This window comes from Eubalaena glacialis, chromosome 1 (genome assembly GCF_028564815.1).
Source record: "Eubalaena glacialis isolate mEubGla1 chromosome 1, mEubGla1.1.hap2.+ XY, whole genome shotgun sequence".
In the NCBI taxonomy this organism is placed as follows: Eukaryota; Metazoa; Chordata; class Mammalia; order Artiodactyla; family Balaenidae; genus Eubalaena; species Eubalaena glacialis.
In genome coordinates this window covers 7,274,183-7,418,361 of record NC_083716.1, presented here as the reverse complement: position 1 = coordinate 7,418,361, position 144,179 = coordinate 7,274,183, and the positions used below count along the sequence as shown (strand labels likewise).

Genomic DNA, 144,179 nt, shown 5'->3' with positions numbered 1-144,179 from the left:
AGTAGAGTTCCCTGTGCTATACAGTATGTTCCCATCAGTTGTCTATTTTATACATAGTATCAATAGTGTATATGGGACTTCCCTGGTGGCGCAGTGGTTAAGACTCTGCCTGCCAATGCAGGGAACACGAGTTCGAGTCCTGGTCTGGGAAGATCCCACATTCTGTGAAGCAACTAAGCCCGTGTGCCACAACTACTGAGCCTGCGCTCTTGAGCCTGCGAGACACAACTACTGAGCCCTCATTCTGCAACGACTGAAGCCCCCATGCCTAGAGCCCACGCTCCGCAACAAGAGAAGCCACCGCGAAGAGAAGCCCATGCACCGCAACGAAGAGTAGCCCCCGCTCGCCGCAACTAGAGAAAGCCCGCGCTCAGCAACAAAGACCCAACGCAGCCAAAAAATAAAAATTAAAAAAAGTTTTTTAAATTATAAAAAAAGTGTATATGTGTCAGTCCCCATCTCCCAGTTTCTCCCACCCCACCCCTTTCCCCCTTGGTATCCATACGTTTGTTCTCTATGTCTGCGTCTCTATTTCTGCTTGGCAATTAAGGTATATACCATTTTTCTAGATTCCACATATTTTCTTATTTGTTTTTGGATATTTCTAGGCTGTGCTGTTTGTCAGAGTCTTTTCAAATTGTCACAAATCTCCAGAAAAATTTCCAATATATCTCTTGGAAAAAATCTGCCTCTTAGTGGGCGCTTGCAATTCAAACCCGTGTTGTGCAAGGGTCGACGGTACAGTCTGTCTGGAGAAGGCTGACCAGGGGGAGGCAGCTGTGTGGTGCTGCCTCTGGGTCCTGGGCGGCGGGCCCAGATCCCTCATCCTGTCCAGCAGGACCCGGGTCTTGGTCACCACAGGTTCCGAGGGCCCAGCAAAACGCCTGGTGCGCAGTGAGAACTCAAGAGGAACGACTGAACAAATGGCCAGGGTGAGACGCTGGGCCACAGCCCTGGAAACCGCAGTAAAGGGGCTGCGGGATGCTGGGAGCAAACCGCTCTGGCTCAGAACCGCCTCAACGCCCACGGTGTCCGGGCTCCTCTGTAAAGCTGGGGCCAGCCCAGAACGCCAGGGCTCTGAAGCAAGGCCGGTAAACATGGGCAGTGGGGACTAGGGGCTCCCAGAGAGCCCACAGTGGTGGGAAAAGCCAGCTTGGGGTGGGGGGCGGGGTATGGGGGACAGAGGCCAGGTCAGAGCCGGGACAGGCCGGAGGCCCGAGGCTGAAGGCTGAGGTGAGGCCGTGTGATCCGCACAGGCTGCCAAACCTTTCGCCCCAGAGCCCCAGCTTCCCACCTGCTAATCAGGGATAATCATCTGCCTTCTTCATGGGGTGGTTGTGAGATCAAAAAGCGAATGTGTGGGAAAGCGTTTGTTTCATAACCTGTAAAGAGCGAGATGATGTGTCGGCGTTTCCTCCCTCCCTCGTTCCCCCCCTCCCTCGTTCCCCCTCCCGTCCTCCTTCCTTCTCTCTGCCATTAAATCCCCTCAGGCTCCGCCCCTCCTGCCCGCCCCGCCCCCTTGAGAGCAGCGCCCCTGACCCGCGCTGGGAGAGCTTCTGCTTCTCCACCTTCCTCTCCCGATGGCAGCTCGGAGAAGCCCTGAGCCAGCGCTGCAGTCTGCTGATCATGGCGCACCCACGGCAGCGCCTTCCTGCTTGGGGACCAGCCCCCCCGAGGCTTCGGGGTCGCGGCCGGTGCGGGGGGAGGGTGAGGCCCCGCTCAGGCAGCCTGGCCGGGGGCAGAACATCCCCGCAGGACCACCTCGAAGGCAGGCGGGAGGTGCTGCTGGGGGTGTGACTTCTGCCCCTGTGTCGGCCAAGGCTGGGCCCGCTGAGGCACCCGTCGGGGCCCGTGTGCCCTGGATCGCAGAGCCACCACCCTGGCCGCGGTTTCCCCACGTTTCAGAGACTCCCCTGAGGCCCTTCCCCACTCTGGAACTGCTGCTCTTGCCCTGCTGCTGGGGCAAGTCCTGGGCTGAGGGAAGGAGAACCCCCCCGAATCAGGGCTTTCCTGCTCCTTCCTGGGTGGCATTGCCTCAGCAAGAGAGGAAGGATCTGGGCTCCCCTCCGGCTGCAAGGGAGCATTGTGGACCGCCTCCCTGCCCTGCTGGACCAGAATCCCCTCCGTGTGGCAGACCACATAGAGGACCCACTGTGTGCCAGGCACTGTCTCACTCCCCGACCTCCCCCAAAATGTGGGTAGCACCTGACCCAGGTTGTGCCAGACACCAGAAGCAGACCCAGGACTGGGTCAGACTTGCAGAGATTTATTGGAAGGATGACGGGGAGGGAGCTAGAGGGTGAGAAGCCCTCAGTGATCAGCGCCAAGAGGGGCCGGGGAGGAGGGTTTGACGGCGTCCTGGTCTGCTAGGGCCGCCCAGATAAAATGCCACGCACTGCGGGCTCCGCAGCACAAATCTGCTCACGGCTCTGGAGGCTATCAGTCCACGATCAACGTGCTGGCAGTTTGGGTTTCTTCTGAGGCCTCTCTCCTTGGCTTGCAGATGGCCACCTTTTTGCTGTGTCCTCACATGGTTTTTCCTGTGTGCATGCATCTGCGTGCCCTAATCTCCTCTTCTTATGAGGATACCAGTCAGATTGTATTGGGGCCCATGCTAATAACCTGATTTTAATTTAATCACCTCTTTAAAGGCCCTGTCTCCAAATATAGTCACATCCTGGGGTAGAGGGGGTTCAGACTTCAACGTATGGATTTGGGGGGACACAATGCAGCCCATAAGAGCTAGGAAGAGCCTTAGGCCTCAGCGTAGCTTTAGAAGAGTCTGGGCCAGGCTGACGGGATGCCCTGAACCCCAGTGTGCGGAGGGAGCCCTGCGTCCTGCAGGAATGGGCAGACACAAATGGCCCCTCACCTTCTGTGCTCGGACGCTGGCTGGGAGCAGCTGGCGGATGTGGGTCTCGGGGGGCAGTGCTGAAGTGTTGGCCATCTGGTCCCCCAGCTGTATGTTCTCTCAGAGGAGATACAAGCAGTGTGTTTCTGTGGCATATAACTGCGTACTCGAGAAAAGGAAATTATATGTCCACCAAAACTTAAACGAAAATGCTCTTGGCACCTTTGTTATAATCACCACCTAGAAACAACCCAACCGTCCACAGATGGGTGGATGGTTGAATATGGGTGGTATGTCCATACAATAACGGCTATGAATCAAAAGGCATGAAGTGCTGGTGCATGCAACAATGTGGGTGAATCTTGAAAATATATTATGCTGAAAGAAGCCAGACACAAAGAGTACATATTGTATGATTCCATTTATAGGCAGTCCAAGAAGGCAAAATGAATCTCTGGTGACAGTGAGTGTCTAAGGGGTTGAGGGTCAGGGAACTGACTGAGAGAGTTTACTGCAGTTATGGAAATGTTCTATATCTTGATTCAGGTTTTGATTATACTTTGTCAAAACTCACTGAATTGTGCTGAAGAGTCTGTGCATTTCACAGTTTGTAAATTTTCCCTCAATAAAGGAAAACATCCCCACCATATAGATAAGGCTCAGAGAGGTTAACAGTTTGCTCGCGATGCACAGCAGTTGGGCTTGGGTTAGAACCCCACCTGCCCAGCCCCTAGTCCATGCCCATCTGAGACCTGGTGTCTCCTGGCTCCCAGAACTGACCCATGAGGTTTCTGTGCAGCCACATAAATTCCTGGGTCCCACCCCTGGGGCATGGCAGCTACTCCCCTTGACAGCTGGGGCCTCAGGCTCCTGGGTTAGAGGCCAGCCCCTGTCAGCAGAGCTGGGACTTGGTGCGCTTCATACTCTGCAACAGGGTGGGCAGCAACTCTGGAGGCGGGGACCCAGCTCCAAACAGGCACTGGCTATTGTTAGCCCTGGGCCAGGCTAGAGGAAGCTGCAGGTGAGGCCTCTCCAAGGCTCTGGGGAGCTTGGGGGGCGATTAGTCAAGGCCAAATCTTAGCTCCACCCCTCATCCGCAGCTGAGTATCCTGGCCCAACTGTTCTGAGCCTGTTTGCTCAGGAATAGACTGGGGGTAAAAAAGGGAGGTAAAAGGAGAACACAAATGTAAAGCACCTGAGACAGAGTAGGCTGTCAGCAACATCGTTTCTTTCACCTCTCCTAATCGTGTCACTCATTCATTCAGTCAGTTAGTCATTCAACAAACATTTATCAATTCCCTGCTCTCATCAGGACTGTGTTACGCACAGAGATGAATCAGTCCGGCAGCCAATGAGCTAACAGCCTAGTAAACAAATTATTAGAACTACTAGTAGCTTTGTAACACACTTTGATACTTTGATTGGATTAGTTCTGCCCTCCTAATTCTTCCTTCTCTGAATTTTCCCGACTATTCTTGACTGTTTACTTATAGAAACCTCAGAAGCAGTTTGTCTAATTTAAAAAAAATCAGCATTTGGAATGACTATATGCATAATATAGCTATTATTTCAAATCAGTGAGAAAAAGGTGGATAATTTAGTAAAAATATTGAAAAAACTAGGTAGCCAAAATATCCCAAAATAAATTTCAGACGGAAAAAAGATTTAAATGTCAAAAAATAAAACCATAAAAATATTAGAAGAAAATTTTCTGAGGGGGAAAAACTTTCTAGATATGACACAGAAACCATAAAGGAAAGGCTAATCAATTTGTCCGTGTACAAATGAAACAATTTTTTGGCCTTAAAACTTATTAGAAACAAAATCAGAGACATATGACAGGAAAAAAGTATTTGCAGCACATATGACAAAAGCCCATTTTCTCTAATGTATGAAAGAATTCCTAGAAATCTCTATGTAAAAGACAAAAAATCGAATTAAAAAAAATGAATGTACAATACATGAGCACATAGTTTACAGAAAAGAGAATAAAAATACCTTTTTAAAAAAGCCTTGGGGGGGCTTCCCTGGTGGTGCAGTGGTTGAGAACCTGCCTGCCAATGCAGGCGACACGGGTTCGAGCCCTGGTCTGGGAGGACCCCACATGTCGCGGAGCAGCTGGGCCCGTGAGCCACAACTACTGAGCCTGCACGTCTGGAGCCTGTGCTCCGCAACAAGAGAGGCCGCGACAGTGAGAGGCCCGTGCACCGCGATGAAGAGTGGCCCCCGCTCTCCGCAACTAGAGAAAGCCCTCGCACAGAAACGAAGACCCAACACAGCAAAAATAAATAAATTAATTAAAAAAAAAAAAAAGCCTTGGGGACCTGGTGGTGCAGTGGTTAAGAATCCGCCTGCCAATGCAAGGGACACGGGTTCGAGCCCTGGTCCGGGAAGATCCCACGTGCCACAGAGCAACTAAGCCCGTGCACCACAATTACTGAGCCTGCGCTCTGGAGCCCGCGAGCCACAACTACTAAGCCCGCGTGCCACAACTACTGAGCCCGCGTGCCACAACTACTGAGCCCACGTGCCACAACTACTGAAGCCCGCTCACCTAGAGCCCGTGCTCCGGCAACAAGAGAAGCCACCGTAATGAGAAGCCCGCGCACCTCAACGAAGAGTAGCCCCCTCTCGCCGCAACTAGAGAAAGCCTGCACGCAGCAACGAAGACCCAACGCAGCCAAAAAAAAAAAAGCCTTGGGACTTCCCTGGTGGTCCAGTGGTTAAGAATCCGCATTTCCACTGCAGGGGGCTCTGGTTAAATCCCTGGTCAGGGAACTAAGATCCCACATGCCGCGCACGGCCAAAAAAAATAAATAAAATTAATTAAAAAAACAAAAAAGCCTTATTTTGAGATAATTGTAGTCTTGCAGAAGAGTTGCAAAGGTAATACAGTTTCCAGGTACCCTTCACCTAGATTCCTCTAATATTAACTTCTTACATAACCATAGCACAATTATCAAAACTAAGAGTTAAATTTGATACAATACTATTAACTAAAGTACAGAGTTTCTTCGTGTTTCACTAGTTTCCCCACGAGTACTTTTTCTGGTCCAGCATCCGATTCAGGGCCCCTCTTTGCGTTTAGTATCTTGTCTCCTTAGTCTAGTTCTTCATCTGCGATAGTTCCTCAGCAAGATAGTTCCTTGTCTTTCATGCCCTTGACGCTTTTAAAGAGTACAGATATTTTGTAGAATGTCCCTCAGTGCGGGTTTGTCTGGTATTTTCTCCTGATTAGATTTAGGGGTGAGGTACCTTCCCAGTGCATCATCAGGAGTCCGTGATGTTGATGTGTTAACCTTGATGGCTTGGCTGAAGTGGTGTCTGCCGATTGTTCACTGTAAATTTACTATTTTCCCCTTTGAAGTTATTAAATATCTTGGGTGAGATATTTTTTGAGACTATGCAATATCCTGTTTGCTCTTAAACTTTTACCCACGAATTTTAACATCCATGAGTGAATTTTGCCTGCAGCAGTTATTACTCTGATGTTTTAATGGTGATCGTCTATTACCAGTCTCCCATTCCTTCTACATTTATTAACTGGGATTCTTCTGTAAGGAAGAGCGGTCACTTCTCTCCCACGTATTTACTTATTCAGTTAATCATTTATATCAATATGGACTCATGGCTGTTTATTTCATTCTTTGGATTATAATCCAATATTAATTAGTTTATTGCTCATGTTGTTCCCAAATATTAAACACCTTTTAAAAACTTCAATTTGGGAAATGAAAATTAAAATACAGCGGGATATAGTGTTTTTCACCAATTAGACTAAGAAGAAAAAGCTACCATACAGCATAATAGTGAGATTAAGGGAAATGGTGCTCATACCAAGGTGGGATTGTACCACTTCTAGGGAGGGCAGTCTGGCAACACCAATTAAAATTAAAGTGCATATATCCTTAGGCTGAGCAGTTTCACTTCCAGGAATTTTTCCTAGAGATACACTCTTACATAGGAAATGATGAAGGTACAAGGATGCTATCAGCAACACTGCTTATAATGTCAAAAGATTGGAAGCTGCAAAACTGACAGCCACTAGAAGACCGTTAGTAATTATGAGCTCTCCCATAAGGGAACACCACGTGGTGGTTATCATGAGGCAGGTTTTTAAGTACTGACATTAGGGATGATCCCCAAGCAGTGAGGTTAAGTGAAAAGTCAAGATTTACAATGCATATATAGAATATTTTCAGGAAATTTTTCTTAAATTATTTATCTGGTGATTCCGTCCCCTTTATCTTCTTGGTTCTCTTTTTCTGGGGGAACCTGTGTTATTTGTAAGTGGTGCCTCTTGGACTGGTCCTCTGATTTTCTAATTCTTTTTTGACTAGTTTTATTTCTTTGTCTTTTTACTTGACTTTCTAGGAAATTACTTCAATTTTATCTTCTAAACCTTCTATTAAACGTCTTTAATGTAATTTTAAAGTATAATTTACATTAAATAAAATGCACAGATTTTAAATGTACAGCTTGATAAATTTTTATAAAGGTGTATATCCACCACCCTAGACGATGTGTATACATTTCCATCATCCTAGTAAGTTCTTACTGCCCCTTTCTAGCTGATCTCCTGCCCCCTCCCCTCTCCCTTACAGAATCCCTTACAGAATCACTGTTCTGATTTCTATTAACCAAAATAAATTCCTAAAGGATTACCGTGTAAAAATTAAAACCATAAAAATACTAGGAGGACATTCAAAGTGGGGAAAGGACTGCCTAAATAGAACATATTATAGCATTTTTTAAACTAATAAACTTTATTTTTTAGATCAGTCTTAGGTTCACAGAAAACCTGAGAAAAAAGTACAGTTTCCAATAAACCTCTCCTCCATGCTCCCTCTCTCCCCCTCCCTACCCTTCCTCACGATCAACAACCCTGCAGCAGTGTGGTACATTTATTACCATCAATGAACCAGCACTGACGCATCAACCAAAGTCCATATCAACCAAAGTCCATATCAACCAAAGTCCATATCAACCAAAGTCCATAGTTTATGTCAGGGTTCACTCTTAGTGTTGTGCATTCTGTGGGCTGGAACAAACGTATAATGACACATCTCCACAATTATAGTATCATTCAGAGTAGTTCCACCGCCCTAAAAATCTCCTGTGTGCCCCATTTTCATTCTTACCCTCCCTCACAACCCTGGGCAACCACTGATCTTTTTAATACCTCCATAGTTTTGCCTTTTCCAGGATGTCGCGTTAGTTGGAACCATACAGTATGAGGCCTTGTCGGATTGGCTTCTTTCACTTAGTAATATACATTTAAGTTTCCTCCAAGTCTTTTCAGGGCTTGACAGCTCATTTCTTTTTAGTGCTGAATAATATTCCATTGTCTGGATGTACCACACTTTATTTATCCATGGTGACCAGTAGTTTCGTGACTGAGTGTACAAGGGAGCCCTGGGTGTTGCCAGCTCCTGTGTCTTTTCAAGGTTCTGCAGTGTAAACCAAGGGCTCCCAGCTTTCCTCACTGCTGGTGTAGGAACTGACTTTCCTGGGTCTCCTAATCAGTTACCACCAGTTCATTTGATTTCCAGTTTCCAAAATGTTGTTGGTATTTTCCTCTCTGGTTCCCTCCGTCCTTGTTGGTTTCTATTTTTGTGTTTGTTTCATCATTTCATTGTAGATTTCAGGAAGAAATGAAGTTAGATGCATGAGTTCAATCCACCATTTCAACCCACAAGTGCTCCTAATATCTTTTACTTGTTTTTTTAAAAAGTATTTATTTATTTATTTAGTTAGTTGCATCGGGTCTTAGTTGCGGCAGGCAGGCTCCTTAGCTGCGGCTCACAGCCTCCTTAGTTGCGGCTCACCGGCTTCTTAGTTGCAGCAGGTAGGCTCCTTAGTTGCAGAAGGCAGGCTCCTTAGTTGCAGCTCACTGGCTCCTTAGTTGCGGCATGCGAACTCTTAGTTGCGGCAGGCATGTGGGATATAGTTCCCGGACCAGGGATCGAACCCGAGCCCCCTGCATTTGGAGCGCGGAGTCTTAACCACTGCGCCACCAGGGAAGTCCCTCTTTTACTTATTTAATGAAGAACTGAATAAAATGATGTCCCGATTCTTCTTCTATGCTTATATGGCAAACCTAGCAGAATTTTAAAACATAAAGTTTGCCCCCAGGGTTGTAAAATATTATCCCAACATTACTGAATTTTTAATGTTCTTGCTTCAAAATTCATGTTGAGTGTTGAAAAAAAGTCTTGCTTTGTCGTCATAGTGATTGTATGAAGTTTCTTAGAAACAACACATAGTACAGAAATTTCTCTTGTCTGAAAAGTAATGTTAACGTGGGACCCAAAGAATTCTCCAGCACCTGCTGTATACCAGGCCTGACCCAGGACCGTCCAGTGAGGTTTCAGCACAGACAGAGCACTTCCACCTGCCGCCTCAGTCCTGGGACAGGCCCAGCAGGGCCTCACCACAGCTCCCTGCTCCAGGAAGTCCTGGCACAAAGCTTCCTGGTCACTTCCAGCCGGCCCTCCCGTCCAGCTGGACCTGTGGGACAGGTCTCCCGCTCAGCTTTGCCCACTTGACTCCTTCCCCTCCCTTGCTGATGAGAACAGAATTCTGTAGTCACAGACACTTATGTGGAATCTCCACTTCGGGCCACTTTCCTCTGCGTTTTATTTATCCAGCTACTAAAACAACCTCAACGACGACAACAAAACAAAGCCTCTTTCTGGGACGGATTCTGTCAAGTGATTCTCAGCCGTTGATTGATATGGAGTCTCATGTGCTTGTGCAGATTTTTCCGTCCAGGAAGTGAGGTTGGTGAGTGACAAGTGTCCCCACATTCTAGAGGAAGGAATGGGATGCATCACAGCAGCAGCAAAGAGAGGGGCCAGCTGGCTCGGCAAGCTTGTCCTGCCACCATCCCCCGCCCACCCCACCCCCAGAGAGAAGATGTGCCAGGAAGGGCTGCCAGCCTAGGGACAGCAGGTGCTGCCGGTCTCTCCATGCATTCACCATCTTGTTAAATCACTACCCTGGGTAGTCAGCCCGTAACCCCAAGGCAGAGCTTTCTGCTAATATCTTGTCTAGACCTGTGGCGAAGGAGGCCTCTTCCTTCCCACTATGTCAAATCCAGGTGCGGAGCTCTGCAGGCTCAGGCACGCTGTGCAGAAAGATAAGGTAGAACCGACTTGATGTCCACTCTCCCAACCACTACACGGATGACAGTTGCTGGTGTCTTTCCGTCAGGGGACGGGCTGGAGCAGCACAGGCAAGATGACCCCCCACGTCTGAACCGGGCTGTGAAAGAGGAATTGCCCACTTGGGAGGCATGGTAACCCTGACCATTAGTGAAACGCGGATCCAGGTTAGGGTCAAAATCTGGCAGCGGGATTAGCCACTGGGTCTCCCTGTGGCGGTGCCGGGAGTGGAGGGAGAGCTCGGGGGAGGCGCCTCCTGTGCTGTTGAGGCAAGAACACGGGAGAGGATGTAGATGTTCTTTCTTCCTACCCGTGGCAGCATTCAGAAACAACCTAAAAGTCCAGCAGTAGGGGAACGGCTAACTTATGGAAAGTTCATAAAACAGAATCTTATATAGTTATTTAATAAAACATCTTCTAAGAATTTGTATGCTATGTGATGTGGTGTGCACACTCATATATACATATATAATTATAGAGGGAAATGATAAATGTGAGTAAAGAGTATATATATATATATATATATACTTAAATATGCACACATACATGCACACCGAATTCAGTAATGATGTATTCAAATTATATATTTCTGGAAATTCTTTAAAATGTTATCTGTGATTAGCTCTCTTGGTTTGGGGTCTGTGGGTGATTTTAATTTTTTTCTTTATTCCTTCCTGTATTTTCCAGGTCTTCTGTAAGAAATAAATATTAACTCTGTTTGATTTGCTCTTCCCAGAGAACCAGGGGGTGCGCCCTGAGAAGCCAGGGTTCGGTGGGCTGTCCACCTGGACCCCGAAAAGCAATCTGAAAGGCAGGATGGTAGGGAAATGTCACAGCGGAAAACCAGATAATCTTTCCAATGCCAGAAGAGGCCAGCAAGAGAGACAATGGGGCAAATTCAAAGAACCAGATGAGGTCTAAATGTCGGGGGTGGAGGCTGTAGCAGTGCTGTGGGCAGACGAGAGGGAAGCAGCAGGGATTTATTGAGAGAGCCTGAGCCTCGTGTACGGACAGGATTGGAGTCATTAGTGTGCCAATCCCATGGGGTCAAGCTTTACAATCACAGACACACTGGAAAACACAGTCACGGTAGCGATAACATTGCCTTGGGTCACCTTCTCTATGTATGTCTCTGTCGCCTCTCTCAGCACGGCAGGCTCCTCTGCCTGCTGCCTTATACAGGGCCATATACAATCGTCTTGGCAAACCCTTCTGTAACCCCTGGGACCCACAATAGTGAGAACAGCAGAAGCCAGAGCCTCAAAGAGCCACAGCCTGGAGGGATACAGGAAGCACAAGTTCAAGGTCACCAAGTCACCGGCAGAGAACGGGAAGGCAGAGGCAGTAGCTGCAAGGGAAAAGCATGAGCCACCCAGGGCGGAGGAAGAGAGATGATCTGGGGAGAGGGCATCTTCCAGCTGGCAGCTTGGAGTCAGACTGCTGCGGTTTCCCTCTGCCCCGTGGTGGCCCAAGACTGATGCGGCCCAGGCACACAGGGCCACGTCACAACCCCTCTGACCTCCTTGGCCTCCCTCCTCCTGGCAACGTCTCTCATCCTTAAGTCCTGGTGTGGCCTTGTTGCTGCTGGACTCCACCATTCCTCATGAGAATGATGTAAGAGCAGAGTCAGCATTTTCCAGACCCTGGAGACACACGCACCTTTTCTCTACACCTTTAAAAAAAGAAAAAAATTATTTATTTACTTATTTGGTTGCACTGGGTCTTAGTTCTGGCAGAAGGGCTTCTTAGCTGCAGCTCGAGGGCTCCTTAGTTGAGGCACACAGGTTCCTTAGTTGCGGCACGCATGTGGGATCTAGTTCCCTGCCCAGGGATCAAACCCAGTCCCACTGCATTGGGAGCACAGAGTCTTAACCACTGCGTCACCAGGGAAGTCCCTTCTCTACACCTTTTGAAAGCCACTTTCTTAAGGGTCCAGGATTCACATCTGGGTCGTGACTTCTCTGTGTCTTTGGCCGCCCTGAAGGGGCCCCCTCTCTGTGTCTTTGGCCGCCCTGAAGGGGCCCTCTCTCGCACATGCATGATGCTGCTGTTTCTTCTCTGCCACTGGTTAGTCCCTCCTGTTGGTCAAAATGGAGACCAGAGTTAGTTCCCTTTTATCTCCGCTTCTAGAATACATGAGAGAAAATTGTCAAGTCAATTATTTATCAAGCCTTTGTGTCTTAAATTCTTAATTTTCATTCTTTCAGTGAATGAGCTTGTCATCGAAATGCTGCAGCCACTTCTTTTTCTTTAGGCCTCAGGCTCAGGGTTTAGAATCTCCAGATGCCGTCCTGTGTTGTGTAATCTGGGTTGCCATGGAGCTGGAAATGGCTTGTAAATGATGAAATCCTGCGATTTCCCTGGTGCCTGAGAGAGAGGGTGATGCGTTATGTGTAGATTTGAGTCACGTGTTGATTAAGCTGCTCGGTGACATCTAAGTTGTGATTTGGTTGTTTGTATCAGCTTCGGATCCTAATCTGATCACCCTCTTGACTCTGTCAATTGGCTGAGGTATAATCAATTATTAAGACAGCCGAATTCTAAGTTGCTGGGTGACACCCTTTTCTGGCCTGGTCTTTCATTGCATTTACAAACTCTGCTGCCGCTGGGGAGTGAGCTGAGAAGTCCCTCTGGATTTCGGGCTGGTGACTGTAAATCTCCAAGAACTCGTTGCCACCTGCTAAGCTCTTCTTCTGCTCCCCCAGCTCCTGACGCTTCTGTTCTTGACCCCATGGTCAGCCCTGCTCAGCACGCTTCCCCCTCGGTCAGGGGGCAGCTAAGCAGCCTCAGGAAAGGAGCACTAGAGGACCAAACACCCCCTCTCCGACCTGTCACCTCTAAGCCAACTGGACAACCACTTGTCATAGATGTGTGTGTGTGTGTGTGTGTTTTAATATTTATTTATTCGGCTGTGCTGGGTCTTAGTTGCGGCACGTGGGATCTTTAGTCGCCACATGCGGGCTCTTAGTTGCGGCATACGGGATCTAGTTCCCTGACCAGGTATCAAACTCGGGCCCCCTGCGTTGGGAGCGTGGAGTCTTAACAGCTGGACCACCAGGGAAGTCCCTGTCATAGACATACTTGTTATGGACACGTTGGCGGCACCCTCATGCGTCCTTCTCTGGCTGTGCCCACAAGGCCATGGTCAAGAGTGTGGAGCTAGGTACCTTTATATTGGTATATAGGGGTTGCAATTGGCAACCCATATCGCACCATATGTGACAGCATCTGAGGATTCTAAACCCTGAGCCTGAGGCCTAAAGAAAAAGAAGTGGCTGCAGCATTTAGATGACAAGCTCATTGTTTGCATTAAGTGATCTCACCCCTAGTCAAGGGTGATGGAATGAGATGCCTCACTCCTGCTGAGCGGATCAGACCCCCTAGAGTTCCATCCAGAGCTTGAGTTAAATGGCCCCAGTGCTGTGTCAGGGGTTAGCACTCTTGAGGAGCCTCTCCACTCAGGTCCACTCTTTTTTTTTTTTTTTTTAAGGAATTCCTTTATTTTTATTTATTTATTTATTTATTTATTTATTTATTTTTGGCTGTGTTGGGTCTTCATTTCCGTGCAAGGGCTTTCTCTAGTTGCGGCAAGCGGGGGCCACTCTTCATCGCGGTGCGCGGGCCTCTCACTATCGCAGCCTCTTTTGTTGTGGAGCACAGGCTCCAGACGCGCAGGCTCAGTAGTTGTGGCTCACAGGCCCAGCCACTCCACGGCATGTGGGATCTTCCCAGACCAGGGCTCGAACCCGTGTCCCCTGCATTGGCAGGCAGATTCTCAACCACTGTGCCACCAGGGAAGCCCTCAGGTCCATTCTTGACGCCCCTCCCCCCCACCCATTACACCCTTGCTCGTGCCCCTGGGGCTTGAAGGGTATGCCAGGTCCTCCTAGCATCTGCTTTGGGCAGGTCCCCGAGTATGTTCCAAGGGACTTGCCCCATCCACTTACTCCACTTTGGCCCTCCATGGTATTGTACCACCCTCACCCCCTCCAGGATGCTCATCCTAGCTCTGGTCAGTCCCTCATTAGCCAACTCCTGGCCCTACTCTTTCTTAAGGCCTAAGGGCCAGTAACCAGGGCCTTGGAGTGACTTGTACAAAGACCCAGAGGGGGGAGAGGGACCAACAGAAAAAAATGCATCCTCTGGGGAATGGCTTCTACCCACTGTGCCCCCTGGCTGCGTTCTTCTAGCTCTTCCTACTCATGACCAAAGAAAGGGGCGGCTCCAGTGGAGATGCCATCAGAGCTCTTATGATTCAGAATGGAGCTGTCCACCACTCACGTCATACATGTGCTGAAAATGGAGGTCTGGACACAGGCCCTCCCTAACCATGGGCAGGGCCCAGGGCGGGAGTGGGGATGGAGGCTCACATGCCATGTGTCACAGTGTTTACAAATCATTAATCAAATCCCCCAACTGATACATAAAAATATGTTCTACCCTCCTACCTCGACGAAGCTATCTTCGTAATGAGGAAACAACAAAATACATCTATTTGTGAACTTTTGATAGTCAGCAAAATATCAAAGACAACTGACTTTAATGATTATTGTAAATGTCTAGGTGCTTTGTTAATGCGCTGGTGATGTTTGTGTAAGTAGTAAAGGCATATAAGATTCATAAATTATTTTATATTTGTACCCCAATATTTATTTTTCTTTCTTGCATTACGGCAAAGTCACTATTTATGTTGTTATAGGCAACATTTTTGCATAATTTGTGTCCTGTTGACAGCAATGACAAATTAGATGACTTTTATTGAGTCGTAATTCTTAGATAGTTTTTTCTTATTAATTTCAATTTGGAGAAACTTCAGTCAATTGAAGCAATAGCAACTGGAATTGTCAGTAAAATTATTAAAGCAATATTTAGATTCAGAAATGAACCATGGATTTCATACACAACCCCATTACAATGTTTGCTTCTGATATATAACAAATTATCTTTATTGCAGGAAATATTACAACATACTGAATTTTACCATATAGATTACTATCACTTGAATTGCAATTTTCCCCATCTCTTAAAGCAATATCTAGATCCATAGAGTAACATAGCAAATAACTGGCATTATGCTTCACACATATTACATCGAGACCTACTTATGGACACATTTAAGTATAATATGAATCATGTAATGTTGCACAGTGTTCCTTGGCCACCATGTGCAACTACTGTGAAAACCATACTTATCTGTGAATACTTTCCAGTCGTGAATTAGAACATGAAGGGAAGAAAAAAAAGGCACATAGAGCTACCAGAAAATGATGCTTCTCTATGCAAGGATCTATTATGCTTTTTCAGGATTTGGCGAATTGATCAATCTGTCCTTCTCTTACCTAAGACCCCCCCCCCCAGGCCAAATCCTGTCCATCTCCAATGTTGGTGGCAGCACAAGCACAAATCTCCTGATTGATCAGACACGGACACCTTCTGTTCAAGGACAGAGGGCAAGAACTGTGCAAAAAGCTTCCCCTGAGCCTTGACAAGTATTAGTCCTGCGTGTGGATGTTTCCAGTGCTGAGCACAGGATCCCAGGTGGCCAAACACCCACGTGCTCTTTATCTGCGGGCTTTGTGTGTGTGTTTGTCAGGTCTGAGGCACATGGAAGGGACCTTTCTTGCCTGGGTGTAAGCATGGTGTTGTCCGGGAAAGACCCCTCTCTGGTGATGTAAAAGCAGCTCTGTTTCCTGTAGAGAGTGGAGTGACAGATACAAGGGAGCACCTGCCAGGTTCCAGGTCCTGTGCTAAGCCCTCCCTCCCTCCCTCCTTCCTTCTTTGAAAAGGGACCACATGCAAATAGTAACAGATTGCAACCACTGTGCCCTAAGGCCACCAGGACAGCACTGGAGAGGGGTACCCTGACCGGCAGGAGAAGGGTCAGCCTCAGGAGAACCAGGCTCCTGGGATCTTGTTAGCAAGAGAGACCTGGGGGCATTCGGCCTCTTGAGGTTTTCCAGGAATCCCAGATGAAGCTCAGATCCAAGGATGGTTGGTTCCTGTTGCCACTGCTGCCCACACTCCTGACTCTTCCCTCAGACTGCTGGGGCAGAGGAGGCAAAGGTTTATCATTTAAGACAATTTCAGAGCAGTGAACAAATTGAATTTAAGAAACATTTCTGGGATACTAACCATTTGTCTCGTAGGAGAAGACTGATGTCGTGATTGCCTAGTATGTCCTTTCGTTTCACGATACGTGACTTTCTCCGTGCCGGCTTCGCCTAGTGGTCAGGCCCAGCATAGCCTCCCTGTGCGCAGATTCCTTGTCTGTAAATGGGTGCTGACGGCAGGGGGCTGCAGAAGTTCCACGAGCTGGCCTGGCCTCTGGGAGGGCGGCTCACACAGCACACACCTGGCAGCTCAGAGGCTGTTCCTTCCTTTCCTCCTTCTCATGTAAATGAGGAAAAAGAAATGAAAACCAACCAAACCTATGCGCATATTGTGTGTGTGTATGGGTGTGCATACGTGCGTAAGTGTACATACTTTGCAGCCTATATTAGTTTCCTAAAGCTTCCGTAGCAAATCACCACACTCTGGTTTAACACAGCAGGAATGTCTTCTCTCATTATTCGGGAGGCAGACAGTTGGAAACCAAGGCGCTGGCAGGACCATGCTTCCTACAGCGGCTCTAGTCCTTGCCTCTTCCTAGCCTTTGGTGGTTGCCTGCGATCCTTGGTGTTGCTTGGCTTGCAGACATAGCACTAATCTCTGCCTCTGTTGTCACATGGTCTTCTTCCCTGTGTCTCCTCTGTCTTCGTTGTGTCTTCTCTTCTCCTTATAAGGAGGCCAGTCATGTAGGCTTTAGGGCCATCCTAATACAGTATGACCACATCGTAACTGATTGAATCTACTAAGATTTTATTTCCAAATAAGGTCACATTCCAAGTTTCCAGATGGATGTGAATTTTGGGGGGACATTACTGAGCCTAATACACAGGGTTAAGACAGAAAGCTAAGATTCCATTGCGAGATGCATCCCGAATTTAAAGACATTAAATGTGAAAAAAAGCACATCTTAAACTCCATGAAACATGGCATCTTACATACACTCACAGACACACACACACATAAAAGATTCAACGATGTAGATGGAAATTGCATTCTCAAAAATTGCCATGATCGGACTTCCCTGGTGGCGCAGTGGTTAAAAATCCACCTGCCAACGCAGAGGACACGAGTTTGAGCCCTGGTCCGGGAAGATCCCACATACCGCGGAGCAACTAAGCCCGTGCGCCACAACTACTGAGCCTGTGCTCTAGAGCACGCGAGCCACAACTACTGAAGCCCGTTTGCCTAGAGCCCGTGCTCCGCAACAAGAGAAGCCACCGCAATGAGACGCCCGCGCACCGCAACGAAGAGTAGCCCCCAGTCGCTGCAACTAGAGAAAGCCCACGCGCAGCAACGAAGACTCAACGCAGCCAAAAATAAAAATCAAAAATTTAAAAAACTGTCGTGATCATCTTTTGGTGGAATCCCCAGTTGAGGGGCTTCAACTTTGATGGACTAGAGGACCTCATATTCTCCATGACAGCTGAGTTTCTGGAAAAGGGTTTACTCAGGATGAATTCCCTATGTCAGATAATGGTTGTGAAAATGCTTTGCAAACAGTCAAATGTGGTACAAGTAACAGCTGATGGATACATGGGTTTACCCACTTTACGCCTCTTAGGAAAACTGTCCATTCCACACACACATTTGATAACAGTGGATTTTCACAGGTCACGATGGCAATTTCCTGAAAAAAATCATTTTTCACCGGATAAAACAAAGGATGATTCCTCCTGGCTTCATGAACAGAAACCCTGTTTTTCATCAAGAGATCCAGCAGCCCCTTCTGGGTTAATTCATTTTAGAGCCCTTGGAGTAGGTTTCCCATGTGTAGGTTTCATGCGAGGAAGGAGGGGCTCTGATATAGGATTTTGCATATTGTTTTGTTAAAAACAAAGGACGGTGAGTCAATCATTTCAAAAGGAGTTGATAGAATTTTATGTCTGGAAGGAAATTTATATATGATCTTGTCTTACCCACTTATTTTATAAAAGAGGCTTAGAGAGAAGTAGCTGTTGGCCCTTGGGCAGAGGAGTTGGAGGTGGAGTTTGGGCTTGAGGAGGAATTGAAGCAGCTTCTCTGAGGGACAGCCCCTCTCGTGCTTAGCTTCTCCATCGTGCTGCTAAGGTAGGGCTGACATGCATTCTCCCATGTAGTCTTCACAACAACCCTACAAGGTAGGTGCCTTATTATTCCATTTTACAGATGAGTACACAGAGGCTGCTTGATGCAACGTCTGGCTGCATATCATAAGCTGGTGTTAGGTGATCCAGAGCCCAGGCTCTTGACCATCACACTGTCCTGTTGTCCAGGCAGAAACCGTGAAGGGAGGGTCAACAGCAGTCCCATTCCCTACCCCTAAGAGATGAACCAGGGTACATGACAAACACCTATTTCCATAAAATATATGATTTTTATCCTGGCTTTAAATGTCATGTTAAAAATCTGAAACGAAACAACGTCTTTATAAGTAAACTAAATGAATCAATAAAGAGAATGTTGGGAATTCCCTGGCGGTCCAGTGGTTAGGACTCCGAGCTTTCACTGCGGGGACCCGGGTTCAATCCCTGGTCGGAGAACTAAGATCCTGCAAGCTGCACGGTGTGGTCAAAAGATAAAAAATTTAAAAATAAAGAGAATGTTTGGGGACTTATAGAAGTGGGGTGGGAATCACAGATTATCAAGAGGAAAGTTACGATGTTAAGGGCTGGAGGCATGATTGGGACAGTTCCATGAGGATAATGCCTCTCGTTCTGTCGTTGTGGACGCCACAGTTCTGCCCTTCTTGCTCTCAGAGTAGCTGATGTTTATCATCTAACAATGTTGCATCCCAGGCTTTCATTTCAGCCTTGCACTAGATGGAGGTTCAATCTGGTACCAGCACGAGGTGCTGACTTACTGTTACTGAAAAACTAACCAGATCCCTGGGCTTTCAGAATGTCCTAATCAGAATTCAGAAAAAAAAAAAAAAAAAAAAAATCCAATCAGTCACAGTGTTCTTTTGCACTTTCTAACTTTCTTCTGCCCTCCCTGCCAGCTGCTTACTGCTTGAAATCTAATGAGTCAAATCTAATGAGTAATGATTCTTACTGAGTGAAAGTGAGTAAGGAAACAATTTGGGGGAAATACCTGTAGTGTGTAGGAATTATAAAACCATATTCCATGTGGAGATAATGTTCTCTATTGTATTCTGGACATTTTCTAGCCCTTAACTGAAACTATGTATAGAGCATTTTACTAAGATTTTGATACAGCATCTCTTAAAATGTAAAAGTGTCTCCTATTTTTCCTTTTCTACTTTTCAATCTCTGGCCGATTTATTTTCAGATTAAAACAAAATTCTAAAGGTCCTTCTACAAAGCACAGACCAAAGCAGCAACTTGGAAAGGGGAATTATTTTGATTAATGTTGGTAAACAACCTGGAAAAATCATTGCTATTAGCATGACTTTTTTTCAGTCTGAAATAATACATTGAGAGAAAATTTTAGAGCTGAGAGTGGATTTAGCAAGGCCACTGTCATTTTAAAGACCTCTCATGTGGTTATTTACACATTTGATATTTTTATTTACTGGGTATAACTAATCAGGCACATATTTTTAAATAATGATGATAAAGTGAATATTCAAGGGAGCCACTAGGGTAATATGAACCAACCCCCTGCACTGGAGATTTGTAAGTATGATGCAAATGTCAGTTCTTAGTTTATTATCCAGTAAGCTGATTAGCTAGTACAGATTCAATTTGACCTCAAAATCTGCCAAGCACCAGAAGGCTGTCCCTTCAGCCTGCTGTTTCTGGTAGGGAACAGGGACAATTTCCTCAGGGAACGCACTTGAAACATTACTTTTAAACTAACCAGACTCCAGAGGGCTCATAAAAGTACGTTTGCCTTTTTATCTGCCCTTCCTTGGTTACTCTGCTGGGATTTCTCTCCCCATACCCAACAAAAGCCTACTCCAGGCTTTTTCTTTGTTTTGTTTTTTAACTTTCAGAGATACAGAAATATTTATGGATGAAATGATATGATGTCTGGGATTTACTTCAAAGTAATACGGGAAGTAGAGAAGCAGATAGGCATAAAATTGAAACAAGACTGGCCATGAGTTGGTAATTGTTGAAGCTGGAGGATGGGTCCTGGAGCTCATGATCATAAGCCTGCAGGGAACATCCTGTACACACGTGGGAACTGCCCTCAGCTACCCACAAGAGGAACTGCTGGGCTTATATCCATTTACAGTTTTACTGAATACTATCAAATTGCTCTCCAATGTGCCTGAACAAAATGACATTCCCCCCAGTCTCACCAAAACTTGAGAATTAACATTTTTATCAATCTGATTTTTTTTTTTTTGGCTGTGTTGGGTCTTCATTGCTGCACGCCGGCTTTCTCTAGTTGTGGCGAGCGGGGGCTACTCTTTGTTGCAGTGTGCAGCTTCTCATTGCTGTGGCTTCTCTTGCTGCGGAGCACGGGCTCTAGGCGCTCAGGCTTCAGTAGTTGTGGCACGCGGGCTCAGTAGTTGTGGCTCGAGGGCTCTAGAGCTCAGGCTCAGTAGTTGTGGCGCACGGGCTTAGTTGCTCCGTGGCATGTGGGATCTTCCCAGACCAGGGCTTGAACCTGTGTCCCCTGCATTGGCAGGTGGATTCCCAACCACTGCACCACCAGGGAAGTCCCTGATTTTTTAAAAGTGGTATATCTCCTCTTTGCTTTCATTTGCATTATCCTAATCACTTTGAGCATATTTTCCACATTTTCTGGTTCTTCAGGTTTTTCCTGTGAATTGCGTGTTTCCTGTTGTTCCAGATTACAGATGAAATCACAGCGATTTCTCTTTCCTCTTCCCTCCAAGCAGTAATGTGCAGCAGCCTGCTTGCGTTTGCTTATGAAATCCAATTGTTCCATTTTCTAGAATTTTGCCAACTGGTTACCAAATATTGGTAGCTCAACATTGGCCCTGGTGGGAATATGTACACCATGGCAATCAGCAAACATTACACAGCAGAGCACCCATCCCCAGAGAGCTTGTTGTTACCTGATCACCACTACCTCCAAGCATTTACAGCTACACATGGGCTGGTTCAAAAGAGCATCAAGGTGAACCTGAGGCATGGATGATGGAGGGGCCCCTTGACTTGAAACTGGGACCAGAAAGGGCTTAATGGCTCTGTTTCCAGTACTCAGCATCCCTTGGTGGACATAGGCAGGGGTGGGGTGGGCAGTGCCTCAAGGGCATCTAGGAGAACCTGGCACTCCTGCAGCAAGGCGAGGTAGGCTTGGACACAGGTCCTGGGGTAGAGTCTCTTTCATGGCCTCTTTCACTTCTGTGTCAGGCGTGGGACCCAGTGTAACATGAACATATGGGGATCCTTGTTCAAAAGCAAGAAAAAAAGCCTTTCCTTTCTTCACCTGAGATTTCTCCATCTGTCATGGTGTTCTTTATTTGCTATTTAATGTCATGTTCTCTCGGACTTGAGGATATTTGCTGGGTGAACGCAATATCCCAGTGTTGCCTGGGATCTTGCCTGGTGACTTAGCACACAGGTGTGCGTGACCCACCCAGATGCCTGTGCCCAGGACCCCTCCCGGAGCAAGGGCAGCTGTGGTCACTGCATCGCAGCAGGGGAGTGGGCAGCTGAGCCCCCATTCTGGGGGGGGCAGGGAGGTGGCGGGTGGTGAGAGCCTGGGTGAACCCAGGCTCTGATGCCCTGGTGCATGCTCCATTGACCCATCAGACTTCACTTACAAAACACAAATTCAAAGATAAAATTACTAAGAAATAAATTCAAGAGAGCAAGCAACCGTGGAGCGCTGGACCCCAAGTATGGGATCTCCTGAGTGTGTGGCCCTTGGCGATGCTTCGGCTGCACGCTCTGAAGCTCACCCTGAGGCCAGGCAGCACCCAGGCCACCAAGTCCCTTTGCAGCTGAAGCCTCCCTGGGCTGGAGCTGTATGAACCTAGATGTTCTACCCACCATGGGGATTACAATCCACTTACAATCCAGTTAGAGAGCAGGTTTGTTTTCATAGTCCTCCTTTTTATAGCACACCATATATTTATTGAGCAAATGCTATGGGCCGGGCACTCTGCTACATATAAGGGTTACAAACAAAAAGAAGCTCCCTGCCCTCATGGAGCTTACCATCTGGCACAGGACATAGGCGACTAATAAGAGGCATAAATTTAAAAAAAAATATGGAATGTTAGTGGTAGGTGGTAAGAAGAGAGATTTAAGAGGGAGAGAAAGTGTCAGTAGGGGTGGCACAGACAGAGGATGGATGAATTAGAGTTAGAATTTTAGATGCTGGGGTTTGGGAAAGTGAGCAGGTTGCCTCACCTGAGGTGAGGGAGGGAGAGACTAGGTAATATACTTGTCCTTTACTCTGTGTTCTCTTCCTTATAAATACTACCTAAGGACCAATCAGGGTCCTAAGGATTTGTAAGTATTTTGCAACAGCACCTTTTCAGTCAGAATTTGCCTGCATAACATTCAGTTTTAGTAAAAGTCGTTTTAAATATTGGAAATGTCATATTAAAAATATGCTGGGACTTCCCTGGTGGCGCAGTGGTTAAGAATCCGCCTGCCAATGCAGGGGACACGGGTTCGAGTCCTGGCCCGGGAAGATCCCACATGCCGCGGAGCAAATAAGCCCGTGCGCCACAACTACTGAGCCCGTGTGCCACAACTACTGAAGCAAGTGTGCCTAGAGCTCGTGCTCCACAGCAAGAGAAGCCACCGCAATGAGAAGCCCGCACACCGCAACGAAGAGTAGCCCCCGCTCTCCGCAACTAGAGAAAGCCCATGTGCAGCAACAAAGACCCAACGCAGCCGAAAATAAATAAACAAATTAAAAAAAATATATGCTGGTTAGAAACCCTTTTTTTTTCCTGTAATCTTTACGAACTCAGTTTTCTTTGAAGCAGATACTTCATTGACTGTCATATTTTTAGAGACTTGGGAAAGTTATCTTTGGCATCGCCTGAGGATTAGGATTAGCATCATCCTGCAATGATTTTTTTCCCCCTCATTCTTTTGGTTGCTCAGCAGGGTTTCTTCTCACAAAAGCAGAGTGTTAAGTAATAAAAATGTAAAGCCACAGGATGAGGAGAAAGAAAAAGCAATTCCTCCACGTCAGGAAGTGGAGTGTTACTTTAACAGGGTATTTGAAAAAGAAAATCCCCAAATAACAATGGCTGAAATAAGACAGATGTATCTTTCCCATGTACAAGATGTCTGGGGTAAGGCAGTCCATGCACGGCCTGTGTAATGGCTCCAGGCTATCATCAGGGCTTCAGGCTCCCAACCTTCTGCCCTACCATCCTCAAAATCACCTCATGGTTCAGGATGGCCACAGGAGCTTCAGCCATCACATCCATACCCTAGGAAGGAGGATAGGTGAGCAGAATGACCCATTCCCTGCCTTTTAAGGAAAATTTCCATAAAATCCCTCACAACACTTATATATATATAACACTTATATATATATATATATATATATATATATATATATATGTTATATCCGTATATAACATTATAACATTATGGGCTGGAACTTAGTCACATGGCCACATCCAACTATAATGGAGACTTGGAAAATCAATAAAAACATTGAGCTGGGTAACAGTTTTGTTAGAAATTGATGTTTTGTTGCTTGGGAGGGAGAAGAGAATAGATGTTGGGGAGAGTTTCTAGCAAGTTCTGCCACACTCACCAGCTTCATTTTCTTTTTAAGTTAATGAAGGCTATAACTCTCAGGAAAATAAATCAATACCTAAGTCCTAGGGCCTTGAAAAGCTACATTCTTAGGTGTTCTCACCCTAACTTTTAAAAATTCAGATGAAAAACTCCAATGGGGAATTAGATTCTGTCATCTTTATTATTTTTGTGTGTGTACTTCAATAGTCTACCATTTCACCTGCTTTGGAATTGCACAGATAAGCAGTCAAATGAAAGAAGATTTCACTGTTGTGCTTTATAGGACAAAATAATTTTTTAAAACTTGCATTTGAGAAAGGAAATAACAGTACTGGGTTGATTGTTGCGGTATGAGTTTAAGTTCTGCACTATAAAGAAAATATTTCCAAGTGGACACCTTATGTTTTTTTTTTTTCTGTTGAAAATAATTGCCAACAAAGAAAACATCTTTCTCTTGCTGACCCATGCGAAAATGCAGTATCGGCTCAGGCAGTTTTTATACAGTATGAGTGGCTTTCTGATGGAAAGCTAATGTATTTTTGCTTAAAAAAAAAAAGGAGGTCTATTTTGTGAGCCCTTGAGCAAGAATACGCCTTCCTCTTGAAGACTCATTTTCTTTCCTTCTAATGGTGACAGACGTTGTCTGCCAGCACAGCAACACAAGAAAAACGTCGTGTTTCAGTTCCAATGACTCTGGGCCACTACGATGTCAGTTTTCCTTTGTGCATGGCGACCCAGGGACTAGACCGCTAATATTTTATTCGTGGGGGGGTTTTCCTTTATAATTAGAGAAGCTTTCAGGAATATTGTGTTAACACAAAGCTACATGTCATTTGTGAATCTCTCTGCTTTATTAAAATGTATTTATCACTGAGTTAGAGCTGGCTTCTTAACATAATTCTTTCCTACTTAATAATATAAAAGATTCCTTGTCTCTAATCCTGATTTCAGTGCTGGAAATCCTGCAGACTCAAAACTATACCATCTGACAAAATCATAAAAGAAAAGTCTATTATATCCCCCAGCTGGGGAAATATAGTTTAATTGTTTAGCATATGAGGATGACTGGCATTAGATTCAATCTAGGCTCCAACAAATCTTCCCTTTTGTAATAAATCACTTCATTCCAAAGAGACACTGTGAAAGAGATAACCTATCAGTTTATGGACTTAAACTTTTTTCCTATCGCTTTAGGAAGACTTTTCTTGATGATGCTCCATTATTTCACTGGAATGTTTCTGTACCACCTCTGACATCCATCTTTTCTGAGTTTTGCTATAGAATGGATTAGTATAATTCCTTCTTATTGGCATAAAAACATGTTGTAGTAGAAAAAGGAAAATTCAATTTTCTCAAAATACATTATCTTTGGGTGGAGTAGTCTTTACTTAGGCAAAGGGATTCAAAATGGCAATAGTTGTTGCCTCCAAGGAAAGCTCTGGAAGTATCCATCCTTTTACTTTTGTTCTACTGGAGTTTCTGTTGGCTGGAGAACCTCCATTTGTCCCTCCAGACCTGTTATCCCCTTGCTCTGTGCCCCTGGGGCAGACTGACCTGTAGGGACTGCTTCAATGTCTCTCTAGCTTTATGGTCACCAGTTTGGTTTGGCCAGTGGGAGGTCCTGCCAAAGACTGGAGGGAGGACAGAGGGCTCAGGATGTTTACTCTGGCTTGTTCTCTAGCTCCTGCCAGGTGGCCCTCCCTACAACAACTCCTCTCTCTCCAGGATTTGGTAATGGCTCTCAGTTATTGCCAGCTCAGGGCTGTTTTGCCATCCTTGTTGGTTTTCTTCTGCCCACACCTGTGTAAAGAATTGCAATGTTCCCATTTGTGTGTGCTATGTATTTCTGCCTGGGACACAGATATGCAAGTCTTCTTATGACAACCTCTATGGCGAGAGTGGTTATTTTGCCTCAGACTTGTTTTTGGAAATGTTTTCATCGTGAATAGAATTTACAGCAAGGCTGTGGACCATTTAAGCACTCCCCGCTGTTTGTTTTTCACTACTAGAGTTGTAAATTGTTTACATTCTCACAGAATGTAAAAGAGGAAGGATGCAGTTTTGCAAGGTATATGTACAATTCAACCAGTTCTCAAGCCGGGCTGCTGACATCTTGCTAGAGCTCCCAGAGGCTTGTCAAGTGATGGTTTTACCACCGTGGCCCAGGGTCAGATGAATGTGGTACCGAGTGAGCCCTCATCTCGGCAGTATCTTCTTTCCCGGACCCACCTGTGCTGCAGGGAGCATGGATGCCTGCTAATTCCCTTACCTGCTTGCTTCCTTACCCCATTACCCTCCTGAGTGCTGACTCTAACACTTCAAGAGAACTCAGGCAAAGTTCCTGAAACAAAGTGCTCTGAAGCTGATGCTAATCACCTGTCCTAAAAGGTGGGGTGAGAAGTTCACTCATTTTGAGCACACTTTTTTTTCAGGTTCATCACTGAAAGAGTTTGGCTTCAAGTTGGTTACTTACGCTTTTTCTCTTTTTCCCCATAATTGGGATGGATGACTTATTTCGCAAGTGTGATGAGGTCAGTAAATTGTGGTCTTCTGATAAATTCTATTAGCAAGGACTACTTCTTGAAAAAACAAATCATAAAATTAGAGAAGGCATTGATATTTAGGCTTATTCCACACATCTTTTTATAGATACATCTGTAAGTTGTATGTATTCTGGGTCCCAGATAGATAGATGAAAAAACCTGGGGAAAGGGTCACTGGGTTACATGGACATTGAGAGCCTGTGTCCTGATTCCTAAAAAGAAAGTCCTGTAACTTCTCTGTCCCTTGGCTTTCCCTTCAATCATTGGAGGTAACACCTACCTGACAAAACTGATAAGAATACAATGAGATAGAGGATAGTAAAGTGCTTTGAAAATTTAAAGATTCTAAAAACAGAAATTACTGTTGTTGCCTAAAAATATATAGTCTAAAACAGTGGTTTTTAACCTTTTTTGGGTGATTAATGCCTTTAGAGACTTGATGAAATCTACAGACCCTCTCTCCAGAAAAGTACAAGCCATCAGGGGATTTTCTTTTACAATTTCAAGGCATCCATGGATCTTCTGAAGTCCATCAATCCTTGGAAAAATTTCATAAAATACATCTTATTTTCTTTTTAAAGATTGCTAAATGCAAAAGTTAATGTGTTAGATATGATTTTCATCAGCATTCATTTATAACACTTGACATTTAAAATTCTTCACAAGATATATAAATTACAAACCAAAAGAAAAAGCAGCAAAAGGAAGTATCAAACTATTCTAAGTTCTTGAACAAAATTTAAATGCATTAGGTTATTGAACTAGAATAATGACGGTTGAAAAGATCCTGAAGTATAAAATCAAGAAAGCTAAGTTAATTAATTCATTCAATAAATATTTCTTGAGCACCTGTATGTGTCAAGGGACATTCTAAGTGCTTAGGATACACTAGTGAATCACACAGTCAGAATATCTAAAATACAGAGGTGGTACCTTCTGTTCATTGCTAAAGCTGTTAAAGCTCCAGGTAATGTATGAATCCTGGAAGCTAATGAGTTCATTAGTTACACAATTCATGCTTTACTCCTTATGTGGAACAACTGAATAATTTTGTATTGGTCATAAAACTACATTTCTGTCTGATCAGCCCTCTCTTAACATTTAGTTTGCATGTTTTAAATTTATAGCTTGGGACGTCCCTGGTGGCGCAGTGGTTAAGAATCTGCCTGCCAATACAGGGGACACGGGTTTGATCCCTGGTCCGGGAAGATCTCACATGCCGCGGAGCAACTAAGCCTGTGCGCCACAACTACTGAGCCTGTGCTCTAGAGCCCGTGCTCTGCCACAAGAGAAGCCACCACAATGAGAAGCCCGCGCACTGCAACGTAGAGTAGCCCCTGCTCACCGCAACTAGAGAAAGCCCATGCGCAGCAACGAAGACCCTATGCAGCCAAAAATAAATAAATAAAAATAAAATAAAATAAAATAAAAATTAAAAAATAAATTTATAGCTACTATAAATCTTCCACATTGAAGGTAACAAAATATTGTGAACTTAATGGTTTCATCCCAGGTATGAAGCTACCACACAGATTACTGTCTTTGGTCCACAGTTAGAATTTACATATTGTTTTTGAAGCAAATGAAATCATTTGCGTGAATCACTCTAATTAACTTGAGAAATACCTGAATGACATGAATACTTTCAAATATTTTGAAATATTTTTAGACTATGTGTCTCTGAAATGACTGGAAGGAAAGGAATGAAAAGTATTGTGGCTTTCCTAACTTTGTGGGTTATTTATCATTTTAGTGTTTGGCAAAAAGGCAGAATATTTTCAATTCCATGAGCATTATATAATAAGACATGTAGTAAAGTATAAGAATTTAGGTCAGAATGTTTTTTTTCCTGTGTGTGAGAGTTTGTGTATGTGTGTGTGTGTGTATGTGTGTGTGTTGGGGGTAGTAGTGGAGGTGTCACCTTGTCAGCACTGAAATGGGAAGAGGTGTATTTATTAAAAACAATAAATGGGGTAAATATCCCTTTTGAGGTTGTTCACATGGGGTTAGGCTTAAAGAATATTTGGGGTTGACTGGGTATCAGCCCTGCTTTTCACTTTTTCAGGGTTTCCTAGTTGAGACATTTTCTGTCTCACTGAGTCACCAATCTTTCCCGCTACCTCCTGCCTCTTTTTTTCTTCTCTCCTTGCTCAGCTAATCATATTTACCTGCAAAACGCACCCTTATTTCCCATTTCTACTTTCCAAGGGAATTGCATCACTTGCTACCCTGTGCTCTGTATTGCAACATTAGTAATCTGATTTTCTTACATGAAATTTGCCTTTTTGTCCTGAGAAATGAACAAAATTCAACCTTCCACTAATTAGATTAGGGTCTCAATCTTTGTGTGTGTGTGTGTGTTGTGGTCGCTTTGGAATAATTTTTTAAGTGCATAAAATGAATGAGATTATAAGGACACCAATTAAATTGAAATATAGTTCTCAAAGTATTTAAAAATCTGTAATATTCATTTAAGTACTTTCAAAATAACACATGAAATAACAAATTAGTGGCAGGTCTAATGGCCACAATGATTTTGCAGTCATGATGAAGATAAGCCGTATTGTGAGATAGCTACAACTGTAATGTGTTCTAAGAAATCTGTGATTTCTTTGGGTGTCAAAGCCACCAGGTCTGTTAATACTTCTGTGGTTTGTTGACTGTGTTGATAATTGATGTAAATGCTACATTGCAGTTAAAAGTTAGTGGAAATAAAGATGTATTTTTTCCTATCTGAGTTCATAGACCCCTAGAGGGTATGGAGACCCCAGATTAGGTACTGTCCCCCACTAGACTGCAAGCCCCTTGATGCAGAGACAGGCTTTTTTTTTTGTCCGTGCACAGCCAGCACTTAGCACAGTGTCTGACATAGAATAATTCCTCAACAAACATCTGAATTAAGTGAAACGCAAAGCAAGGAAACCAACTTATGATTATTGCCAGGGCTCATCACCTCTTATCTCAGTGAATCTTCAGTTAACTGCCAGGAAATATTACCTTTCTCAGACGAGGAAACTGGGACTCAGAGGATAGCTATGCGGCAGAGCAGAACTTAAACTCAGGTCTGTTTGACTCCAAAGTCCATGTCGTTTCCACCTCATATTGTTGCCTCTTACAAAACTTGTCTGGGTCCAGAGAATAACACAGATGAGGTTATTTCAGATAGTTGTTGTCTCCAAACTTCTTAAAAAGACTCAGTAGAATTTCAACAATTCTCTCATAACTCAGCAAGTCTACTTTATAGGGATATCTTGTTGAAGTTTTGTGACAATGTCTTAATCTATATGATCTTGTTACTATGAGCATAAATTCCTACCCATCCAGGCAAGACTGTCCTAGAACAGACCAGGACTTGGGTAAGTCAAGCAAGCTGTATTCTGTCTGATGCCTTAACACCCATACTTTGCCCTTTCGTGAGAGATCTTGTCCCAGGCAGGTTTGCGGTTGGGTTGGCCTCAAGGGGGGAGTCACAGGAGGATCCTATATTCCACAAAACAGTGGCATTTATGGCACGAGAATGGATCAGGCAACATTATCATTTTTTTTTTTTTTGGCTGTGCTGGGTCTTCATTACTGTGCACGGGCTTTCTCTAGTTGCGGCGAGCGGGGGCTACTCTTCGTTGCGGTGTGCGGGCTTCTCACTGCGGTGGCTTCTCTTGTTGCGGATCACAGGCTCTAGGCGTGTGGGCTCAGCAGTTGTGGCTCGCGGGCTCTAGAGCGCAGGCTCAGTAGTTGTGGCACACGGGCTTACTTGCTCCGTGGCATGTGGGATCTTCCCGGACCAGGCCTCGAACCTGTGTCCCCTGCATTGGCAGGTGGATTCTTAACCACTGCGCCACCAGGGAAGCCTGCAACATTATCATATTGCATTTTCTGCTGCAAAGAGGTTTTACCACTGAGGAATCATGTATAATCATGTACAGTAAGTGGAAGATATTTTGTAGTTTATAGAACTGACATTTTCTGCAATACAGCTGAGAATTTGTTCTCGTAACAACTGAAGTTTCTAGCCTTTCTTTTGAGGGAAGCTCACCAATTTTGTACAACTTGCTTCATAAAAGCACAGATTCCCCCAGCAGTCCCTGGGCAAGCTGGACCTGTTGTCATTTCCTTCAGCTAAGTGCCTTTAACTTCCCTGATTTGGAAATGTCCGCCTCTAGGTTGCCTCTGCCATCTGGCCCCACTGTTCCACACCTGACTCTGGGCTGCTGAACCATGTTGGAAAAAGTGACTCCTTTTGCTTTTCTTTCTTCACTCTTCTTGGTTTGCTTCCCCGCAAGCTTTGTCCCAAAGTCCCTCTGTTATCCTCCAGCTCCCAGCCCAGCCCTTAGCAGGTGACCTGCACTTGACTCCCCCAGGAGGAGAAAGGGTATGAAGTCCACTCCATCACCTGTTCTCCCATCAGAATTTCTCTGCAACTCTATTTTTCACATCTTCCTCTTTTCCTGTTTCTGGGAAAGAAATCGCCCCCTCCCCATTCCCTTAGCTAGCTAAGACGCATCAGTCTGCTCTGGATTACCTTCCTCCTGGATTTCAATCCTTTATTTTTTCCCCTCTCCATCCTCTCTCCTCTGTTTATAAAAGTGCTCAGATATGCTCATTTAAAAAAGTATGTAAAAGAAAACAAAACCTTTCCCTCATTCTTGTTACTCCCTGTGTCTATTCTTACATCTCCTGCCTTCCCTTCATTGCCAAATGTCTTGGACTGGTCTGTAATCACTGCTTCAATGCCCACACATGCCTTCAGCTTTTGGAATCTGGCTTCTGTCTCCACCATCCTACTGAGACCTGTTCTCTGGAAGGTCCCTAAGACTCTTGTTTGTCAAATCCAGCGACTTTTTCTCTGTTCTAATTCCTAAGTCTGTGGAATCTGACACTGTTTGTTACCATGTTCTTGAGGCTCACCACCCCCTGGGCTTCCAGAATACCTTTTCATCTCCTGGCTTTCTGACTGATCTTTTTCTCTTCCTTTGGGAGTTTCTCTTTTTCTATCCCACTCCTGTGGCTTCAGTGGCAACTTCTACATAGATAACTCTCTGATGTTTATCTCCAGGTCCAGCCTATCAAATTTTTAGCATTTCCCCCTGCTTACTGCACATCTCCTCCTGAGCCCAGCATCTCAACATACCTCGTCCAGCGGTCAACATCACCTCTTATTTAGTTCCTCTCCTGTGCTTTGATTCTTTCAATTCTTTCATCTGCCCCAGATTCAGACACCGGAAAACCCTGAAGTTCTACAGTCACCCTATTTCACTTCTGAACCCTCCTTTCCATTCCCACAGCTACTTTGGTTTTGGGTTCTTGACTCTTAATTGGTTTCTCTTTCCTTGATTCTAGTTCTACCCTGGTTTGTCCCACAGGTATCCCAGGTTAAGGTATAAGTACTGGCACTTGCCTGCTCAGAACCTTTCCATGGCTTTCTACTAGTGAAGGAATTAAGTACAGAGCCACAGTTCGGCATTCAAGACCTTCACAGCAAGGCAGGAAAAGTAAAATGGAATTTTATCTTCTCTAGGTAGTTTGAAAAACACCTGAAATAAAACTCCAAACAAACTAGTTGTCAACAAAACTATAATGTCCCTACACTTTAGTAAAAGGGTTGTAAGAAAAAGAACATTTTTTTTTTTTGCAACAGTAGATACTTTTTTCCCAAATGAAATATTTCTCAGAAATATATGTAAGGAGGATGATAATTTAATCTCCGTGCCAAACAGCACGAATTAGATCCTTCTTTGTGACAGTGCTGTCTGCTGCATTTGCTGACATCCTTTTTACTCAAATGTGGTGCATTGGGAAGGAGATTTGACTGGGGAATCAAGAGCTTTGTGTTCTAATTTTAGACCTAGATGGTCTGGCTTTTGGTAAGTCACTTAAAATCTCTAGGCATTAGTTTCCACATCTGCAAACTGCAGGGCTGGGACAATGTCAGTATCTGGCTGCACATTACAATCACCTGGGGAGTGTGTCTAAAACATAGCCAATGCAAACTCTCCTCCTGGGGATGGTTTCAGTAGGTCTGGGTAGGGCCCAGATAGGTATATTTTGAAAAGCTCCTCATGTGTAGCCAGAGCTGAGAACCACTGGCTTGGTAACAAGTGCCTTTTCAGCTTTAACATAGAGTCATTTTTGGATTTGCTCTTCCTCTCAATTACAAGATGGTTTTCGTTTGAATTTACTCAGCACATTCTACCCCCTATTGTAATTATGGTTATTTTTGTCTTGTCTTCTTTCCTATGCTGTAGTTCCCGCAAACACAGAATGTGTCTTACTCATCTTTGTGTGCTTGTTATTCCTTGACACATAGACTTTAAGTTTGCTAAACTTCATGAAGAATTAATAAGCTTAAACAATATCCCCTTTCCTTAACAAAATGAATTACAACTCAAACTAAACAAAAACACCTAATTCTGTGGTTCTTGGTAACTTGCTGGTGAGCTTCAGGAAGGGCAAACTGGAGGTTCTCAGAGGCTCTTAAAGTATTTTCAAAGTGAAATGTTGGTGGAACCATTTGTTCTTACATAATAACGTGGTTTAATTTTATCTACAATTGTGTTAATTATATGTTTGAGAATGTGTGTTAAGTTTTGTAGGCAAATGACTGTTGCAGTTTAAACTCTATTGATGAGTCCTCGAGCAAATAATGTTGCTCTGGGAAGATGGTGGTTATTAAAAATCTCTACATCACAGGAATGGTTGCAAGGGTAAAATTTACCACTGATTAGGAAAGAGGTTGTTGATGAGAGGAAGCTATATAAGGTATTTCTCTTCAGTGGCCATAGTGAAGCTATGAGAATACCAGGCATAGTTTTACTAAATGAAGTCACCATCCGAGTTTTAAAAATCCAGTTAAACTCTGAATAATACATTCTTTCTGTTGAAGCTGAGGCATCCGAAACTTCAGACGCCTCAGTGCTTTTTGACAGTGCTAAGAGGTTTACAACTTTTAAAGACTCTCTGTGTTTTTACGCTCATTCGAATTCTTGAAATAAAATTTGAAGTATGAAAAATGCAAGGCAAAGTCTCATTGAGAAAAGCAAAGCTCTCCAGCCGGAAAAATATGACATACTCATGGGGTTTTAGTAATTGGGTAAATGACTTAGACTATTTGGCTATATTTATATTAAAAAAAAAGAAATATACGAAACATCACCATATAACATATTCTCTTTAGAACTTTGGCTCACGTAATTCTCCCGGCAGTTTTTTTTTCCCCATGGCTATAATTTAATCTCTCCCTTACAGTTAGAATTTACAGTAAAAGCAAACCATTAGAAAATTAGGTTTACCCAATACTAGAGCTAGGAAGTAGTAAAAGAGAGCGAAAAGCGAAGTATCCATGGCTTATTTTTAAAATTAATTTTGAGATATAATTGGCATACAACTCTATGGCTTTTCATCATGAATATATGCATGTACTTAGGTAATACATACATTATAAATTTACACATTCACAAATATAAATGGATAGCTGCCTCGAGGACAGGAATAAACAAAGACATTGTAAAAAAAAGATATATGAAAATGAAATTATCTAACCTAAACATTTATCTTCCCTGGTGTCTTATCAAGAGTTTGAAGCTGTATAAGAAAAAGTGATGCAGAATCTGTCACTAAGTAGTTCACTTGGTGAGACTTGGGGGTTGACTTAGAAGTCCGCTGTAAGAGCAGCAGAGATCGCGCACTAGGAGCTGTGCAGCAGCAAGAACGCCCTCCGAGCCGCCCCGGCTGCGTCCCCGTGCCCCGCACACGCCGCGCCGTCGCCTCCCGGCGTGCCCCGCACGTCGCCGAAGTCCCGCAGCCCCAGCCAACCGGCCGCCGCACAGGGGGCGGGACCCAGGGGCCGGCCCGCGCCACCGCCTCACAATCGGGGCCCGGCGCCGGCGTGACGTCCCCTTTCCGCGGCCCGCCTTCTGCGCCCGGAAAGAGGCGGCCGACCATTGGCTGCGCCGCTGGCGGCCTCGGGGCCAATGACAGGGCGACGAGCGGCGGGGTCTGGTCTTGACGTTGTGCTGCTTGCCGTGGGGTTTTTTTTTGGCTCCGGGGCCCCTCACCGCCGCCATTAGGAGCCCGCTGCGCCCGAGGCCGCCCCCCCTCCTCTCTCCCCCCTCCCCCCTGCGTCCCCCCGCCTCCGTGCCTGCTCTCCGCCCCTCTGCCCCCGCCTCCGGCAGCGGGAGTCGCGCGCGGGCCCGCGGTGACCATGTCCTGACTGGGGGGAGAGGGCGGAGGCGGCAGCAGCGGGGCGGGCGGCGGCGCGGAGGGAGGCGGAGAGGGGCCGGGCTCGGCTCGTCGCCGCGGGCTGCTCGGGGAGTCGCCGCCGCCGCCGCGGCCGCCGGGCGCCGAGCGTCGGACTGGGAGGAGGAGCAGGAGCTGGAGGAAGAGCCACCGCCGCCGCCAGGTAACCGGGCCCCGGGACGGCGCCCCGCTGCAGGCCCCTCGCGGCTCCGCCGCGGCCTGCCCGGGCCCCTCGCTCCCTGATGGCGCCCAGGCCGCTGGGTCTCCCGGGCCGTCCGCCAGCGACCCCCGGGGAGGCGTCGCAGGCGAGGAGAAGGGAGGCGGCAAGGTCTGGCCCCGCCGCGCTTCCATCTTGGGCTTTCCCAATGCGGGGACAGGCCCGGGGCTGTGGGAGGGTGGGTCCGCTCGGCTTGTTTACCGACCACGGATCAGCCGCGGCTGGACGCGCCGCCTGCCCTGCCACCTCTCTTCCGCCAGATGACCCCCCTTCCCCCCGACTTCTTTTCCTGCCACCTCCGGGCTGGGGATTGGGGTTTCGCTCGCGCTCTGCGGTAGGCCCTAAATACTTGGGTCCATCGCCACAAGTTGGTGCTGGTCCCCAAACTTCGGTCCCTTGGCCGCTTCCTTTTCGCCTCCCGCGGTGGCCTTCCGTTGTTGCCTTTTCTGAGAAAGTAAAGATGGGGGGCGACGGGGGTGGGCTGGGGAGGAGGAGCTGGAACTCGTGGCAAGATCGTCTAGCTCTCTCGTTTGCGATAACGATGGTTCCGTGCAACTCTATTATTTTCTCCGCTGTGGTTTGGTGTGGGTCGTTTCACAGACAAAAGGACTGTAATGAATACTTGCGTTAAGCACAAGGGACCAGCAGTTTAGGTTCAGCCTGGAAGTTTGAACCGGCCCATTATCTTTGAGATAACACTGGTGTTTTGAAACTCTGGCTGAGAATTTGGTACTTCAGTCAATTGATTCCGTAACTCCGTAGGCTTTCAGGTTAAACGCCGTCCCCTCTATCCAATATTTTGGTCTGTTTGCTCACCGTATGATCTGTTATGTTGTTGTCAATAAATTTAATGTACAGTTGAAGAGAAATCTTTACCCTTGGAAACGTTATATGATGAGTGTTTTTTCTATCTGAAGTCTCTTTTTTTAGTTGATTTCTTTATCACTTGTGCGACCTCAAGGGTACCCATGTTTTGATCAAACGTGGATGACTCAGTATTCAAACCATAAGCCAGGGGAAACCATAAGGAATATTGATCTTGGCTTGTGCCAGGGGCCTTAGGAAAGTCATTAAACTAGGTTTGTGAAAAATTAAGCTGGATCTCTCCTCCTGGTTATTAATATTAATTAAATGAGGCAATTGTAAAGAAATCTAGAATCCTGTTTCCCCCTTGATTTTTGGGTCTTATGATATGCAGTCGCCTTCTTATACTAAAGTTTCATAACATTGTTTTTATAGGCTGTCAGGGGGACTGAGAGGACAGTAATGGCACATTTTAATCTTTGGGGAGGATATTATTTGAATGTCATGAGGGATTTTTATTTCTGTTGATGTTTCAACACCTTTTGTTAATGCTTCAGAACATTGAGACACCCATTTATTTACTCTTGAAATGTGCTTGGGTTAGTATGATGAACTCATTCATGGTAGCTTATGTCCTTGATCCAGCTCTGTATGCTGATAAGGGTTTGGCATATTGCATTTAAAGTCTGAGGATTAGCGTAGTTTTGGAACTCATGATCCAGATGTAGGATATTTGAGGTAAATTGCCTCCTGTGTGTAACTGATACAGTGAGAGCTTTTCAATGTGCTTTATACTTATATTGCTTTTATAGTAGATAGAGGCTTTAAATAAACGGGAGCTGCAAAAGTAGACCACTGTAGCTTTTTATTTAACTTGGTTCAGTGTTATTATTTGAGCATTGCTGCTCATTTCCCACCTTCCCCAATAATAAGCCTTTGCACCTGGGCTTTGAATATGTTTTGTCCCAGTGATGTGTTTCACCTGGAATATTTGTGCTCCGCTAATGCCTTGGGTAAATAATATCTTGCACATTTTAACACTCACCTTCTCACATCACAACATAAAAAGTTCCGGAACTCTCCTTGTTACATGCAAAGTAAGGTTTAAGCTCCTTGGTGTGGTTTTCAGGTTTCTCTGTAATCTGGCCCTGATCCATTCTTCAGTCTTAACTCTTTTCTTCCCTTTGTGAATCTTTAGTTCCAGCCAAACTAACTTGTTTGTTGTTCCTGTGAAGTCCCTCCTCTTGGCCTTTCTTTGTGCCTTTCTTTCTGTTTGAAACTCTTTTCTGCTTGTATTCACGGATACTCCCTTTACTCTAGGCCCAGTCGAGTCCCAGACCTGTCTCTTGAGAAGCCTTTTTGACTAGTTCAACCCCAAGGGATCTATTCATACCTCTCCTGTGTGGGACTGTTTTCTTCTTTTTTTTTTTTCTTAGCATATGCTAGCCTGGATTTCAGTTTATCTTTTTATGTTTTTATTTGGCTTCCCAATTAGATTTTTAAGACCTTTGAGGAGTGGGTATGAACCCTAAACCCTATATCTGTGGAGACCATATATTAAGCACTGAAAATGTGAATACATTGTCTGACAAAGTATTTTGGTTATGGAGGTGTTCTAGAATATGAAGTTTGTACTCTTCTAAGTATTGGAGTTGCTGATTTCAAAGTTGGACTTTGATGGTTTTTTTAAAAAATTTATTTTATTTATTTTTGGCTGCGTTGGGTCTTCGTTGCTGCGCCCAGGCTTTCTAGTTGTGGCGAGCGGGGGCTACTCTTTGTTGCGGTGCGCGGGCTTCTCATTGCGGTGGCTTCTCTTGTTGTGGAGCATGGGCTCTAGGCGCGCGGGCTTCAGTAGTTGTAGCACGCGGGCTTAGTAGTTGCGGCTCGCGGGCTCTAGAGCGCAGGCTCAGTAGTTGTGGCACACGGGCTTAGTTGCTCCGTGGCATGTGGGATCTTCCCGGACCAGGGCTCAAACCCGTGTCCCCTGCATTGGCAGGCGGATTCTTAACCACTGCGCCGCCAGGGAAGCCCGGGCTTTGATGATTTAACGAGACAAAATATTTGAAACCATGGCTGTCTCTAAAAAGTTTTTTTTGGCCAGTATGTTTATATCTATTATCAGTATGGTTTTCTTTCTGTAGAGGATGCTCAGCATTTTGATAATGGTATAAGTACTACAGGTCTGTAGTTTACTTCAGATTTGAGTTTGGGGCGGTTACTTTGGTTTGAGTTTGGCACCAGTGGCACTAAGTGTTGTCATTCCGTATTTATACATAGGTAACATTTAGCATCATGGGCAGGAGACAGTAATCTGCAGTCTCAGTTTGCATCCTTAACCTCACATGTTGGCAGCATGTGTCATTGATCATGAGGCAGATGAGACTTAGGAGAATGTGTGATTCACTGCTACCTGTCAACAATGTTGGAAGAAACACAAACAAGCCCATCCATAGTATTTTTGTATCCCAAGGATAATTACGTGTAATTATGTAGCACATGGGTGGTTGCTGATGTAGTTGGAAAACAGGTGTGTATGTTCCTGTTGTGTTGTATGTGTGAGTGGGAGGCCTGATGTTTTACGGATACATAGTCTCCTAGCAGTAACTCATCTTGATTTATCCACTGCATCTTTGTGGAAACTTGTGTTCTTCCTCCAGTTCATCAAAATATTTTTTTTTCCCCTGAAATTGACTGGTTTTTAGAAACTAGTTTACATAAAAACTTTTTTTTTTTAAGCTTCAGAAACCTTTTTAGCATAATTGAAGCTAAAATTAATCTGTTAATTTTCCAGAAATACTAAGCATTTTTACTTAGGCTACTTGCATTTGTAGAAGGGACTTTCACAGAATTACATCAGTAATTTCACCACTTGAGAAATCTGGATCAGTAAGCATTCTTTGCTCTCTGGGAGGGTGGTATTTTGGTTAAGATTAAATATTTGAGAAGAGTCATTAGTTTGAATTTTAAATTGGAGGTTGGTCAGGAACATAAAATTTTTCAGGTGCCTAGTGAATTGAACTTTTTAGTAATGAAAAAACTAATTTCCTTTATTTTTATAGTTTATTTATTGAGGGAAAATTGCCCTACCCCCTCTCAGCCAGCACAACACACTTTTGGCTTTTTATTTTGTACTGTTTGGCAAGTCAGATTTTTATGTGGATTGAATTTACATAAATAAAAAATATTCGGGCTTCCCTGGTGGCGCAGTGGTTGAGAATCTGCCTGCCAATGCAGGGGACACGGGTTCGAGCCCTGGTCTGGGAAGATCCCACATGCCGCGGAGCCACTAGGCCCGTGAGCCACAACTACTGAGCCTGTGCGTCTGGAGCCTGTGCTCCGCAACAAGAGAGGCCGTGATAGTGAGAGGCCCGCGCACCGTGATGAAGAGTGGCCCCCACTTGCCACAACTAGAGAAAGCCCTCGCAAAAATAAAAAATATTCAAGTGGATGAGGCATTGTTGGAAATCAGTTGCATCTATCTCCGTCGTTTTTTAATTTTTAACAATAACAGCTTAATTGAGGTTTATTTCATAAAACAAAAAATTCACCCTTTTAAAGTATGGAATTCATTGGTTTTTAGTGTATTTACAAAGTTATGTAACCATCACTATTCAGAACATGTTCATCACCCCCAAAAGAGACCTTGTACTCATTAGCAGTCATTCCCTCTTTGCCCCACTTCCTGGCAACCAGTAATCTACTTCTGTCTTTATGGATTTACCTGTTCTGTACATTTCATATAAATGGAATCATACAATATAGTCATTCTTTGATATCTGTGGGGGATTGGTTCCAGGATCCCTCTTGAATCCCCAAATCCAGGGATACTCAGTTCTCTTATATAAAATGGCAAAGTATTTGCGTATAACCTACGCACAACCTCCTGTATACTTTAAATCATATCTAGATTACTTATAATACCTAATATAATATAAATGCTGTGTAAATAGTTGTCAGTGCGTGTAAATTCAAGTTTCGCTTTTTGGAACTTTCTGTATATGACCTTTGGTGTCTGGCTTTGTTCACTTATCATTTTCAAGGTTTATGCATCTTGTAGCATGTATCAGTACTTCATTCCTTTTTATGGCTGAATAACTAATATTCCATGTATGGGTACATACCACATTTTGTTTATATTTATCTATTCATTGATTGATGGGCATTTAAGTAGTTTCCACTTTTTGACTTTTATGAAATATGCTGCTATGAACATTTGTGTACAAACTTGTGTGTGGACATAAGTTTTAATTTTTTTGGGGTGTATATTGATACCTAGGAGTGGAATTGCCGGGTCATATGGTAACTCTGTGTTTAACCTTTGAGGAACTTTGTGACTGTTTTCTAAAGTGGTTGTACCATTTTTGCATTTATACCAGCAATGTATGAGGGTTCCATTTTTCTACATCTTCATCAACACTTGTTATTGTCTGTCTTTTTTACTATAGCCGTCTTAGTGAAGTGGAATCTCCTAGTTGTTATTTGCATTTCCCTAATGGCTGGTGGTATTGAGTATCTTTTCATGTGCTTATTGGTCGTTTGTGTATCTTTAGAGAGTGTCTACTCCAATCCTTTGCCCATTTTTCAATTGGGTTATTTGTCTTTTTATTGTTGAGTTGTGAGAGTTTTTTATATATTCTGGATACAAGTCAGGTGACTTGCAAATAATTTGCAAATACTTTCTCCTGTAGGTTATCTCTTTACTTTCTTGATGGTGTCCTTTGAAACGCAAAAGATTTTAATTTTGATGTCCAATTTATCTGTTTTCTTTTGTCACTTTTGCTTTTGGTGTCATCTCTAAGAAGCCATTGTGTAATCCAAGGTCAAGAAGATTTGCATTTCTTCTAAGAATTTTACAGTTCTTAGCTCTTACATTTAGGTCTTTGATAATTTTGAGTTAAGTTTTGTATATAGTATTAGATAGGGATCCAAATTTATTCTTTTGCAGAGGGCTGCCTAGTTGTCCCAGCATCATTTGCTGAAATTTAGTTAGCTTTAGTAACATAGTTATTCTCAGCTATAAATTGATTATTGCAAGACAGCATTCCCTGGATGTATGAAGAAATTATCCTTACTTTGCAGATGGAGAAAAGGATTTCTACTGAGTGTTGATCATTAAGTTGCAGCAGTACGCTTGTGATTGGAATTTTGAAGGCAAGACATCATTTCTGCAATTTTTTTTTTTTTGGCCTCGCCGTGAGGCCTATCATTTCTGTAATTTTTAACAAACCACTTTTAAATCCTTTTCTGGTTGGGGTGGGTAATTAACTTCATTTTTTGGTATTTAATGAAGTTAGAGTTTGTGTTTGAAGAGGGGAACGACAGGAATTTGTAGAACTTTAGACTAATCTTTGGAATACTATCCTTTGATACCAGGAGAATATTGAATTGCTTTTTATTGTCTAAATGATTAGTGAGCAACTGTTGTATAGCTAACACTGTTTATAGAGATGTAAACGTGAATATTTCACAGTTGATCATTAGAAACAAACCTTATTCCACTAAACTAAGTACTATGAAGTGGTAAAGAAGTGACTAAATTAATTTAGCACAAGATTAGGATTGGGTCAAGAAGGGTTTTACAGAAGCGGGAACATTTGAGCTAGTCTTTGAAGAAGGAGTAACAGGTTTCTAGGTATATATAGAACCAGGTAAGAATGGGAGGTGGGAGTGAGAGAACATCGTGTGCAGAAGCAATCATAAGTGAAGGCATGGAGACATGAAAATTACATGCCACATATAAGGACCAGCAGAGGGTACAGTATGGCTAAAGCATGTGGATGAGGTTGGAATGGCGCTCATAGCACCTGGATATGAATGCCTCATTCCTTCTCCAGTCCCTGATCCTCCTTTTCCCCTTGAGCTAGTATTGTCAAGGAGCTGGGAAATAGAAAGGAGAAGTGATCCTCTTCAGTGTGGATCATCTTTACAGGTGGGAAGAGGGAAGGGTTCTCTGTCTCCGTGTGTGTGTGTGTGTGTGTGTGTGTGTGTGTGTGTGTGTGTGTATGTTTGAGGATATTTGTTGTATTAAGCTTAAAATCCGAAGGCCTTGTTTATATAGAAATTCATTCAAATTAAGTTAATGATTGTTGGGCACCTGCTGTGTGATCTGAGGTTGTTTAGGATTTTCAAAAAAGTAGATTACATAAAATACTGTTACAAAGACTACCAAGTTAAACCATTTAGTAACGACTTGTTCACTGTTAAGCATTTTAGAAAGTAATTGTACTGGATGTTGCGATAACCCTACAAACAAGACTGTCTCTGTTACTTGTATTTACATTCTAGTATAGAGAGAGAGAGCAAACAAGGAAAAACAAAAATAAAAACAAAAAACAAAAAACCCAAACCAAACCCAGGTAGTGATAAGTGCTCTGCAGATAATATAATGAAAGTAAGGTAATGTGGTGGAGAATGACATCAGTCTGGTGAGGGAAAATCTTTCTGAGGAGGTGATATTTAAACCTAGTTTTTGATGACAAGAGCTGGCCATGTGAAAATATGAGGAAAGAGAATTCTAGGCAGAGGAGATTTCTAATACAAAACTCTTATGGTGAGAATGAGCTTGCTTGTAAAAGGAACAGAACAAAATCCGCTTTTATGTAAAGATTTGCAAGAAAGACGGGAATTTTAATTTTATTCTGAGTGGGTTGGGAAGCCATTAGAGGATTTAAGTCCTTGTGTTGTGACCTGGTCTATGTTTCTAAAGGATCCATCTGGCTTCCATGCGAGGATGGTGGATAGAATAGAAGCAGCAAGATTAGTGGGGAGGTTATGTAGTAATCCATGTGAGAGTTGATGGTGGCTTGGACTAGGGGCATGGTAGGGTAATCTGGAGAAAAATTCAGATTTTGGGATTTGTTTTGGAGATAGTGTCAATGTCTTGTTGTAGCTAGAGACAGTAACTATACAGTCAGTCCATCTTGTAACCTAATATTCACATTTCGTTCTAGGGAAATATGTTTTTGTAACTCTGGAAGGCTGTGGTGCATTTGTGAGAGAAAACAGGAGTCAGAATCTGGGCCTTACTTCCTAAAGCTTTGTAACTGTGGGCAAGTCATTTCACCTCTCCTGAAGCCACAGATTCCTTGTCATTAAAATGAAGATACTTGTACCTCAGAAGGATTCTGGGGTACCTTACAGGAAAGTACCTGAGGGTTCCAAAGATGAAGTGAAATAATAGAAGTGTTCTGTGACCTAAAGCTTCATATAAAATTTAAGGTGGTGTTATTTCACGCTGATATTTGTTCATAATATTAATTATCGGATGTGGATCTTGACATTATTGGTGTTAACCCCCGTGTAAGGACAGGTAAGGCATTACCATAATTTTTTCAGATGAAGAGGCTTGGATCTTAAGGGTTTGGCCAATATCCCTGACTTAGTAAGAGGTGGAGAGGGACATGAACTCACATCTAAAAAGTGCAGTACATTTTTCTCTATATGAAATAACAAGAGATGGAACTGATCTTCCCATGGTAAAATAAAGTAGATTTCCCCTTAATAATGCTTTGGTGAAAGGCAGTAAATCACTGAAGGGAAATATTGTAGGATATTCTTGACACACCCGTGTGTTTGTGCTTGGAAGGTTCTTTTATGTCCTGTTTAGGATTTTTCACTTTAGTGTTGGGGTGTTGAAATTTTTAAAGCTGCTGAATAGCAACACCAGATTTTTTTTTTTTTTTTTTTGACAGATTACTCTGGCAGAGATGTGGAGTATGAAGGTTGGAAGACCAGTTAGAATAATAAATAAAATATTTGAGAGAAACGATGAACTAGGGCTTGGTTGTAGGGGTAGAAAGAACAGACAATTCTTGAGAAATTTTTAGATATAGGAGGCCACATTTACTCTCATAAAAGGACTGTTGTGTACCTATTTCGTGGTTTTTGTCAGAATAACGATGTATGTGAAAGTATTTTGTAAATTATAAGGTTTATTGTGTGATGTGGACATATATAAGTACAAATATATTTTTCCCCCAGAACTGTTTGAAAGTAAATTGCAGACTTGATATCCCTTAATCTCTAAATATTTCAGTGTGTATTTCCTAAAAACAAGGTCTTTCTCTTATGTAACCACAATAGAGTTATCAAACTCTGGAAATTAACATTGCATGATTAATTCTTATAAGATTCTATAAATCTTATTTAAATTTTGTCAGTTGTTCCATTAATATTCTTTATAAAGACAAAAGAAAATCTCAGATCATGAGTTGCAGTCTATTGCCATGTTTTTTATAGGTTCCTTTAACTGGAACAAAGAAGTCCTTGTTTTTCATGATATTGATGTTTTTGAAGAATATAGGACTAGTAATTTCGTAGAAGGTCTCTTAATATTGGCATTTCTGATATTTTCTCGTGATCAGAGTCAGAGTATGTACTTTTTAGCAAGAATACCACAGAGGTGATGTTTTGTTCTTAGTACAACATATCAAGAGGCAAATGATGTCATTACTGGTGTGGTTAACTTTGATTACTTGGTTAAGGTGTCTACCAGGTTTTGTAATATACCAGTTATTGTTGGGAGATACTTGGAGACTATTTAAATATCCTGTTAATTCTCAAATTTTCACCTACTAGTTTTAACATTTATTGATGATTCTTTTCTGAATCTCTTGTAGAGATTGCCAAATGGTGAATTTCTAATCCAGTTATTCATTTCGCATTTATTAGTTTGATTTCTATTGTAAGGAAGAACTTTCTCCTCCATTATTTATCTGTTAGTTTGTGTGTAGACTTTTGTATATTTGTTTTAGTCAGTGTTTTAAAAATCCTTTATTGTTATTATTTATGTGGTTGCTTGAGTTGATCCAGATTTGGCCAGTGTGAGCCCTTCATGCTAATTTCTGTGTCTTTTTTTAATTTAAAATTCTAGGTGTGAACATATTTCAGATTTGATTTTAATTTTTTAGAGCAGTTTTAGGTTCACACCAAAAGTTCTTGTGTCCTTTTTTTAAAACTTCCCATCATTCTTTGAGAACTGATTTTTTTTTTTAATGTTTCTTGGATATTAGTGACTAAAAAACATTAAGAAGTAGATTTTTAAAAATAATCTTTAGTTTTTAGAGCAGTTTAGGTTCACAGCAAAATTGAGCAGAAAGTACAGAGTTCTTATACCCCTCCCTCCACACATGCATAACCTCTCCCACTATCAACATCCTGCAACTGAGTGGTACATTTGTTATGTTGATGAATCTACCATGACACATAAATATCAACCAGAGTCCATAGTTTACATTAAGGTTCGCTCTTGGTATGTACACTTTATGGGTTTTGAGAAATGTATAATGACATGTATCTACCATTATAGTATCATACAGAATAGTTTCACTGCCCTAAAAATCCTCTGTGTTCGGCCTATTCATCCCTCCCCCTCGCCAACCCCTGGCAACCACTGATCTTTGTCTCCATAGTTTTGTCTTTTTCAGAATGTTATATAGTTGGAATCAAACAGTATATAGCCATTTTAGATGGGCTTCTTTCACTTAGTAATATGCATTTAAGGTTCCTCCATGTCTCTTCATGGCTTGCTGGCTCGTTTCTCTTTAGTGATGAATAATATTTTCTTGTCTGGATGTACCACAGTTTATTTATCCATTCACTTATAATGAACTTTGGTTGCTTGCAAGTTTTGGCAGTTATGAATAAAGCTGCATCCACGTGCAGGTTTTTGTGTGGACATAAAATTTCAACTCTTTTGAGTAAATACAAGATGCACAATTGCTAGGTCATATGGTAAGAGTATGTTTAGTTTTGTAAGAAACTGCCGAACTCTCTTCCTAACTTGGCTATACCACTTTGCATTCCTATCAGCAATGAATGAGAGGTCTTGTTGATCTACATCTTTGTCACCATTTGGTGTTGTCAGTGTTCTGGATTTCGGCCAATCTAATAGGTGTATAGTGGTATCTCATTGCTGTTTTAATTTGCAGTTCTCTAATGAGGTATTGTTTGCCATCTGTATATCTTCCTTGAAGTGTCTGTTCAGGTCTTTGCCCATGTTTTAATTAGGTTGTTTATTATTTTTTTTAATTGTTGAGTTTCAAGAGTTCTTTGTATAGTTTGGATAACAGTCCTTTATCAGATATGTCTTTTGTAAATATTTTCTCCTATTTTTTTGGCTTATCTTGTCATTCTCTTGACAATGTCTTTTGTAGAACAGAACTTTTTAATTTTAACAAATCTAGTTTATCAAGTATATTTTTCATGGATTGTGTCTTTGGTGTTTTATCTAAAAAGTCATTGGCATAGTCAAAGTCATCTAGATTTCCTGTTATGTTATCTTCTAGGAATTTTATAATTCTGCATTTTACATTTAGGTCTGTGATCCGTTTTGAGTTAATTTTTGTGACGGGTATGAGGTCTATGTCTAAGAGTCCTTTTTATGTTTTTTGTTTTTTTTTGCACGTGGATGTCCAATGGTTTCAGCACCATTTTTTGAAAAGACTTTTTTAAAAAAAATATTTATTTATTTTATTATTTTTGGCTGTGCTGGGTCTTCGTTTCGGTGCGAGGGCTTTCTCTAGTTGCGGCGAGCGGGGGCCACTCTTCATCGTGGTGCGCGGGCCTCTCACTGTCACGGCCTCTCTTGTTGAGGAGCACAAGCTCCAGACGTGCAGGCTCAGTAGTTGTGGCTCACGGGCCCAGTTGCTCCGCGGCGTGTGGGGTCTTCCCAGACCAGGGCTCGAACCCGTGTCCCCTGCATTGGCAGGCAGATTCTCAACCACTGCGCCACCAGGGAAGCCCCCTGAAAAGACTTTCTTTTTTCCATTGTATTGTCTTTACTTCTTTGTCAAATATCAGTTGACTCTATATATGTGGGTCTATTTCTGGGCTGTCTGTTCTATTCCATTGATCTGTTTGTCCGTTCTTTTGCCAGTGTTTTGATCACTGTAGTTGTATAGTAAGTGTAGAAGTCAGGGTAGTTAGTCTTCTGACTTTTTTTTTTCTTCAGTACTGTGTTGGTTATTCTTACTGTGTTGGTTATTCTGGATATTATGCTTCTCCATATAAACTTTAGAATCAGTTTGTCAGTACCCACAGACTAGCTGGAATTTTGATTGGGGTCTCATTGAATCTTTTGATCAAGCTGGGGAGAACTGAGATTTTGACAATATTGAGTCTTCTTATCCATGAACGTGAACTGAGATTTTGACAGTATTGAGTCTTTTATCCATGAACGTGAAGTGTCTCTCCATTTATTTAGTTCTTGGATTTCTTTCATCAGAGTTTTGTAGTTTTCCTGATATAGATCTTGTACATATTTTGTTAGATTTATACTTACGTAATTCAGTTTTGGGAGTGCTAATGTAAATGGCGATGTGTTTTAAATTTCAAATTCCATTTGTTCATTGCTGGTATATAGGAAAGCAGTTTACTTATTTAACCTGTATCCTGCAACCTTGTTATAATCCTGTATTAGCTGCAGGAGTTTTGTTGATTCTTTTGGATTTTCTTCACAATCGTGTCATCTGCGAATAAAAACAATTTTATTTCTTACTTTCCAATCTGTATTCTTTTTATTTCCTTTTCTTGTTTTACAGTATTAGCAGGAATTTCCAGTTTGACACTGAAAAGGAGTAGTGAGAGGGGACATCCTTGCTTTATTATGATATCAGCTGGAAAGTTTCTAGTTTCTCACCATTAAGTTAAGTGTAGGTTTTTTGTACATGCTCTTTATCACATTGAGAAGGTTCCCATGAAACCTGCTGAGAGGTTTTTTTTTCTTTAAAATCATGTTGGATTTTGTCAAATGCCTTTTCTGCATGTATGCATGTGATCATGTGATTTTTTTTTTTGTTTTTTTCTTCTTTAGCCTGTTGATAGGATGGGTTACGTTAATTGATTTTTGAACATTGATCTAGCCTTAGCCTTGCATATCTGGAATAAACCCCACTTGGTTGTGGTGTAGAATTCTTTTTATATATCGTTGGATTTGATTTGCTAATATTTTGTTGAGGGTTTTTGCCTCTGTGTTCATGAGAGACATTGAAAAGACAGATTTTTATCACTTCAATTTGTCTGTCTTGGTTTTCTGATGTGTGATATTCATTTTCAAGTTTAGCATGAAAGAAACTTCGGTTCATATTTTGATATATTTTCTCTCTTTAATGAACCATACCTGCGAGTTGTAAAAAGAAGCTATATTCATACGTTTTCCAAAAGTTTTAACATTGCGTCTTAAATACAAGCTCACATGTTTTACTAGTAGTTTCAGCAATCATAAAATTATTCTGTAAAATTGCTATAAAAGTTTGTAAATGCTTACTCTCAGTTTCTCTACAGACTAGTAAACAGTTTGTAGAATATCACAGGGCCCTGGACCAAGTTTTGAGTAGCACTGTTAACAATATACAGTATACTGCTTCTTGCTCCTTTTCTAGTCTTAGCAATCTAAGCCTTAATTCTTAGTCTATAATAGCATTTGTTACCTTCTTGATAGATTTTTAAAACTTTTCATTATGAAAAATTTCAAACATATATACATATAGAGAGACTAGGAGAATAAATTCTCATGTATCCATCACCCAGTTAACAACTCATGGCCAGCCTTGTTTCATTTATATTCTTCTTGCTTCTTCCCAGTGGATTATTTTAAAGCAAATTCAAGCCATCTTATAACATTGTAAATAATTCAGTATGTGTCTCTTAAGGGAAAAGTACTCTTTTAGAAAAATAGGTACCATACTGTTAATCACACCTTAACATTTTAATAACTTCTTAACATCAAATCACTGTTCAAATTAATTTTTAACATGTATATAAGTTTTAATATACACACACCCATAGGAATTTGCTGATTGCATCTCCACGGAAATCAGTTCTCTCCTCTATCCCCTGTGATCCTGTAAACTGGTAGTTAGATCTAGAAGCTTGATCACATTCAGGTTTGATAACTGTTACTATTATTTGGCACAGATAATTCATAGGTGGTATGATGTATGGATGTATGGTATAGCTTTGTTTTAGAGATAGGATTTTGTTACTGCTTAGATACATTAAGTGATCATTAACTTAATATTAAGTATATATTTTAAAATTTGAGCTTGTCACTTGTCACAGATGGAGCAGGGAAAAGTTAAAAAATGTTTTAATTAACTTTGGAAATAGAGTATTTGCAAAATAAATTGAATAAACGATTTTAAAGTGAGTTTTTAAAAATTTTTATTGGAGTATAGTTGATTTGCAATGTTGTGTTAGTTTCAGATGTACAGCAAAGTGAATCAATTATACATATATCTACTCCTTTTTAGATTCTTTTCCCATATATGCCATTAAAGAGTACTGAGTAGAGTTCCCTGTGCTCTACAGTAGGTTCTTATTATCTATTTTATATATAAATCCCAACCTCCCAATTTATCATCCCCCCTAAAGTGAGTCTTTACATAGAAGAATGTGAGACTTTGCAAGTTAGAGTTTAGTGCATGGGGTGGAGATTCTGGAGATCATCTTGTTTAACTCATTTATTTTTTCACAGATGAGAAAATGGAGGCTCTTAGAGATAAAAATGATTTATTAATTATCTCACAGATAGTCATTCTTTGCTTTTCTTTAACACAAGGTTATGTATAGGTAGTGTGATTAATACACACCTGTCATTTGGGGAGACTTTTCCCTTTTTCAGTTGTCTCAATGCAAATGGAGGGCTTTATTATTTTAATTGATGTACAGTGGTTTCTTTAGTAATCTGGATTAGTGTATTGGTTTAAGAGAAGTCAGGCTGACTTTTATTAATAATATTTTCTTCCCCAGGGATTGCCTCCAAAATAAAAAATACTTAAGGCATTTTATAGTCTAAAGTCGTGATAAATATCTCAGATTGGTTTTTTTTTTTTCCACTCAATTTTACATGGAAAATTTAGTATATCTTGTTTTATAAGTAACTTTTTAGGTCCTGCTTACTTAACTTTTTAGGCATTTGGCAGTAGTTCTCAATCTAGATAAGCTTTGGGAAGATTCTGTGTAATTTTAAAAAGCTAAAATGTGAGCAAAATGTGTGTTAACAAGTTTTTTATTTTTTTAAGTTTGCTTGTTTAGATATTGTATGTTATTGGTTATCTAGGAAAGACTGTTTAGTGAGGCACTACATGCAGTTTATTAATTGTCCAAATTCTGGATAGTGGGAATAAGTGACTATGGGCTGCAGTATAAATGTATTTTTATTACATTGTCTGTCTAGTACAGACTTTGGAGCCAGAATGCCCAGGTTCAAATCCTGGCTCTGCCATTTAGTAGCTTTGTGACTTTGGGCAAGTTGCTCAACTTCTCTTTTCCTGTTTCCAGTCTTTAAAATTGGAGATAATAGTAGTACCTGTTTCATAGGGTTCTGAAGATTAGATTACCTGATGTATAGGTACAGTGCTTAGAACAGTGTCTGGCATACAGTAAATGCTTAAGTGTTAGCTATTTTCTTTTCTTAGTTGGACAAGGCTGACCCTGGCAGAGTTGTGAAGTAACAAAGTTGGCCTGGACATACATCCATCTCTAATGGTTGGGTAAGCAGTCCTTTCAACCTGCTGCTGTCTTTGGCATTCCTTCCCAGGTTGCCCTTTGCTAAACTTTTGCCTACTTATTCCCCCTGTCTCTGCAATGAAAATCCAACTCACAAAATCCCACCCTACTTTCCTGTTATTCATTACAGTAGGAATTGTGAGAAAAGTAATCTAATTGAATGACTTCACACTATTAATAAATAACACTTGTAAATAATTTGTCTTTATAAAATAAGTGTTTTAATTCAACTAACTTTAGGGGATTAGATGTTAGGGAAGATGACAAATTTGAACAGAGTCGAGGCGTTGGGAACAAGATGTTTTTGGACAAGAGAGTAGCTCTGAGTTGGTTTTGCCTTGGAATATTTCATTCATTTGTTTGTGCCTGCTTTTCAAATCGTTTTCTTTCTTTTGTATTAGAACTCACTGATTATTTAAAAATTTCTACCCCTCCTTTCTCTGTCACATTGATAACATAGTGTTTGGTTAAAAAGGTGGCCTTTAGTTGGACTAGGTTTAGTAGTGACTGTTGGTTGGTTCCTGTGGATATTGTTAATTGGGACTAATTTGTTCAGTGTGAACAGAATAGATAAGATGATAAAAGAAATCAAATTCTGAATGAAGTAGCATGTTCACTGCTTTTGCGAAAGTTGTTTTATTATATTTTAAATGCTGGCTTGATATGCAGTCTTGGAGGTAATCTCCCCATTTCCATGTACGTTTAAGAAAGCCGTAGTCATCTTTCATCTACTTAAATTGAAGGTGTCCTGAGTACAGGGACAGTATTTTATCTACGTAGTTATATCTCTCCACGTTTCTGAGTGCGTAGTAGACCTTCAGTAACTTGTCATAGGTTGTTAACATTAAATTAGTTTTGTTTGGGATTATAATTTGGGGTACATGATTGACCTGTGATGTCTCTGAAACTGTGTAAAGGAATCATGCTAAGATGGGTTCTACAGTAGCTTAAGATGGATCTATCTATCCATGTATCTATCTATGTATCTATCTATCTGTTACTCCTCCTTCCTTTCTAGTTACTGTTTAGGAACTGGAGAGTACAGAGGAAGTTGATGAAATTACAGATAAAGCCCTAGTATATAAAGAGGTAGAATTCCTCCAGAAATGACTAGAAGATAGATTTTTAAAAAGGAGCATTACAATTTTGTGTGGGATTTGACACACTGTAAGTTAATTTTGTGTCTATATATCTTCTTCCATTCGAATCAGTGGATTACTAATTATCCAGCGGTTTAAAGAAAAACCATTAGCATTGTAGCTGTTATTAGTTTTCCTAATTAACACCATTTTGACTTATTGAAATGTAAACTTTATATTTTTTGTTATATTTTAAGGGCTAGGTTTGGTGGAATGAAGTTGGATGTACTGGTTGTACTGGTAATTGCCTTAGTTAATTAAGGCTTAGTGCCAGTAAGGTCAAGGTCACCATGACAGGTGTTATTTAACTGTTATTATTTTAACTGTTATTTTAACCAAATTAATTTTGTCTAGCTTGTCCACACATTCCTTGGAAGGGGCCTTCTTAGCAAATCTCATTAGATGCAGATGACATAGATAACAGTGATCTCTGTATGGGAGGAAGGTCAGCATATTTTTGGGTCTCACTGATTCTTAATCATGTATACATAATTTCACAAAGATTTAGGACTTTCAGAGGATATTTAATGATCTCAAAGGTTTGTGCGCTTGTGCCCTTAACACCACAGGACTTGAATAGTTAACCAGCTAATGCGTGCCCATGGCTTGGTACCTAGGTGTTAGAGGCAGACACTTTGTACTGAGGTCGTACCACAGGAGTGGATCCCATCCTCTAGAATTTCTCCTTTTTCTTGAAATTGCTCAAAAGCTCCACTCCTTTGTTTGTTCAGGTCACTCAACATGGTCTCTTCTCTGGATTTTACTAAACATAAGGCTGGTCCACATTCCATGCCACTAGAATCCCTGAGCCAAAGTATGTATGTATGTATGTATGTATGTGTGTGTGTATTTATTTATGGCTGTTGGGTCTTCGTTGTTGCACACGGGCTTTCCCTAGTTGCGGCGAGTGGGGGCTACTCTTCGTTGCGGTGCGCGGGCTTCTCATTGAGGTGGCTTCTCTTGTTGCGGAGCACGGGCTTTAGGCGCGCGGCCTTCAGTCGTTGTGGCGTGTTGGGCTCAGTAGTTGTGGCTCGCGGGCTCTAGAGCGCAGGCTCAGTAGTTGTGGTGCACGGGCTTAGTTGCTCCGCGGCATGTGGGATCCTCCCAGACCAGGACTCGAACCTGTTTTCCCCTGCATTGGCAGGCTGATTCTCAACCACTGTGCCACCAGGGAAATCCCTGAGCCAAAGTTTTTGAAAGCTTGGCTACCTGATTGAAAATTGAGAGGAGGAAATGATATGGGGAAGACACACAAGTCAGTGTTCCAGAAACTAGCCCCAAGAAGACATACAGTAGGTGCCAAATGTCGATAGAAGTGTGGTTACTTGGAGTGTACTTGAAATGATTTGAAAAAACTTTACGAGAGAGATGAGATTAGAACTGAACCTTAAAGGATGGGTAGGATTCGCCAGAACTGAGTGTGTGTGTCTGTTGTGCTTGTTTTTCTAAGGTAGTGCCTTCACGTGTGTATTGTGGAGGGATGGTGGTACCTGAATGAGTCTGGGGTGTGTGTGGTGTGTTTGTATGCTGGTAAGGAGTTGAGAGTTTATACTGTTACAGAAGAGCTTCAGAAAGAGGGACTTGTTATTAGGAGGATTATTTTGGTAACGGTGAGCTGGATGGATTTAGAAAGGGAAGGCGCTTAGGAGGCTATTATAGTAGTTCTGACCTGAACTGCAAAAGGGTTGATGGCAGCTGAAATGGAAAGAAAAGGACTGATTGGACAGAAACCACTAGAAAGAATCTATGAGGAGAAGGCAGAATTCAAGATAAGTCTGAGTTTCTATGCTGGGTGCAGTAGTATTAGTGGTGTCCTTAATGGAAACTGGAACAAGAAGTCAGGCTAGGGGTTTGTTGTGAGAGGAAGATAAGAGGATTTTAATATAGGATGTGACAAGATATTGGAGCCCAGAAATGAGGTGAGATTTGTAGATATAGAGGGTTCACCAGTGCTTCTAGTTTTAGTTCTTTTTTTTTTTTTTAAATAAATTTATTTATTTATTTTTGGCTGCATTGGGTCTTCGTTGCTGCGCGTGGGTTTTCTCTAGTTGCAGCGAGCGGGGGCTACTCTTTGTTGTGGTGCGCGGGCTTCTTATTGCGGTGGCTTCTCTCGTTGCGGAACACGGGCTCCAGGTGAGCGGGCTTCAGTAGTTGTGGTGCGTGGGCTCTATCTAGAGCGCAGGCTCAGTAGTTGTGGCGCACGGGCCTAGTTGCTCCACAGCATATGGGATCTTCCCAGACCAGGCCTCGAACCCGTGTCCTCTGCATTGGCAGGCAGATTCTTAACCACTGCACCACCAGGGAAACCCCGCTTCTAGTTTTAGCTTTCATCTTTATTCCCCTAAAATGCTTTCTGAGCATTTTTAAATCTCCACAGATTTATGTTAATTAATATTTATATCAACAATTTATATTAATAAATTAATATTTATAATACTAAATATAGACTTCATATTAATAAAGCTAATATAAAACCGAAAGACTGTCAGTCCTTCCTTTGGATAACTGCTCATCATTTGACACTAACTGGCAACTGAACTTCTCTCAGTTTGTTTCTCAAGGAGTTTGTGCTTGGTGAGGATCATTTCACTTCTCTAGTTCTCTCTCAGAGGATTTTAGTAGGTGGTTGGGGGAATTTGTAGTGTAGCTACAATTTTGAGTAATTGACTTCAGAATAGGTATATTTATTCTACATTGTTTAGTAATGCTTCACAAATATGGTCTAATTAATTCACTACTAAGCATGACAGTATAAAAAATGTTCAGTTATGAGCCCCTCCCTTTCCCTAGCCATTAAGCCATACATCATAATGCTCATGCTTTTATTATTGTTTGAACTGGGAAGTATATAATCAAAAGCAGTTATGAATTTAATACTAGAAAATGGTTGCTATACTTGGAGACATTATTCAGTCTGTCTACAGGTAGACGTTGATGTATAAATAGATTCATGGACTCTTTGGTCCACAAGATGGGAACTGCTGGTACTGCATTTGAACCAAGGAATATTTGGGTTTTTTTGTTTTTTTTGTTTTTTAGTTTTATTTTGAACATATTTATGGTTTCTTCTACATGGCTTTTTTTTTTTTTTTTTGGCTGTGTTGGGTCTTTGTTTCTGTGCGAGAGCTTTCTCTAGTTGCGGTGCGCGGGCCTCTCACTGTCGCGGCCTCTCTTGTTGCAGAGCACAAGCTCCAGACGCGCAGGCTCAGTAGTTGTGGCTCACGGGCCTAGTTGCTCCGCGGCCTGTGGGATCTTCCCAGACCAGGGCTCGAACCCGTGTCCCCTGCATTGACAGGCAGATTCTCAACCACTGCGCCACCAGGGAAGCCCGGAATGTTTGTTTTAAGAGTAGCACTTGTGTCTGGCTCTGCTTAAAGAAGATCCATATTATACAGATTTTATTGTTGCTTTGTGTACCGATTAATTGAAGTATGATTCACTGGCTAGAATTTGGAAATCTGTATTTTATGCAGAAGTAGACTTGTAAATTAAATTTCCTTGGGTATATGAATATATGTTAACTTGAAAGATATTTAGTAATTGTTTTATTTCCATGCACAGTATTAACTCTCAGAGCTGTTTGCTATTAAAAATTATTTCATGTTCTTTTTGACATCTGGTAGAAAAAGTGTACTCAGTGTTAATTTCACCTCAATAATGCAAAATCATATAGTTGAACTGATGTTATCCTTACTCTTCCATTCCATTTACTGTTACCACAGGTACAGATGACTCAGATAACCCTCTCCAATGAATTTTAGCTTTTGGTTATGAAAAAACAATATTCTTAAGACAACGTCTTAATTCCCCATAGAGTTGGTACCGTGTACATCATTATCTAATATAATGCACTTATCTTAAAACTCTTTTTAAATTTTTTGGCCGCACCATGCAGCATGTGTGATCTTAGTTCCCCCACCAGGGATCGAACCCGTGCCCCCTGCATTGGAAACGCATGGTCTTAACCACTGGACCGCCAGGGAAGTCCCAAAACTCTTGAGCTTGGTTTTGGTATTGCTTAGTTACCTGAATTTTTGGGAGGGGTAGGCTGTTTACCAGGCATATATGACAATGATTCTTTATTTTTTAATGACAGGTTTGTTTTTTGTCAGACATGGACATTTAAGTATGTTATGCTGGCACATTAATTCCATGAAGATTAGTTAATGCAAGGCCACAAACTATTTAGTTGAGCCTGCATCAAAGTAAGACTTAACAAAGCAAGCATGAATTTTTGAATGTGAATATTTTAAATGAAATACTGAAATTACTTATAGCCTTGGATATGTTCATTATGTCATTTGTTTTTGTCATGGTAAGTTTCTGCTTGCTCATTTTAGTTTCCAGTAGCATGAGCAAGTAATTTATTTATATTTGATTGCTGAGAAACCAAAGGAAGAAACTGCCTAATGAATATGAAAGTTGCCATTAAATCTCAATTGTCCATTTTATGGATGCTTTTATGATTATAGTCTTTGCCCTTCAACACACTTTCGGATTGCTGTCAAATGGTGTTTAATCAGTATGTACAAACTAAAGTGAAAAATCTAAGCAGATAAATATAAATTACCTGGGTTAGAGAAAAATAAAGTTGCTGAAGGAGAAAAAGACTTCAAAGTTAAATATAAGCTATATTTTTTTGCTTTTTCTATTTACTTGGTTTATGCCCCCTTTCCCCCTTCAATAATAACAAGTAATTCAGTAGGAATTAACTTATTAGGACTACGAATTTAAGATTAATGATAATAATCGTGCACACACACATATGTTTAAGGTTTTAGGGGAAAATATCTTTCCTATGTCTGATTTGACTGACCAACCCAATCAGCTGATTTTATTGCTGTGTTAAATTAAAATTCTGAATATAGTAGTCCATTATTAAAATAAATGAGTAGGATTAAAATAAGGAATTTATTAAAATAAAGCCTTTTAAAAAAAATAAATACTTTTGGATAAAGTAACAGGCTTCAAGTGAAATTCAGTTTTGGTCTCCTTTACAGGAATAGCTATTCACAGTCATACAGAACCACTTATCATGTTTTGCAGTATCTCCTGAGGAAGTCAGAATCTGAGCCAGCATGACGACTGAATCTTGTCTTTGGTCTGATTTATAAGCTGTACTTTTATTCTGACCATGTTCAAGGTGGAGGCTATAGCATGGAAACTAAAATCTTAGTAAGTGTGATTTTTATTTTAGCTATTAAATAGTAGCCTCTCTTACAGTGAATTTGTCCTCTTAACAAAGTTTACACTATAAAAGGGGTGAGGACTTGGCAAGCAGGGACATAATACTACACTTATAAAGTGAAAGATTTTGCTTTCCGGGTTCAGGAAAAATCCCTGAGAAAGAGAAGGAGAAGCTTCTATTACTCTGCCTAGAATTTCTTTCACTTCTCTGGTTACGAATAGGTGGCAGGATGATACTGATTTAGTTGAGAAGGGATTTAAGAAAATGGAGAGGCTGGCTTTAGTGGCCAGTGTCTAAATTCAAGCCATTTAAAAAAATTATTATTACATTTGCTGTGCAAGTTGCTTCATTTATAAATTAGTTGTCATTAAATAATAGTCTTCATTGTATTGCAGTGTTAGGAAGCCCAGTGTAGAATCCTAGGAGCCTTTTAAATAGTTAATATGTTTTTAATATGAATTGAATTTTGAGTATATTTTAAATATTGAATATTTTGAGTATAAATATTCAAAATTATATTGGAGTGATTATGCTAGTTGTTATCTCAGGGATGTTTCATCAGTTGATTGTCCCAACTATAGGTGATGTGCAGTTTTTATTTTCTGCACTCTAGACAGAAGAAGATTTTGAGGATATAGGCTATCAAGGAACTTTATCTCTGTTTCACAGTGTTACTTTGTTAATTGTAAGGATTACTACTTAACATCTTTCTTTTTTACCTGTGTTTATTAAGAGCAGTGGATAATTAGCACATTTAGGCTGCTTTTCTCCCTTAGCAAGAATGATAGAATTGACTGTTTGATTTTCTGAATTCTTTAGTGAATCAAACATTGTGGTACTGTACCTAGATAGCATAATAATCTATGTTGCTCATAATTTGAGAATGGTTATGTGTTTAAGATACTTGGTTTGTGTTCTGTCCCTTCCCTTTGAATCTTTTAACTATTGGTTATTTTTCTAAATTGATGGTGATGACCTGGCTGAGATTAAACATTTCTGTTAGAGGATTCCTGATTTAACCTCATTCCCTCTTAGAATAAATCTCCCTTTATCTTGTGCTTTTTCTCTTGCATTCCAAAGTACAGTTTCATTAAATCCCCAGGTTTAAGATTTTTCTTTGGGAACTTATGTCCAGTATCTCTCTGGAAATTTTAAGAAAAGGTAGTTGAGTGTGAAATGTTACATGCATCTTTTGAGAAATTGAGGTTTTATAAATTGAAGGGTACTTTTATATTTTGGGCATGTTTTCAGGGGTGGGATTATGTAGTTACTGTTTTAATAACCATGTCCTAATTATTTATAGCTTCCTGCCTGACATAACTCACTTCAAGAAGTGCACAATGTCAGAACGTGGAATTAAGTGGGCTTGTGAATACTGTACGTATGAAAACTGGCCATCTGCAATCAAGTGTACTATGTGTCGTGCCCAAAGACCTAGTGGAACAATTATTACAGAAGATCCATTTAAAAGTGGTTCAAGTGATGTCGGTAGAGATTGGGATCCTTCTGGCACCGAAGGAGGAAGTAGTCCTTTGATATGTCCAGACTCTAGTGCAAGACCAAGGGTTAAGTCTTCATACAGCATGGAAAATGCAAATAAATGGTCATGCCACATGTGCACGTATTTGAACTGGCCAAGAGCAATCAGATGCACTCAGTGTTTATCCCAGCGTAGGACCAGGAGTCCCACAGAATCTCCTCAATCCTCAGGATCTGGCTCAAGACCAGTTGCTTTTTCTGTTGACCCTTGCGAGGAATACAATGATAGAAATAAACTGAACACAAGGACCCAGCATTGGACTTGTTCTATTTGCACATATGAAAACTGGGCCAAGGCTAAAAAATGTGTTGTTTGCGATCATCCCAGACCTAATAATATTGAAGCAATCGAGTTGGCAGAGACGGAAGAGGCTTCTTCAATAATAAATGAGCAAGACAGAGCTCGATGGAGAGGAAGCTGTAGCAGTGGCAACAGCCAAAGAAGATCACCGCCGACTACGAAACGGGACTCTGAGATGAAAATGGATTTTCAGAGGATTGAGTTGGCTGGTGCTGTTGGCAGCAAGGAGGAACTTGAAGTGGACTTCAAAAAACTAAAGCAAATTAAAAACAGGATGAAGAAGACTGATTGGCTATTCCTCAATGCTTGTGTGGGTAAGTTTCTTCATTTTTTGAATGGGATGGGAAAAGATATTAAAAATGACATGAAAGACATAAGGAAGGTCAGTATTATTTAGCGTTTAGTTCATTCAGCATGATAGCTATACTCCCAGTATGCATGCATAAGAATCTCTATTTGTGATCTTGTAACGTTGTCTTAAGTTGCCTCCCATTTTATTGTGCATGTGTCTTTCCAACATTAGAGAGAAAAACTTTTAAGTTATAGCAAAGATTTTTACATATCAGTAGTAAACCGTATACCTGGAGTTTAAAACTGCTACTCGATATTTATTGTAACAAGATGTGACTGAGGAGCACCAGCTGCTGCTTCAGAGTGTTTGTAAACAGTGTGAGCATCTTGTGATGATAGAAGCTTTAGTCAGATGTTAAAAATATCACAAAAATGTGTGACTCCAAGAAGTTGAACAAACATAATATTGACCTTGAAAATACTGATGTTAATTTACCATGAATGTCATGTAGTGAATATTTGCAAACTTTATGGAACTGATTTCACGTGGCCAGCTGATTCCATAGTTCATATTATGATTTGTGTGTTTTGTGTTTTAGTGCTTTCCTAGGGAAATTCTGGATATTGGTCTCAGTCTCTGGCTCAGAGCTGTTCAGGGACAGAGACGTGTTGAGAGAGTAAGGTTTCCTCCAGTTATTGACCTTGTGAGTTAATTATTCATGATGTACTTCACAAAAGCAGTTGCTTGACTCCTCTGTATTTTTTTCCCTCCCCCTCTCTTTTTTTTGAATAGGTTAGCTATTTGAATTATGTGATTTAAATTATTTGGATGGGGTGCTTACTTTGACATTTAAGTTTTGTAAAGAAAATTTTGAGTAACTACTAAAGTTAAATCTTGTGTGGAACAATAGCTAAGCCTTCAACATGGCTTGGCTGTGTATATATATTTTTTCAGTACTAATTTCTTTTGTTTATCACCCTGAATATAGCCCCAAGAATATGGAATACATAACTGTATGAATCTGCAAGTCCTAAGAGTAGATTTCAAGAAATCTCAGTTTTTTTATATTAGTTTTGTCCTGGCCAAAAAAAAAAAAAAAGTCCCAGCAGATGAGCCCTTCTGAACACCAAACACAGCAGGCACTTAGTAACTGTTAGCTCCAGTGTTCTGTCCTGAGGACGAGGGATGAAAGCACACTGAGCTGTCTTCAGCCATCTGTGCTGTCCCATTACATCCCATTGATTTTTTTCTCTCCCCAAATTGAGGTACCACAGATGGTGTGAATGTCTTTTTTTTTTTTTTTTAAAACCAGGAGCTACAAAAGGATTTTATTTATTATGAATTTTTAAAAATTGAGGTCCAATTCACATAACATAAAATTCATCATTTTGAAAATGAACAATTCAGTGGCATTTAGTGTATCCACAGTGTTGTACAACCACCACCTCTGTCTAGTTCTGAAACATTTTCATCACCCCAAAGGAAACCCTATACCCATTTAAACAGTTACTCCACATCTTCTCCTCCTCCAAGTCCTTGGTAATCACCAGTCTGCTTTCTGTTTCAGTGGATATACGTATTCTGAATGTTCCATATAAATGGAATCTTACAATGTGTGATCTTTTGTATCTAGGTGTGATTGTCCTTTAATTACCTGTATGCCTTTTGGAACACTTAAAATTATTTTTGCAGGCAGTAGCGTACTATGTAGATGCTAACTACAAGGTGGTGTTATAGTACATGTAAATTTATAGATGGTAATGAGCTACACTGCAGTGATTTTTAACCTCTTTTGGGGTCACTGTTTCTTCAAGTTAGTGGATCTTATGATAAGAACTCTTGCTTTGAAATATTTTCTCCCCTTGACACACATGTTAGACCAATCAATATAATATATCTTTGTCTTTATGGCTGTTATTTCTTGTCTTTGTGACTATTGTGTCGTCTTGGTGCTGCCTTTATTTCTTTCCATATATCTACTTCTTTTGGTTAATCATCCTTGTACCTCTTTGCATTCTTACAGCTGAACAAAAACTTCTCCCAGTAGGACCAATATTAAATTTGGTCTTATTTCATTTATAAAACAGTTTCTTTGCCATTAAATCCGCATTCCCACATACTCCAGAGTGTCTAGGTTCTTAGGGCCAAGGATTGATTGTAATTGGTTCTTGGTAATGTGGATTCTGTCTTTCCTATCAGCAAATATTTTTGACTATTCATTGCATAATATGGTTCTCAAATGTTGTAGAAAGATTATGGCTCTGTCTTTATTGGGTAGTCATATCCTGATTTGTAAATATCCTTGAAATATGTTAAAAACTTTTAGTTGTTTATATTGTGTTGGGTTAACGGAAGTCCACAAGTATTGAAAATTAATCATTTTTTTTGTGTGTTTTTGGCCACACTGTGCGGTATGCGGGATCTTAGTTCCCTGATCAGGGATCGAACCCGCGCCCCTTGCAGTGGCAGGCGGAGTCTTAACCACTGGACCGCTGGGGAAGTCCCCGAAAATTATTCCTTACTTCTCCCTTGCTACCTGTCTTACGCTCTCCAGATTTCATTAGATATGGTATATTATGGTTTATCGATGTTAGGCATTTAAGAAAACCATCTTAGTGTTTGCTCTGGCAACACATATACTTAAAAAATCATCTCCAAAGTACATACACTAAGTATAAAATGTATACTGTGCATAAAATTTATACTAAGTATAAAATGTGAGGCTTTCCCATTTGAAATTGAAATAAAAAAATCTCAACCTCAGCTTTGTACCTGGTAAAATGGGAATGAGGAAGATTCAGTATTGAGAAGGGTAAAGCTAAAGCTTCCACAGTATTAAGTAAGTATCTTTTACATGATTGTTGGGTATAAGTTTCACATAGGTCACTTTATCTTACGTGATGAGAGGACGTTGGGGACGTCCAACGTCCAACGTTTTACTGGTGCCAAAACCTGACACCAGTAAAAATGGAATCTGGGAGTGGGAGTGAAATGGTAACGGCAGAGGTGTGAATTTAAATGTGCTGTTGTCTCTGGAGTGTCTGCAGTTTGGTGCCAGGTTATTTTCTGGGAGGTCATGTCAGTGCTAATCATGGTCTACCTTTCCCACTGGACAGATGATAATGTCTCTAGAGATAAAGCAGCACTACCTAACATACCGTTTTAGTTCTGCTGTTGTATTGAATCAGTTGCCCTTTAGAAGAACATTTAAATTTGTGACCCCAAGTTGATCCCTTGAAAAGATACAGGGTCAGATAAGGATCTCAAATTAAATCTGTATAATAACTTTTGTATGCCTGAACCCTGGACTCTGATATCCAGTGGCCACCTATCCAACATCTTCTCTTGCATATGTAATATTTCAAACTCATTTCAAACTCAGTGAGGCCAAAAAACTGAACTGGTCTCTCAAATCTATTCTCTCACTCCCCCCATCTCAGTTGATGGCAAGTTCATCGTTTTATTTGTTGTGTCCAGAGCCTTGGTCATCCTTGGTTTTCTTCTTTTTCTCTTATACTCCATTCTCACTGGCTTTGTCTTCAAAATATACCCAGAATCTGGCCACCTGTCACCACACTGGTCCAAGCCATGATCCCCTCTTGGTCCGTGTCCTCCTTTACAAACTGTTCTCTAAATAGGAGCTACTCTTCTAAAACTTTGCTTAGAACCCTCCAGTGATTCTCCCTGTATTGCTGAGAGTAAAAGCCAATTTTACAGGCTCTCTCTGCTCTCTATCCCACACCTGCTTTCCCCACTTTTATGCAAACACACATTTCCCTCTAACCTTATCTATTACTCTTAACCTCGCTCATTCACTCCTGCCCTCTAGCCACCTTTCTTGTCTGCAAATAAGCCTCAAGCTTTGTACTTGCTCTTTCCTCTGCCCAGATTGCTTTCTCTAGATTGCAGGATTAGCTAATTTACTTCTTTCAGGTGTTTTCTCACATGTCACCTTCTCTGTGAGGCCTCAAATTTCAGCCCTGTCCTGTCCTCTCTTCCCCCAACTTTAATTTTCTTCACAACACTTGTTACCTCCTAATACACTTATTAGAAGTCACCTTATTTGTCTCTCTCTTGCTTAGGACTTAAGCTTTCTGAAGGCCAGGAATTTTGTCTGTTTTGTTCACAGCTGTTTGCTGGTACCTAAAACATTGCCTGATACGTAGCAGACATTGAAATTTTTGTTAATCAGTGAATAAACATTTGTGGAAACTGGAATCCGGACAAATAGACCTTCCAAAGACAAATAAACCTTTTTGCTTTTCTCCTAAATTTCTTGATTCTTTGCCTTCTTCCTAGCTTTCTGTACTTTTCACCTTACAGATTACCTGGAGCTCAACCCACTGGGAGCCAACTTGGCTTCTTCCTGTCAGGTGAAGACAGAGCAAGTAGGTCCCATAGGGTTTTATTGGAAAGAGTAGAGAGGCCTCAGTTTATCACTAGGCAGTCTGTGGATATGAAGAGTCTAAAGTCAGATTTCTTTATATTTAATTTCTCCGTCTTCCTGATGAATATTTGATAACTTGATGAATATATAAGGAAAAAAATCGTAGTGTTTTCTATACCTAGAGTCCTAAATCAAATAAACTTATTACTTGAAAAGTTTTTATTCAGTTGTCATTGGATGTGTTGCTTCCTATTTGGCATTTTGCCTTAAATAGCTGCATCTTTCTTCCATTTAGCTTGTCTAGTGATCCTGCTAACAAAGATGGGAAGGGTTTGAGATTGGGGGGCAGCGGGAGGGAGTGCTGTTGAAGGCGTAGGGGGAAAAGAATCATGCTCATATAACAAGTACATGTTGAAACTGGAATTTTTATGCTGAAATGTTCAGTTTGCCCCATGGCAGTGGCATTATAGAGAACATATGAATTAGTAACATCTCCATTGCTCCCAAGCTTTGGGGGGGGGCCCGCAGTATGTACTGGTGTACCCTATTGAGAATCACTGACTTACGAGCTTAACCGGAATCTCATTATCAAGGAGCATGTTGAAATGGAGTCATGAGGATTGTAGTCGTATTACTGAGCAAGATTTTGATGTGTCTAAAAATTTATATGATTTTTAAAACGTAGGCAGTACATTAGAATTAACTTTTTCTTGCAAGTGGTCTCCAAAAATATTGTTATATTTGATCTGATGTTTCCCCCTTTCTCATAACTGTTGAAAATTAATATTTGCGGCAGTTGTTTTCTGTATTGATGCCAATTGTATTTTGGCCCCCTTACTGGAAAGCTGTATACAGTGTTATGTATAGGTGTCCACTCCAGAGTGTCAGATGTAACTGTTGAAATATCTAAAACTTGCATGGTGTTAAACATGTCAGAAAGTATTGATATTTGTTTATTTGGTTTCATTAACACTTTTTTCATTTTAACCAAAATTAGCAATGTATAGGCTTATTACATTTTAAAATGTTCTTTTCAATTTACTTCGGTATTGGTATTAAAAATCATGTATATGGATGGTTTTTCTCAAGGAAGTAAATTTTTAAGGTTGTATTAGTGTTATTTTTCTTCCTCTGGTGAAAAGGGTTCCCAGGCCCAGTTCCAGCGTGTGTGTGTGTGTGTGTTTGTGAGCTTCCTCATACCAACAGGCAATTCTCAGACACCAGCAGGGTGTCCGAGAATTCAGCTCAATTCTGACACTGTCTACCTGGAGGTAGAATCAGATTCCACAGGTGAAGGGCTCAGCCCCACAAGACCTCCCTCCACTTCAGATGCCAGATGCCAGTCACAAGCCCAGGTTGTTAACCTGTACTTCTGACCAATTGTCTATAAATCAGAGGTTCCCATGACCCCCCGCCTTGGGTTTGATTAATTTGCTGGAACGCCCCACGTAACTCAGAGAAACAGTTTACTTACTAGGTTACTGGTTTATTATAAAAGGGTATGATAAAGGATACAGATGAACATGTAGATGGAAGAGATGTATAGAGGGCAAGGTTTGGAGAAAGGGCATGGAGCTTCCATGATGCTCTTTCCAAGTGTCACTCTCTTCAAATCTCTGTGTTCACCAGCCTGAAAGCTCTCCAGACCCTGTCCTTTTGGGGTTTTATGGAGGCCTCATTACATAGGCATCATTGATTAAATCATTGATCACTGGCGATCTCTGGCCTCTCTCCCCTCTCTGGAGGTCAGGGTGGCATAGTGGGTGGGACTGAAAGTCCCAACCCTCTAATCCCCTGGCAACCAGCTCCCACCCTGGGGGTGGGATCTAAAAGTCACCTTCCCTGAAGTGTTTTCAGGAGCTGAGGACCAGAGACTAGATACTATCCCACTACTTTTATCACTCAGGAAATTCTAAGGGTTTTGGGAAGCTGTGAGCCAGGAATTGTGGATGAAGATCAAATATATGTATTTGGTCATCTGAATGATGATTTTTCCTATAAATCACAATATTGCATCTAGAAAAATCTGTTGCAGTGTGTAATCTTCTACGATGACTTTTTAAATTCCTAGTTTTGAGATACAGTGTCTGGTCAAATGAAAGGAGTGTTGTGCACTAACCCAAACAAAATCAAATTAACTTCAATGGAAGAAAAAGTCGTAGAAGGTTAGTTTTTGAGAGATAGTAGTACTGTGTACTGGAATGATAATAAGTTGATTTATACCAAGAAAACTACCACATCAAAACAAAACAGAAAAGGAAATTCTTGACATAAGACACAATGGTGATTTTATCCATTTATTCAGATATCTTTGTGGCTGACTTTTTAACTTTAAAGGTAACTCAGGGCATATAAGTTATTGTAAAGAAAAAATTAGAAGAAACTTGTTTTCTAGTTCAGTAAGTACTCCTTTAGCCTTAAAAATTATTAATTTGCTCCACAGAGGTATTTTATTGATGACTTGTCTGAAAATACAAAACATTAGGTATCTTGAAAAATACAATATTAATGATGAGGTAGTGTCCAAATTTGTATTTTTTACTTGCCCAGTACTTGCCTTCCTTGTAGGCGCTTCTCCCCACCCCCTTTGGGTTTTCTCTGATTTACATGACCGATTTAAATAGTGTGACAGGCAGAATATTGCACTCCGGCCCCCCAAAATGTCTAAATCCTAATCCCCAGAACCTATGAATATGTTACTTTACTTGGCAAAAGGGATTCTGCAGATGTAATTAAGGGCCTTGAGATGGAGAGATTATCCCAGATTATCCGGGTGGGCCCAGTATAATATGGGTCCTTAATCAGCAAAGGAGAGATATGGGAGAATGAGATGTGACTGTGGAAAAGCAGAGGTTTTAGTGATGCGGGGGCCCTTAGCTAAGGAATGTGGGCAGCCTCTAGAAGCTGGAAAAGGCAAAACTCCCTTAGAGCCTCCCTGTGGAGTGCACCTTGATTTTAGCCCAGTGAGACCCATGTGGAACTTCTGACCTCTCTCAAATTTTAAGATAAAAAATTTGTATTGTTTTAAGTCACTAAATTTGTAGTAATTTGTCTGAAGCAGCAATAGGAAATTAATACAAATAACATTTAAAAAAAATTACAAATAGCATCTTAATTTGACAATTTCAGAAAAATTTAACTTAACCTTCACTGGTTCTATGACAAAACAAGAGTCATTGTTTTGTTATTTTATACAACGGGAGAAGCTGAGGCACAGAGAGGCTTTCTGACTCAGTGTGATGTAGCCATGTTGTTATCCTTTTCTAGACAAAGGTGGTATATAGGTCTGTTTGTAAGTAAAAACTCACTTCTTTGTGTCTCTAGCCTTACATTACATTCATAGCAGTAATGGCCACCAAATGTATGTGTGAGTGTCGGGGGGGAAGGCGGGGGCAGGTTCCCAAACCAAGCTATTCTCAGATTCTCCAGACACCAGCAGGGCATTTTACAAGTTAACTCAGTTCTGCCTCTACCTGGAAGTAGCATCAGATCCCACAGGTTAAGGGCTCAGTCCCACAGTACTGCCTCCCTTCCTCCCTACCCGCTTCAGATGCCAGTCGCTAGTCCAGGTTGTCACCTGTGTGTCTGATTGTAAGCTATAAATCGTAGGTTCCCACAGTCACCTCCTTGGGTTCAAATAATTTGGTGGAACAGCTTTCAGAACCCGGGAAAACATTTTACTCACTAGATTACTGGTTTGTTATAAAAGGATATGACCCAGGAACAGCCAGGTGGAAGAGGTGCATAGGGCAAGCTTTCCGTGTCCTCTCTTGGCCACTACTCTCGCAGCACCTCCACATGTTCACCAACCTGGAAGCTCTCCAAACCCCATATCAGGGATTTTTATGGGGGCAAGATGGATTAAATCATTGGACATTGGTGATTGTTTGAACCTCAAGCCCCGCTCCCCTCCCAGGAGGTGAGGGTGGTGTGGAGCTGAAAGTTACAACCTTCTAATCACTGGGTTTGTTCCCCTGGTAACCAGCCTCCATCCTTAGGGGCTTTCCAGAAGTTACCTCATTAACATAAACTCAGAGGTGCTTGAAGGGGGCTTGCTATATGAGCAACAAAAGACTCCTATTTATTTCATCTTTATCATTCTGGAGCTATTTAGGAACTGAGAACAAAACTAAATATTATAACAAAAGACACACTTACGGCTCTTATATAGGAAATTACAAGGGTTTTAGGAGGTATGTGCCAGGAACAGTAGATGAAGACCATATATTTCTTATCCACAGTGGTTTTTCTTGCTTGATATGGTTGCAAGGAATACTGTTACTGGAACTTTTGAATGATGTTTGATGCCTATGAATATTAATGTTTTCAGTCCTTTTTTCCAAGTCAACTAAATAAGTAAGCCTATGTGAAGTTGATTGCTGTGTCCCAAGGTAATCTGTCACTTGCTAATATTTCTCATCATTCCATAGCGAAGCCACATTATTTGGGCTTGATTTTTAGTATGGCATTTCTCTAGTATTTGTTCTGTTTGCTTTACTTGTGTTTGCTTATACTTGGTATACCTTAGCTGTTTGGACAATATTTTCCATCTTCAGAATTTTTCTTGCCCTGTAGAATTGCTTCATTTTAAGTTATGGTTGTATGCTGGGCCATTTTGTTTGATTATGAATTTGATTTTATATTGATACCAGACTGTTCTACTAAAAGATACTCCTACTTAGTGTCCCTTTTCCCTTCATATATTGCTTTACATATGAATGAATGTGGAGCCTGAAAAAAAGTCTTCTTAGTCTTTGACATTTAAAACCATTGCACTTTTTAAAAACATTAAAAAAAATGGTTTGAGTTAAAATATTCTATTAAAAACTTTTAATAGAATCCAAAATATATGTGGACTCCTGCAGCAAATCTTTGGCACTGCATCCATAAAAGGAAAGTAAGCTGCTAGAATGCTGGCGATGCCTTGTATGTCCTTGGTTAACTTTGTGTGATACTCTTACATGGGATGTGTGCGTGTAGCTATAAAAACTGCGGTGCCTTTTCACTCCATACACATTCTTGGTTGTTAATCTCCCTCCTGTCCAAGGTAGTTGATATTACAGGTAATAGAATTATTTTTAGCACTGTGAAAGGAGTGTTATCTTCAGCTAGTTCTATCTTGTTCTCAAGTTTCAAAGGATTTCCTCTTGTGCTTTTGGAACTCTGGATTTAAAATAACATTTTATGTCATGGTTTTTAAGTGAATTGTGGGAATTCTCAGCAATGTAAGATTCCAATCTGTAGAGAATACACACACATTTTATTCCCCCTGGCCAGTTTAGTCTGGCTTTTCAAAGTGCTTCCTGACATCTGGGATATGAAAGAAGCTTCCAGGAATGAGTGTGTCAAGGCAAATGGATAGCAGTGGCAGAAATAGAGCCCCTGCAGTATCCTTCTGGTTGCCTTTAGTCTGCCTGAGACATAATTCCTGGCTTTTAGAAATGATTGATTACACAGGCCTGCCAACTAATAATGTGCCTCCTAATGCTGAGAAAGGGAATATGTCTGGTTAGTCTCGATTGTATGATAGTGACATTTGAATATGCATCATTGATTGAGTAAAGGCTTTCATTTTTTAAAAGCACTATATTAAATGAACACATTGAATTATGAAATCCAAAAGTATCGTTTAAATATTAAGTATAAAAAGATGTATTTAGACTCCAGAGACCTTTACTGTTTACCATAAAATACCTTTAATTTTAAACATTAATTAAAGTAAACTATGCACAGGGTTATAAAAATCCAGCAGTTATAGAAAGAGTTTATAAAGAAAAGCAAGTTTCTTTTTCTTCCCTCCACCTTCAGTCCTTATCTGTGGAGGTAACCACGCTGTTCCCTATCAGCCTTTCATTCTGAGAAATTTCAAAAACAGTAGAGAAGTTACAAATATAACACATTGAACACCAAATGCTTTTGACCTAGATTTTCCGATTGTTAGTACTTTGCCACTTTTGCGAGCTCTATTTGTCTTTCTGTATGAGTTTTTCCTGAACTATTTGAGTTAGCTACAGATGTCATGACATTTTGCCCCTAAATATTTCAGCATTGTATGTTTTAAAAACACATTTTCCCTACATATTCACACAATATAATTATCCAGAAACTCTAATATTTGAAGTCCATATTCAGTTTCACCAGTAGTTTCACTAATAGCTATTGCTCCATCCCCATTCAATCAAGGATTATCTTTTTTATTTAGTTGTTTTATCTGTTTAATCTCTTTTAATCTAAATAGTGCCTCACGTGGGGTTTTTTTTTTTTTTTTCTGTTTACTCTTCATGTCATTAACATTTTCAGAGGCCAGGCCATTCATTTTACAGAGTAAGTCTCAATTTGGGTGTGATTAGATGAAATTTAAACATTTACTTTTTCGTGGGAGGGAGGAGCACTACATAGGTGATATTTGAAGCAGGACCTCTAATATCTCTGAATAATGTCCTTTTATCATTTTTTCCTTTTAAAAAATTAATTGTGGTAAAGCATACATAACAAAATTTGACATCTTAACTGCTTTTAAATGTACAGTTCAGTGGCTTTGGTACATTCACATTGTTGTGTAACCATCAATAACAACCATCTGTGTGCAGAACTTTTTCCACCTTGCAAAACTGAAACTGTATACAGTAACAGTAACACCCCAGTCCCCCTTTCCCAGCTCCTGGCAACCACCATTCTTTTTTCTGTCTCTGTGAATCTGACTACTCTGGGTACCTCATATAAGTGGAATCATATGGTGGTGGTTGTCCTTTTGTGACCGGCTTATTTATTTCATTTAGTGTAATGTCTTCAAGGTTTATCCATGTTGTAACTGTCAGAATTTCCTTCCTTTTAAGTGTGAATAATGTTCCATTTTATTTATATGCCACATTTTGTTTACCCATTCATCTGTTGATGGACATAGCAGTATTTCTTGTTTTATCAAATTTGGCATTATATACTGACTTCCTAGAACAGTATATAAGGGTTTAATTCATTTTTAAATAATAAAAGCAGAGCATACTCATTGCAGAGTATGTCAGAGGTAAGAAAAGCTATGAAAAAATATAGTTTATAATATCACTATCTAGAGGAAATCTCATATTTGTATTTTCAGTTTTTTAATATTTTTATGTAACTGAAATAATGTACATTCTTTTTGTTGTTGAATTTTACATTTTGAAGTAGTTAAAATATTTTCATCTTTAAAAAAATGAATGTGTAATATGACTTCGAGTTGCTGTACTTTAAGTTAACATAGCCCTTATTATTGACCTTTGGGTTTTTTGAAAATTTTTTATTCTGATAGTGTTCTGATGAACAAAATCGTCAGCATTTCTAATGATTTTCTTAGGTTCCCAGAAATGGGGTAACAGGATCAAATGATGGAAACGTGTCAAAGGTATTTTGTGCATGTTGGTAAATTGCTGCCTGGAAGGACTGTACTGATTATATTCTCATTATCAGTGTAAGAGAGTACCTGTGTAGCTGTATCTTTGCTGATGTTTGTTATTAAGGGAGGCAAGCTATCTCATTTAATTAGTCATTTGTATTTTTTTCTGTGAATTGTTGATTTATGTCTTTTGTCCATTTTCCTTTGTGATTTTATCAAGTTGTATCAAGTCTATATGAATATAATTAATGTATATATTACAGATATATACCAGACATATTTGTTGCACATTTTCTTTACATTTTTTTTGTGGGGAAGAGTTATAACATTTTATCTTTGTTTTTCACCGTTTTTTGGATTGAACTAAGGATTAAAATATTTTTTACAGATAATTTCCGTTAATATGATTTATTAAGTAAATTCTTTCCCCATTGATTTGGATGATTCTGTCATATATAAAATGATTCTGCTTCATTTGTTTTGAGGCTCTTTATTTTGATGTTTTTTTTTACATCAGTATCACACTTTTGCTTAAATAATTATGGGTTTATTAGATATCTTAAAATCTCAAAAGGCAAATGTCCAACCTGCTCCACCCTCCACTTGCTTTTCAGAATTGTCTTCATTTTCACCTTTTATTTGTTTGTTCGTCCATTCATTTACGCATTCAGACGATCATTGAGTGTGCTTCCAAGCCCAGGGAAGAAGTCAGGGCTCTCAGTGAGCTTGTGGTCCAGTGAAGAAGTAATTTAACAGGTCAGTAATAGTGTGATAAGTTCAGGAGAGGAAGTATAGGGTGTTAGAGGAGGAGTATGCACCCTAATCGCATTTGGACATTTGGAGAGGGCTTTCAGGAAGAAGTGACATCTAAGCCAAAACCTTAGAAGAGGGAAAAGAGTGCTTCTGTCAGAGGGAATTGCATTTGTTAAGACTCCAGAGGCAAGAGAGCATGGCCCATCCGTTCAACTGAAAGAAGTCTACAGGGCTGGAGTATAGAATGGGAGCTGTGAGAAATAGCTGCAGGGTAATGCTGGACTTTTCAAGGCCTGTTAATCTGGTTGAAGATTTTAGCTCTTAATGTAAGGGCAGTGGTAAACATTTGGAAGGAGACTGCCTTAATCTGATTTGTGGTTTGGGAAGCTCACTCTGGTCATAGCCTAGAGCCTAGATTGGGAGGGGGCAGCAGTGGAGGCAAGCAGACCTTTTAAGGAGGAAATTATAGCAGTCCAGGTGAGAAAGAGTGTGGCCTTGACCTAAGGTGGAGGCAGTGGAAAATGGGGTAAGGGGGATGTATTTGAGAGAGACTTTAAAAAGGTAGGATGGATAAAACTTGGAAGAATTGATATTGGGGCTGAGGGGAGAGTTAAGAAAGATACCCAGGTTTTTTGTTTGGACACTTGGGTTGGATAGCAGTATCATTTTTTCCTAAACGAAGAAAACATGAAGATCAGTTTTAGACATGCCATAGTGAGGATTCTGATGGGTTGTTGGATATATGAGCCTGAAACTCTTTGGGGAAACATCTACCACTCGGTGGTAGATCCATAGTTTTATGTGGATAATTGTGGGGCCATGAGCATTAACGGAAGCTGTGGAACCTTCTCTTGCAGTAGCGAATTATAGGGACTTTCTTGTTTTGTGCTTCTACTTGGGGACCACATCAAGATGTGCTAACTTTTAAATATCTCTTCCAGTTTGATGATTCTCTGTCTTAATTCTATCAGTATTTTTGGCTAGAAGAAGAGTTATATGGACATAATCTGAATAGTATAAAGTTATGTTATGAGAGGTTTTCTTTTTATCTGTCCGTCCCTTTTAAAATGCTTATTTACCCTCTAATTTTCTCACTGGTAAAAGAGAGTGGCTAGACTATTCAGTTCCTCTTAGAAGGCCAATCTAAAATAGCATAATTCTAAAAGTCTAATATTTGGTTTCAAATTTGGCCAGGATAACTTGACAGATGAAATTTTTACCTGAAGTCAAAAACTTTTGGGACTTGGTTTCAGTGCAGAATGTGGTTTTGACATACACTATTTTATTTGACCAGAACCTCAGATTTTAAGAACTTTAATATCCCTTCAGTTGACTTTTTAGGAATATTTTAAGTAACCTTTCTGATTGTAACGCACATTCATCTTTAACCCATTAACACTGGTCCTCATCTCTGATCACCTTCCCAAAGATAACTTTGTGACATGTTCCTTTATATCCTTCCATTGTGCTTTTAGCAGTAATTCTTCCTGCATGGCAAGACCTTCTTTCTTATGAAGGTACTCTATCAATTCAGGTATTTTTTTCATGACTTTGGGGATTTATATTTTCACAGCAGTTTGGTTGTTAACAATCTGATCAAAGATTTAAGGAGGTAAGAGCACCAAAGTATAAGCTATATTTGGCGTAGTTTGTCATGGTTAATAATAGAACATTTAAAGGCCTTATTTAGAGATTATTTTGACTTCCCTATCATTTGAGTTTTTAATTTTTCTGAAGAGGATATTTTCAGGAGTTCCCTGGTGGCCTAGTGGTTAGGATTCTGGGCTTCCACTGCTTTCAATCCCTGGTTGGGGAACTGAGATCCTGCAAGCCGCATGGTGTGGCAATCAATCAGTCAATCAATAAATGTTTTCATAATGGAGTAAGTTTATTGAATGAATTGAATAGAAACCCATCGTGATAAAGTATAGATTAGATTAAGAATTTATTTCCAATTTGTGATTTTCATCTCTTGGTTTTTTTGAAAAGATTATTGTTCAATAGCACTATTCTAGGAATAGAAATGGTAGATTTTAACTTGTTGCCTTTGGTTATTATGTAAAAAATGCATCTGGGAGGTGATTTGTTTGGTCTGCTCAAACTATTTTTGGGATTGCCATAGCTTGTGTCTACTTAAGATACATTTAAAAATATTGAGGTCATTTTATTTAAAAAGAAGGTCATGTTTGAGTATTGAAAGAGATTGCTGTGTCTGTCTAAGCCAAGTTTGTCTTTGAACTATAGCCAAATGGTTAGGAGTATGAAGAAAAAGTGTAACTGGGTGGTATAGTTTCCTTTTTAATATGCAAAGACAGTTAAGTGAATTAAACTCTGAGTAGAGGAAAACTACCCAGACCTCGTAGCCACCCACATCTGCATCTTTCTACTGACCATGGTAAAGGACATTCTGAACATTACCACTTAAAACTAACTTTTCTCTTTAAGGGCTCCTGAAATTGTGCCAGCTGACTCCAAGTCCACCCTGACCCCACAGCATAAACCATGCTGTGATGTCACAGCTACCATAGAACTCCAGGGTAGTGTTGAGCTGGCCCATGTGGGCTCAGGTAAGTCCTGGCTTTTTTTTTACCATTTGGCATTCTTTTCAAAGTTAGTTACCATTATGGTTTTATGTCAAAAGAAACAAGGCAAAACTTTGAAAACGGTGCCATATATGGGGGAAAAAATAAGTCTGTTTTCTAAACATCTATGAGCCAGCTCCATATTCTAACCAACGGAGTTCCATAGTAGCTGTGAAGTGTCCCCAGTGAGTTGTGACTTGTGACTTCAAAATATGTTAAGTTCTACTCCTGGCCCAGCTTACAGAACAATATGAGCTTTTTTTTTTTTTTAATTTCACTTACTCTCAGGTCTTTATGTTTTTAAAAGTATATTAACTTTCCTTTATCTGTAATTATGCACCACCACTTAGCTAGTTGTGTATTTCACTCACTCAATTCTGAATGTACATTGATACTGCAGGTTAGTTTTATAAAGTTAATCTTCTTAGAGTGCCTTCAGCTGTCTTTTTAATTTGCCTTCATAACATGGAAGAGGAAGGGACAGAACATGTAATATTTAAGTTTGTTAAATTTTCAAAACAACATATTAAGAGAAAGATGCTTTAGTTACTCTTGGAGATAGTGTGATATGTCAGTAACCTAGAAAGCATGTGTACGTCACCTCTTTCTCTTCTGCTGGAACTTTCCCGCTTTTTCCTGATCTTTGTTACATTAAGTGAGGTTTTACCACTTAGATTTATTTACTGTATTTTCCTACCTGTCAACTCTTTTACTTTTTTTCTGCTTTCCGTTTTATTCCGTAATCTTAAAAGGTGGTAAAAATGTAATGTTATGTGAAGAACTCAAAGACATTTTCTAAGTTGTTTTGCATATAATCTGATGCTTTCCGCCCCCCCCCCAAGTAGAAAACACGTGGTAGCTAAAACTTAAATTATCTCAGTATAGGCCACATCCTTTAGGCACCATGTTTACAGTGAAAACCCATCTGTGAAGAAACTTTAATCCCTGGTTCCTCTTGAGCAGTGTGCAATAGAGATACAACAAAAATTAGGACAGTTCATTGACATTCTCATGAAATTTGATTTGTAATAAATTTACTCATCTTTGTAGCCAAAAACTCACCAGTAACTGAAACTGTGAGCTCTTAATTATGGTTAATGAAAAGAATGGAATTATATATTTCCAAACATTAGACAATAAAATAGTTTTCTTTTAAATATTATTTTGTCCCTATACTTAAATTTGTGTTTTTCATGTTCTGGGAAGTTTGGAGGTTTTTTATGCTGTGATGAATAGAGAACAGAATCTCTATTCTGTTCACCCTCATTTTCTGCCCTCCTGTGTATATTCCATGCTAGGGGCGGCAGGATTCCCTATTTGCAGTTTAGTGCAGAGCTTGTGGTCAGGGGAAATAATTGTTTTTGATGTCTTGGATTAGGCCAAATAGAAGTCCAGTTTGTGTGTGTATATGTCAGCTTTATTGAGATATAATTCATGTACCGTGCAGTTCATCATTTGAAGTTCTGTTTTTATTAAAAACATTTAGTTTGAAGGCAGACTGTAAATCGTAATTCCAAAGCACAGTTGCTGACTTTGTTGTGCTGTTTGGTCTGTACCCCTCCCCACCTTCGACTAGCTAATTAGTTTCTAATTACAGAAATCCTTCAGAAACATTAGAGAGGCAATGAATTCTTAAGCAAGTATTTCTAATATGAGATTCTTTCAGACATCAGCTATTTGATGAGTTAGCTAAAAATAGTGAAGACAGTGATTTAGAAGATCTCCCCTTCCTTCAACCAAAAGAACAAAGTTAGTTGACGTTTACCTTTAGACTACTTCATCTTTGTCTTTGGGAAACAAAAAAATATATGTGTGTATTTACACACACGTATATACATATACTGTGCAGGTCTTCCTCTTTATCGTTTCAGGTAAATTGATCAGACTTTTTGGTCCTTGTGTTGCTTTTGGAAGTGCCTAGAACATTTCTTACATCATACAAAGAAATTTTATAAATATATATTTTTAGGTTGAAGCTAAAAACTGTAAAAGGTGTGGTGATACTGCACAGACCTAGAAATAGTTATTAATAGCTTTGATAGAACTGAAGTGAACAATAGTTGCCTTCGTAAGGAAATATATACACACAAAAGGAAAATGGAGTAGGGCATGTTCAGTTTGAAAAAAAAATATGGCATTAAATTATTCAAAAAGTTATGAGCTCTACTAGATTATTCTCATCTGTTCATTAAAACAAGCAGATTTTAGATTTGTGTGTCTGTTCTTCAGGTTTGCCCTTTTGAGAAGGTTCACCTCCCCTTATCTCATGCCAACTATATTACATTTTAGCCTTGATGATTTCTCCAGGGCACTAACCCTTGTAAGGGTGTGTTGAAGTCCTTTATGTATTGCAGTGGGGGCTACAGCTGTCCTTAGGTGTTTATATTGAGGAATGTATTAACCTACGTTGCTGTGAAAATAAAAATTTCTATAAGGTATTCTCATTTGAAATCATGGATTGTTAACCTGAAAAATATATGTTTCAGGGGGAGGGGGTCATTTTTCTGGCGAGAGGATCTAGTTTTGCAGAAGGGATCTTGATCCCAGAGTTGGAAAACTTGGAAGCTGGCTTTTTATGGCTCACAAATGTGATGAAGGACTGTTTTGAGTATAGGAATCATGTTACTGTCTTTATGTTTCTCACAGTGCCTAGCATATTGCTTTATGTGTCATGGGCATTCGGTGAATGTGGAAATTATCATTTTAAAGCTTTGTTATTTTTAATAACAGGGGAACTTGTTGCATTGTACCAATCTGTAATACTCTAAGGAATAGGTCTTATTTATCTAATTCCTAATTCAAGATAGCAGTTTAAAAGGCTTTTTAAAAAATACCCTAAGAATATTTCTAGCTAGTAGCAGCATTTTATGTAACAAATTTTTCTTGATGAAATTTAGGAAACAAAGTTATTTAGTCCTACAGTCTTGTGTGTGTGTGTGTGTGTGTGTATTTAATACTATTTGTGGTAAATTTGAAGCTAACCTACACCTTCATTTTTTGCCAAGGCTATTTATTATCCATAGATGTACTGTACTGCTTAGTAAATAGGACTTTTGTCATTACCTAACATTAATTTGTGTTAAGAATAATAACATGGTTCAGTGGGAATGGAAAGTTCTTTATAGATTTGGAAAAATGGATACTTGTTTTGTATCTCTACTCCCCACCTGGTTTATAGTGTTTTATTTTAGCCTGTTTCTGTTCAAAATCATCTAGCTCAAGTTTTACTGTATTAATAATTCTTAATGGGTGTAAGGAAGACTTGGCTATGAGAAATTCTGAAATCAAAATATTGCTAACTTTTACTTACATTAAAAATGTTTTTGACTGCTCTAAATTGTCTCCAAGCTAACAAAACAGTAGTGTGGAAGGCTCATCATTTGTTTTGATCCAGCTTTAAAAATGCAGCCTAGGGAATTCCCTGGCAGTCCAGTGGTTAGGACTTGGTGCTTTCACTGCTGTGGCCCTGGGTTTGATCCCTGGTCGGGGAACTAAGATCCCGCAAAGCTGCCCGGTGCGCCAAAAAAAAAAAGAAAAAGAAAGGCAGAATAAAGGGCAAAAGCAGCCCAACACCAACGGGAAGCACATCCCTGTCTCCTTGGTTTCTGCAGAGCCAGGACCAGAACAGGAACTTAGTGTCTTTTGTGAAGTCTAGTTACTCACACTAGATTGTTGATCTTTGATCCAATTAATATATTCTAATAATTTCTCTAAACATTACCAGAGCATGGAACCAGCACTAATGTGATGCTAAGTGCCTAACTAGGCAGTTCTAGTTCTGGAAGGAAATGAAAGGGAAAGGAATACACTATAATTTTCCTTATATTCTATAGCACATTTAAATGATGCCCCGGGATCCAGGAAGCACAGAGAATCAGAGTTTAGAGTGAATGCTACAGGTTTATGCTTTTTGAAGAAAAATAAAATTGAACTGTTTTCTGTCCTGATGCTTGTTTTAGGGGTTGTAGAAGGTGATTTAGCTGCTATAGAAGCGTACAAATCATCAGGAGGGGACATTGCCCGTCAGCTCACTGCAGATGAAGTGCGCTTGCTGAGCCGTCCTTCCGCTTTCGATGTTGGCTATACTCTGGTGCACCTGGCTATACGTTTTCAGAGGCAGGATATGCTAGCAATATTGCTTACAGAGGTGAGTGTGGCATTTTGATTAAACATTCTTTTCTATGAAGGAAATGTGTTCTTTAGTTTTCATTTTTGATGTTATAATGTTTCTCAGTTCTTAAATGTTTTAGATTCAATCTTCTATCCTCTTTTAAAAATGACATTAAACTTAGACTTCAACAGAAGTAAATAATTTTTAAGGATATGTGTTTTTAAAACAGGACATTTTGCTACAATATTTGAGTCATATGTTTGATTTAAAAAAAACTGGGATGTATCTGTCATTCATTCAACTAACATTTATTGAGTACCTACTATGTGCCAGGCACTGTGCATAAAAGGGGTATAATTGTGAAGACATTGGCTCTTCCTTCAATGAATCTCCAGGTACAGTTATTCTGTAGAGAGTGCAGGGTTTTTTTTTTCCAAAAAAAATTTCTTTCTTTCTTTCTTTCTTTCTTTCTTTCCCTCTCCCTCTCTCCCTCTCTCCCTCTCTCCCTCTCTCCCTCTCTCCCTCTCTCCCTCTCCCTCTCCCTCCCTCCCTCCCTCCCTCCCTCGGGTCTTTGTTGCTGTGCGCAGGCTTTCTCTAGTTGTGGTGAGTGGGGACTACTCTTCGTTGAGGTGCGCGGGCTTCTCATTGCTGTGGCTTCTGTTGTTGCGGAGCACGGACTCTAGGCGCGCGGGCTTCAGTAGTTGTGGCACACAGGCTCAGTAGTTGTGGCTTGCGGGCTCTAGAGCGTAGGCTCCGTAGTTGTGGCACACGGGCTTAGTTGCTCTGCGGCATGTAGGATCTTCCTGGACCAGGGCTCGAACCCGTGTCCCCTGGATTGGCAGGCAGATTCTTAACCAGCACGCCACCAGGGAAATCCCCAGAGTGCAGTTTCAGAGATGTAAATGCCAGGTGCTGTGGAGAGTGCTTGAGAAAGTGTTTTGAGGTATCTTACGTTCTTACCTGTAGCAGGTAACATTTTAGCTGAGATCTGAAGGAGTAGGAGGAATTAGCCTCAAACAGTAGGTGGAGAGAAGGGAGTTGAGGAAACGTTTTATTCAGAGGCAAGGGCGGTGGTGTTTGTGGCGAATTTGGAACTTGCAGGTAGCTCAGCAGGGTCGTGATGGCGAAGGGGAAGTGAGAGAGGCAAGTAGGCGACGCAGTGTGAAGGATCTTCTAGGCCAAAGAATTTGAAAATTATTCTGAGGGCGGAATAAGGCTTTAAAAAGGGTTAGGTAGAGGGGCTGGGGAGTGACAAGATCAGAGTGTGTTTTGGCTGCTCACTTTAGAGAGGGGCAAGCCTGGTTAGCAGGACACTGCAGTGATGCTGGCAGGAACTCTGCTGGGACAGTAGTGGCAACAGAAAAGGAAAGAAGTGGGCTGGTTTGAGAGAGATGCTGGTGATGTAGGCAGAACTAAGTGGATAGATTGGCCATGGGGAGTAATGGTGAGTTAGGGGTCAGAGTTGATTCTGGGGTTTCTGGATTAGATAACTAGGGACATGTTACAAAGGACAGAGGTTGCAAATGAATTAGGATGCGACTATATTATCCAGGTAATTTTTAAGAAAAATATTTATTTATTCATTTATTTATTTATGCAGCTCCACGTCGTAGTTGCGGCATGCGGGATCTTTAGTTGCAGCATGCGGGCTCTTAGTTGCAGCATGCGGGCTCTTAGTTGCAGCATGCGGACTTCTTAGTTGCGGCATGCGGACTCTTAGTTGCAGCATGCATGTGGGATATAATTCCCTGACCAGGGATCAATAATAGAAATAGGGTAAAAGTGCAGAGAGTTAGATCAGTTGTGGATTCAAATCCAATTTGGTCAGTATACTCCTGTGTATGCTTACTTGCACATTTAAGTTCGTCAATATCTGGGAACATTTATGTACAAAGCATGGGGTGAGGGGATTAATAAATATGAACGTTAAATGAAAGCATGATTGAGATGGCTAGCCATGTGTTTAGTTTGGTAAGAGTCCAGTGTAACCAGGGGCACCTGATAGAGCAAAGGAGGGCTTGAGAGACAGTCATGCTGAAAACAAAGGACAGGCTTACTGAGGATAAGGGAGAAGGGGACTGTTTGAAAAGCAGCTGTGTGATTAGGGAGACCAGAGTTCTGGAACATGGGATGGAACAGTAAGAAGTAGTTCCTGTAGTATCTGAGGTCTGGCTGCATTTGTGTTGTGATGCCCAGTTGTGTACTGGAAGGGCTGGCATGTGGAGTTACAGTTGCTGGTGGTGGCTGGAGACAGGAGAAGGAAGGCAGCTGTGAGCCAAGGCTCCAGTTGTTAGGGGATACATAGGCTTCTCTCAGGCTGGTAGAGGACTGTGAGAAGGTTCTGGAGGGACTGGTGTAAGTCACTGACCTCTTAAGAGCATTCTGGGGACTGACAGCAGGAAGACAGTAGAACCCCAGTGTATTTATTATTTACTGCTGTGTAACAAATCCCCTCAAAACTTAGCAGCTTAAGACAACAAACACTTGTTATCACAGTTTCTGAGAGTAAGGAGTCCAGGAGCAGCTTAACTGAATGATTTTGGCTCAAGGTCTCATGAGGTTACAAACTGCCAGGGCTACAGTTGTCAAAGGGCTCAACGGGGACTAGGGGATCTGGTTCCAAGTACACTCACCTGGTTGTTGGCAGGGGGCTTCAAATCCTTGTTACGTGGGCCCCTCAGTAGGGCTGCTTGTGATGTGGTAGCTGGTTTCACCTAGAGCAAGTGATCCAAGAGAGGGAGAGAGCATGAGAGAATGGTTCAAGTGGAAACTGTAGTGTCTTTTCTATATAACCTAATGTAGGAAGTGATATACTATAATTTTTGCTATATTCTGTGGTACACATAGACCACGCTGCTACAAGATGGAGGAGGTAGAAAGGAGGCTTGTTCTAGGGAAAGAACAAAATCAGTGATGGAATTTAGTCTCAATGGAGTAGGCACTCTACAGGACAGAACTGAAGGGGCCATCAGGGAGACTGGAAGGGGGAGAGTATGAGTCTGGACTAAGGGATGTGTCTGCAGACAGGGCACAGAGCCAAATACTTTTGGGCTGGGAACAGGAGAACATTATATTTTGGGAATATGTGTCTGGGCCAGGGAGTTTAATTGGATTTTAGATAATGGATGCTGTTTGTAGTCTGGTGGAACCTATGGACTTCTTTTCAAAATACTGTTTTTAAATGTATAAAATAAAAAATAGGATTACAAAGGAAATCAGTTATATTGAAATAGTTATCAGAATATTAAATATATGTGATGTATAAGAAAATGCATTTTAAATGTAGGCAAGAGGTTAGTGAAAATGAAGGATTTAAATTTAATTGAAATTCCTATTCTAATTCATGGTCCCTTCCCAAGTTCATGGACCCTAAGTTAACCAGTAGCCTAAGGAGATGGTTGAGACTCATGAGGTTGAAGAGGCTAGAACAGCGGTCACCAACCTTTTTGGCACCAGGGACCGGTTTCGTTGAAGACAGTTTTTCCAGGGACGGGGGGAGGGGAGGCGGGAGTGGGGGGATGGTTCAGGCGGTAATGAGAGCGATGGGGAGGGGCAGGTGAAGCATCGCTCGCTCGCGGCTCACCTCCTGCTGTGCGGCCCGGTTCCTAACAGGCCGCAGACCGGTACCGGTCCACGGCCCGGGGGTTGGGGACCCCTGGGCTAGAAGATGAGAGGCAGGCCTCAGGGACGTATGCTTAAGGATGGTGGGGGAGAAGGAAGCTTAGAGGCCATTCACCAGCTGTAAGGTTTCTCTTGGGGTGTTCGCAATATTCAGGTTTCAGTCCAAGTTGTTTTTGAAAAAAATCTTCCCAGGATTTTGGAAAGGGGCCGAGGGTTAGCACATTGGGATAAGCTATTTTTGAATTTACTTTTGAGATCCATTTTTAATGCTTTGACTTGAGAAATAGTCTGTTATATTCTGAAAATATTTAATATTTGGTTTTCCCCAGTTTTAGTGTTGCTTACATTGGGCTCATGGAGATAAGATGTGGTGACAATTTCATTGTTACTGGTAATCCTGGCTAGTAAAGTTTAGGAGAATTGAATTTTTGTGTAGTTTTCAGAATAGGATGTCTAATGGTTGTGTTGGGTATGCAGGGTTTTTGAAATACTGTTTACTTACCTTAATAGTAATTACAGTTAAGCTGTCCACGTGTGTTACGTAGATGACATTATCAGTAAAACTTATTCTTTGTGTGGCTTGTTGGAAGACCTGCTGCTCCAAGCCCCACTTATGACTGGAAGTCTGCAATCAGGAAGGTCGTCCAGGTTAGTGGCTGCGTCTGTAGTGACAGCAGAGAACAGAGCTAACTGGCTCGCTCAGGGTCACACCAGACTCATTTCCTCTTTAGCAGATACTCACCTTGGATTTCAGAATTCTCTGTATATAGATTTCTTGAGCTCCACAAAAGGAGTACAAGTTAAATGTAGGGTAATGTCTTTTCATCGTTTGTTGTTATTCATCATTCAAAAAGGACAGGAAAGTTCCAGCCACCTCCTTGCTCAGAGGCTCTCTGTGGTAGTGCTCACTGCACCGGTGCTCAGATTTCATTCCCGTCGAATTGTACTACTTCAGAGATTTGTTGTCTGTTCTACACTTGGAGAAACCGGATGCTTTTTTAAAAAATTAAGAATTATAGGGACTTCCCTGGCTGTCCAGTGGTTAAGACGCCGCGCTTCCACAGCAGGGTGCGGGTTTGATCCCTGGTTGGGGAACTAGGATCCCGCGTGCTGTGTGGTGCGGCCCAAAAATAGAAAAAAAAAAAAAAATCAGAATTGTAACAAGTGGGGAGGGATTTGAAGTCATTGGGAACTAACCCTTTAAAGGTTGGGAATCCGCCTGCCAGTGCAGGGGACACGGGTTTGATCCCTGGTCCAGGGAGATCCCACATGCCGTGGAGCAACTAAGCCCGTGCGCCACAACTACTGAGCCTGCGCTCTAGAGCCTGCGAGCCACAACTACTGAGCCTGCGTGCCTAGAGCCCGTGCTCTGCAACAAGAGAAGCCACCGCAATGAGAAGCCCGCGCACCACAATAAAGAGTAGCCCCCGTCCCCGCAACTAGAGAAAGCCCGCGCGTAGCAACGAAGACCCAACCCAGCCAAAAATAACTAAAAATAAATAAATTTATTTTAAAAAAATCATGCTTTTCTTTATTCTAAGTCAAGGTACTTGAAATATTCTTAACAGAGCAGGAGAAGAGTGTTTGTACTTTCCTCTTTCTCCGTGAGCTAAAATTCCCTGTTTTTTTAAGAATGTTTTTATTAGGGGCATGATGGTTATTCTAACTTTGTTTTCTGTCCTCCCTCCCCCACCTATGATGAACGTTTGTGAACAACTCCATTTTACATAAATTTTTATATGCATCTTTGTGTATTTCCTTGGGATAAACTCCACTAGAAAGTAGAACTACTGAGTTGAGAGGGCAAAGCATTTTTATCACTGTTTTCCAGGGAAGTTGTACTGATATATACTTACACTACTGAGGAAATCACACCCAGTACCTCATATATTTAAAACAAAAACAAAAACACCTTGAGTTACTGGGAAATTTTGGTAATTTCTTTTATATACTGTTTTTTTCTGCTTCCACTGATGATAAATGAGATGTAGAGGAAAGTTTCTTTTGTATTTAAGGTGTCTCAACAAGCCGCAAAGTGTATTCCAGCAATGGTGTGTCCTGAACTGACAGAGCAAATCCGGCGTGAGATAGCTGCCTCTCTTCATCAGAGAAAGGGGGATTTTGCTTGCTATTTCCTAACTGACCTTGTAACATTTACGTTGCCAGCAGGTAACTCCAAATCTCTGTGTGAAAACAAATTTCCACTTTATTATAATTTTTTAATGTCTGAATGAAAATGTTTCTGTTAGAAAACAGATAACGTAGCTACTATATGTGTATCTTAAATTACTTGATTACCCTGTTTTACTGGAAGTGACCAGTACAAGGGCCATTTATAAACTAATGCCTTAGAGCTGACAGGAAGACAGCAGCTGATAATAAGTGACTTCTTTGTGAGCCTCAGATATTTAAAAAAGTCTGTTTTATCCATTTATTTTTCTCTTTGTTTTTATTTTAGAATATTATCAGTCTGCTTTTTTTCTTTTTCTTTTCATAGATAACTATTGGTTACCTGATATTAGGAGATAAGATCAGAACATGGGTTTTTGATGGGTAGAGTCAAGTTATTTGAGTCAAAGACACTGGCATTCTTTTGAAAGTGTCATTACTTTCTTCACGTACTACGTTAATTTCTACTATATTTGTGAAGCAACTTTTTATTTTTCATTTCCATGACAAGTGGAAATGTCTTCCAGGCTGTTTTTTGTCAGTTGGCATTGAATAAATGCACTAAACACCAAAAGTTTCTAAATAAAACTTACATTTTGGTTTTGAGTATTTTGAACTTTTTTTATATTGAGATATGAACAGAGGTATTTACAAAATGGTAGAAAATAACAACTGAGCTTTTTAAAATCAGACAAATTTCATTTGAAATGCACTCTGTATATTTAAACTTAGTACTTCAAGTGATGATTAGATTTTAAGTTGAAAATAGTTGTAAGTTTAAAACATTTTTGTAAGGGTAATGCTTCTTACTCTAGACTACTCAATTAGTAAACTGAACAGAGCATAGAGAATTCGAGAAGGTGAGGAAAACAGAAATCTGCATGCCAAAATGAATGGCTCAGTAACTTGTATAAGGAGATTCTAAAGTCTGAAAATAACAGTCCTGAGTAGAGGTTGAGAGTGTGGGGAGAAAACAGACAAAAATTTGTTTGTTTGTTTGTTGTTGTTATTGTTATTTTAACTTGAATATTAGATAGCTCTGTTCTTTTTTCTTTTCTTTTATTTCAACTTTATTATCACTGACAAAGAAAATTGTAAAATATTTCAAGTGTACTTTGTGGTGATTTGATTTATACATACATTGTGAAAGTTAACTGTTAATTAACTAGATTCCCCCATCTAGTTAATTAACACATTCATCACCTCACATTTATTTATCTATTTATTTATATTTTGGGTGAGAACATTAAGTTTTGTTCTCTTAGTGAATTTTAATTGTACAATACAGCGTTACTGACTATTGTTAACTATGTTTTGCATTTAATCCTAGCTGTCTTCATTTTATGGCTTATAGTTTGTACTCTTTTAGCAGTTCTCCCTATCCCTTCCTGCCTTGCCCCTGGCAGCTGCTTTTCTACTCTCTGTTTCTATGAGTTTGACTTTTTTTTTTTAAGATTCTATATGTAAGTAATACCATACAATATTGGTCTTTCTCTGTTGAGCTTATTTCACTTAGCATAATGTCTCCAAGGTCCTTCCGTATGTTGCAAATGGCATGATTTTCTTCTTTCTCATGGCTTAATAATACTGCATTGTGTAGATATATCACATCTACTTTATTTATTCACCCATTGGTAGACACTTAGGTTGTTTTCATATATTGGCTATTGCGAATAATGCTGCAACCAACATGGGGGTACAAATACCTTTTCGATACCCTGTTGTCATATCCTTTGGCTGTGTACCCAAAAGTGAGATTGCTGGATCATGTGATAGTTTTAAGTTTTTGAGGATCCTTCATACTGTTTTACATAGTGACTGCACCAGTTTACATTCCCACCACTGGTGCACAAGGGTTCCCTTTTCTCCACATTCTCATCAACATTTGTTATCTCTTGTTGGTTTGATAATAGCTGTATATAATTACTGGTCCAAATGATTTTCTTTTTATTGTTTGTAGATAGATCACAGTTTTGATAATGAAGTACAGAAAGGAAATATTTTACACCTCATACACACACACACACACGAGATACATGCATGTTTTTTAAAAGAAGCTGCTCGACAGCCTTCAGTGGCAAGGGAGTTATTTTAGAGGAAGTTACTGTTAGATGCTGGCATCAAATTTTTTAAGTTATGAGACATATAAAGATTTTTTAAATCTGGTTTTTCTTTGTAGATATTGAAGACTTGCCTCCAACAGTCCAAGAAAAATTATTTGATGAGGTGCTTGATAGAGATGTTCAAAAAGGTAAGCATGGAATTAATGAGTATAATTTATCTTTTATTGATTTCAATAAACTTTTTGCTTTGCTTTGTAAGTTTTGGAATAGTTTGGTGTATGGTCAACATATGTTATTTCTACTTTAAATTGAAAATGTAAAGTCCTTAAGAACAGTGTTGTATTGTGCTGTTAAAAGTGCTCATTCATAGCTCTTAACTGTGGTAGAGTGAATAAAGGTATAAAAATTTTTAAACCTTGGTTTTCTGTTTCCTATTCTAGAATGAGTATATTTTCATATTAAAAATTTTTAGAAAATAAATCATGAAGAATTTAAAAATGGAGTAAATTATTCTAGAGCCTTAAGGTGTTTCAGCTACTCAGAAGGTTTATATTTCAATTGATCAGAATTATTTAGGTGTTTATTAATAAATTACATATAAATCTATTAACTTCTAGAGAATAGGTTCTTTCTTCCACTGAATATTTCTTAATTGCAGAAGCATGAAAATGAACATTTTATTTATTTACTTATTTATATTGAAGTATAGTTGATTTACAATATTGTGTTAATTTCTGCTGTACAACAAAGTGATTCAGTTATACTTATATATACATTCTTTTTTATGTTCTTTTTAATTATGGTTTATCATAGGATATTGAATATAGTTCCCTGTGCTCTGCATTAGGACCTCGTTGTTTATCCATCCTATATATACTAGTTTGCATCTACCAACCCCAAACTCCCAGTCCATCCCTCTCCCTCCTCCCCTCCCCCTTGGCAACCACAAGTCTGTTCTCTATGTCTGTGAGTCTGTTTCTGTTTCATAGATAAGTTCATTTGCGTCGTATTTTAGATTCCACATACAAGTGATATCATATGGTATTTGTCTTTCTCTTTCCGACTTACTTCACTTAGTATGATAATCTCTAGGCCCATCCATGTTGCTGCAAATGACATTATTTCATTCTTTTTTATGGCTGAGTAGTATTCCATTGTACCACATCTTTTTATCCATTCATCTGTTGATGGACATTTAGGTCGTTTCCATGTCTTGGCTATTGTGAGTAGTGCTGCTTTGAACATAGGGGAGCATTTATCTTTTTGAATTGTAGTTTTGTCTGGATATGTGCCCAGGAGTGGGATTGCTGGATCATATGGCAACTCTCTTTTTAGTTTTTTGAGGAATCTCCATACTGTTTTCCATAATGGCTGTACCAACTTACATTTCCACCAACAGTGTAGGAGGGTTCCCTTTTCTCCATACCCTCTCCAGCATTTGTTATTTGTAGACTTTTTAATCATGGCCACTCTGACCAGTGTGAGGTAGTATCTCATTCTGGTTTCGATTTGCATTTCTCCAGTAATTAGCGATGTTGAGCACCTTTTCATGTGCCTGTTGGCCATGTGTATGTCTTTGGTGAAATGTCTGTTTAGGTCTTCTGCCCATTTTTCAATTGGGTTGTTTGTTTTTCCGTTGTTGAGTTGTATGAGCTGTTTGTATATTTTGAAAATTAAGCCCTTGTCAGTCAAATCATTTGCAAATATTTTCTCCCATTCCACAGGTGGTTTTTTTGTTTTGTTTATGGTTTCCTTTGCTGTGTAAAAGCTTGTAAGTTTGATTAGGTCCCATTTGTTTATTTTTGTTTTTATTTCTATTGCTTTGGGAGACTGACCTAAGGAAAAAAATGGTACGATTTATATCAGAGAATGTTTTGCCTGTGTTCTTTTCCAGAAGTTTTATGGTGTGATGTCTTGTATTTGAGACTTTTAAGTCATTTTAAGTTTATTTTTGTGTGTGGTGTGAGGGTGTGTTCTAGCTTCACTGATTCACACGCATCCGTCCAACTTTCCCAGCACCACTTGCTGAAGAGACTGTCTTTTTCCCGTTGTGTATTCTTGCCTCCTTTGTTGAAGATTAATTGACCGTAGGTGTGCGGGTTTATTTCTGGACTTTCTATTCTGTTCCATTGTTCCATATGTCTGTTTTTGTGCCAATACCATGGTGTTTTGATTACTGTAGTAATTGTCTGAAGTATTCTCTGAAGTTTGGGAAGGTTAGATCTCCTGCCTTATTCTTTTTCCTCAGGATTGCTTTGGCAATCCTGGGTCTTTTACGGTTCCATGTAAATTTTAGGATTATTTGTTTTGTTCTGTGAAAAATGTCATGGGTAATTTGATAGGGATCGTGTTAAATCTGTAGATTGCTTTGGGTAGTGTGGCCATTTTAACAATATTAATTCTTCCAATCCAAGAGCATGGGATATCTTCCCATTTCTTTGAATCATCTTCAATTTCCTTTATTAATGTTTTATATGAACATGTTATTTAAATTCTTCATATAGAGTTAGAAGAAGAATCTCCAATTATAAACTGGTCCTTGGAATTGGCTACGCGTTTGGACAGTCGACTATATGCACTTTGGAACCGGACTGCAGGAGACTGCTTACTTGATTCAGTACTACAAGCTACCTGGGGCATTTATGACAAGGACTCGGTGCTTCGGAAAGCCCTGCATGACAGCCTGCATGACTGTTCACATTGGTGAGCTGACATCCTTCCCTTTTTAAATCCAGGAGTGCGCTGGCTGAATCATTTCCTTACAGTGGTGGGATACTTCTTGTCTGTTATATTTTCTGTGGAAGCTAGGGGGAAAAAAACTTTGGTTTTCGACACTGAGACACTTTGAACATCTCAGTGGTTTTTATATCTTTTTGCTAAGCTTTAAAATAGAAACATTTGAAGTTGTAGTAGTGGTCTTAAATATAGAAAGGTCTTTGCTCATATTTTATTTTTTTGGTTTCACCTGTTTATTTATTTTTAGTGTGGCTAGTGGAAAATTTTCAACTACATATATGTGCACTGTATTTCGTGTCTGTTGGTCAGCTCTGGTGCTCATATTTTAAAGTAGCTTTGATTTCGTATTTCTGTTCAACTTTAAGAGATTATATTGATTGTGTATTACGAGTTTTTCTTCCTGAGACAGGTAGTCTTAAGACCACGTTTTATTTTGCAAATTTTCAAATCCACAGAAAAGTTTAAAAAAAAAAATCAGTGCAAGGGACTCCAACATTCTCCTTCATTGGATTGACCAGTTGTTAATCGTTAACATTTTGCCACAGGTGCTCCATCTCTATGTACCTAAACACTCCCCTTTGCCAGTTAGTTTTAGGCATCCTGATGCTTTACCCTTCGGTATTTCAGCATGCATCTTTTAAGAACAAGGATACTCTCTTACCCAACCACATCCTCATTACCACATCTAAGAAAATCAACATTGACTCAGTTATCTAGCATACAGTCCAAATCACACTTTCAGCTTGTCTCAAAAATATCCTTTTTTTAAAAAAAATCCAGTAGTCAATCAAGTATATGACTAGTCTTGAACTGTAAATTCAGATGGTAACCTGATTGGATAGCTAAAGAAAGAATGTGTCATTCAGAACTGATGGTTTAGACATTCAGCCCTTGTCCAGGGGAGAGGACTTTGTGCCTTTTAGTGGAGGGTGATTGCTCTGGATTGATCTGGTAGTGTGGGCAATACCATTCCTTTTGTGATGCGGATTCATCAGGCCAGGTAAGCCTGATGTCATTAAATGTTCAGTCTGTCTGACCTCTCTAGATTGGATTACGTGCTCATCAAACAACATCCTAATGATGATTTGGCTGTTTGTGTGGGCCTGCCCACACCGAGAGGATGAGAGTCGTTTTGGATATTGTGGTTTTACAGGTCTGTCTTGTAGGTTTAGTTAATGTGACTCTGCCCTTGGAAAGATAGATCTGTCCTCTGGGTGTGGATGAGGTCTGGCTGCTCAGCCTGGAAACTAGATCTGGACCTTAGTAAAGCTACCATTTTGCAAGTCCTTTTTAAAAGGCAGCTCTAGCCTTTCCTCTGGTGGTAATATTCTGACCCTGTTGTAAGGTTGAAAGTGTACTGTAAATTTCAGCAGGTGATATCTACTTTTCCTAGCTGTGAGGGCTTTAAAAAAAAAAGACATTGGTGGCTATTAATAATAATAGTTTGGGAACTTTATGCTACCTATTTCTCAAAGCTGGCAGTGGGTGATCTTCTGGATTGGAGTTGTCACATATTTGTATTAGGACTGAAATTCTAGTTTTGAGTCATTTGAAGTCTCAAAAGTCTAATGTGAAAGTAGGGAGAAAAAGAAAGAGATTACCATAATCTGAGGTAGAAAATGGGCAAGATGGCTATTAAGAGTGAGAAGGACCTAGGTTGTATGAGTGCAGCCACTGGTAAGTGCTATTGTAGCAGATCGTTTGGTAATGGAGGCCTTGGTTCTAAAAGGATGCTTCAGCTGGCATATGAACAGGCTTTCTAAAATAAAGAGCACCTTGGTACCACCTCCTCCAATCCCTGCCATACAGGGTCTTCACCTGATGTTTTACAGTTAAGGCATAGGAAGCTGCAAGGATTGTAGTGATCACATAGACATCTTTTTCAGTATCTTGGGGTGGAGAGGGGATGAAGATTATCAAATGGGGAGAGAGGAGGCATTGTTGCCATAGATTCAAGGCATCAATGATGTGGGTCAAATATATTAGCTATTAACCTTACTGAATAACGATTAAATTGTTGACTATTTTGAGTTGTGACAAGTTTGTTGACTGGGCTCTTATATGACTATTAGAAGGTAGAATGAGAGGGCCCTGTCCTAGGTCAGGAGAGGAGCAGCCAGTATATCACTTGTGCAGTCTCCTTTTTTTTTTTTTTTTTTTAAATTAATTAATTTATTTATTTATTTTTGGCTGTGTTGGGTCTTCGTTTCTGTGCGAGGGCTTTCTCTAGTTGCGGCAAGTGGGGGCCACTCTTCATCGCGGTGCGCGGGCCTCTCACTATCGCGGCCTCTCTTGTTGCGGAGCACAGGCTCCAGACGCGCAGGCTCAGTAGTTGTGGCTCACGGGCCTAGTTGCTCCGCGGCATGTGGGGTCTTCCCAGACCAGGGCTTGAACCCGTGTGCCCTGCATTAGCAGGCAGATTCTCAACCACTGCGCCACCAGGGAAGCCCCAGTCTTCTTTTAAATCAGCTTTTTGCTAGGGTTTCCTTTGCTCATAATCCGAATCAGGTGGGATGGGACTTTTTTTAAGTCATAAAATATCTAAATGAGAACTGAGAAAGTAATTTTCTTTTATTTAAACCCTTCCTCCTATCACTTCAAGATAGGACATTTTTTTTGTGGTGGTAGCTGTGCTGTTCTGTAGGGTGCCTATGATTTGAACCGGCTCAAGTGCTCAAGATGGAATATTGTACTTGCCTTGTGATTGACATGTCAATCCAAATAGAGAGCCAAATGGGAGTAATTAATATAAATAGGGGGAAAAATCAGTGAAAAATCAGTTCTTTTAGAAATATCATCTTTGGATAACTTATTATTGTGCCTCTCTGTATGCATTTTTAGACCTTAATTTGTTGAGAGCAGTTTTAGTTCACAGCACAATGGAAAGGAAGGCACCGTTGTTTGCCATGTCCCCCCCACGCGTAACCGCCCATTACGAACATCCCCCACAAAGTGGTACGTTTGTGACAAGTGATGAACCGACACTGGCGATATCCTTATCACCCAAAGTCCGTAGTTCACATTAGGGTTCATCTTAGTATACATTCTGCGATTTTGGACAAATGTGTAATGACATGTGTCCACCATTATATTGATAGTGTTGAACAGAGAATTACAATGACAGTGTCAGAGAGAGTATTTTCAACGCCTCAGAATCCTCTGTGCTCTGCCAGTGCATCCTTTCCTCCTCCCTAACTCTGGCAGCCACTGGTCTTTTTACTGTCTCTATTGTTTTTGCCTTTTCCACACTGTCATGTGGTTGGAGTCATATAATATGTAGCCATTTCAGATCAGCTGCTTTCACTTCGTAATGTGCATTTAAGGTTCCTCTGTTTTTTCATGGCTTAGATAGCTCATTTCTTTGTAATGCTGAAAAGTACTTCATTGTCTGGATGTACCCATTTTATCCATTCTGAAGGACGCTTTGCTTGCAAGTTTTGGCAGTTATGAATAAAGCTGCTGTAAACTTCCATATGCAGGGTTTTGTGTGTTCATAGATTTTCAGTTCCTTTGGGTAAACACCAAAGTTCATAATAGCTGGATTATCTGATAAGAGTATGTGTTTAGTTTTGTGAGAAACTGCCAATCGATCTTCCAAGGTGGCAGTACTGTTATGCATTCCCACCAGCAATGAATGAGAATTCCTGTTGCTCCATATCCTTGCCAGCATTTGATGTTGTCAGCATTATTACATTTAGATCATTGACATTCAAAGTGATTATTGATATAGTTGGATTCATAACTACCATGTTTGTAACTGTTTTCTATTTGTTGCCCTGTTCTTTGTTCCTGTTTTTGTCTTTCACTCTTTTTCTGTCTTTCGTGTTTTTAGTTGAGCATTTTATGATTCTATTTTCTCTACTTTCTTAGCATATCAGTTATACTTCTTTTTTTAACTTTTATTAGTGGTTGCCCTAGAGTTTGCAGTATATTGTTACAGTTCATCCAAGTCCGCTTTCAGATAACATTGTACCACTTCATGGGTTGTGTCATTACCTCATAATAACAAAATAATCCTAATTCCTCCTTTCTGTCCCTTGTATCTTCATTGTCATTCATTTCACTTATATGTAAGCATACATAAGCGCATACCTGCACACACACTTGCGTGTGCACACACACACAATATATATATACACGTAAGCATGCATAATCAAATATATTGTTATTATTTTGAATAAACTATTATCTGTTAGATCAATTAAAAATAAAAAATAAGTTTAAATTTTATCTTCAATTTATTTCTTAATGCTCTTCCTTTCTTTATGTAGATCAAAATTTTTGATCTATGTTATTTTCCTTCTTTCTAAAGAACTTCTTTTAGCATTTTTTGTGAACCGGGTCTCTGGCAACAAATTCCCTCTATTTTTGTTTGTCTGAGAAAGACTTTATTTCTCTTTTACTTTTGAAAGATACTTTCACAGGATATAGAATTCTAGTTTGGTGGTTTTTTTGTCTCAACTTTTAAAATATTTCACTTCATTCTCTTCTTGCTTGCATGGTTTCTGAGAAGTCGGATATGATTCTTATCTTTTGTTTCTACATAGGCAGTGTTTTTTGTTTTTTGTTCTTTTTAAATGAATTTATTTATTTATTTACTTTTGGCTGCGTTGGGTCTTGGTTGCTGTGCGTGGGCTTTCTCTAGTTGTGGCGAGTGGGGGCTACTCTTCATTGCATTGTGCAGGTTTCTCATTGCAGTGGCTTTTCTTGTTGTGGAGCACGAACTCTAGGCACACGGGCTTCAGTAGTTGTAGCACGCGGGCTCAGTGGTTGTGGCTCATGGGCTGTAGAGCGCAGGCTCAGTAGTTGTGGCACACGGGCTTAGTTGCTCAGTGGCATGTGGGATCTTCCCAGATCAGGGCTTGAACCCATGTTCCCTGCATTGCCAGGAGGATTCTTAACCACTGCGCCACCAGGGAAGTCCCAGGTAGGTGTTTTTTATACTCTGTCTTCTTTCAGGACTTTTTTCTTTAATTTTCTGTAGTTTGAATATGATATGCCTAGGTGTAGTTTTTCTGGCATTTTTCCTTCTTGTTCTCTGAGCTTCCTGGATCTGTGGTATGGTGTCTGACATTAATTTGGTGAAATTCTCAGTCATTATTGTTTCAAATATTTCTTCCGTTACTTTCTTTTTTCTCCCTCTATTATTGTCATTTGTATGTTATACCTTTTGTAGTTGTCCCATGGTTATTTGAAATTCACTTCTTTTTTTTTCTATATGTGTTATCTTTGCTTTTTAGATTTGGAGGTTTGTATTGATGTATCTTCATGAGGTTCTTTGCTTAGCTGTATCCAGTCCACTAATAAGCCTATCAAAAATGTTCTTCATTTCTGTTGGTGTTTTTGATCTCTAGCATTTCATTTTGGCTCTTTATTAGGATTTCCGTCTCTAAGAAATGGAAGGCATGCTGTCTTTTTCCATTAGATCCCTTAGCATATTTATTATAGTTGTTTACAGTTTTTAAATTTAAAATTTTAAAGTTTTATTCCTGTGTTTTCATCTAGGAATTTCATAGTTTTAGCTTTTACATTTAAAGTTTGTGACCCATTTTGAGCTAATTTTTATTGAAGGTGTGAGGTAAAGATCTAAAATCATCTGTTTTGCATGGATATCCAGTTGTCCCAGTACTGTTTATTTTTTTTCCCCATTCAAATGCCTTGGTACTTTTGTCAAAAAGTATTTGACCATAAAAGTAAAAGTTTATTTCTGGACTCTCAATTTTTTCCTGTTGATATGTATGTCTGTCCTTATGCCGACATTAGACTTTCTTGATGATTGTAGCTTTGTGGTAGGTTTTGAAATCAGGAGTATAAGTCTTCCAACTTTGTACTTCTTTTTCAAGATTCTTTTTGCTATTCTGAATTCTTTGGATTTCTAGATAAATTTTAGGTTCTAGCTTCTGCAGAAAAGTCCTCTGAGATTTTGATAGAGATTGCACTGAATGTGGAATTCATCCATGAATGTGGAATTGACTTTTTTTTTAATAAATTTATTTATTTTTACTTATTTATTTTTGGCTGCATTGGGTCTTCGTTGCTGCTCGCGGGCTTTCTCTAGTTGTGGCAAGCGGGGGCTATGGGCTTCATTAGTTGTGGCACGCGGGCTCTAGAGCTCAGGCTCAGTAGTTGTGGCGCACGGGCTTAGTTGTTCCGCGGCATGTGGGATCTTCCCGGACCAGGGCTCAAACCCGTGTCCCCTGCCCCGGCAGGCGGATTCTTAACCACTGCGCCACCAGGGAAGCCCGGAATTGACTTTTGAATGTTAAAGCCAAACTTGCTGTCCCACTTGGTCTTGTATTCCTGGATTTGGTTTGCTTTGTCTGTTCTCAGTGAGCCAGGTAGCTTGAGTGTTTAGGTCTTTGTGTGGTGGGTGTGATTATTTGAACATGCTTATTTTTAAAATATATTTTTTGAACACCCTTATTCTGCAGTCTTCTTGAGTTTTGAGTGAAGTCATCATTTGATTTCTGGCAAATTTAGCTATCTCATTCATAAAATGATCCTAGGCAGTAACCAAGAAATTTCTTAACTGCAGCAACTTTCTGTGTTTCATGATATTTCTCCTCGAACTTATTAAAACAATGTATTTTGTCATTGGTGCATTGAAATATATTTCTGTGTATCTTAGGTATTTTAAAAGAGGAATATCCATATTTTATTTTTAAACATTTGGCATTGAAACTTACATTCCTGATTTAAAAAGAAAAAACCTATGGTTATCTGGCATAGAAAAGTTTTTTTTCTAATCAAACGAGTTAAGCCTCTGTAACATTCTTTTTTAAATCTAAAATATATTAATTTACTTTTTACGGAGCCCTGCATTAAGTTACTCTAAAGAAACGTGTGACACTAAGACATTTAATACCTTAACTTTTCAACAACAGCAAAAGAATGTTTTCTGATCTTTTGATTCTTTTACCTAGAATTCAAATACGTAAAAGTGTTGGGGATTTCTGATAGTTCTCTGCATGTGAGAGGAATGTAATGTTACAAACAGGTTAAATGTCTGTCTTCAGAGGTCTTTGCTGGTTTGTTTTGTAAGACAGTGGATCACAGTTTTGAGCATAATTATATCTGGCTTTATTTAATTGTATACTTGATCTAAGGAAAAAGAATGTTTTACTTGTAGTAATTCAGTCTACCAGTGGCCTAGTTTGATTTTTAATCTTCATAATTTATTAGGCCAAAGTATTTAAAGAGGTATTAAGCATGAAGAAGGGATTGTTCTTGTAGTTACAGTGATTTTTTTTTGGATTGTCATGTGATAATCAAATAATTTTATTTAATGAATGAAATCTCAAGGAAGTGATTTTGATATTCTTGTAAACACATGGGCTATTTCTAGTCTGTGCCCAAGTAGTGGATACTGTTCATTAATGGAGAAATGTAGTGTTTTTGATTTTTATCCAGCCTCTCAGATGATTTTGAGTGTTTTTATTTTTAATTTGTAAACCAATAGTAGACAGTTGAAATCAACTGTTCTCATCACTAGTGTTTGTAGTTTTGATGAAAATTTGGTGGGTGGTGAATCAGCTTATGTCTGAGGATATGTTAAAAGGTGTCTGCTAGCAGAAAGGAGGCATTTTTAATTTGAAAAATATACTGCAAGCCAGGTAAAATTAATTATTAATCTCTGCATTTGAATTGCTTAAAGACTACATTACATAAATGATTGGAACATTAAATGAACTGTTTATAGAAAGGCTTCTTTTTTACTCTGTTGCTTTTAGGTTTTATACGCGTTGGAAAGATTGGGAGTCCTGGTATTCTCAGAGCTTTGGTTTACATTTTTCCTTGAGAGAAGAACAGTGGCAAGAAGACTGGGCATTTATACTCTCTCTTGCTAGTCAGGTAAGAATGCTTCAGGGCATGTTGCTCCTATGAGAAGAGTGAGGCAGCTGGTCTAAAGGCCTTGGTTTACATGAAGACCGTGTTGGAGGCAGTGTGGCATGAAGGGAAGAGCGCTTGACTTGGCAGCGGGTGACTTGGGTTCTAGTGACTGCTGTTTATCAGCTCTGGGACCATAGGCAAGTCCTCGCTGCAGAACAGGGAGGGCAACATGTTTCTTATATTAAGTGATTAAACAACTGTCCAAATGAAAGTTGTACTTGGTGATTCTAACCTCTTAAATATTTCCTCAGATTGCTCTTCAGTTATATTGTCCTCTCAGAAAGGTGGCTTTTTGGGATTGACATATACACACTACTATATATAAAATAGATAGCTAATAAGGACCTACTGTGTAGCACAGGGAACTCTACTCAATACTCTGTAATGACCTATATGGGAAAAGAATCTAAAAAAGAGTGGATATAGGTATATGTATAACAATTCACTTTGCTGTACAGCAGAAACTAATACAACATTGTAAATCAACTATACTCCAATAAAAATTTTAAAAAATAATAAATTAAAATTTAAAAAAATGGTGGCTTTATGCCTGTTTTACCTACCTACGGGTTAGCTCCCATTCTGTGTCCGAGGGGACACTTGCCCAAGATCACTGTGCTAGTAGTGGGTGCTGATGCTGAGCTGTCAGGCCCCTGAGGATCAAGTTGTGATCCTCATAAGGCTCCCTAGGTGAGGAGGCTCTGTCCACGTGACGTAGGCCAAGGAGAAGGTGCCGTGGGCAGGAATGATTAACTAACTTGGGAATGAACTTTTACAGATGTATTGTGTAGGGCTGTCCCTCACACTCATGCTAGTTTTATTTTATGAAGCATATTAATATACTAAACTGTAAACTTCAAATATATGCACAACAAACCACTTCTTTTCTTTGCAGAAAGCATCATAATTCATTAGTACCCTCTGAGGGAAGTACCTTCTGTCTTTGGGCCATTTGGGCAGGGTTCACAGTGACTGTTTTACATCTGAGACATGTACCTCCTGTAAAGGTGCTGTCAGAATCGTTATAGGGGGAAGGGAGACCTGTTGCATATTCTTGCCTTAGGTGATGCAGCCATTTGCAGCCATTTATGTTTGTGTGAAATAACACAAGCTCATCTTTTTACTTCGGGTGGACCTTGTTGTAGGTAGTACTTTCACAAGTAACTTAACCAGAAGGCAGTTATATAAATCAAGCTTCCTTTGCTGTCTGAATCTCTTGTTTCTGAAATCAGTATTTAACCAAATCTGCTCAGTTCTTGAGTTTGGATAATGAAGGATACCTGTACATAAACTTTGCAGATTTCTTTTATTGGACTTTGTTATTTGAGGAATCAAACTCTTTAGTTTGACAGTAGTATTACTATATTTTTTAAATGAATTGAGATAGTGTAATGAAGGAGGTAGCATTGTGTTATACACATCAGTTTTCCGGGGTGGTAATAAATGTTTTAAAGAGAATTTGCTTTCTTTTATTTTGTTCTGTACAGCCTGGAGCAAGTTTGGAACAGACCCACATTTTTGTACTTGCACATATTCTTAGACGACCAATTATAGTTTATGGAGTAAAATATTATAAAAGTTTCCGGGGAGAAACTTTAGGATATACTCGGTTTCAAGGTAAGCCATTATCGTGAGTATTTTGGAACTTTCCTGTTTATTATTTTAATGCACATTGCAGTCACATCCTGAAAATCTCATTGTGATTTTCTTCCCTCTTTCCAGGTGTGTATTTGCCTTTGTTGTGGGAACAGAGTTTTTGTTGGAAAAGTCCGATTGCTCTGGGCTATACAAGGGGCCACTTCTCTGCTTTGGTTGCCATGGAAAATGATGGCTATGGTAACCGAGGTGCTGGTGCTAACCTGAACACCGATGACGATGTCACCATTACATTTCTGCCTCTGGTTGACAGTGAAAGGAAGTTACTCCATGTGCACTTTCTTTCTGCTCAGGAGGTAAGAAGCCTGTTTCTTGTATTAATTACTTAAAGTAGCAGCGCTGTACCAGAACCCCGCCTAGTGTGTCTTTCAGGTGTGGTATTATCTGTACTACCACTTACAATTTTGAATTTGGTCGTAGTAATTGTCACTTTCTATAAATACTGGTCAGACAGACTTTGAAATTTATCTTCTCAGAATTGCTGTGTAGGATGTGTTGTGCAGAGATAAAGCAGTGAAGACCAAAGTCCTGGCCCTCAGGTAGTGCTGAGTGCTGAGGAGAAAAAGTAAAAAGATGGGGTGAGGGGGAAAGGGAGGGATGAGGGGGCCAACGGGGGCCCAAGGTAAGGCATCACTGAGGAGGTGACGCCTGAATTGAGACCTGAAAGAGGAAGGAGTCTTGCAGAATCTGGGGGAAGAGAGTTGTAGGCAGAGGGAAGTTCAAGCCATTGTGGTTTGTGGGGATTGGGCAAGTGGGGAGAGACGAGGCTGAGAGGTTAAGGGGTGGCATGGGGTCGTCAACTGTCTTTTAAATCTTTGGCTTTATTCTGGGTAAGCTGGGGAGCCAACAGCCAGTTTGCCCAGAAGAGGAATACTGGCAACTCAGTTGAGACTAGATCCCTGGGCAGTGGTGGGAGCAGGAGCAGGACGCCAGGTAGGAGATCCCTGTGGCTGCAGGGGAGACGGTGGTGCAGACCAGGCAGGGGAGGTGGTGAGAATGTGTAAAAGAACACGCTCAGAAAACCCATATTCTTATAAAATTATTGTTTTTTAATTTAATATACTAGTAATAATTATAAACTTTTTATAACCGTGACATTAAGAAAAAAGTTCATAGATACTTTTTGTAACTTGAGCCTATATACATAACTTTCTGAGTAAACTTACCTTGTTCTGTTTGAAGCTGCAACTTTCTCTTTCTAGCTTTTTCTTTCAGGATCAGCTTATTAGATAACATTTGCTTTTTGCTATTATATCAAACAAATTAACTTATTACTAGGCTGTTCTTCCCTCTAGGTTTTTCTGTGAATTTTCCCATTGATGTTTTTTTCTATTTAACCACAGGAAACTGGGTTTTAAACATAAAATTGATGAGAGGTGGAAACCATGTTGAAACACTTCGTTGCTCTGGCCTTTTTCATTAATCATACCAGCTGTAGGTTTCTGTTAAATTTTTCCTGTCAAGTCTCTGATCTGTTGTATTATTTTGCCTCTTCTTCACATTCCTCTAAAAGCTAGGTAATGAGGAACAGCAAGAAAAGCTGCTCAGGGAGTGGCTGGAGTGCTGTGTGACTGAGGGAGGAGTTCTCGTGGCTATGCAGAAGAGCTCTCGGCGGCGAAATCACCCTCTGGTCACGCAAATGGTAGAAAAATGGCTTGACCGCTACCGACAGATCCGGCCTTGTACATCCCTGTCTGATGGGGAGGAAGACGAAGATGATGAAGATGAATGAAAATAATCAAAGAGCAGAAGAGCAAGGTATCAGCTCTCTGGTGACCTCCATGTTACTGTGGTGCTCCAAGCAGAGTGCATGGCATGAGATGAAGCAAATCTGGCAGGATCTGCTTGGAAGGGTTTTTCTGATCCACACCCAATGGAGATGATGCATCTGCTGTGTGAGGAGACAGAACTTTGGACTACAGTTTGTAAAAAATGAATTTTATTAAGACAGAACTTTTTTCCTTTCAAATTGTAAATCTGTCTATAAATGTAAACGCATGTGGTTGTGTAAGAAGTTGTGTAATAGGAAAAGTTGTACCAGCATCTTCATATTATTGAGAAGTTTTTTCCAGCATGGGCACCTCCAAAAGCACATGGCAGATCACTCTTTGTTCCTTTGAGATAATTCTTTTTTAAGTAGAACCTGGCATTCTACTTCCATCTTAAAAGATCCATTTTACATCATGTCTCACTAGAGCTCGTTAGAGATTTGGAAACTTTTTGTACAAATTATCCACAGCAAAACATAAAAATAAAAACAAGCTTTTATTTTTATTAATAATTTAGTTCCTGTTGTGCCCAATAAAATAAAATCAAATCTTTAAGGAACAAACTGTAAGAAAAGTAAGGATTTTTTATTGAGTGAACTTTGCATAGACATCGTTCCCTTGTTTTGGAAAGGGTTTTGGTTTCTATTATTTTGTCTTTTTAAAAGTTTCTGATATGCCCCTTTTCGGTGTTTAGGTATTTATTTGTTTGGAAGAGTGCCCTTAAGATGGGGCTTCTTCTACCAGACTCTGGGCAGCAGTCTCTTTGTGAATAGTTATTCGGTGGATGTAAGTGAGGGGAGTGCTGGCGGGGGAGTGCTCGGGGGAGCCGGCCCACTCATAACTGAATGAATCGTGTGAAATTTGCCCACTTGACCCTGTTGACAATGTTATACTCTCCCAGGTTGCCATGCATAGGGTCTGTGGATTCTTACTGTCTTTTATCATCAACTCTGCTTTAAGCAAATTGTGTTAGAAAGGCATGCCTTTGCTTGGGCTAATTGGGAATATCAGTTCAGTATAGAATAAAGATTTAAGAACGCAGTAAGGTGGTAAATGCATTGTATAATGAATTTCTCAGTGAGTAGTCTGAGAATTTTTGCATGTTGGTTAATTGTGGCCGTTCTTACTTAAAGTTAAAACTATAATCTTAGGTAGGAAAACTTTCTACAAAAAGTATTATTTGACCACTTCAGGTATACATTCAAAACTGGGTAAAAATTTCAGACCTAACTCAGGAACACAGAAAGACTTAGTGTCCTGGTAAGCACTTTGTAGACTATTGATGTGGCAAGGAATTTGGAAAGAAGCCCTACACACACACAAACACACACATGTGCGCGCACACACACAATTTTCCTTCCCTTTGATGAAAAGGCTGTGAAAACCTTGAAATATTTACTTCTTGTTTTCTTCTAAGTTCTGTTTAGATGCTATTGAAATGTGCACAACCTCAGATTTGATGCTGGAATACTAAAAATAGAAAATTACCTATGAGATGTCATATCTTTAGTTCTTTCTTCCCTCTCTGAACACTCCTTGAAACGTGTTCCCAGGATGATCGCTTTTGCTGCATGCTAGAACTTGCAGGAAAAATATTTGCAATTTGATTCCATATGAATGAATTTTGATGTAATAATGGTGTATGTTACTGTTTCAAATGGTTAATGTTTTCTTACAAATTGACTCTATGGTTTGCTTTCATTTTGGACAGAATTAATTACGTTTTTAGAAGGCTGCCATTCTGATTACATAGCACAGCATCCCTATAAACTTTTCTCCATATATAGGGAGAGAATTCTTTAGTGGCCAGACATCCTGTTCTAGTTGCTGTTAAGCAAAAACTGCTCTCCCATTTGAAGAAGCCGAAGAGAAATGTTTGAGGGAAAAGCATCTAGTTGCTAGGGTCTACATCACAGTCAGTGCTGTTTAGAAAACTGCAGGCTCGGTCTTTAGCCTCCGTGTGTTGTGTTTGCTGCGTGGTGTGTCCCCTGAGGTGCCTCTTTATTTATTTATTTATAGATCAGTGACCCTGACCACATCTAGTTTAACAGGTACAGCATTCTTCCCTGTGGGAAAGAATTATATATATATATATATGACTCCATTTCTTAGGCTCCAGACAGGGATGGGGCTTTAAATGGTTTTCACAGCAGATTGGCTGGTAAAGGCCAACATTTTGGTGAATCAGTGCTATGTTAAGCTCTTGAACTATCAAACAGCCATAACTGTTGTCCCAAGATAGAGTTTGCAGTCCTTTCTCAGATGATATATGGCAGGGTGACAGATACTGTATGTCCTTTGGTTGACTCCGGACAGTAATACCTTTAACTGTATGGACTTCATGGTTCTTTTTCTAGGGAGAATACAGTGTGGTGTTTTCTGTCAGTTAAAACCCAGGTGCACCATGGATTTGGACCTTTTTATGTTTTTGGTTTTTAGGCTCATCGTGTCACAGACTTAATCTGTGTTAAGGGACTATTGCTGTGCATAGGCGGTTGGGGTCTCCTTTTTGTGCATACGTCACCCCCTCACTGATTGCCTGTTTGACAAGTGGTTGTGAAGATGACCTTGAGCGGCCACTCTGCTCCCCGGAGTGATAGGTCAGTAACCATTTGCGCCATCTCTGTCCAGGATACCTCTATCCGTGTCGGGTGGTTTCAGTGTAATTTTTCTTGGGCGAGTTGGGATGGGACCACCACCTTGAAATGAGTGAGGAGGTTGATGCTTTAAGTTGCCATGACTTTTTTTTTTAAATGGGAAAGGGTGGGGGGAGGCGGTTGAAAAGGAGTTCAGTACCTGGAATTGGATGTGACCAACATTTGCAGATACCGCTAGTAGTAAGCGGTTTAATGCTATTTAAGAAGGAAGACCCATAAAATCAACTGAAAGTTCCTAACCTATGGAAATGGCTGATGTTAATTAGTTTGTAACATTTCTTTGTAAATATCATTAAAAAAATTTTTTTTTTGAGATTCACCTCCCTTCCTGCATTAATGCTTGAGCCAGATAATTTTGCTTTTGGGTAAATTAAAATCAAAATTCTAAAACTTGACCAACTTTGTTTCTTGAATTGACTTAGTTCTAACCCACTATTTCATCTTAAGGATGGCATGATTTGATAAGGATGGACTAATGTGAAGTTTTGATTTTTTCAATTAAACTATCACATGAAGTAATTATCAGCATTCTTGCGTCTGGTTATGGAAAAGGTAGATGACTGATAGAAAAGTATTTGAACCTCGGAATAACAAGAGTTGGGAAACTGGCTAATTGAAAATGCAGTTGCCTTTAAACATCTCAAGGAGAGAACTTTAACACTGGTGAGTTGTACTTGAATTTCAGAGCTTAACAGAAATTTTTATTACTTTTTATTGAAAACTGCACTGAACGCTAAATGTCCACCTTTACAATAAACAAATACAGTAACGGTAACTCACACTAAAACAAAACATATTTCTGATAGCCATTATTTTTCTGTTTGGGACAGTTTTAAAGGTTTTTTTTGTCACAAAAACAGGAATGTACCTATACAAAGGCTCAAAATAGGCCATCTTTTAAACAAAAAGGCGATGATTCACAAAAGACTATGAATATAACATGTAACTAGTTGATACAAATCTAATAGGATTTGTTAAAATCAGTCACATCTAATAACACACCTGAAGTGTTCTTGTATAAAATATCACGTGAAGAAAAGAAGACTTTATCAATGTCTAAAAAAGTGGGTTTGTTCATAGACAATCTGACAAGTTACCATAAAAAGTGTTTCCTGAGACATAAGGAAATGCAACATTATTCTTGAACGCTTTCAGTTCAAGACTTTCCACTCAATAAAATAGCTGAGGATCTGAAACTGAGAAAATATATTTGAGTACAAACAGCTTGTGAAACTTAATACTTTTTTTTTTTTTTTTTTTTGCATCATCAGAGGGTTTTTACTGAACTCACAACCAACTTGCCCGCTCAGTATGCAGTTCAGATGGGAGAGACTTCTCTGTACAGGAGCCTGTACTGTCTTCACTCTTATGCTCGCGGTTGTCTAACACAGGCAGACAGTTTTCTCCCCATTTTGTAGTAATTTAATCATCTTCCTATTAGCAAAAGAGGTCACCAGCCCCCGAGGACCGAAGGGACTAGAGTCACAGGGTGGGGATTTCCTCTTAATATTTTTTATTTTGATGTTTGTTTGGAACTCCTGATGCAACATTCTAGAGCAAGGTGTTCAGGACCTGCTGTGTCCAAGGGACTGATAAAGGAAAAAGATCTATTCTTTGTGATTTGATGCACAGATGAAAAACTTAACACACAATAACAGAAGTTGGTCGTTAATAAATCACGTCCTAGTCTTTTTCAGCGCTTCCGCAAGCAGACAACATCTTCAGTTTTCCCGCGTCTCGGCTTCGAGCTCTTTTGTAGTTTTAACACTGCAACATCAATGATGCGTATGTCCAGAATCAGTTAAAAAGACCGTCAAATTCCTTTCCTCGTAGTTCATCTAGTTTTCACTGTCTCTTGGTCCCAGGTGTTCTGAATGATGACCTTCCGTCACTCTCTGCTATTGCTCGTTGGGGTGCTCTCGATTGTCCCCGTGTTTTGTGGGCTGGTTGGGAGAGGGAGCTTGGGAGGGGTGTGCCACCGTGGGGAGGTTGTGGGTTACCGGGATGCCTCCGGGGATGATCCCTTCCATGGCTGCAGGAAGTCCTCCCGGAGCCACGCCCACGATGCCTGGCGGGTATCTAGGGAGGGCGGGCACAAGAGAAAGGGCCAGTTAAGTTCAGGGCCCAGAAGCTGCCAAGCTCTTGCTCTGCCTTTTTTATGGAATGGGTTGTCATACTTCCTACCTCCAAAGCAAGGAGAAAGCTACATAGAAAATTTAAACATGGACATCTAATTCATAAACAACAAAGCCTATTTAGTCCAATCAAAGCACTAATTTTGTAGCTTTTAGGCAACAGCAATAGACTATACTAATTAATTGTGTCTGGGGAAACGGTGTCGCATTTGGAAAACGTTTTGGACAAAATAAACAAGTTTTCCGGTTGCGTTAGAAAGTATTCATCAGTTACATCAAAGGCTTTTATGATTTCCTGACAGACGGCATGAAGTACGCTTGCTAAGTGTGACTTCCTAGGCTGGTTAGTTACCTGCTCCTGTAACCTGAGATGTGGGAGGGGACAGGGCAGCAGCAGGGGAGATGGTGAGCTGGTGATGGGCTGGATGCCTGCCCTCTGAGGCTACCTGGAGGGCACCTGAACGCAGGCTCACCTTATCCTGCAGGCACAGGAAGGGCTGTGTGCGCGCACGCCCGAGCACACGGACGTTATGCACAGATGTGAGTCAGTGTATTTAAACACTGAGGACAAAACATACTTATGAAGCAGGGGCTTTAGAATTAGTCTTCCTCTCCAAGTTATCAACCCTTCCCACTTGCGGTAAAGGGGACGGTGTCTCTCCCTGTGGAAGCTACGCTGCCCCCCCCCCCCAGTCCTATGGCCTGTTACAATGACGCTGGTCAGGGACCATCCAGGAGCACGATGATGAACAGGATCCCTGCGAGCTGCAACCCTCCAGCACGAGCAGTTTTCCAAGGGGCCAAGGAGCCTTGCTCTGTCTAGAGGAATAATTAGGACGTGGCCCTTAAAGGGTAGGCCACCAACACAAACAAACAGGGGAATCCAATCTGGTGCTGTGCTGGGCTCAAGTGATGCTTGAAAATGCTTATGAGGGTAAAACACAAGTGGGACTTTAATAGAACATGCTGCATGTAAATAAAGCCATGTGACTTGGGAAGAAACCGCTTAGCTTCCTTGCCCAGAGTAGGAGCTTTCATGTATGGGTCCTTTTACACAAACTATATTTAATCGCCCCCCAGAGCAGTGGTTCAAAACCAGGGATCTCGGGCAATGTCTGGGGGGCGTTTTTAGTTGTCACCGTTGCGAGTGGGAGGTGCTATCGGCATCTAGCGGGTGGGGGCCAGGGCTGCCACTATACATCCTACAATGCACGGGACATCTGGCCCAGTACTGCCAAGGTGGGGGCAGTCCTGGGTCAGAGTAAGCAAAACAAAAGTTCCCTTCTGGCATTCCACGCTGCAGCTTCTCTCCTTTATGCGGGAGGAGCTATTTCCCTGCAACCGGCCACGTTGGGGGAAGAGAACCATGGAACTACCACAGACAAAACCCCTGGTCCTGGCTCGTGTCCCCAGTGCAGGTTCTCTTGCCTCAGTCACACCCAAACTCTGTCACTGTCACGTGCCCCTGGGGTCAAACTTCCTGCTTCACGGAGGAACAAGGACACCCCCCCCCGCCCCCCAGTCCAATGGACTGGGCTTTGGCCAGAATGCTCTCCTTGGACAGAAGGTTCAAGTTAGAAAACAAAATCAGGCCCTTTTCCTTGACCTTTTCATCTAGAAACCCTCTGGTTTTCAAGCGGCTTCGGAATAAACAGTGATTCAGACCCGCTGGGGAATGCACGACCCACCATACCCCGCACCCCCTTTAAAATAGGAATTCCAATTCTCGGCTCTGTCCCCAAACTATGTTTGTTCCATGGGAATGAGGAATGGAAGAACTGAGAGGAGGGGACAGTGTATGTAATTCCCACTAGTGCTCAGGTTGGCTTAACGTCCCCAAGTCCCCCGTCTCCGCCCTCCCCCAGGGAGCAGGGCTCAGCCCATTCCTCTCCTCACCTGTATGTGGCACCATTGAGCTCTGGATGAATTGCTTGCTGATCTATTACTGACCAGGGAGCTGTTGTGACAAAGAATTCCTTGTTCACACAGTTTCTTAAGCTCTCTGGGATGCGACCTGGAATAAGATGATTAAAAGTAATCATATGTATTTTTCAAGGTCACAATGACTTAAATGTTATACTCCTCTGGTAGGCGGGAACAAGCTACAATGCAAGTCTCTCACTCTTTGATAGGAAGGGCCGGCCCTTATATTTCCACAACATATGACTTGTTCCAGGGCCTGAACCACACTGGGCTTCAGCCAAACAGGAGGGAGCTGCCCACGGCTCCCCCTGGGGCTCCCCTTCCAGGTTTGCGAGACTTGCACTGTCTAATACAAAAGGGAATTGGTTTCCTCTGAAAGAAACGGGGCCCAACTCATTCCGAATTTCTTCAACTTGACGTCTAGAGACCATCTCTGCCCGCAGCAAAGCCCCACGCCCCCTTCCGCGTGTCCGTCACCGGGATCGGAGGCAGCCAGCGCGGCGGAGGGCTCACCTGTGATGGCCCGGCGGATCTCGGTGGCGGCCGCCTCCCTCATCTCCAGTGAGGCTTGCTCACTGTACCAGGCCGTGTGGGGCGTACAAATGAGATTCGGTGCGTCTTTCAGGGGACCCTGAGCAAAGCTAGATGAGTATACAAAAAACACAGTAAATGAAAAAAAAAACGCACATCACTCCCTGCCCTGCTCGTCAAAAGGGAGCCCTTGGCCGTGTGGAATGCTAGCTACACAGATAAAACAGAGGGGGATTCTGCAGTCTGTTTCCTAAGGGTTGGGACTTTAAGAACATGCTCATAAAACTGTAATTAGCGTCATCAGGGACTCGGAAAGAAGGAACAATTCTAGGGAGGGCCGACTAGCCTGCCTCCAACCAGAGTAATCCAGAGTACAGAAAAAGCCTGCTCTTCTCCACCATTTTTCTTTCTGCCTCTCCCCTTTCTGATCATCTTTGGGGGAACTTCTTGCCCTTTTATACTTGGTGAGAATACAGCACAGACCTTAGAAGAGCAGAGGCTGTATACCTGGTCTCCAGGTGCCCACCCAGGACCCGTCTGGGAAGCTGCCCCAAGTTGACAGTGGGGCTCCTGCAAGTTCCTGCGCGAGCCCTGAGCTACCAAACCTGCCTGAAAGGCTCCGATTCGTGCACGTCGAGGGCCGCCCCTCGTATCCTGCCTTCCTTGAGGGCTTGGGCTAAGGCTTTCTCATCCACCAGTCCGCCGCGGGCCGCGTTCACTAGGAATGCTCCTTGCCTCATCTGCGAGGGGGAGGGAAAAGCTGGTAAACGGGTGCCGCCGCTGCCGCCTTGGGAGGAGCCTGCACCCGGGGTCTGAAGAAAAGAGCCGCGCGCGGCAGTGGATGGCGGTGGGTCTGGGCGTTTGACGCATGCGCAGCGGCTGCGGGGGAAGGGAGTGCGGAGCCTCGGTGACAGCGGGGGACCGGCGGGCCGCTCCGCTGATCCCGAGAGAGGGCTGCAAGCTGGGGCGGCGGGAGCCGTGAGCTGTCGACTGGCTGTCTTGGAGGCCAGGCCTGGTCAGGGCAGGGCCCTGCTGGGTCCTGGGCCAGCTCCTGCCCCTCCCCGCTCACCACGGCCCATCTCACGGAAGGGGCCCCGCCCAGCTCCTTGCTGATGTCTCAGGGGACTTTCTTCCCCGCGCACTGGTGTGTCCGGGGACCGTTTCCCATTCCCCCTTCGGTTTTGACAGAAGTTTCCAGGGTCTGAGACCATTTATTCCAATTTACCTGCTTTATAGTAAAGTCATTGATGAGGTGGTGGTTATGTTCGTTGAGATTACAGTGCAAGGAGACGCAGTCGCTCTGATACAGTAAGTCCTGCAGGGTGTAGACCCTCTGCACGCCCAGGGACCGCTCTATCCCATCCTGCAAGTAGGGGTCATAAAATATGACGCTGAATCCAAAGGCCTTGGCTCGAACGGCAACCGCCTGCCCCGTGCGACCTGTGCAGAAAGAGAGCGTCCGGGTGAGCGAGGCCCCCGCCCCTCCTGCCGACGCTCGTCCCGAGGCCGGGACCTTGCGTGGTGCCCAGCCGCAGCCCTGCTGCCTCCAGCACTTCTGGCGGTTGGACCCAATCTGGGGTGGTGCTGGGAGAACCGAACGCCCAGGGCTTGGTGCCACCTGAGGCCAGCACTTCTCCCCAGGTCACTGGGGCCGGAGCCGGGCCAACGCTCCTGGGTGAGCAGGGCAGCGCTTATCACCTGTACTTGCTACCAGAGTAGTTGGTTTTTTTTTCAAGTTCCTATTATGCACATTTTCAAGCACAGACATAACTAGAGAGAACAATCTAGAACTCCACGTGCCAGCTCCCAACCATCACCGATATTATCTCCTTCCTATTTCTCTTTCCCCTACTTGTTTGCTTATACAGTGGGCTTCTTAACCTGAGCTTCATTTCTTTATTGCTCTCAGTGTCGAACAGGGACTGTTCTCTTGTGTAATTGCCACTGGGTTTGCTCATGAACGGTGATCAAAACTGACCACTGCAGTCTGGCCTGAGCACCGATGGATGTGGGGAAGTGCTCTGGTTGAGAGGCGGGGCTCTGAGCACGCGTGGAGCACGGGTCAGGCCTCCAGCAAGTTAGAAAGCGACGTCGCCTAACAGGACGCAAAGGCTTCCCTGACTCCTGAGTGGCCGTCATTTGCGCAAACCCGCTGACCCCCATGGACGGCGCCTCTTGCTTCCCAGAGCAGTTTTCAGCTTGAACACAAAATGGTGTGAATGATACCTGGAGGGGCTGATTTGGGGAGAGCGCAGAATAAATCTGGCTCGAAAACCATTGCTCAAATGTGCAGGAGGAAGAAGGGAAGAAGGGAAGCCCGTGGGAGGGCAGTGGGGTGGCGGACCGCCTCCACCTCCTGCTGAACTGCAATCCAAACGGGCGGCACTTACACCACCGCCATGGTCTGGAGGCAAAGGTCTGATAAGGCCATTCTGATCAGGAGGGACAGCTGCAGGGTCGCCCATGGTCACACCCCTCGTGCCATCCCTCCTCAGTGTCACCACTTGGACATGGTGAGCCAGGAAGCACAGCCACACTGCAGAGGAGCCAGCCCGACGGCAGGGGCGGGAAGAGCAGCAGTGACCCGAGGACCCCCCCCGATGTACCCGAGGTTCGGAACCAAGCGCCCCACCACGCAGCGGCTGGGAGCTCATGGCCAAGACCAGCACACCCGCCACCCCCCGCTTTGCCGGCCCTTAGCTGCCCTCCTTCCTCCCGCGTCCTAACACACTTTCACCGGAGATGGGGTCCCGGCGGCAGTGCCCGGGGCGGAGCGTCACGGCCAGTCACCAGAGCCTTCCCCATGGCTCTGCTTTTCATAAATTCACAAACCCTCATCTTTCCACTGGCTCCACTTCAGCCACGGGGTTTTCCTGACTAAATTTTGCAAGACCTGATGATGAACTCTCTTACTGCCTTGATCAAAACCCAGCCTCAGAGAGGAGAACCCAATTGCCTTGGCCTTAAAAAAAAATAAAATAAAAATAGTGTGTCACTGTTGGCAGGCTTTCCCTTCATGCTTGTTCCCAACTCGGAGGCTGGCCTTGAGCAGTACCCACCACCGGCCCAGGCTGGGGTCACGCTCGCGACACCGCCCCGTCCAGGCCCGCGCACGGCGGCGTGAACTGGGTTTGGCGGAACCTGCTCCACACTCCGGGCTCTGCTGCCGCTTCTCGGCCGACTCTCAGGCAAGCGGAGGCTTTCAGCCCCTAACAGGGCGGCAGCAGGGGCGTGAGGCCGCCTATGACCGTGCCGCCTCCTGCCTCAGCTCTGCCTACAGTTCTGCGAGGCTCCAGAGAGACCAGGAAAGGTGGCAAGGAAAAACCTAGTGTGCAGGGGGGCACCGGGACTGTGGCAGTGCTTGGCTTACAGTCTTGAGTAAACAGGGCTGGAATCACGGGACTGGCCTTCAAAAGATGGATGGCAAAGGGTACAGCCGAAGAAACGTCCCCTGTAAGAACTTGCTGTGATGGCTGCGGTCAGATGCCCTGGAAACAAGTGTTCTACCACGTGGCCGGGCCACTCGCAAGGTGAGGCTCTGCACCCTGGCCGGAGCCCACCTGAGGCCACCAGCAGAGGGCGCTGCGGCTCACAGAGCACCAGCATTTCTGAGTCATTTTGTATCTTCCACTCCAGAAATATGAAGACAGACTCTCTTGCGAAAGGATCAGCTCCCCGAGTGCGATCACCCCTGAAACCTGGGCTCTTAGCACTCAGACCCGGGTGCTGGAAAGATGTGCGCTGCTGGAAGAAGCCCAGCTCCTCCTACTTGTTCCAGCCGGTACCCGGGCCTCCTGGCCAGGAGCTTGCGGGACGAGGAGGAAGTGTGGCCGTCCCAGAGGTCCTGCCCTCAGTCATTCGGAAACACAGAGCCCCGAGCTGACGGCTGACTGGCAGCCGGGGGGCCTTCTGGGAGCCAAGCACTGCAGTCGCAACGCGCCCCGGGTGCTTCCCGGCAGCAACCGTGTAACGCTCACTCCCAATTTACAGATTGGAAACTGAGGCAGAGGTCGGGCCCTGTCCTCAAGGTCACAGAGCCGGCGAGCGGTGGGACTGAGACTCAGCAACGAGCAAGCCCGCCCCGCCGGCTCCCGTTTGCCGAGTCGGGGCTCGACCCGGGGCCCAGCGCTGCCAACAGCCGGGGCAGGCAGCCTGCTTTCCACCCGGCGCACCTCCTGCCGAGGAGCCTGCCCCAGGCGCTCCCAGGGCCGCCAGCTGTGTCACCGCGGAGGGAGGCCTCACCACGCCCCCTCTCTTGGGGGAGCTTCCCAAGCTGCTGACCTGACCGCGCCACCTTCTGGCGCAAAAATCCTTCAGTGACTCCTCACTGCCACCCCCGCCTGGCACCTCCAGCTGGGCCTTGCCCACTGCCTGGGTCTCCACTCAGCCACCGGCCCCTCCCCTCTGCCCGGGGCAGTTAGGGAGCACGGCGCCTTCCTGGGGGCGCCCACCCGCCGCATCCTCCCTACCCAGCCACGTCAGACCCACTCTTCCAGAAGCAGCCCAGATCTTACCTCCGGGCGAGTTCCCTGGTCAGTCTTGACCTCTGACCTCCCACCCCAGGCAGCTCGGCGAAGGGCAAGGGCCCTCCTCCGGCCCACGTGAGCTCCTCCCGCAGGCACGGCCGCTGCGCACCCCGACTCCCAGGGCCAGGCCTGCCTCCCCCAGGCGGTCCCTGCGGCGGCCCCGGCGGAGCAGGCGCACGTACCGAAGCCAATGAGGCCCAGCGTCTCCCCGCGGATGCGGGCTGCCCCCGAGGCAACCTCCCGGATCTGCTCCACGCTCTGCACCCGCGTGCCTTCCCGCAGCGCCTGGTACAGCCACGTGTTCCGCCGGTACAGGTTCAGGATGTGGCAGATGGTGGAGTCGGCCGTCTCTTCCACTGCGGCGGATGGGATGTTGCATACAGCGATCCCTGGAAACGACAAGAGCCAGGCGCTGGGATGAGAACCCCACGTTCTGTGGGGAAGCGCCAGGGCTCCCAGTGCACCCAGCTGAGGGGCAGGGGTGGCAAAAGCGGCCCATTCAGCCACGGACTATGTGTATGGCCCCGGGCAGGTGAGGGTCTCTGAGGCCTGCTTGTCACCTAGGGGACAGAGCCCTCTGGCTCTGATGCCCAGGGACCTCCAGCCCCGTAGCCATCCCAGGAGGACTTCTGTCCGGGGCTTGGCTCACCCCCCAGCCCCCGCTGACCCCATGTCCTGCCCACCCAGTGCTTCAGGCCCCACGTCCCTGGGAAGCGAGCAGTGGTCCAGCTCCGTCCACCATCCCCGTCCAGCGCCAGGAAGCTAGCATGTAGGGCCCCCTCCTGATGGTCTCTGGGGTCCAGGAGACCAGAGGCTCTTTGCAATGCAACCTCCTGGATCCTCCTCCCAGGCCGGGGCTGGGGTAATGGAGACCGGCCTTTTGTTTTATGGTATTTTAAGAGTCTAATGCAATAAACATGTTATTACTTGTTTTTTTTTTTTTAAAAAAAGGCAAGACAGAAGAATTAGAAAGCAACACCTTCCAGGCCCGTGGGCTGCGACAGGACGGAGCCGGTGTCTGAATCCAGCCCCACATTTGCTCAGTGGACCCTGGTCACCCTCCCGCTCTGACAGAAAGACAACAGAGCAGACAGGTGCCCGCCCTGCTTTCTGAAAGAGCTTTTAGGGCTGAGAGCAGCCGGTGAAGATGATCCCTCAGGCTCTGTGTGAGGAACAGAGAGGAAGGGCTAGAGTCTCCCAGCACCAGGAGGCCGGCAGCTGAGGACTGCAGGGAGAACTGCCCCAAGTCTCAGGCAGGAAGGGCCCTGGCACTGACCTTCCTCAGTGGGAGGGTGTTTTGGGGAAGAATGTTTGCCAGATGTGGGAGGGGCAGGCACACAGAGGGCCAGCGGGCCTAGATCCAGCCCTGTTCCCCTGGCGAGGCCTGGGGTCTGCCAGTCAAGCAGCTTTCCAAGGAGGGACACAGGTGTCCAGGGAGCATGTTGGCCCAGCTCAAAACGTCCCTTTTGGGACCCCAGGAGTCACAGCCAGGGATGCAGGGCCAGGCCACCTGTGAGGCGTGGGCAGAGAGCACCTGCAGCTCCACCGGACAGAAAACGGGACCAAATGCGTGGAAAACCCCTTCCTAGCGGCTGTGTCGCCACCCCACGAGGGCTGCCCTGAGGTCCAGGGTCTCAGTGACCCCTTCGGGAGGACAGACAGCCCCCAGGGTGAAAGCATCCATGTGCTGCCCCAGCTGCCGGGGAATAAGGTTTTGAGATCCAGGCCGACAAACCTTCCACGAGCTGCAAGTCAGTCGTCTTGCAGCACCCACTTCATTTGAAATAACCAAGCACAGGATCTGGGGCTAGACTAGAAGTCAGGATTACTGCAGTCTGGAGAGACGGAGGCAGATGCCAGAGGTATAAGAAAATCTTTTGGCAGCTGGGACAATTTCCATTCCTCGTGGGGCTTGATCTGTTCTGCCTGAAGCCCAGGGGGAAGGTCCAGCAGAAGAACAGCCAAGTGTGGACCTTCTGCTGCAGACGCAGCCAACTGCCCAGGCCCAGGGGCCCCCCTGCGCCCTGGGAGGTGGGACAAGATGTGATGAGGCTGGAGGAGAGAATCTGTGCGTCCATGAGAGATAAAGCACCGCACCAGCCCACCCAGGGGACGAGGGACTGCAGTGGGGCCATCTCTCCGCCTTCGCACTAGAACTTTGAAATTTAGCTCCTTGGCTCTTGTGCCTGTATGGAGAGCCCAAGGCCAAGGTCTGGGAAAGCGGATACATGGGCTTGGGGTGCCCCAAGGCCTGGGAGGAGGTGCTGCTGGCATCCCCTGAGACCTCCTGCCCTGATGGCCGAAACTCTAAAGCCTTGACCACCCTCTTGAGGGGAAACTCCTTCTAATCTGTTCTTCATACCTTCAGGGTGATTCTCCAAATGCCATCAAGACAAGCTGCTGGCACCCACAGAGCAAGACTGCAGCCCCCGTGGACCCGAAGTCCGAGCCCAAGAGCTGAGCTGCTTGTCCCCTCAGCTGATGCTTTTGCTCTTTGCTCTAACGCCTTCTGAACTGGACCAGGCTGGACACCGGATTAACGAGCTTGGCCAGAAAGGCTCACGGAGTGACAGTGCTCGGCGCTCGGTCTGGGCCCTAGCTCCCTCCAGCAGCCTTCCAACCTCCCACTGCTTCCTCCTGGATCTTGGGGTGACACTACAGATGGGGAGGATCCCTCTTCTTGCCCAGGCGCTGTCCTCGCCTGCGGCGGGCGGCCCAGAGCCCCTCCCTGCTCTGAACAGGAAGCACCTCACCCATCATGTCAGGGCCGGAGGCGAGGTGCCCTGGGCCCCGAAGCCTTCAGGAATGGGCTCCAGGGAACGCTGGAGGGGAGCTGCCCTCCCGGGAACACACGCCGTGGGCCCGGACGTCCTCAGGAGGGGCAGAGACCTCAGCCACCTGCTGCTCTTCTGTCCTCATTACAGGTCAGCTGACTGAGTGAGCTGCGAAGTGCATTTGGAGACAAAGGACAGCTGGACAGGGGCCCATTTTCCTTCTGCAGAGTCCACATTTGAAAACTGCCTTCAAAATGGCCCAGCAGATGTCCCCGAAGCAGCTCCCTTATCAGATTGGACCAGGATCAACGAGAAGGCCACCGTGGACATGCCGTTTACATCTTTCAACATCCCAGGCCCCCGGCTGGCCTCTGTGGGGGGACTCTGGGGACACGGCCGCCCCACCCGGGCCCTGGGTCTGCCCGCGAGGCAGCTTCTACAACTGTGGAGATGGGACGTTCCCTCGCGGGCACCTCCCATCCAATCTCCCCGTTCCCCTGCCCCCCAGAGAGAAGTGGCCGGGTCCTGGCAAGGAGGCCCAATGTCGCACACATTGCGGGTGGCGGTGTCACGAGGGGCAGATGCTGCAGAGACGGAGGTAGGTGAAGGGAAAGGATTGCGAGCCACCGGGGGTGTCGAGCCACATTCTCTGTCGCCGCTCGAACTTGGGATTTCAGCCCTATCAAGAGCACAAAGAACATTTGTCTTCAAACAAATACATTCTTCCCGGTGCCGGGCAAGACTGGAAAACTGTAGTTTACAGTAGACGTGCTTCTGAAGACTCACATCCTCCCAAATTTCTCCGTGGCGACAAAGAGGGGCTCAGAGTGATGCTGAGGCTGGAAGCAAAGGCTTGGGGTGCACGTGGGAAGCCACTGCTGTCATAACCCCTCCTCCTCTTGTACAGGGTCAAGCGACCCCCCAAGGAAGGGGGTGAGATGCTGGAGACTGGCCAGGGGTGACCCAGAAAAACCAGGATCAATCTTCTGAGCCACCTCTGCACAGCACCCCACTCGGAACAGGGGAGGGGAAGAACAGCACCTGCAGGGCAATGACCACCTCCTGCCTCATCCTTGGGCTTCACCCGGGAGGCAAGCCCAACCTGCCGTAGCCACCAGTCCCAGGCCACCTGCCGCTCTGCAGAGCAGCCCGGCACCATCACAAAGAATCAGACCAGACCCAGCGCCACTCAGAACAGGCCCCCCGAGGCCTGGTTCCCCCCACCGCGCGCGCCCATAAGACTTACCCCGTGGTTCAGGAACTGGGTGCAGCCCCGATGCAAGCAGGGGAATTAACTGCTAAAACAAATCCGCAGCCCTCACTCAAGCCCCCGGGCTGGGACCTCAAGGGGTGGGGGGGAGGCCGCAGCCCACTGGGGTGCCCTGGGCTGGAGCAGCAGCAGGCGGGTGGGTGTCTGTGGGCTGCGGCGGAACCGTCACACCACATGCTTGTGGGCGTTCACACGCAGGTATGGTGCTGAGCTGACCAGGCAAGGCACTGCATACACCTCGCCTGCTTTTGGAGCACTGGCTCCGTAGGGGCTGAGAAGCTGGCTTGGGGCGGGAGCAGGCAGGGGCATAAAGGCCTGGGTTCCTGACCATTTTGAGGTACCCCTTCTCAGCCTCATGGCTGCAGGGCACCGGGCAGATCACAGCCCCACGCACTGGGTGCAGGGCCGGCATGTTTCAAAAACAACAAGGACAGTCACCAGAGAGGGGCTAGTCTAGAAGGAGCCTTCTGGCCCCTCCAAAGACAGCAGGGCAGCCTGGGGACTCCTGCTGTCAAAGCGTGGCCCCTTGAGCCTCTGCAAATGTTCCACGCACTCAGAGCCCACGCCAGGTGCCGGGACAGGGAGGCCGCCATGCTGAGGCCCCCCCCCTCAGGGCGCCTGCAGCCCGGGGTCTGGAAAGCGGCCAGGAGCCCTGCCATCTGCTGCCTCTGCTCTTTGGAAACCCCTAACGGCAAGGGACGGGCAGGAGGGGCTGTGCAGTGGTCCACCTGCACCGGCCCTGACCTAGGAAGGTTCCTGTGTGGACAGCAGCCCTCGGGAAGACAGCGCCATCCCAGGACTGGAGGAGACCCAGAAACCCTGAGCTGTGCACCCAGCGCAAGTAATTTCAGGTTGATGGGTCCTGGCCAGTCAACACAGAGGTGTGGCCACTCACCATCCCCTCTGCAGGGAAGGGCCTGTGGCTTGTCTGGCTTAGCATCCTTCCCAAGTGACACAGCCCGGCCCAGCCCCACAGGTCCCAAGGTGGGTGGGGCCTCTGAACCCAGCAGGACGCTTCTACCTGTGTATTTGGAGGTGTGCCTGGCTAGGTTCCCTGTGAAACCAGCCCCCCTCCTCCAGCCGGAAGCAGGCACTGTGTGCCCTCTGTTCTGGCTTGCCCCTGCCCCAGGAGGCGCTTACTGGGCACTCACTGGGCACCCGCCAGGCACTTACCGAGCTCGCCTGCAGCCTTGATGTCGACGTTGTCGTAGCCGCTGCCTATCCGCACGATCACTCTCAGGGCCTTGAACTTCTCCAGGTCCTCCCTGGTGAGGGTGATGGTGTGGTACATCATGGCGCCGACAGCCTCATTTAAAACCTGGGACGGGGCGAGCAGAGCACAGGTTGGAGGCCCCCATTGCCCCTGAACACGCAAGAGAGGATTCCAGCGGGAAAGCAGCCAGCTAGGACGCGGCCTGGGTGTTGACAGCTTCCCGCAGGCGAGTGGACCCCGGCTGTGCTCAGGGCCCAGCTCGGTGACGCCAGGGGGATGGGGGGAGTGGAGGTGTGGCCAGGGAGGCCCACGGAGGTGAGAGGGACTGGCCAGCAGGGACCTGAGGGTGGAAAGGTGGGGGACCCGTCAGGGCGGCAGCGGCACCAAGCACTTGCTCGCGGAATGCCAGCGGCTGCCACCCGACCTGGGGGGGCCAGGGCGGCGGGCGGGGTGAGGAGGGGGCCCACCTTCTCGTGGATCTCCTGAGTGGACTGTGCGTCACAGAAGGCCACGGTGGCCAGGTCCTTCAGGATGGGCATCTCCACGGTGCAGTCTCTGCCGTCAAGCAGCGCCACCAGGGGGCGCGGGTGCAGGGGGCCGTTCATGATCTGGGGGCGGATACCTGGGAGGTGCGGACGGGACGGGAGGGGTGGGTGAGGGAAGCGGCCCGCCCCACACACCCCACACACCCCACACACGGCGGGACAGCGCAGCGAGGGGCCGGGCCTCCCGCACCGGCCGTGCTTCCCAGTGAGGTACCGCACCCCGCCGTCCATGTGCCTCCCTCCGGGGAGGATTCTGGGACAAGCCAAGGAGACCGAGCGGCAACATCTGTGCAGCTCCCTTGCCGCAGGAGCTGAGATGCTTCCATTCGCGAGCACACATGTAGCCAACAGGCAGCACTGCGGCGCAAGCTCTACCGCCACATGGGACTCGGGCCCAGGAACCCGGTCAGGCCCACACCTGCCTCTGCCACCAGGGCCAGCATGGTGGCTACCTGTATGCCCCTAGACCACCAAGGCCCAGAGGCCTTTGGGACGCAGGAGGGGCCTGGCCCACGGCTCCCCAGGCTGGAGCAGGCTCCGCCTCTCGGCCCCTCCCTCCGCTGTGCCTCCCCTGTTCCCACTGCCCTTCCACACACGCGCCAGAGGGTCCAAGATGAAATGGGACACACTGAGGCACCAGCATCCCATGGGAGCTTCCTGGAGGAAACCCCTGGGGAACAGGCGCCCTGGGCACGGCTCAGGGGCCCTCTCACCTGCGCCAGGTGAGGAGAGGAAGCCAGTCCAAGATGCTGAAGGAGGTGTGCGTGTGAGGCCAAGCGGCTTGCCAGGGACTCAAAAGACCAAATGGAATTTCCCAAAGGACCACAGAGTAAGCATGGTTTGTCAGCAGCCTAGACCAGCCAGGGCCGTCTCATGTCTTGGTGCTTCTGATGGAGACAAAGGATGCTCGACCGCACAGCTCGGGGGGCACAGGCCCGGGGTGGGCCTCCCTACATGCTGCCTAAGTGCTGGTTCTCCAGCCCAGCGCAGCTGCAGCGCCTCCAACCCAGACGAGGGAGGAGTGTCCGCCCTCCGCCATGGGGACCCGTCACAAGGGGCACACGAGCGGCACACGCACCAGCCCAGGGCAATCCATCCTCTCCACAAAACCATTCCTTTCAAATTCACATGGGAAGGTCTTGGATTTTGGCCCCGATGGTGAATCACCATGACCCCCCCGCCCTGGGCATGGGAGAAACACCCCTGGGCTTCGGGAGATACTGCAGCACTGAGGTGGCCAGGACAGGGCACCTCCTGTTTTCTCATCAAATCACAAGTGTTCGACGTCACAGAGCACAAGTCACAACAAGACAGCTTTCCATGCATCTGAGGTTTTCAGATGTTCAGATAAACTCTGATCGTGGCCACTGCACCAGGCCCGGCTCAGCCCATCTTGTCTCCTTCCCCACACACAGAATCTATTTATCCTCTCCTCTGGTGGCCATCTTGGCCACTGGGCTTGATCGGGCTCCTGCAGGCCAAAGCGGGAGCCGCTGGCACGCTTATCTGCGGGACCTCTGCCTCCCAGCTCAGAACGGCTGGCAAGGGCTCCCCTCCTGGCAGCCCCGAGACTGGGTGGGGCCTCTCCTTAGCCACCAGGGCTCAGGACCCAGTCAGCCACACGCTTGGGCTAGATGCTCAAAGAGGAGCCCCCCGTCTGGTGCTGTGGCCACAGTGCCACTGGCGCTGCACAGGGCGGGGGGTGGGCATCCCGCATGCCCACACGACTGCTGCCCCAGACGGCACTCCCACACCACAGCTGCAGCATCGGGGGACAATCACCTCTTTGAATGCGGAGCAGAGAAGAGGCTTTTGTCCTGGTCTCAGAAGAACAGGCTGGGGTGGCCGGGGGGGAGCAGGCCACCTCTGGGCGGCCCCGGGCTGGGCCTCGCAAGCGATCATGGTCCCTCCCAGCCCGTGAGCGGCGGCCAAAGCCCTACTGCCTCCTCAGGACCTGGATCCCCAAGCGAAGCTGAGCCTCAACATTCTCTGTCCTGAGTGGGAACAGGGATCCCCTACCCCCCATCCTCACGAGCCCTCAACTCACACGGCAGGCGGGGAGCAGGCACCAAGCTGGCTGGCTGTTGGGGGGCTCGCGAGTGCCCTACTAGCATCCTGCTTTGCCCAACTGACAGGTCCACGAGAGCCGAGGTGTTGTGTGCACGTGGGGAGAAGGTTCCCCCAAAGACCAAGGCTGACAGCTTCAGACAGGAGCCCCGGAGACCCCACGGAGGGAGAAGGGGGGGAGCAGTAATTTCGCATGGGTCCCACACCTTCTCACTTCACCCTTGAGACAGCACCACCGTCCCCCTTAGAGAAGAAGAAACGGAGGCACAAGGTGGAAAGTACTTCACCGGAAGAAGCAGCTGGAAGGTGGGGCGGCTGGTGCCAACTCGGGGTCCACACACAAAAGCTCCTACGCCTGCCCTCTCTGCCAAGTGAGATGACCACACCCCCAAGGACCCATTCTCCTCCTCCAGAGTCTGCCCCCGCCCCACACAACTCCTACGGAGCCCAAGGTTGGGCTCCTGCAGGACCCCGTGAGCAGATGTGCTCACTTGCCCCGGGCTGCCCCTCCCACAGGGTGAAGAACACCCCGACTTCACCCTGGGGGTTGCTGGCAGGAGTGTTAATCAGACAACGTTTTTAAAGTTCATGATCACGACTGGAAATCCGAGTTGTTAATTAAAAAGCAACCACATGGGAAAACGACAGTGGGCACAAGGCAGGCGTCTGGAGAGGCTGAGGGGCCGTCACCACAACATGTCCATCCACAGCATCAATGCATGCATCCCGTTACCTGGGAAACAAACTCGGGGTTGCCTAGCGATCGCCTCCCTCCCCCACTTGGGTTGCCTTTCTCTTTGGCGAAACCCACCCTTTGCCCTCGTTCAGGCTGGGCATGCAGAATGCAGCTGAGGCTGGTCCACAAGACCCCAAGCTCCCTGAGGCCCGAGGCTTGGATACCGGCTGCAAGCTCCTTATGGGAAGGCAGGAGATGGAGATACAGCGGGGACCATGCTGCTCAGAGGTGCTCAGGCTGGGGAAGGACGCTGAGCGGGGACAGCTGGGTGGGTGGTGGGAGTGGGCGAGATTTACAGCTGTTTTGCATGAGATGCAGGGACCATAGTGTGGGCCTGCTGAGGATCAGGCTTTACAGGGACCACGTGAGACCCCCCAGCACTGAGGATGAGAGACAGCTTAACCAGGTCACTGCCAAGGTCTGCTTCTACAAAGAAAGAGGCCTTACCGTATACACATGCTCCTTCGGTTCCAGAAGGGACTAAGCCACCTGCACACCTTGGAATCCAATTACTTTCAAGCCACCGTGCCCAGCACCCTCTGTCCCTACAGTCTTGCTGGAGTCGGGGGCAGAGGTACCCAGAAGACCCCAGGAAATGCTGGGAAGATGAAGTTGCAATTAGACTTTTTATCTCACCTCACGTTAATCGACATCCTTCAGTGCTTCTAACAATTTGAAAAAATTTTAGTGTATTAGAACAGAATTGACACATTATGGATTAAGAGCTGTATGTATTAAGATGGCAAATGATCCTTTCAGAGACTATGGAAAATGGGGTACAAACTCAGGGGCTGGCTCTCAGGCTGGAGGGAGAAGCCCTATTTCCTCTATGGTCAAGGGAATTTAGGGGAGAAAGGCAAGGCACAATGTTTAATGAGAAGTCATGAAAAACGGGTCTGTGATCAAAAGCTAGGCTACCAACTACTAGACACTGCTAGGATCCCAAGAAACAAGCCCCACAAACTCCAAGACTGATAAGAATCACACAACGCTGATTGATCTTATTCCCATTTTACAGTCAAGGAGACAAGCTAAGGGAACAAGGAGAACTGCCTCAAATAGCACCAGGGACCCCACAGAGTCCGAGGAAACACCTGCCGATGAGGGTCAGAGGGTCAGAGGGTCCTGGTGGCCCTGTAGTCAAAATGACCATTCCCTTTCTACAATCCCCTTTCCATTGATGAACTCGGTCTATCCATTTCAGAATAATTCCAGCTGCAACTGGACACACCTAGGAAAGTGTACCAGTGCACTGCTTTCAACAACTTGTCCAGCATTAACTTTGCAGGGCAGAGAGCTCAGCGAACTCCCCTGATGTCAATTACTTGCTGGTTTCAGGCTCGCTTTGGCACAAGCAGGGACGCAGAGCCCCAGCTCGGGGCCAGCTCTGACGTCTGCCCCTGGACCTGGTATTGCTTAGAGCTGCAGCTGCACACAAATAATTGTGCAATTAGACACACTCAGTGGAAAACAAAGATGACGCCGGGCTGAGATGCCGGAGTTTTGTTAAGAGTGGCCAGCGGTCCAGTGAATGCCAAGTGCAAAGCCCTCATGAATTCCAAGGTGGAAAGGGGTAGGCCCCAGGGAGGACTTCGGTAACTTTCTGGCCACCCAGGCTTGATGCCACCTTATTTGGATAACAGCACCAGATTTCTTCCTGGAACTGCTCCTCCCCCAGGCGACACAGGCTGAAAGGGCTGCTGTTGGCCAAAAGGGATGACGTACTCCTGCCTTGCAAAGCTGCCCTGTGGTGTTTCTGAGACCCATTTTCTGGCCTTTCTGGACACCGTGTGAGTTCAGTTGACATCCTTCCTACAGAACCACGCGTCATTTTCTAAGGTCTGAGTCGGTTTCTGTTGCTTGCAACTCAAGAACCGAACTGTCTCGGGGACATGATTTTGCTGCTTTCAGATTTCAGTTATTGAGCAGTTTTACCCCAAAGGAAAGTGGCTGCAATAATCGCGTTTGACCCAGCAGGCAGAGAGGCCTCTTTTATTTGTTTTTTGTTTGTTTTTGTTTTTAAGATTTTTTGGATGTGGACCATTTTTGAAGTCTTTATTGAATTTGTTACAATATTGCTTCTGTTTTTATGTTTTGGTTTTTTGGCCACGAGGCATGTGGGATCTTAGCTCGCTGACCAGGGATCGAACCGGCACCCCCTGCGCATTGGAAGGCAAAGTCTTAACTACTGGACCACCAGGGAAGTCCCCAGAAAGCCCTCTTTTAACTATGGACCAGATTTTATGAAGCATCCCAACACCACAGCAGCCTCAAAACCCCCATGCTAGGCTGGCTAGGATAATGGGATGACGGTCACATGTGCGGATGGCCACACCTGTGCAGGGTCACCTCCTTGCTCACCTGACGGGGGTTGGCCAAGTACAGCGGGACTACCCCTTGAGGCCCCCAAAGGACACACATGTGGGGCTGGGACCACTGAGGGAAAAGGACCTCCCACCACACAGCCCAAGTCCACCCAAAGATCTTCACTGCTGCCCAAAGGCAGTTGCCAGGATCCTCTGGGCGGCACCAGTCGTCTAGACAGCTGACGCCAGAACAAGTACCTGGAAAGGTCCACAGATGGGAGACCCGTGCAGGCCTTCGAAAGACCTGAGACAAACGGCAAACTGCCCTGCACACTTAGCACGAGGCTCTGAAGGCAATCAATCAAACGGATCCTCAGCCCCCAGGACCGGCATGGTGGCCTGGAAGGCAGCATGCACAGCTCCCATCCTCACGTGCAGGTGGCCAAGCGGGGAGCGGAGATGCAGCCACACAAAGCCCAGCATGGTCCGGAGTGGGCAGGGAAGGACACACCAGGCCCACACCGGCAGCCCTCTAGCCTGAACCGCTTCCCAAGGGTCTGATCATGTCTCCTGCCACCCAAAGAACAGCTTCCCTCTGAATGCAGCTGCTCCCCCAATTAAAAGGCCGCTTCCTGCAAAGCAGCTCAGCTCAACCCCCACTGGCCGGGCTCAGCAGTCTGCTTCCCAGAAGGCCAGACACAGAACCGGATCTAGGGTCCGATAAGCGGCATATTTCACAGGCTTGCATTTCCACGACCTAGAGCTGCAACTCGTGACTGGGGCCAAACCGGGAACCAGATGCTGACCTTGGGACATAAATGAGCCCCTGTCCGAGGCTCGGCTTTCAACTCGGAAACGTGGCTGTGTTGAGGGGTCTCCCCAACCACCGAGGGCCTGCGGTGGCAGAATCCTGCGTGGGAAAGGAGGCTGCGGAGCCTCATGTTGGGGTGAGACATCTCCCTTGCTTTGTAAACATGTTTATCCACGTTCTAAAAACTGTTCTAAACTGTCAACAACAAATGTTCTGCAGTTGGCTGGAGTTGATTCAGAAAGCAGTTCTGGAAAGTGAGGGAAGGCAATGACTGTCCCAGACACCCCGGGGAGGTGCCCACCCCACAGCAGCTCCCCTCGCCTTTCACGGGAGGGACGATGTGGCAGGTGAAGGGGGATGGGTGGTCTAGCGAGCGGCCGCGAGGCAGTGATTCGCAATAAGATTGTGTCGCTCACACACATGGAATCTTAAAAAAACAGCACTGATGAACCTAGTGGCAGGACAGGAATAAAGACGCAGACGGAGAGAACGGACGTGAGGACACGGGGTGCGGGGGGGGGGGAGGGGAGGGGGAAGGGTAAGCTGGGACGAGGTGAGAGAGTAGCACTGACACATATACACTACCAAATGTAACACAGATAGCTAGTGGGAAGCAGCCGCATAGCACAGGGAGATCAGCTCAGTGCTTTGTGACCACCTGGGGGGGGATAGGGAGGGTGGGAGAGAGACGCAAGATGGAGGGGATACGGGGATATATGTATACATATAGCTAATTCACATTGTTATACAGCAGCAACTAACACACCAATGTAAAGCAATTAAACTCCAATAAAGATATTTTTTTAAAAATGTGTGCTGCTAAGTGTGGCACTATTTTAAGGTTAAAAAAAAAAAATGCAGTTACCGTTGGAAATCTCATCTTTGTTCCCACACTGCTATCTGCCTTTTCATTTGGCAAACTCTCTTCTCTCTGCGGTGTCCCTGGGCAGCTCTCCCAGGCCGAGGGAGCTGCGTCCACTTCCCTCCCACACCTCCGGGCCAGTCTGGGATGTGGCCAGGCCGCAGTTTGGTTTTGAAAACTCGGTCAAGTACAGACATGCTCTCCCCGCACAGCAGAGAACCCGATTTTTCTCAGGTTGCCTCGCTTTTCACGTCTTGTTTTGCACCCAATAGCTCCCCGCTCCAGGAGGCGTCCTCCTGCCTGTGCCCTGCCTGGCCTGAGGGGGAGTGAGCCTTTTCTTGCTGGCCCAGGATCTTGGGCAGAAACGTCTCGGGACGGAGGTGATGACCAAGGAACAGTGTACGTCCAGCCCAGAGGCTGAGGACCTGATAGAATCACAGCGTGGCTCCCGGCCAAGGTGCAAGTAAAGGGCAGTTACTGAAGTGGACATCGGCCCACGGGCTTTCAGCTGCTCACCAGCTTTGTAGGCTGAGGCTGCCCTCTCCAAAGTGGACTCTCAGACCCAATCCATCCTCATTCCTTCCCAATTCCTTACCTCCAAGCTCTGACATGTGAGAGCCTGGCCTGGTTCTAGGGACCCAACGAGGAACCAGACATGGACACTCCCTCAGGGACCTCTAAACACACAGGGAATCTGGCTTATGGAAGAAACAGCTTTCCTCAAGGTACTTCAGATCTGGAACATGAGGGAATACCCTGGCGGTCCAGTGGTTAGGACTCGGCGCTTTCACTGCCGGGGGCCCAGGTTCAATCCCTGGTCGGGGAACTAAGATCTCACAAACCACGTGGCACAGCCAAAAAGGAAAATTAAATTAAAATTAAAACAAAATCAGGAACGTGAAGTCAGTTTCAATCAGGGCCGAGATGTGGAAGTCAACTTGTCTAATACAGTACAAGTGAAATCGGAACATCCTGAAATTCAATGCAGGCTGGAGCTGAATGGCCATGATGAACCTTGGTGTGTTCAGGGCTGAGGAAGAGGAGAAAGTAAAGCAAACCTGGACGATGGATGCAGATACGCAAGCACTCTTCTTCTGTGCTCATGGCAGGCATCACTAATTGATCCCAGCACTCTTGGGCTCAGAGTCCCTGTTGACCCCAATGCCCTGAGGGCTGCCCTGCAAGGCTAGCTGACATCTGCTGGCCAAGCTTAGGTGCGCTCAACCTCCTCTTGGAATGGGTAAAGGAAGGTGAAGGTCAATGTTGCACACATTCCACCAATACTGTGAGCACGGAAAGAAGCGGGGAGACGTAGGGAGGCCCCAGAGGAAGGATGCAAGGTCCCCGCAGCCAGGAGCAGACCGCAGACCTCAGTCACTCCGGGACAGCCCTCTGTTCTGCTGAGAAGGGTGGGCTTCTGGAGAGGAAGGGGAGAGAGACGCCAGAGTGGGGCTCGGCTCTGTGGCAGGTGTCTGGGTTTGCACCCACCCCCTCACAGCAAGGACCTCACCTGTACCTGGCACTGTTCCCGATGGCCTGTGACACCTGCCCCCTTCCCAATGTGACTCTGCTGCTCCCCCCGCCAAGAGGGGGGTCCACTTCCCCAGCCCCAGGGAATGTGCTGGCCTCGTACTTCAGTCTGACCCACACAGAGTGACAGAGGTGCTGTGGCACCTCTTCCAAGGCTGGGCCTCCGGGGTCAGCGTCACACCATCCAAATTCACACAGGAACCTGAGACTAGCTGGGAGCTGGGAGGCACTGGGAGGAAGGACCCTGGGGCCGGGGCCCAGCCGTCCCAGCTGAGGTGGGGAGGCCACCACAGACTGTCCAGTCCCAGCTGAGCTCAGCGGCCTAGAAGCCAGGAAGTTCTGGAGTGACCGGCCACACAGCAATAGCTAGCTGACGTGCCCAGCAAGGCAAGGCCAAGGCGGTGAGCCCACCTCTCCTCCACCAGCAGGGACCCATCGCCAGTGCTGCAGAAACCCCCAGAGGCTTGTCCCCAGGCCTTGCCAGGACAGATCAAGGTGAGAGATCCCAGAGGGGAGGGACTTCTGCAGGGTAGGTGCCCCAAGCAGGGATCAAGCTGTGGACAGTTCAGTAATGATGAATTCACTGTCACAGGCATCCTTACGTCAGGGCTGGAGCCCCTCTCTCCTTCCCCCAGTGATGGGTTAGGCTGCTTCTTCCCCACGGCACTCGCAAGGGCCCTTCTCCAAGGCCTGGCCAACTGTAGGTTTCAGGATTCTGGTGTGGCCTTTTGAAACAGCTCTCTCCTCACTTTCCTGAATGAACCCCCAGCTCTCAGACTTCTCCCCTGGAACACCCTAGAAGCCCTATCTGATGCTGAATCATACGGCCTGGTCACTGGGAGTCTCGTGTCAGTCTCTCCCTCTCTGGAAGGAAGTTTTCTATTCTTCACTCCGCAGGTAGGGCACCAAGGCCTGGGAAGGTGACAGGGTTCCTGGGGCGCCTGAGGGGTGAGCACAGGCCAGCTAACCTGAGCTCTGCAGTGTCAACACACCCAGCCATCTAGAACCCTGCCCAGCAGGAAACTTTCACTCGACCCTGACTGAGCGCTAGCCCCAAGTCAAGTACTAGAAAAGCAGCAGGATTAAAGGCTGAAGACAGAACAACCTGGCTTAAAACTAGCACTGGGGAATAAAAAGGAGTGAAATACTTTTTTAACGAAAGTGCAGATGGCCGTGCCATCACTGTGTGTATCAGCAACTACTGGCACATCTCGTTTCATTGCATTTTGCAGATACCGCTTTTTTTTTTTTTTTTTTTAAAACAAACTGAAGGTTAGTGGTAACCCTGTGTTGAGTAAGTCTACTGTCACCATTTCCTGCATATTTTTAAATTAAGGTGCGTACACTGTTTTTAAAGACAGCACTGTTGCACGCTTTACAGACTACAGTATAGTGTAAACATAAATTGTATACGCACTGGGAAACCAAAAAGTTCGTATAACTTGCTTTATTTGCGGTATTTGCTTTATCGTGGTGGTCTGGCACAGAACCCAAGTTATCTCTGAAGTATGCCTGTGCGGGCACTGCCCACAGGCCCCCATGATGAGTGGTACAGCCAGGTAGGAAGGAAGCCCAGCGCTCACTGCACACGCAGCCCTCTCCTCACTAGGGCTATCAGCAACTTGAATGCTACTTGGTCTTCGAAAGCCGGGTTCCTCTACTTAGCTGTGAATATACTAACCACCACCACACTGGCACGTTGAGAGGTGAATGGTATAGGCGTTTGAGTTATACCTCTCAATAAAGCTATTAAGAAAAAACACAAGTGTGGGGAAATGTGGCCTCACCAGGCCCTGTGAGCACCCAGGGGCTGGGCTGTTGGGGGTGACCCGCACTAAGGGGGCTCCCGGAAGGCTGGGTGTGCTCCATGGGGGTAGGGGCTGGGGGGCGGCTGGTTTGAAGCCACTCCTCAGCCCCGATTTTAGCGTTCTCTGCAAAAGCAGCTGGAGGCTCGGTCCACAGATGGCTACAGAGTGCCCTGACAAGTAGATTAGCTTCATAAATACAACATGGACCTTAATGAGTCATGGCCTCCAAGTGAGATGCTCTCAGGCCATCTCGCTTGTAGTTCAGGTAAGAGCTGGATAGAGAGCCGGCCCAGCAGGCAGCTCCCAGGCACCCAGGCCACTGCCCCCTCCCCACTCAAGGCTTGCTGGGTGAACACTGCTAACCCAGTGTGCACGCACGAGGTGTGTCTTTTAAGCAGAGGTCTAGACTTGTGGGACGCACATCATCTAGTTAAAAAAAAAAAAAAAAAGTACAACTTCTGTACCTCCAGAAAGACAAGCATTTGTTGTACTTTAACTGACTCCTTAGAGCTGCCCAGGGAAACTGTCCCGGCAGCCTGAACGGTGCAGGGTCCGTACCACGCCGGGGAACCGGAACAGAGAAAAGTGATAGATACTTTTCCTTTGCCCAGCAGAGCTTAAAAACAAAACCAGAGCCCTTTATCACTTGTTTAAACTCATTCCCTTAGACACTCACACGCTGGCCAGGCGGGCTTGTCTGGAGTCCACATGCCCCCGCCGTGCTGCGCTGGACGCACCCTTTCCAGGGTGCCTCCTGGTCTTCAGTGTTTGGGCTCCTTCACCCTCCCCAGTACCAAGGGAGCCTCTTGTGTTCCTGGCGAATCCCTCTGCCCTGAAGAAGCGCCTGATGTTCTGTCTGGAAAGCTGGTGCTTCCCACTGGGGGCAAGGCAAACAGCACCCACTCAGACCAGGTGGGAAAGACCCTCCCAACTGACCGGGCCAGGAAGAACCATGCAAGGCATCACCGAAAAGCAACTACGCCGCCAAGGAACACATTTCAAAGCAGCTGAGGACGCTCGGTCCTGCTTCTACTTCGGGGGAAACGTGACATATGGTCTGCTTTCCCCCAAAGGCCCAGCCTCACATGGGTGGCCCTGCAGAACCGGAGGAGGGATAAAGGGACGTGGCCTGGGTGCAAGGGCTGGAGGCTCTGGGCTTGGGGAACAGCAGATCCCCAGGTGCCAGGACCCACTGGCTTCCCGTCCAGGTGAGGTCACACCTCTGCATGCTTCTCAACACGGGGGACAGTCCCTGGAGGGGCAAGTGACCGGTAGCTTATGCCTGGGGCGGGGGACAACCTCAGCTGCCCTTTCTGGCCGGGAGCACACATGCTCTGCACCTCCTTTCCAACAAACAGCTCCGATGGAATCCCCTGGCGCTCGTTCTCTTACGGGACTGCCCTGTCTCCGCCGGGACCGCCAGGGGTCAGAAGGCACCCCAGCGGCCTGTGCCTTCCCCGTGCCCTCCTTCCTTATGGCAGCTCCTCCAAGTCTGTCGAAGAGATGAGCCTCAGGACCTCGCCCTAGACCACAGCTAACAGGGCATGAACTTCTCAAGGGCAAAGGGGGCTCCCAGGCCACCCGCTGACGGGATCCGCAGCGTGTGTGTCTCGGCGCTCCTCAAGGGCGCTGACCCAAAGCCAGGGCTCAGCCAGCCAAGCTCGCCCACTGCTCCTTGGTCGGGGCCCGCCTTACCTCCAGCCACTGGCCAGCAGCGCCACAGCAGGAGGCGGAGACTGGCCGTGAGGTGGGCGTCCAGGGCCTGCTCTTCCCCCGTGGTGGCGGCTCCTCTCTGGTCCCAGCTCACGAGCCAGGAACCCTGAGATTCTGAACTCAAGGGCGGCTTTCCAAGTCCTGAGCTGCTCTGGAGCTCGCTGGAGAGACATACCCCCCTTGGCTCAGCGTCACCTGCAGATTAAAACAGCTCTCTGCAGCCCGGGGGTCCCTCCACCACAGTCATCAGACCAGACCGGACAGTGACGTGCCTGGGAGCCGGGAAACACCGGAGACCAGCCTCAAGTTGCAAAGCAGTAAGTCACGCAGCTGGCACCGCTGCCCTCAGACGTTTTTCCTTAACGGACTTGCAATCTTTCATTGCATCAATAAAGTCACCTACGCACCCCAAACCGGCCCACACAGGCAACCCAAGGTTTGGGTAGCTGGGAGACGGCAAGCAGGTATAAGGACACTGTCCATGGGGCACCAGGACGAAGAGATAAAGCCAGTCCCGCTGGTTCTCGCCTGTTTAGACGGGCTGCTGTGCTGGGTGCTTCTCCGGCACTTTCTCATTCAAACCCTGTGTTAGAGAAACTCCTTGAGAGCTGCTGCTGTATTGCCAACGAGGATGCAGAGACAGTGCGGTGACAGAAGCTCATCCAAGGTCACAGAGCGACCACGTGGCAGGCCAGGTCTGTCTCACATCAGCGGCTCAGCCTCAACGCCAGGGCTCACCGCGGACAATCGGGGACAATCACATGCCACTCCTACATCTCCCTGGGGACCCAACTGCACACGCCTGACACCGACAGAGCCACAGATGCCACCCGCCCGGCCCTGGGGCCCGCCCACTCTGACAGACAGGTGCTCTCACCTCAGTGGGCCGAGGCAGGCCTTCAGGTCCCCCCCTGACCCCAGCACTGGCTTGCCTACCAATTACAGATGCTCGGCTGGGAATTCATCAATCATAAATCAAGAACCATCATCTGCTGTTTCTCATGGTAGAGACAGACCTTTCCCTTTGGGGTCACTCTGGATTTTGAGGCCTGAAGGGTCAATCACTGGGGTGGTAACTGCCATGCAATGTAATCCTGTGGCGCCAGGGAAGAGACAAAGCCCCTCCATCCTCCATTCCTCCCAAGCTGAGACGTGCCCAGAGCCCACCCCAAGTCCATCTGGTCTGCTGCTTGCCCCTGGAGCCCTCAGAACCATGGAGATGGGAAGGCTGCATCCAGGCAAGTCAAAGCCCCCACAGGGGGAAAGTGACCCATGAGTACACGGCCCCTGCCCCAGCCACTCTCAGGGACACATACTCACTTCGCAAAGTCCTAAGACCCAGCTACACCCATGGGCCCGGCTGATAAGAAACCTGGTCCAGAAGATGTCAGCTTGGCCCTTGACCTCTGCTCTGCCCCTAAAAGGATTAAGCCAGGACTCCACGTGCCTTCCAGGACTGTCCTTACGAGGTGCAACCTGGAGGTGGCCTGTGGCCAGGCAGGGCTTGCTGAGGCACTGGAGCCTCAGCCGGGATGGAGACGGAAGAAGCACAAGGCTTTCAGATAACTTAGTTTTTCCTGTGGCTCTAAAACCCAAAAGGAAAGTGATTCTCAAGGACCCTTTAACAGGCTTGCTGTCCGGCGGGCCAGGGCCTCGGGGCTGGATGAGCTCAGAGGACTGAGCTTTGACCAGCTCCGGGCCATGTGGACAAGACAGAGCCGGGGCCCAGGTGACCCACAGCTGTTCGGTGTCGCGGGCTTCTCACACCCAGTCACCACCTTAGACGGAGGGAGGACACGGTCTGTCCCTTCTAACCAGTAACTGCACAGACGGTCGGGCCATCAGGCCTCGTTGGAGGACAGAGCTCCTCACAGCAGCATCTTGCTAGAAAATACTGGCAGTTGTAGGGAGTTACCATGTCTGTTTCCTTGAGGTTTCAATCAGCCTGGGGAAAAACCCGTTCCACGCCCTTCGCCACAAATGCTGGGCGATCTAGCTAAGCCTGCATGCAGAGCCCTGCCCAGAGAGCCTCCTCGGTCACCTTCTTCCGTTACTGCTCAGAGATTCATTTAACAATTAGCTCATTAATGGTGCCGGATGCGAGGGCATCGCGGTGGGAGACCGTCCTCGTGAGTGTGTGGCCAACACCAAAGGAAAAGCCACCCACGCTGGCACCGCTGGGTCACCGTCTCCTCTCGGAATTGTGCTTTGCCGCCCTGAGAGCATCGTCCCGGATGGGGGAGCAATCGCTGCTTCTCTTATCAACGCCAAACTCAGCAGCAACTCCAAGGACCACATGTGAGGCACACAAAGTCTGTTCTCCGCCCATAGCCTCCCCCAAGCGGGGGGTGTTCAGAAATCCACGCCCTGCCTGGAGCCCCGATACTGGGCGGGGAAGCCGAGCAGCCCAGGCCAGTGTCTCCCCCTGGCTGAGGGCTGAGGAGGGATGGGCTGAGCCTCTGAGCCTCGGGGACTTCCAGGAAGGCCTTGCCCACGGCGTGGGGACCGCCAGCAGAGGCCACTGGGTATTTCACTTATTTCTCAAGTTCTAAAAATGTGCCCATGGCAACAACAGAAGGGGATGTTTAAGACAAACCAAGTGACATAAAGATGAGAAAAGAACAAACGGATGCCAGGAGTCTGGCAGAGGCAGGCGCTGCAGGCCCACACACTGGCCTGAGTGCCGCCAGCTTGTTTGTGATGGGCTCATGCCGGGCTGGTGGGACCAGGGGAGGCTGCAGTCAACCCACTCACAGCATAAATCACCTGCCCCAACCCCTCTCCAGGTGAGCATTTGGAGGGGCCTGGCACCCAGCAGGTGGGCTTCGGCACAGTCGGGACAGACTGGGGCCAGGGAACCCCTTGGAGGGGGTCCCCAACCAGGCCGAGGACACCCCACTCTTCTTGGTGCCTGCAAGGGCCCTTCCTTCCAAAGCACAGGAAGCAGAACAACACTGGCCCCCCAGGCTCGCCTGGCCAAGGTCGACGGGGCCACGGCAGACGCGTCGCTAGGACAGCAGGTCGGCCTCCGCGTGCTCCAACGCCCCGAGCCCTCCTGGGCTGCTGCCTCTCTGGTTGGCTAGCCACCTGGAATCAGATGGACCGACTCCACCAGGGCCCCTGAGGAACAGACAAGATGCCCTTCTCCCTAAAGGCCACTGGAAGAGCCTAGCAGACTCGGGCTTATTTTTCTAACTGTACTGCCTGGACCAAGGGTCCATTAAAAACAAAATACTGCCCTGCTTCTTAGCTATGGCAGCCACCAAGGCCGGGATGGAGGCGGAAGAAGCACAAGGCTTTCAGATGACTTAGTTCTTCCTGTGGCTCTAAAACCCAAAAGGAAAGTGATTCCTAAGGACCCTTTAACAGGCTTGCTGTCCGGCGGGCCAGAGGCCAAGCGTGCTGCCCTTAGGCTCCAGAGCAGCCAGGAAGCTAATCCTCCCAAGTGCAACAGCTGGTTGGACGTCCCCGCCCTGCTCTTTTCCTCTGTAACTTTACGTCTAAAGCGATCCAGACTCAAAGCCCAGTTCATAGGAAAACACTAGAACCCATCACAAAGTCATATTTATTCCTTCAAATATAAAGCATTTAATAGACAACTCCCCAGCAGGAAAGCCGGTTAGGTTGAGAGGTGAGCTTTAAGCACCGTACATGGAGGGGGAAGGGACCGGCTCAGGCTGGGCTGCTGGCGACAGCATTCAACTCCCCAGGCAGAGCCCCCTCAACTGAGAAGAATCGCCACTTCCCTGTGGACTTGGCAGTGCCCACCGAGGGCTGGGCTAAGGAAGCAGCAGACACCCTGGAGAGGAAGTCAGCTGTCTGCTGCAGGAGAAGCCCAGCCAGGCCCCAAGCCTGCGCCTGTGAGCTTATCAACTTTGACTGGGTAAGGCCCTGGTAAAAATTTTAACAAAATTTTTAGATGAGATGCAGGAAGTTGTCACAAGGTAGTAGAGCCTGTGAATGGGAGGGTGCAGGTTGAGGCATGATGGGGAGGGAACACTGCACATCTAGAGCAGATGCTGATTCTTTGGACATGTTGTTGAGGGCAGGAGAAATTCAGCTCGTGATTGCTCAGAAAAAGGATTTTTTTGAGCAAAGGGCTCACTGGTCCCACCTTAGGAGCCATGTGAATCTTTCAAGAGATCTCATTTCCCTCTTTCCTTTGGTTGCTAGGAAGCTCAGAGTGAAATTCTCACCTGTCCTTGTGCACAGGACTGCAGGGAGTGCTGAGTTCTGGCCTTATCACCCAGCTTCATCTTTTCCTGCGCTTATTTTTCCATCCACTCAGTTTTACCCTTGTGTGTGTTAGAGCTCTTCCTGATAGCCAGGCTTAAATCCTCTTAGGACCAAAGAACATTTTACATTCCATTTAATCACACAGAAGAATTAATTTCCTTGACTCTCCCAGAGGGCAGCACAGTACAGAGGAAAGGGGCTTGGCTCTGCAGAACAGCGTGGATCCAAGTGCAGTCCTGCAGGGCACCAGCTAGGGACAGGCAAGCACCAGTAGGTGCCCCTGGGGCCACACAAGCAATGAGCTTACCCACGTGCAAAGCCTGGGCCAGCCCAAGTGACGTGGTCCTCAGAGCTCTCTGAGGGGTAAGTAGGTCCATCTTCCCAACGTCACACTTGGGGAAGTGACCCTCAGAGCACCTTGGGACTCCTACTCTGGAATCACCCTCTTTACTTCCTCTTGCTGACATGGACCTTGGTTTCCAGCATGGGCTGGTGTCCCCCGCCCTTCCCTGACTTCATACCACTGTTGAATTTCCCATGCTGTCCTAACGTGTGTTCATCATGACACAGTGACCAAGCACAAGTTTGGAGTCAGACAGGCTGGCCCCAAATCCCTGTCCTGCTGTGTGACCTGGGGAAGAGTGCTAACCTCTCTGATCCTCAGAATTTTCATCTTGAAAGGGGAAATGCCTACAGTCTTCCTAGGAATTCAGATGAGATAACTGTGGTCCAATGCTGCAGAATGGTGACATTTACTCTTATTTATTGGGCTGGGTAAGCCCTAGATGCACTCAAGGCTGGCCTCTCCAACCCCAGTCCTGGTAGAGAGCAAGAGGCGTATCAGGGGCAACTTGGGGCCAGGAGCTCCCTGAGCCCTGCGGAGGGCGACGTTTTCCCACCAAGCCAGTATCCGGAGGACTCGCTCCCCATAGGCCTCACCAGCACTGCACACAGCTGCGCTCGGAACACAGGCATCAGAGTTGAGTTCCGGCTCCCCTCCCGTCCCCTCCCGTCCCCTCCCGTCCCCTCCCGTCCCCGGGAGCACAGCCCAGAGACCTCATTTACTAGTACAAACTCTGCACCAGAGTTTTCTCACCCAGCTCTCCCACGTTTAAACAAGAAGCTGTTCCGCTCACATTTGCAAACTCTTCCTGGGATCAGTTCTCAACGGCACTCAGAACGCATCCCCAGGAACCACCCACCCTCTCAGTGGGGATGAGTGTTTACAGGTTTGATTTTATGCTCTCCTAACAATTTGGCAAAGGGTGTTTTCTTCATACGCTGAGCACCACTGTTTGGCTAAATTTAACTGCCATGTACCTTCCTGTTCCTGGAGCAGGAGGGAGCAAGTAAAAGTCAACAGTCTTGGGTTTTTTCCCCCCTTGACATGAAAAACAACTAAAAAAGCCCTTTGTGCAAGCCAGCCTCAGAGGTGGGTAAAACACACCCAGCAGCACATTAACTTAAGTACATTTAGCTTCTATATTGCTAACAAGGGCTAATCAGTTATGGATTAAAGCATTATTTCCCTTTCACAAACTTAAAAAAAAAAAAAACCCATGTACTAGCAAAGAGCCTATCAAATAGCTTTAGAATTCTTGCCTTGCGTAATCTTAGGGACAAGAAATAGGTTCCAAACACCTGAAAATCTTCCACGTTAATATATGTTGGTTTTTCTCTTTTAAAAACGGTGTTGGGACAACTGAGTATCCACGGGCAGCAGAATGCAGTGGGACCCCTACCTCACTCCAGATTCAAGTCAACTCAGGATGGTGCAAAAGGACCTAAATGTAAGAGCTAACACTACACAAAACTCTTAGGAAGGAAACTGAGGCACAAATCTTCATGACCTTGGATGATGACACCAAAACCACAGCAACCAGAGGGGGGAAAAAAATAAACTGGACTTCATCAAAATGAAAACTTCTGTGCTTCAAGGACAATATCAAGAAAGTGGAAAGACAACTGCAGAATGGGAGAAAATATTTGCCAATCAGGTGTCTGATACCAAAAGCCAGTGAGGACTTTGGGTTTTGCTTCCTGGGCCCCATGGCCCACCCAGGTCCACCCAGTAGAATGTAAGTTAGAGAAGCGCAGTGTCCAGTGGACACTGGACACTCAAGGGCAAGGGTCATGTGAAGAAGTAACGTGGCGAGGGGGTCTGTTGGCCTTGCCTTTTCTTGGGCAGATAAATGCACCGAGGCTCGCCCCGTCTGTGCATTGGGCTCAGGCACTTGTGTCCCCTGGAAAATCTAACTGGCGCCGTGGACGAGACTGCCACCTCTTCTAAGCATTTCAGAGAGGCAATCATCCCTGGAGGAGTTTGGGGTTGGAAAGAGATACTAATACACAGAACTGTTACCTAGAGACCAAAGCCACGTCCGACAGGCCACTTCCTGAAGGCAGAGGCCAGTGAGGCCCCGCTGGACGAGGCCCCACTCTTTATTACTCAGAGCCACTCTGTAAAACTGGAAGACCAAACGCCCATCTAGAGATGAGAAGGCATGGCCAGCCAGTGCCGGGCAACTTGGTGCTGCTCAGGCCACACGAAGAGGGTCTGGTGACAGGAGCTCGGGCAGAGCTGGCCGGTGTCCAGCAATAGTCTTAGCCCCATCTTCCCCCGAGAGAACACAGATCAGTTCCTTTAAACTAACTCGCAGGAAAGCACAGCAAGGAATAGCTTCATTAACCACCTTCTCTGTGTCTCACATCACGTTAGGCAGAAAACCTACAATGACCTCAGAGCCTCCAAGTGGCCAGGAGCCCATTTCACCAGTAAGGGGGAGGGGGGTATTCCCAGATTATTAGGCAGAGAACTGGGGTCCAAACCCAAGTCCCCACAGATCACACTCCTTGTACCATCACTGATACACACCCCTGCAGAGGGGATCTGAGCCATCAGGGTTAGGGGTGGGGTGCCACAGAAGAGGTGAATTGACAGAAGGGTCCAGATACCCAGTTCTGTGAAAGGCCCGTTAAGCTTTTCTGTGACTCAGGCCTGGCAGCGTGGCCCTCTGCCATGGCACAGATAGCAGCTGGGACGCCTCCAGGCCACCAGACCACAGCTTACCTAGATGCTGTCCTCCATGGACAGAAGGACCAAGTCCACACCCAAAAGGTCAGAGCAGGCTGTTTTGAGGGACAGATCGCTGTGGGATAAGCCCAGTCTCTGAGCCGAGTGCCCCAAAGCCAGAGTCCTGCCTCCCGGCCTGAGAAGTGACCAAGGAACAATGACAATGATAAAAGCACCATTTTCAAAGCTGGCCCAGCCAAGGGGGGCACCCTGAGTGAGGAAGGGAAGAAGAGTGAACCAACCAAAGGGCGACCTTGAACTCTAAACCCACGCACCCAGTGGCCAGCCCGAAAGACCCTCCAAGTGCAAAAGCAAAGCAAAAGCCTGTCGATTTTATCGACCTTGGACTTATTTCAGGTGTTTTACTTGGAATGGCCTAGCTGTCAGCACCTTGGAAGTACACGGCTCCTTCCCGGGCTCCTTCCCATCTGGAAGGGAGACTGTTGGGGAGAGGGGCCCCGGCCAGAGGAGGAGGAGAGTCCTGCTGGGTGACCCTGGACGAGTCCCCTGCCAGCTCCACGTGGCTAGGATTTCCTGACCGTGGAGGTATATCACTCTTCAAGAAAGCCTGTTCCAGGGAGTCACTGGGCAACAGCCAGGACCGTGACAGCCTTCTGGGGCTACACCTACACATACAACCACCCTCGTGCTGCTTTGGGCAGCGTCCTCTCCCTTAGCCCGACCACAACGTTTGCAGCTTGACGGTCATTCTGGAGCTTGAGCTCTGCCCTCAGCCTCCCCTGCCAGCGCACTCACGCTCCTCGGGGATGCTTCCCCCAGGTGCTGCAGGCTCCCCACGTGTGTCCCTATCTGACCCTTGTTTCACACTACAGTAACTGTTCTTTTATGCATTAACTGGGCGGAGGGTGGGGGGATGCACCTGAAGCCCAGGCTGGGGTGCATCCACTTGTGAGCACCAAACATCTGACCCCAAGCCCGGAATACAGCAGGGGCTGGAGCAGTGCTGAGGGGACCAGCCCCCAGGGGTCTGTGCTCAGGAACCCTGCCCTGGACCGCAGCCCGGGAGAGGTCTACTTCCTTTACACATCTCCCTGGGCAGGCTGCAGGATCCTGACAACGGAAGAGCTGGTGTCACCATCCCGTTGTTCTGCAGGGCCAGCTCAGGGGCACGGTCCCCACATACTGACATGAAGGGGTCTAGCTGAGCCCACCCTTCTTGGGCTGGCTCTGCTTTGTGGGTGGGGAATGGGTGTGATCAGTTGGCTTGGTGGGAGAGTGTCTTTGGGGCCTCATGGTGGCCTCCTCCAGGCTGATGGTTTGAGGGTCATCACCCTCAGAACCAGTGAATCGTCTGGACCCCATTCCCCAGCACAGATCTTCATGTGCAGAGGGACCTTCAAAAACAAAGGCAAGGACACGGGCGGAATCACCAGGCGTGCGTGGGCCTGACAGGAACAATCCTCCATTCTGATTCTGATGGGACTTCCTACCCAGGAGACCCGGCATGCACTCCCACGGTGCTGGAAACCAGTGCCAAGATATCAGTATCACATCAAACACTGCCACGCAAGTGACCAGCTCTGGTGACAGATAACACTGTGACACCACCAGCCTCTCCCACGCCCCCAGTATAAATGGGCTGCAGACACCCCTGTCCTGTCCTGTCCTGAAGGGTCTTTGGGCAGTGCCCCCGGCAACTAGATGGGGGTCATGGATGCACTTAATCGAGAAAAATGCCTGGAAAGAAACTGAATAGGGCCAGAAAGAGAGCGGGCTGGGGCTGCATCTCTCACGTTGGAAGCTCTGAGGCCCCTGCAGCCCGTGTGTGGCGCTGTATTCGTGGAGGACAAAACCGTGAAGATGGCTGCAGCACTGCTGTCACACGACGCACCCGGCTGCACCCGGCACAGGGGGGACTCGGGCGACGGCAAATCCTTGGCCGAGGTCGACACCATGTGACGTGGGGGGGAGGGGGCATCGCTGGGTTAGAGCCGCTGCCAGAAGGTTCCGCAGCTTGTGCCCCAGTCAAGCAGGTCAGTGTGTAAATGACAGCAGATCCACTGGGTACCGATACTCCCGTGGGTCTGACATGCGGCCCCACTCATCCCGCGTCACAGGGGCTGGGGGCTGCCCTGGGGCCCGTCCTCACCTGGTCACCTTCCACTGCCCGGTCCATTGACTAGCAAACAGGAGCCTGGTATTTATAGCAACAAAGCCAACCAAGATGAAGCAGGTAGTTCATGGACCGAGAAAAGCAAATATAAATTAAAATATCTACTCCAGGATATGTTGTACAACACAGGGAATATAGCCAATATTTTGTAATAACTGTAAATGGAAAGTCACTTTTAAAAATGTACAAAAGATGAAAAAATTAAAATATCCAAAGCATATAAAAATAAAACCAAGCACTTAAAAACAAACAACCCACCCACTGCAAACACTCAGATCACCCCTCCAAAGAGAGAGAGGAGATAAGTCCACCTCCTGGCATCCCCTGCCCCTCCAGATCAGAGGGAAACACGTGAGTTAAGCGAAAACCAGAATGAAGATTTATTCATGCTGGTTTTGCGGCAAATGTCCAAGGCGGCTCGATCTGGATTTAAAGATCGCAGTCTCCCGTTTCAGCTCAGCAGCCGCAGCGGTAGGGCTGCCCCAGTGAGCTTCAGGTTTCTAGACCCGAGGTCTGCGGTGGTTTCCTTAACCGTGAATGTTATGGACTGTAGGTTCCAACAGATCCCAATCTGGCTACTGACTTCATGAAATCTGCCACACAAAATGCCATGTATCCAGGCTCAAAGCTCCCGGGGAAGCCAAGCTCCTACCCCGGTCTCTGACACACTGTTTTCGGGGGAGGGCTATGATGACACACTGAACGTTCGAGAAGGAATGAGAGGAACCACTGCTACGGGACAGATCATCTGACAGAGAAATTTTTTTGCTGGCAGACTTCTGACTGCAGACTTCTTGGCACTGGCTTGCTGCCATACAAATGAAACAAAAATCAATATCCCTCGGTCTGCAAAACCGTGTGTTAACAATCACACTCCAGACAACTTAAATAAGATCCCTCACCCCCGTACCCAAATAACAGCGACTGTTTTTGTTAGAAGGCAGTGCAAAATAAACAGAAAAAAAGAAGAAAAGAAGGCAATTTAACAGGTCCTCCTTAAGCAAAACCTTTCCAGGACTTCAGCGTGGAGATAATCTTTCTGTGATTATGACCAAACCCTCCCGTTGCTTAGCAACACATAATTAAGGAATATGTTTTCAGATCCGCTTTGCAAGCCCAGCCATTATCAGATGAAATTACTGAAGCAACAAATGTCATCGCCATGCAAATTAGTTGGTTGCAAAGAAAGAATGTTTGACTGTGAGGGGGAAGACACAGGGCCTGGGAAATAGTGTCTGACTTTCCTCCTGTCACACATTGATTAAAAAAAAAAAAAAAAAGTCAAATAAATTTTATGATAAGACTTAAAAAGAAAATCCATACATGAGACAAAACCACAATCTACAGGGAGAGACAACAGAAAAATCCAACCAGCGTCCCTTTGGAAATAAGAAAGAAACGTGTGTGGAGGTCAGCATGTAAAGCAACAGCCATTTCAGTCTATGAGTAGACTGATCATCACCGGCTTCACCAATGTAACAGATAACCCTAATGCAATATCTCAGAGCTGCAAGATAAGGCTCCCAGTCCCACCCATGGCTATTTAAGGGGTATTTTCAAAAAGGTACATCTTATTTTTACCACGATTTTCGTCCCACTATCTCCACCCTATAATGCTAGTTATTCAGGAAAAAAAAAAAAAAAAAACAAAACTCATTTAAAAAAGATTCAGTTTTCTAAACTATGTTGGGGAGGAAAGGGGAAAGAAAGGAAGAAAGCTGATTTACAGCTTAAATGGCCAGGAAAGATTCTAGAGTCGAAATAAAAATTCTTAAGTGTTGCTCAGAGGATGTCCACCTGGAACTTTATCCAGATGCCCAGGGAAACACATGCATTCAATTACACTTGTCTCGTGTTTTGAAGAGAACAGCTAGGATCCTTCTCTCTTTCCTCAACTTGGAAATATATTCTTCCCTACAAGTAAGCAGAATTCCCAACCGTGTTTTCCAATATGTGAGGCTAAGTCTGTTTTTGAAACAGGGAGTTCTAAGGGATTTCAACATCTTGCTTTGTTTAACACACAATTCTGGAAGCATACCCGTTTTTAGCTCTGCAGTGATTAATTCTACCTCTGATACTGTGTAGACCCTTCAGAGGTGCGTTTCCACGCTATAATGCACTTCTAATGGCAAGTGAACGATGAACGATTTATGGGAGGCGTTGGACAAATATCTCGCCTTCTCCAAAGCCACTGAATGTGAACTGGAGAAGCTGCCACCACTCGTGAGGTTTCATCCTGTTCTGAATGATTTCTGGGTTTCTCCCATAAACACAGTTGTGTTTCCTTACCGTAAAGGGAAATGCACAAATCAGCTTGAGCTCAACTAGAGAAAAGGGGAGGCAATGCCATCCCAGTGGGTCAGCCTGAACCACAAATCTATTTCACCCAAGAGAACCCTCGCCAGTTGGCTAGCTGGCCGTGGTGCCCGGTTCGGCGGAGTGTGTGTGTAAGCGTGAGCAAGTCCAGGGGAGGGTGGGTCTCTCCGGGCTCGGCCAGAGAGCAACAGGAACACCGGGACCTACTGTCCTGTGTTCAAATCTCTGCCCCCACTGTCCCCTCCACGTCCCAAACGAGGAAAGGCAGGGAGGGGGTGCATTACTTGTTTCCGGTGCAAGCATGGTGGACACGATGATGGGGGCCCCCGTCCGCCGGGCCACCTTCTGGTAGGGCGAGTGGGGCGTGTGGAGGCTCTGGCTGGCCGGCAGCAGGGTGGAGGGCTCCAGGGGGATGCCGGGCTTCCGCAGGAGCTGGGGGCTGCTGTGGGGGCTAGGCAGGGGAGACGCCACCGCCCCACGCTCCCGCTTCAGCAGCTCCATGGGCACCGTGTACGCCGTGGAGTAGGCCGTTCTGGGGCCTGGCTGCAGCGGGGTGGCGGGGCCCGGGTTAGTCAAGGCCACCCCGGCCTGTGGGGGGTACGTAGGGCCCAGCCGCGCTGTCAGGGCGCAAGGGGTGGGAGAGCTGTACTCGGAGTTGGAGGGAAAGTGGGGGACTTGGGCGCCCACCCCCGGAGCAGAGTAGGTAGCCGCGGTCTCCAGGAGATGCTGGGATGGCGCGCTGGAGGGGCGGCGAGCGGGATCTGCAGCGTGGGGGGAGGTCGCCTGCAGGGGCCCCGCCGGCTGGGGCCGCAGGGCTGAGGCGTCCAGACCAGACAAGTCACCGTGGAGCTCGCTTCGGTGGCTCAAGCTGCTGGAGCGCGTCCGGGGCAGGGAGCCTCCCCGGCCCTGCCTGCGCAGCTGCATCTCCGTCCTGCAGCTGCTGGCCAGGCGGCTCAGGACGCGGGCCTGGCCCAGGTTGGGCGCCACGCACTTGATGTCCGCATCCTCCATTGTGGACAGGACAGCCAGGGAGTCGAAGCCCTGCTGCAGCAGGGCCACCAGCGTGGCCTCCGCCACGCCCTCCGCCCTCAGGAAGGCCAGGAACTCGGGCATCGCGCTCCTCTTGCTGCCGCCGGGCCCCGGGAAGGCAGACAGGTCGGCCTCGCAATTCTCAGAAGCCGTCCTGGGGTAGACGCCTTCCCGGGCAGGTCCGTAGCCTCGGTTCAGGGCGCCCGGGGCTGTTCCCAGGCTGACCTCGGAAGCAGCAGCCGCTCCAGGGTCCACGACGAGGCATGTGGGGGCCGCCTGTCTAGTAGCGGTGGCGGAATCCACAGGCCTCTCGCCCACATCACTGTAGACCTGGCTGGCAGGGTAGGCGGGCGCCTCCGCCCCAAACCTGCTGTCGGACAGCTCCCCCGAGTACCGCGCAGGCGATGGGGCCCCGCTCTGCGATCGCGGCCCCTGAGGGATCATTTTACCTCCGGGATCCCGGTACAGGTGACCGGTGTCCTGCAGGACAGGGGCCCGGCCTTGCACTGGCTCCCATGTCATCCTGCTGCCCAGCGCTCCATAACCGGGCAGCAGCTGGCCAGCTCCCGGGTCGTGATGGTGCCGAGGCTCTCTGGGGGCCCGGGCGGCTCCGGCCGGGTCGCTGTAGTAATCCCGCGGCAGCAGGGCCCCGCGAGCTGACATCACCGCCTGTCTGCTGTCGTAAAAGGCAAAGTCGGGAACGGAGCTCTTCCTTCCGGCCACCGAGTTGTAGAAGGCCTCCCGGTAGAGGCAGGGCTCGGCGGCCCCGGGCATGGTGACATCCTGCAGCCCAGGGTTTGGCCGCTCGTACGAAGGTCCCTCTCCGCCTCTGTCCGTCAGGGAGCTTCTCCTCCCCAGAGCCTCAGCGATCTCCCAGGGGCCCTCGTACCACCCGGCAGCATCCCAGCTCTGAGATCGACCGATATTTATATGCCTGCTGGGAACCGGCATTGGAAAAAAAAAATGACTGCGGCCAAGGCAGAGGAGGAAGCCTTTCTTTACAAATCTTCAATTACATACATCAAAACCAGACCTGGCTGTATTCTATCCCTTCCAAGACAGCAGGAACAACCAACTGTGGGTTTTCTATTTCAAAGTATGGCCTAAATTATTAATCCTCCGAAACCTTAGTAGACAAAACACAACACTCACGGTAACTTTGCCTCACTCTCCAATGGTAGCGCCAGAGATCTTTTCTTTACGGCTCAGTCCCAGAAAGGAGGCTGCATCCAGCCCGCTGGGCCCCCCTCCCGGCTGGTGCGCTCACATGGACCTCGGCTCTCTCAGCGTGCGGATTAGGAGCTAAATAAAACCCCTAAAGCTTTTGTTCCATGTGACATCTCGTTAGACTGATGAAACCGGCTGCGGGCTCCAACCAGGCCTCCCGACCCGCAACTGGGAATTATTTTCACACTGAAGCTCTGGCTTATCTCCCCCGTCCTCACCAGGGCACTTTTTGGACGAGTGCTCCCTCCCCCTCCCGAAGGTGCCCCCACCCCCGCCTCTGATCGCCTAACAGTGACAGGAGGAAAACAGAAAAAGACTGCTTTAATGTCGATTCACTCTTAATCTACCCTGATGAAATGTTAATCCATTGCACACGGCTAAGAACAAATTAAATGTGAACAGGCAGGCGGGATAAAAAGAAAAAGTCTCGCACAGTTCTAGAGCATGAGATTCCCCAAGAGATGGGCCAGGTCTGCAGCCCGATGCTTTGCCAATATTGAAATCTGGCTCTGAGATGACTCTGGTTACGAATCAAACGAGTTATTACATTGCTCAAGTCCAAATGGATTCTTTACCGTATTATCGTAAAACACAGATCCTTTCATACTGCCCAGAAAAACAACAACGGTGACAGAAAAACAACCCACGCGTGTAATCTAGAATTTATCGTTTTAGGACGGCAACAGAGGTCAACTACTAAACCCCAACATTATGAAGCAAAGCTGGGAGGGAGGAGGCTGCATCTGAGGCGTGTCTTCCTTTAAATCTGTCTGCAAGGAAAGCAGAATTCTAGCAAGCCTGGCCTGGCTCAGATCTCGTGGATCATTTTCCATGTTCCCATGGATTAAGATTTTACATAGTCCTCCGGGGACTTTAGGTGCAATAATGCAAAGAACAGCAGTTATTTAGATAAAGGAAAGCTCCACAAAGGAGCATTAAAACATTTTCTTAAACATACAGACAGGTCGCCGAGAAGCACCACCACAGATTGGACCGGGATCTTCCAACTGCAGGTTCCACGACAAAGAACTCACAACGAAAACAAAAGCTGGGAATCGTGAGGCTACAAGGGCTGCGTGCAGTTAGAACGTTAAAAAATGGGACAATTTGCATATTTGCAGCCATT

General features: G+C 44.9%; 2 protein-coding genes across 2 annotated transcripts; one reads left to right on the top strand and one right to left on the bottom strand.

The window, feature by feature from the left end:
* The first annotated feature begins 34,253 nt into the window (after window positions 1-34,253).
* On the top strand, window positions 34,254-102,710 carry ZRANB1 (zinc finger RANBP2-type containing 1). Its single transcript, XM_061185307.1, has 11 exons — window positions 34,254-34,697; window positions 57,694-58,544; window positions 77,576-77,763; window positions 83,364-83,517; window positions 85,697-85,768; window positions 88,085-88,283; window positions 96,047-96,167; window positions 97,694-97,823; window positions 97,929-98,158; window positions 99,376-99,620; window positions 102,071-102,710. The coding sequence occupies exons 2-10, from the start codon at window positions 57,731-57,733 to the stop codon at window positions 99,592-99,594; spliced, it is 2,127 nt and encodes a 708-aa protein (XP_061041290.1). The 5' UTR covers window positions 34,254-34,697; window positions 57,694-57,730; the 3' UTR covers window positions 99,595-99,620; window positions 102,071-102,710.
* Window positions 102,711-103,017: 307 nt separating this feature from the next.
* On the bottom strand, window positions 103,018-142,777 carry CTBP2 (C-terminal binding protein 2). The gene is made up of 9 exons (XM_061185189.1): window positions 141,082-142,777; window positions 117,128-117,282; window positions 116,621-116,765; window positions 111,586-111,792; window positions 108,103-108,317; window positions 107,487-107,617; window positions 106,860-106,987; window positions 106,320-106,437; window positions 103,018-104,367 (listed from the first exon to the last, which is right to left on the bottom strand). Exons 1-9 carry the CDS (start codon window positions 142,775-142,777, stop codon window positions 104,187-104,189), a joined length of 2,976 nt encoding a protein of 991 aa, XP_061041172.1. The 3' UTR covers window positions 103,018-104,186.
* Window positions 142,778-144,179: the final 1,402 nt, after the last annotated feature.

Excerpts from the sequence above, each read along its gene's own strand:
- ZRANB1 (XM_061185307.1), top strand. The coding sequence starts at position 57,731 with ATGTCAGAACGTGGAATTAAGTGGGCTTGTGAATACTGTACGTATGAA. Across the intron at positions 96,168-97,693 it reads TACTCTCTCTTGCTAGTCAG|CCTGGAGCAAGTTTGGAACA; the intron begins GTAAGAATGCTT and ends TGTTCTGTACAG. Across the intron at positions 97,824-97,928 it reads AGGATATACTCGGTTTCAAG|GTGTGTATTTGCCTTTGTTG; the intron begins GTAAGCCATTAT and ends CCCTCTTTCCAG.
- CTBP2 (XM_061185189.1), bottom strand. The coding sequence starts at position 142,777 with ATGCCGGTTCCCAGCAGGCATATAAATATCGGTCGATCTCAGAGCTGG. Across the intron at positions 106,438-106,859 it reads GATCCGCCGGGCCATCACAG|GTCGCATCCCAGAGAGCTTA; the intron begins GTGAGCCCTCCG and ends ATCTTATTCCAG. Across the intron at positions 104,368-106,319 it reads CTCAATGGTGCCACATACAG|ATACCCGCCAGGCATCGTGG; the intron begins GTGAGGAGAGGA and ends CGCCCTCCCTAG.